This window comes from Oncorhynchus keta, chromosome 28 (genome assembly GCF_023373465.1).
Source record: "Oncorhynchus keta strain PuntledgeMale-10-30-2019 chromosome 28, Oket_V2, whole genome shotgun sequence".
Classification (NCBI taxonomy): Eukaryota; Metazoa; Chordata; class Actinopteri; order Salmoniformes; family Salmonidae; genus Oncorhynchus; species Oncorhynchus keta.
The window spans coordinates 13,146,887-13,291,065 of NC_068448.1; the positions used below are offsets into that span (position 1 = coordinate 13,146,887).

General features: G+C 44.5%; 5 protein-coding genes and 1 long non-coding RNA gene across 19 annotated transcripts in view; 3 read left to right on the plus strand and 3 right to left on the minus strand.

Annotated features, from left to right (window-relative positions):
* Positions 1–2,871: 2,871 nt before the first annotated feature.
* Positions 2,872–7,587, minus strand: LOC118360663 (translocon-associated protein subunit delta-like). Its single transcript, XM_035739941.2, has 6 exons — positions 7,395–7,587; positions 7,075–7,193; positions 6,907–6,981; positions 6,620–6,709; positions 3,952–4,017; positions 2,872–3,800 (listed from the first exon to the last, which is right to left on the minus strand). The coding sequence occupies exons 1-6, from the start codon at positions 7,441–7,443 to the stop codon at positions 3,696–3,698; spliced, it is 504 nt and encodes a 167-aa protein (XP_035595834.1). The 5' UTR covers positions 7,444–7,587; the 3' UTR covers positions 2,872–3,695.
* Positions 7,588–7,954: 367 nt separating this feature from the next.
* Positions 7,955–21,600, minus strand: LOC118360664 (isocitrate dehydrogenase [NAD] subunit gamma, mitochondrial-like). The gene is made up of 12 exons (XM_052484888.1): positions 21,453–21,600; positions 21,127–21,171; positions 19,638–19,735; positions 17,566–17,675; positions 16,854–16,914; positions 16,038–16,170; positions 15,766–15,899; positions 13,196–13,298; positions 12,791–12,937; positions 12,322–12,416; positions 12,122–12,182; positions 7,955–10,710 (listed from the first exon to the last, which is right to left on the minus strand). Exons 1-12 carry the CDS (start codon positions 21,531–21,533, stop codon positions 10,609–10,611), a joined length of 1,170 nt encoding a protein of 389 aa, XP_052340848.1. The 5' UTR covers positions 21,534–21,600; the 3' UTR covers positions 7,955–10,608.
* LOC118360662 (protein FAM3A-like) lies at positions 21,093–29,624 on the plus strand. Of its 3 annotated transcripts, none has more exons than XM_035739939.2 (10): positions 21,093–21,232; positions 22,625–22,683; positions 22,800–22,907; positions 25,673–25,696; positions 25,871–25,994; positions 26,579–26,637; positions 26,764–26,814; positions 27,008–27,092; positions 27,464–27,590; positions 27,907–29,624. In XM_035739939.2, the coding sequence occupies exons 2-10, from the start codon at positions 22,671–22,673 to the stop codon at positions 28,003–28,005; spliced, it is 690 nt and encodes a 229-aa protein (XP_035595832.1). In that variant the 5' UTR covers positions 21,093–21,232; positions 22,625–22,670; the 3' UTR covers positions 28,006–29,624. The 3 variants fall into 3 exon arrangements, with proteins under 3 accessions (XP_035595832.1, XP_035595831.1, XP_035595833.1); XM_035739938.2 differs by lacking the exon at positions 21,093–21,232 and adding an exon at positions 22,104–22,354; XM_035739940.2 differs by lacking the exons at positions 21,093–21,232; positions 22,625–22,683 and adding an exon at positions 24,328–24,906.
* A 1,874-nt stretch (positions 29,625–31,498) lies between these two features.
* si:dkey-151g10.3 (serine/threonine-protein kinase WNK3) lies at positions 31,499–121,134 on the plus strand. Of its 5 annotated transcripts, XM_052484926.1 has the most exons (24): positions 31,499–32,013; positions 50,847–52,137; positions 70,298–70,470; positions 73,641–73,861; positions 74,550–74,707; positions 81,562–81,650; positions 82,100–82,319; positions 83,028–83,364; positions 84,798–84,916; positions 85,146–85,346; positions 90,733–90,776; positions 91,109–91,244; positions 91,333–91,449; positions 91,715–91,816; positions 94,464–94,512; positions 100,351–100,512; positions 100,878–103,789; positions 104,034–104,283; positions 115,106–115,185; positions 115,444–115,784; positions 116,113–116,345; positions 117,663–117,758; positions 117,849–118,024; positions 119,480–121,134. In XM_052484926.1, the coding sequence occupies exons 2-24, from the start codon at positions 51,355–51,357 to the stop codon at positions 120,095–120,097; spliced, it is 7,617 nt and encodes a 2,538-aa protein (XP_052340886.1). In that variant the 5' UTR covers positions 31,499–32,013; positions 50,847–51,354; the 3' UTR covers positions 120,098–121,134. The 5 variants fall into 5 exon arrangements, with proteins under 5 accessions (XP_052340886.1, XP_052340884.1, XP_052340883.1 ...); XM_052484924.1 differs by lacking the exons at positions 31,499–32,013; positions 50,847–52,137; positions 70,298–70,470; ... (5 more) ...; positions 84,798–84,916; positions 85,146–85,346 and adding an exon at positions 86,597–90,277 and having other exon boundaries at positions 100,878–102,695; positions 102,735–103,789; XM_052484923.1 differs by lacking the exons at positions 31,499–32,013; positions 50,847–52,137; positions 70,298–70,470; ... (5 more) ...; positions 84,798–84,916; positions 85,146–85,346 and adding an exon at positions 86,597–90,277.
* On the minus strand, positions 86,175–87,064 carry LOC127913201 (uncharacterized). 7 transcript variants are annotated; one of them, XR_008085237.1, is made up of 4 exons: positions 86,950–87,064; positions 86,716–86,907; positions 86,332–86,571; positions 86,176–86,283 (listed from the first exon to the last, which is right to left on the minus strand). It is a non-coding gene; the product is annotated as an uncharacterized LOC127913201 (long non-coding RNA). The 7 variants fall into 7 exon arrangements; XR_008085238.1 differs by lacking the exon at positions 86,950–87,064 and having other exon boundaries at positions 86,175–86,283; positions 86,428–86,571; positions 86,716–86,858; XR_008085236.1 differs by lacking the exon at positions 86,950–87,064 and having other exon boundaries at positions 86,332–86,475; positions 86,716–86,858.
* A 3,988-nt stretch (positions 121,135–125,122) lies between the features above and the next one.
* The window catches only part of LOC118360666 (histone lysine demethylase PHF8-like), a 31,995-nt gene continuing 12,938 nt past the window's right edge, over positions 125,123–144,179 (plus strand). The window contains exons 1-11 of one of the 2 annotated variants that reach the window (XM_052484930.1): positions 125,123–125,749; positions 126,578–126,933; positions 127,037–127,122; positions 130,907–131,036; positions 133,523–133,683; positions 137,036–137,177; positions 137,530–137,716; positions 141,498–141,660; positions 143,063–143,150; positions 143,730–143,836; positions 143,949–144,040. In XM_052484930.1, coding sequence (XP_052340890.1) covers positions 126,836–126,933; positions 127,037–127,122; positions 130,907–131,036; positions 133,523–133,683; positions 137,036–137,177; positions 137,530–137,716; positions 141,498–141,660; positions 143,063–143,150; positions 143,730–143,836; positions 143,949–144,040 — 1,254 coding nt within the window. In that variant the 5' untranslated portion in view covers positions 125,123–125,749; positions 126,578–126,835. Of the gene's footprint in view, positions 125,750–126,577; positions 126,934–127,036; positions 127,123–127,285; positions 127,815–130,906; positions 131,037–133,522; positions 133,684–137,035; positions 137,178–137,529; positions 137,717–141,497; positions 141,661–143,062; positions 143,151–143,729; positions 143,837–143,948; positions 144,041–144,179 lie in introns of those variants that run through there. The other variant, XM_052484929.1, reaches the window with a different exon arrangement.

The window sequence follows — 144,179 nt, forward strand, 5'->3', positions numbered from 1 at the left end:
GGAGGTGAGGGCCCTCGGAGTGTGGTGTCAGGAAAATAACCTCACACTCAACGTCAACAAAACTAAGGAGATGATTGTGGACTTCAGGAAACAGCAGAGGGAACACCCCCTATCCACATCGATGGAACAGTAGTGGAGAGGGTAGCTAGTTTTAAGTTCCTCGGCATACACATCACAGACAAACTGAATTGGTCCACTCACACTGACAGCGTCGTGAAGAAGGCGCAGCAGCGCCTATTCAACCTCAGGAGGCTGAAGAAATTCGGCTTGTCACCAAAAGCACTCACAAACTTCTACAGATGCACAATCGAGAGCATCCTGGCGGGCTGTATCACCGCCTGGTACGGCAACTGCTCCGCCCTCAACCGTAAGGCTCTCCAGAGGGTAGTGAGGACTGCACAACGCATCACCGGGGGCAAACTACCTGCCCTCCAGGACACCTACACCACCCGTTGTTACAGGAAGGCCATAAAGATCATCAAGGACATCAACCACCCGAACCACTGCCTGTTCACCCCGCTATCATCCAGAAGGCGAGGTCAGTACAGGTGCATCAAAGCTGGGACCGAGAGACTGAAAAACAGCTTCTATCTCAAGGCCATCAGACTGTTAAACAGCCACCACTAACAGTGTGAGTGGCTGCTGCCAACACACTGTCATTGACACTGACCCAACTCCAGCCATTTTAATAATGGGAATTGATGGGAATTATGTAAATATATCACTAGCCACTTTAAACAATGCTACCTTATATAATGTTACTTACCCTACATTATTCATCTCATATGCATATGTATATACTGTACTCTACATCATCGACTGCATCCTTATGTAACACATGTATCACTAGCCACTTTAACTATGCCACTTTGTTTACTTTGTCTACACACTCATCTCATATGTATATACTGTACTCGATACCATCTACTGTATGCTGCTCTGTACCATCACTCATTCATATATCCTTATGTACATATTCCTTATCCCCTTACACTGTGTATAAGACAGTAGTTTTGGAATTGTTAGTTAGATTACTTGTTGGTTATCACTGCATTGTCGGAACTAGAAGCACAAGCATTTCGCTACACTCGCATTTAACATCTGCTAACCATGTGTATGTGACAAATAAAATTTGATTTGATTTGATTTGAATCAGCCTGACAGAGTGATCTCCAGCCTTGTCTTCGTCAACACCTGTGTTAACGAGAGAATCACTGACATGATGTCAGCTGGTCCTTTTGTGGCAGGGCTGAAATGCGGTGGAAATGTTTTTGGGGGATTCAGTTCATTTGCATGGCAAAGATGGACTTTGCAATTAATTGCAATTCATCTGCTCACTCTTCATAACATTCTGGAGTATTTGCAAATTTCCATCATACAAACTGAGGCAGCAGACTTTATATTTGTGTCATTCTCAAAAACGTTTGGCCACAGTACTTTAGTTCAGGTATCACGATATACACTGTATTACCTACTACTCTTAAGCCTTTGGATGCCATCTACCATAGTGCTTTTTGTTTTGTTATAGGTGACAGTTTTAAAAGGTTCGGTGGACTTTGCTAAAGACCCGTAGATGTCTTCATTACTCCCTTTTTGTTTACAAGTCCCTACTTCATAAATGTCTTCCCTGTTGAAATATAGGTTAAATAAAAAATGATTGACGTCACGGCCCCTCCCTGCTCTTTCTACTGGGTTTTGCTGTGCTAACTTTCTGCGGGAGATTGGTGGGCGGGGGTAGGAGAGGTGGGCGGAGCTGGGAGGGTCATCAGTGCTTATGGGGCACACCTGTGAAAGTTCAGCTGTGGCATAAAGCCACTGTTTCCCCAGTCTGCAAGAGATTCCTCTCTCCATGCATACCTTTGATTGTTTCTTTGTGGCGTTGGTAGTTGACACCTAATTTACTGACCTTTATGCCTCATCTGATTAGTGTTTATTTATGGAATAAATTCATTTTGTTATTCCATTACTCAGTGTATGGTTTCCCATTGTTTGTTACAATATTGAGCCAGGTTGTAACACTTGTTAAATCCACTTCAATCAGTTTAGATGAAGGGGAGGTGACAGGTTAAAACAGAATTATTAAGCATTGAGACATAGATTGTGTGTGTTCCATTCAGAAGGTGAATGGGCAAGACAAAATATTTAAGTGCCTTTTGAACAGGGTATGTATGGTAGTAGGTGCCAAGCACACCTGTTTGTGTCATGAACTGCAACACTGCAGTTTCCGTGTATCAAGAATGGTCCACCACCCAAAGGATATCCAGCCCACTTGACACAACTGTGGGAAGCATTGGAGTCAACACGTGCCAACATCCCTGTGGAACGCTTTCGACATCTCGTAGAGTCCATGCCCCGACAAATTGAGGCTGTTCTGAGGGCAAAAGGACAGGGGGTAGCAACTCAATATTAAGGTGTTCAATGTTTGGTATACTCAGTGCATTTGACAAGAGAGCGAGAGATTGGAGCAGTCACTTAAAAAACAGGCTCCTTCCTCCTATCTTGAAATGTAGAGCATTCTCTCCCCTCTCCATCAAGGCATACCACGGTGTGACAGTTATCCCTACCCCCTGAGCCTTCCTCCACAAGATGAACATAACCACTGGTTCCATTAAGAGGTTGGTGCACTACAGGGCACCCTATTCCCTACATATTTTGTAATGCCTCATTCAAGTGACAAACATTCCAGCGAAATTAGAGGGGCGTCCTGCATACCCAGTCTATAATCCAGCCATGGTAATGAATGTATGAAGCAGCAGATGTCACATCACAGACTGTAGCATGATTTACTGCAGTACCCATAAGACATTATTGCATTATGGGTGCTGTAGAACATGCCTCACACACACACACACACAGTAAGACACACTAGGATAAAAATCGAACCATTTATTTATTAATTTGACCACCGAGCAACAAATAATCACCAATCCTGAAATATTTGGCCTCATCAGCCAGCCAGTGCAACAACAGTTACATCAGTCAGCCAATACAAAGTACACAGGGGCTTTAGAGTCTTGCACACCAGGGTTGGTATTCAGTGTCTCAGCGTATAATGCCTGATCTGGGATCAGTTTTGCCTTTCAGATCATAAGATCGAGGGGACCGAATGCTAGATCAGCACTTCTACTCAGACCCTTGTACGTACATAACCAGCTTTTTTTAGAGTGTTTAGTATCAGTACAGATATCACACAATACATAAGTCCTTTACAAGAAAGACCATGAACTGATGGACAGATATACTTGTCTTTCAGGGGTTAAGTCCACTGGAAAATAAGCAATAAGCATGAGGCTGTGGAAGGAAGTCAGCATTGATGTATAGAAACAATCCTTTCACTTTCAAAACATTTGCTTTTGAACAAAAATGACTGCGCTCAGTTGGGTACATTGGGTTCGATTGAAGTGTACGCCATTTAATTTTGGTTGACAAAACAATGGCTTCTTCTCGGAATTGATCGAAAAATAATCAGCCTGCGTTGAAAATATAAAATAATTACAAAACAAATTGTTCTAGTTCCGTATCGCAAAATGGGTGGTGGCATATTGTTGTTCTGCTAAAGGTATGCTCAGGTTGGATTGTTAGAAAAATCACCAGCATTCAAAAATCTTTCAGAGAGCCAGTTGTAGAGAACCTTGGGACGTGTAGTCCTTTATGCCTGGATGGTGCTCTTAGAGAACAGTGGGACGTGTAGTCCTTTATGCCTGGATGGTGCTCTTAGCGCTAAAAGCCAGGTAATACACCAGGATGCCAATGAGAGCAGCCATAACCTCAGTAGGCACCCACGGGCCGTTCCACGCTCCCTAGAATAGACAAGACAAAGCCGCAGTTAGGAAGGAATCTCAGATGAGAATGAAGTACACTAGGAGTTTCCAATTTTCAAATTGTATTGTGCGTAGAAGACACATCCATAAGTGGTGATCGGTATTCATTGGTTATGCTCTTCAGACTCACCCTGTGATCTACATTGACAGAGAAAAGGGGCTGGATGGATTCTACATCCTCGTTGTTCCTCTGGGCCTGGATAAAACAAACAATACAAAAAGACAAACATTTGCATATGGCTAAAAGCTACAGTATTTCTTTAATCAAATGGCAGGGGCACAAACAGACAAGCATGAATGCACCAGGGTTCCCGTGAGCCTGTAAATGACAGCGTTCAGCCTATAAAAAAAATACGAAAAACGTTGATAAGTGTTGCCGGCCAAATTGTCCGTGTGAGAAAAAAAATCCATTGTGAAATGCTTTAATTAATTTATGTAAAACACCAGTGGATATGCTCCAACTTCCAAGGCAAATATAATTCACAGGCTAATAAATCTTCAAGCTGCTTGGAAAATAATATTGGGTATGTTTGTCTTTACCTAAACAAAAGACTTGAGATCCTAACAAAGGGAGTGGGCAAAATTGGCGAAGAATGTGTTGATTATCCCTGTTTCCCATGTGCACGCAGGCAGGGTATTATTTCACACCCCCATAGGTAAGATCAACACCCCCCATAGGTAAGATCAACCCCCCGCATAGGTAAGATCAACCCCCCCATAGGTAAGATCAACCCCCCATAGGTAAAAGATCAACCCCCCATAGGTAAGATCTCAACCCCCCCATAGGTAAGATCTCAACCCCCCCATAGGTAAGATCTCAACCCCCCCCATAGGTAAGATCAACATACACCGCCGCCCCCCCCATAGGTAAGATCCACATATGTATAGTATAAGGAATGGATTGATAGAGTAGAGCAATGTGTATCATGCAGAATTGGTGCATTTCAGTTTAGCTTATCCAGTAGCACTTTGAACCAAAACATTTACAACTATGCCCATCAGAGTTACAATGTTGCAATCACTAGGCAACCAACTGCCGATAGTAGGAAACAGAGTTACTATCAATAAACTGTGTATATCACACAAGTCACGACCCCACAATAGTTTCAATTACAATAAACATTACATTTGTTCACATCATCCAGTAGAACTGTAAAAATGGCTTTGGAAATAAGTGCTTTCATTAAATGCATAGCGCATACCTTGATTCACAGGAGCATTGTAAGATAAGCTCGCTCTAAACTAACCTGCCTTACCGAATATTGTTTACAGTGCCTTTGGAAAGTATTCAGACTCCTTGACTTTTTCCACATTGTTACGTTACAGCCTTATTCTAAAATTAATGTTAAATATCCTCAGCAATCTACACACATCTACATCACAAGTCAAAAACAGGTAAAGAAGTTCTTCCAAATATATTATTATAAAACAGAAAACCCATTTGTACATAAGTATTCGGACCCTTTGCTAGAAATTGACTCGAAATTGAGCTCAGGTGCATCCTGTGCATCCTTGAGATGTTTCTACTCCTGGATTGGAGTCCACCTGTGGTAAATTCAATTGATTAGACATGATTTGGAAAGGCACACACCTGTCTATAGGGTCCCACATTTGACAGTGCATGTCAAAGCAAAAACCAAACCATGAGGTCGAAGGAATCGTCCGTAGAGCTCAGACAGGATTGTGGCGAGGCACAGATCTGCGGAAGGGTACAACAAAAATGTCTGCAGCATTGAAGGTCCCCAAGAACACAGTGGCCTCCATCATTCTAAAATGGAAGAAGTTTGGGACCACCAAGACTCTTCCTAGAACTGGGGCCCAGCCAAACTGAGCAATCAGGAGACAAGGGCATTTGTCAGGGAGGTGACCAAGAACCCGATGGTCACGCTGACAGAGTTCGTCTATGGAGATGGTAAGGACAACCATCTCTGCAGCACTCAACCAATCAGGCCTTTATGGTAGAGTGGCCAGAAGGAAGCCACTCCATAGTAAAAGGCATGACAGACCCCTCTCAGAACAAGATTCTCTGGTCTGATGAAACCAAGATTGAAGTATTTGACCTGAATACCAAGCGTCACTTCTGGAGGAAACCTGGCACCATCCCTACGGTGAAGCATGGTGATGGCAGCATCATACAGTGTGGATGTTTTTCAGCGGCAGGGACTGAGAGACTAGTCAGGACCAAGGGAAAGATTAACAGAGCAAAGTAGAGAGAGATCCTTGATGAAAACCTGCTCCAGAGCGCTCAGGACCTCAGACTGGGACAAAGGTTCACCATCCAAAAGGACAACAACCCTAAACACACAGCCAAGACAACGCAGGAGTGGCTTCGGGACACTTGACAGAAGCTGGATCCCTCCTAGCCATGACCAACCCCCCACAGGTTGCTATATTATACAAATGTATTTTGAAGTTGTTTTATTACTGTGTAGGTGATGTGTTCGTCTAGGCTAAATGTTTTATTTTATTTTTTATTAATTTATCATTTATAGCAGGGATGAAGACAACGGGTAATGTTTTGCTTTTCAATATAACCTGTCATGTTGGTATATTTTAACTTTACAGGCTAATATCTATTATGTTAAGATGAATTACAATAATCTAAATGTGATTTTAAACACTGTAGGTGGACAGCACCCAATGTATATGGACATTTCTCAAACATCTGGTAAATTAAAATCTTTCCGGTCTCATTGTACAACGTCAAAAGTTCCCCAACAGAATCCCTGGAATGCACCTACCTTATGCAGACAGCGTGTGTGTGTGTGTGTGTGTGTGTGAGACACTATAGGGCCTACCTTGCGTAGAGAGCTGTAGGACTCCTCATCAAAGAACTTGACCTGGTATGTACCAGAGCTGGCCTGTTTGTGGGGCATGCTCCAGGACACCTGAGAAACAGAAGACATATAGCTAAACACACAAGTTACTCTTCATAAGTGCGTATTGGACATATAGGGGCGGTTTCCTGGACACCGATTAAGCCTAGTCCTGGCCTATAAAGCATTTTCAACTGAGATTCTCCATTGAGCATATTTGTTTTAGTCTGGGAAACAGCAGTGTGTGTATGACCAGAGCCATGTCTTACCTGGTACTTGCCAACATCCTGGCCTCTAGTCACAGGGAACTGTCTTCCATTGACATCAGCATACAGAGCCACACTCTGTTGAAGGAAGACAAATAAATAAATAAACAAATAAATATATACATATACACACACATACATAAACTATATGTAGTTTGATAACTACAGTACCTGGGCTCCATTGGCACAAGCCAGGCTGAGCTCCACGATGAATACGGACTCAGAGGAGATGACGGCATCAGAAGTGGTGTAGGCAGAGGGTGTAATCACAGGGTCTGAACAGCTCTCACCTAAACAACAGACAGCAAAAACGTCTTTATTAGAGATTTATGGTATCAAACATTGAACACATTGGTATCAAAACATGAACACATTACTTGTAAAGATATAGTTAACTCGCTAGCAAATTCTCATCAGTTAGCTACTGATGCTAACTAGCGAGCTTAGAGCTACATTTCCTTGACGTTAAGTAATTCTCTGAAATTACTTACCCGTGCACAGGCATACAAGAGCAAGAAACGCTGCTATTCTGGTCATCATGGTTGATTTATCAAAATGTGTTAACACGACTAAGAATTGTGGAACTAGTTATTTCGAAATATCACCAGTTATTACAGCCACGTCTTCCTTCAAAAACCCTTTCAGACCGGTGCGCTGTAATGACGTGTACTGTATCCGCGGGATGCATTATGGGAACGTGACTCTATTGACACGTCACCTCTCACTGATAATATATTAAATGTCTTTATTATAGGCCATTAGAATAAACTCCTAAAACAAAACCATACTGCATGATGGTACATTTATATTTAATCTAAAATCACCATTTAAAAATAGATTTACCAATCTCAGATCGGCTCTTTAAATAAACATTTGAAGGTTATTTAATTCCAGGTAACAGATACTGTGTTACTGCATTCCTTGAATTTGCCTGCTCTGATGTCGAGATCGTTCCTTTGTTACAACTTGTATTGCACTTAAATTGATTTATTACCAACTGCTGCGCAATGTTTTAGGTCCTGACTTTCCCCTGAAAACAAAGTAACACAAGTAGGCTTAGATATACATTTTTATTTGATCAATAAAAATGCTAATTTCATTAATCCAGCCACAGCTATATAGTATATGAAACAAAAATAAATCCCATTTCATTTAGCAGGTTAATGTGCTCCGTTTACTCTAAATTTCAACCACTAAGTTAAGAGACAGTAAATACCCAGTGTACAAAACATTAAGAACACCAGCTCTTTCAATGACATAGCCTTCACCTGGTCAGTCTATGATCCCTTACTGATGTCACCTGTTAAATCCACTCCAATCGTTGAATATTAAGGGGATAAGACCGGTTAAAGAAAGATTTGTGTATCTGGGCCATTGAGAGTGAATGGGGAAGACAAAAATGGTAAATGCCATTGAACACGGTATGGTAGTAGGTGCCAGGCACACTGGTTGAGTGTGTCAAGAACTGTAACGCTGCTGGGTTTTTCATGCTCAACAGTTTCCCTATGTCCACCACCCAAAGGATGTCCAGCCAACTTGAAATAACTGTGGGAAGCATTAGAATCAACATGGGCCAGCAGACCTGTGGAACAATTGAAAACTTGTGGAGTTCATGCCCCGACAAATTTAAGACATTCTGAGGGTAAAAGGGTGTTCAACTCAATATGGTTTGTACACTCAATGTAGGTATTTGTGGCACAAACACAAAGGTTGTTTTTTAAAACAATACAGAGATATATGCACTTCTGGTTTAAAATTATGCTTTTCCCACCCACTGGATCAAGTAAAATACAGAGTATGTATGTGTGTATATATATAAAAAATAACAGAGTATAACATATATTTCAGGGTACAGTTCTGAGTTGTTCATATAAAGACACAGTCTGTATCAGACAAAGATGAGAAGTTATAGACCAGTATAACAAAAACCTTAGATGCACTACGCAGAAATCTCTCCGCCATTTCCAGGTTGCTAAAATTCTAATAGTTAACCTAATTAGTATAGTGCAGAGAATCATTGTACCATCTAAACCGCTGTGAAATATATTTTCAATAAACAAAAATATTGTATTTTCAGCTGGTGTACAAAACCAAAAGTAAAAGACGCAAAAACAAAACTTAAGAACTGGAAGCATAGAAATAGAACAGATCTAACGCTTTTAGACTAGCTTTCAACGAGAATTAGATTTATAACATTTCTACGTGAATTTGGTCAGGTCGCCCAAAAAGTTACATATTGCAGCTTTAAGGCAAATTAAAGAGTACTTGATTAATTGATTTCAAAATCACAAAAGGCAATTGGTAAATCATAAGACTTTGATATCTGTGGGAAAGATACATCTGATAGTCACAGGTAAACCCTCTTTTTAAGCTGCTGCTACTGTTTATCTTATATGCAGTCACTTTAACTATACATTCACGTACATACGACCTAATTGGCCCGACTAACTAGTGCTCCCGCACATTGGCTAACCGGGCTATCTTCAGTCACTTTAACCATATCTACATGTACATACTACCTTAATAATCAGTCTGACTAAGCGGCTACTGTATATAGCCTGTCTTTTTGCTGTTGGTTTATTTCTTTACTTACCTATTGTTCACCTAATACCTTTTTTGCACTATTGGTTAGAGCTTGTAAGTAAGGATTTCACTGTAAGGTCTACTACACCTGTTGTATTCGGCCACGTGACAAATAAACTTTGATTTGAGACGGAGAAAGAAGGATACCTTATCAGTTGTGCAACTGAATGCATTCAACTGAAAATTTAACCCAACCCCTCTGAATCAGCACTTCTACCCGCCAGGCTACCTGTAGACGTAAAGCTAAGCGCTGGACTGCGAGAAGAACATAAAACAGTCTATAATATTTAAGCAACATTTCAGTACCGTAAGAAACATAACCCTTTACACATTTTCTTTTCTACTGTACGATACATTCCAATTAGGAAAATAGGTGGACAGTATAACCGTTTCAAGTCTCAAAATTCTGCAGTGAACCGATATACCTAAGAAACAGTCACATATAATAGGTTTAAGTGGAGCTGGAGGTGTTGCTGTCTAGGCCATCATGTCCTGGGATGTAGAATGAACCTAGCAGAGAGTAGCTATAAAGTGCTGCAGTTAAATCCAAGAGACAGATCCTAACTGTCACTACTTCACTACAGCATGTTATTACAGATGCAGTTTGAGCCTCCTACTTCCTTTGTTTATGCTCAAATGTTAAATGTGCTTGAAACAGCCAGGGAATGGTTATGGAAAGACAGAATGGTGTTAAATTGAAATAACATTGAAATACACAGACATGAATGAATGAATGAAAGGCATGCAGAGTGGAAGATAACATGGTCCCGTGTGGCTCAGCTGGTAGGGCATAACACTTGCAACACCAGGGTTTTGGGTTTGAGTCCCACAGGGGACCAGTATGAAAATGTATGCACTCATAAGTTGCTCTGGATAAGAGTGTCTGCTAAATGACTAAACTGTACAAATGTAAAGTGATGAATTTGTCTGAAAGCGGTGTGTGTGTGTGTTTACAGGCCAGACTGAACCGCTCAATGGAGGAGCATTACTATGGAAATAAACATGCACAAACACACCCCCACTCTCTCATACGGCACACAGTTGTTCAAATATACGAGACACACCAAGGATTTGTATGTTATCCAACAGCATTGACTTGATGTGTGTGGTCGAAATGCGTGTTCAGAGCTCGCTGGTGAGAGGCCCCTTGCTCTGGATGTTTCTCATGATCGCCTGAACCACCTCAGAGGTGGTGCCCTGCCCCCCGATGTCAGCTGTGTGCAACTGCAAGAGAATAGTAAATACTGTGATACCAATCACATTGTCTGCTTCGGTCAACATTCAGAGGTTAAATATTTCACAATGTTGACAACAGAAATAACACAATTGTTGTTCTACACATTTCTTTCAGAATATTCTGCAACATCACTCTCCCCTGTACAGGCCTCAAAATTACTATCCATCACACCTAACTAGAGGATGCTGGTGGGAGGAGCTATAGGGCTCATTAAAATGGCCATCCTCCTGTAGCTCCTCTCTGCAGACACCTCAAAGAGGCATTCTACACAGGTAATAAATCAGTAGGTACATTAGCAACATTTTGAACACTAGAAGAGACTCTATAGAGAAGCATACATTTGATTACAGGTTGGACTAGAGTGTCAAAGATGAATTTAAGAAATGCCAAGCTATATTAACATAATTTTAAAAGAAAACACTCTTTATTGGCCTGTGCTCTGTTGATAACTGGCCAGACCGGTCTCTCAGGAGGTGAGCAGGCAGTCAGGTGAGAGTACTGGGCAGGTCAGGTGAGAGTACTGAGCAGGTCAGGTGAGAGTACTGGGCAGGTCAGGTGAGAGTACTGAGCAGGTCAGGTGAGAGTACTGGGCAGGTCAGGTGAGAGTACTGGGCAGGTCAGGTGAGAGTACTGGGCAGGTCAGGTGAGAGTACTGGGCAGGTCAGGTGAGAGTACTGGGCAGGTCAGGTGAGAGTACTGAGCAGGTCAGGTGAGAGTACTGGGCAGGTCAGGTGAGAGTACTGGGCAGGTCAGGTGAGAGTACTGGGCAGGTCAGGTGAGAGTACTGGGCAGGTCAGGTGAGAGTACTGGGCAGGTCAGGTGAGAGTACTGGGCAGGTCAGGTGAGAGTACTGGGCAGGTCAGGTGAGAGTACTGAGCAGGTCAGGTGAGAGTACTGGGCAGGTCAGGTGAGAGTACTGGGCAGGTCAGGTGAGAGTACTGGGCAGGTCAGGTGAGAGTACTGGGCAGGTCAGGTGAGAGTACTGGGCAGGTCAGGTGAGAGTACTGGGCAGGTCAGGTGAGAGTACTGGGCAGGTCAGGTGAGAGTACTGGGCAGGTCAGGTGAGAGTACTGGGCAGGTCAGGTGAGAGTACTGAGCAGGTCAGGTGAGAGTACTGGGCAGGTCAGGTGAGAGTACTGAGCAGGTCAGGTGAGAGTACTGGGCAGGTCAGGTGAGAGTACTGGGCAGGTCAGGTGAGAGTACTGAGCAGGTCAGGTGAGAGTACTGGGCAGGTCAGGTGAGAGTACTGAGCAGGTCAGGTGAGAGTACTGGGCAGGTCAGGTGAGAGTACTGGGCAGGTCAGGTGAGAGTACTGAGCAGGTCAGGTGAGAGTACTGAGCAGGTCAGTGTATTGCGCATAGTGACAAGTGTGCAGTGAGGTGAGAGGACTTGACTTACCCGAGTCTCGTTCATGGTCGTAAGGACTGCATTCCTGATCATAGTGGCATAATCGTGGAGCCTGAGACACACAAAAGGACAATGACTTTCATACCCTTTGTTCTGGCCAACAAGTCGACCGCAATTCAGATTATACTGTACATACACATCATCATGGTTTAGAAACATCACCTTCATTAGACTATGCAAGGTGAACTCACTTGAGGTGGTCCAGCATCATGCAGCTGGCCAGTAGCATGGCAGTGGGGTTAGCAATGTTCCTGTCAGCAATACTCTTCCCTGTGTTCCTGGTGGCCTGAGAGACATATAGAGAAAGAGCATATTGCGAGATCAATGATATACAGTGCATTCAAAGTATTCAGACCACTTTACATTTTCCACATTTTGTTAAGTTACAGCCTTATTTTAAAATGGATTACATGTTTTGTAAAAATTTTATCCCCCTCATCAATCTACACAAAATACCCCATATTAACAAAATAAAAACAGGTTTTTATACATGTTTGCTAATTTATAAATAAAAAATGAAATATTACATTCACATAAGTATTCATCGATCCCAATGGGATCGAAACATTGTCTGTTGTTGGGGCATCTCAATAAACCACTGTGGAAGCATAATATTATATTATCAGACTTGTGGACACTACAGGTGCCCAGTGGACTGACCGTTTCGAAGACAGCATAGTCACGGCCATAGTTGGCCCCTGGCACCAGCCCTGGTCCTCCCACCAGGCCAGCACACACATTGCTAACCACATTACCATACAGGTTGGGCATCACCATAACATCAAACTGCTGGGGCTTAGACACGAGCTAGGAAATGAGAGAGGGATAGGTTAACAACACAAATAAGCATTAGTAACACAGACAAAACAGACTTAAAAGATATTTAAAAGCAGGGATAGGAACCTTCTATGCCTGGTCCCAGATCTGTTTCTGCCGTCTTGCGAAGTGCCAACTCATGGCAATATCAAAGACCGCAGGAGTTGGTGAGTCAGCGCAAACCGATATGAGACCAGGCTAAAACTTACTGGTGTGCCTCTATCACAAAGAGAGCATTGATTTTCATACCTGCATGGTGGTGTTGTCGACTATCATGGCGTCGAAGGCAATGTCAGGGTATCCAGCAGCCACCTCTCGACAGCACTGCAGGAACAGACCATCTCCCAGCTTCCTGTAAAGGTGAGAAAACAGGATGTTCAACACCTTGGTTGTAATATATGTAATGTATACCGGATAGGTCTGAGTACTATCTATCCAAATGTAATGTATATGAAAAAACTATATCTTGCTAAGTAACTACTGTGTAAAAAAAATAAGAAGTACCACGTAAAAGTAACACAAAAAAAACCTTGTCCTCCGAAGAGGTGTATGGGCAAATAAAAATATATGCAGTACCTGTCTGTCACGCCCTGGTCAAAGTATTTTGTGTTTATCTTCATTTATTTGGTCAGGCCAGGGTGTGACATGGGTTTTTGTATGTGGTGTGTATGTATTGGGATTGTAGCTTAGTGGGGTGTTCTAGTTAAGTCTATGGCTGTCTGAAGTGGTTCTCAATCAGAGGCAGGTGTTTATCGTTGTCTCGGATTGGGAACCATATTTAGGCAGCCATATTCTTTGTGTGTTTCATGGGTGATTGTCCTTAGTGTCCTTGTTCCTGTCTCTGTGTTAGTTTACACAAGTATAGGCTGTTTCGGTTTTCGTTACTTTCTTTGTTTTGTAGTGTTTTACGTTTGTTTATTAAACATGGATCGCAATCTACACTCTGCATTTTGGTCCGACTCTCCTTCACCACAAGAGAACCGTTACACTGTCAAAAGTTTGGACACACCAACTAATTCAAGGGATTTTCTTTATTTTCGCTATTATGGCAAGAAAAGCTCAAATAAACAAAGAGAAACGACAGTCCTTCATTCCTTTAAACATGAAGGTCAGTCAATCCGGAAGATGTCAAGAACTTTGAAAGTTTCTTCAAGTGCAGTCGCAAAAACCATCAAGCGCTATGATGAAACTGGCTCCCATGAGGACCTCAGATTGCAGCCCAAATAAATGGTTCACAAAGTTCAAGTAACAGACACGTCAACATCAACTGTTCAGAGGAGACTACGTGAATCAGCCCTTCATGGTTGAATTGCGCAAAGAAACCATTGCTAAAGGACACCAATAATAAGAACTTGGTTGGGCCAAGAAACATGAGCAATGGACATTAGACCGGCGGAAATCTGTCCTTTGGTCTGATGAGTCCAAATTTGAGCTTTTTTGGTTCCAACCGCCGTGTCTGTGTGAGACGCAGAGGTGAATGGATGATCTCTGCATGTGTGGTTCCCACGTGAAGCATGGAGGAGAAGATGTGATGGTGTGGGGGTGCTTTGCTGGTGACACTAAGTAATTTATTTAGAATTCAAGGCACACTTAACCAGCATGGCTACCACAGCATTCTACAGCGATACGGCATCCCATCTGGTTTGCACTTAGTGGGAATAGTCTATCGGTAAATAGCCCACCCATTTTTACCTACCTCATCCCCATACTGTTTTTATTTATTTACTTTTCTGCTCTTTTGCACACCAATATCTCTACCTGTACATGCCCATCTGATCATTTATCACTCCAGTGTTAATCTGCAAAATTGTAATTATTCACCTACCTCCTCATGCCTTTTGCACACAATGTATATAGACTCCCCTTTTTTTCTACTGTGTTATTGACTTAATTGTTTACTCCATGTGTAACTCTGTGTTGTCTGTTCACACTGCTATGCTTTATCTTGGCCAGGTCGCAGTTGCAAATGAGAACTTGTTCTCAACGAGCCTACCTGGTTAAATAAAGGTGAAATAAAAAAAAAATGTATAAAAAATATATATAATTTGTTTTTGACAATGACCCAAAACACACATCCAGCCTCTGTACGGGCTATTTGACCAAGAAGGAGAGGGATGGAGTGTTGCATCAGATGACCTGACCTCCACAATCACCCGACCTCAACCCAATTGAGATGGTTTAGGATGAGTTGGACCGCAGACTAAAAGAAAAGTGCTCAGCATATGTGGGAACTCCTTCAAGACTGTTGGAAAAGCATTCCTCATGAAGCTGGATGAGAGAATTCCAAGAGTGTGCAAAGCTGTCATCAAGGCAAAGAATGGTTATTTGAAGAATCTCAAATATATTTTGATTTGTTTAACACCTTTTTGGTTACTACATGATTCCATATGTGTTATTTCATAGTTGAGGTCTTCACTGTTATTATACAATGTAGAAAATAGTAAAAATAAAGAAAAACCCTTGAATAAGTAGGTGTGTCCAAACTGGTACTGTACATTGGTTGCATTCTGACTGTACCCTTCTTCTGGAAGTGTGCACTTAACTTGTTCACTCCACCTCATGCTTTCAAAAGCATTGGAATAGCGTACGCATGGGCTAGGGGGCGGGGTCAGTTTCCACCATATTTGTTACACAAATCTTTTCTTTAAAAATCTATGAGGCGGAGTGTACGAATGCACACTTTGGGGAAAAGGGTAGAGAATTGGACCGTAGCCCCAAAGTACTCCGAGTGTGAGTCATTATAACACACATCTAGTGGAATACATAGACACCTCACTGACTGACTGACCTGACCTGCCGTCCCTGACTGACTGACTTACATGATGTTGGCCTTGTGAACTGCAGTGACCCTCTTGCGACCTTTCTCCCGGGCCAATTTAAAGGCATACTCAGCGATTCTCAGGGAGTTAGTCCGGGTGATGATCTTGAGACACTCCACCACCCCTGATACACTCTACAGCACAAAGGGAAGGAGAGAGGGATGCGAACGCAGGTTATTTACAGCAAAGAGTGGAAATGGAAAAACACAAAGGGATGCGTTGAGGGAGTAAAATTGCGTGTCTGCCTGTGAGTTTGCCTGTGTGCGTCTAACCTCATGCTCCAGACTGCTGTACTCTCCCTCAGTGTTCTCCCTGATGATCATGATGTCAATGTTGTTGTGGCGAGTCTGAACTCCAGGGAGGGATTTACAGTGCATGACGTTGGCATACAGGTCCAGACTGGTGCTGTGGGACAGAGAGACAGAGGTGGAGGAGACAGTGTAAGCTGACAGGGCTGGACAGAGAGGTGGAGGAGACAGTGTAAGCTGACAGGGCTGGACAGAGAGGTGGAGGAGACAGTGTAAGCTGACAGGGCTGGACAGAGAGGTGGAGGAGACAGTGTAAGCTGACAGGGCTGGACAGAGAGATGGAGGAGACAGTGTAAGCTGACAGGGCTGGACAGAGAGATGGAGGAGACAGTGTAAGCTGACAGGGCTGGACAGAGAGGTGGAGGAGACAGTGTAAGCTGACAGGGCTGGACAGAGAGGTGGAGGAGACAGTGTAAGCTGACAGGGCTGGACAGAGAGATGGAGGAGACAGTGTAAGCTGACAGGGCTGGACAGAGAGATGGAGGAGACAGTGTAAGCTGACAGGGCTGGACAGAGAGATGGAGGAGACAGTGTAAGCTGACAGGGCTGGACAGAGAGGTGTAGGAGACGGTGTAAGCTGACAGGGCTGGACAGAGAGGTGGAGGAGACAGTGTAAGCTGACAGGGCTGGACAGAGAGATGGAGGAGACAGTATAAGCTGACAGGGCTGGTCAGAGAAAGCCACAGAAGACCATTTGGGATAGAGATCGGTGCCCCGTTAGCAGCAACAGAGCTCTCAAGGAAGAGGTCCTTGTCTGATTGGATAGAAACCTTTACTTACCGGAGGAGATTGTTTCTGGACTTGTGGGAAGCAGGCAGGGTGTGGAGGGTCTCAATGTTACCTACAAACACACAAGCATGTTAACTGTTTTATAGGTATTCTATAGAACAGTGTTTCCCAAACTAGTCCTGGGGCCCCCCTTGGGTGGACATTTTGTTTTTTGCCCGAGCACTACACAGCTAATTCAAATGACCAACTCGTCAAACTTTGCTTATTTGAAATCACCTAGAGCAAAAACCAAAATGTGCACCCAGTGAGTTTGGGAAAGAAACCATGCTATAGAATACAGACACACAACTTATCATATGACACAGTGACTGACACAGCTGCAGTTAATGGACAATAGGATGAAATAACTAGAAGCTGCCTACAATTTGAGTACAAAATCTCTTCAGTACTTCTCCCATAGAAAGTGCCTCCCCATTCAAGTGCATAATGGGTGGACTGGCAGCCTATTTTTTAAACCTTTATTTAACTAGGCAAGTCAGTTAAGAACAAATTCTTATTTTCAATGCCTGTTCCGGGGCAGAACAACAGATTTATACCTTGTTAGCTTGGGGATTTGAACTTGCAACCTTGCGGTTACTCGTCCAACACTCTAACCACTAGGCTACCCTGCCGCCCCATTGCAAATGTGCCCATGAGTTCACCAGTCACATTGCCAGGGTTAGAGCTTCCAAGGCTGTCCCATGGATTCTACAGTTTCTCCTACCTTTGAGGGCCACTCCGTTACGGCGGATGGCTGTGATGGCGTTGTTGATGTCATCCTCGGTAGCTGAACTGACATTCACGACCTCAAAGTCCACAGGTACACAGCTGAACCTATAGAGCACATTAACACAATATGGGAAGGGCAACCCAACGACTCAGTCATTCTACCTCAACTCATTGGTTGTACTGTACAACTATGGGCATGAGACATATTGATGTCTATAAGCTGTGAATATCCTGTTATGAACTTGGAACAAGGTAGCCACTCACTACCATTCCCACGCATTTAATGGGATACTTCAGGATTTGGGCAATGAAGCCCTTTATCTACACTGAACAAAAATATAAACGCAACATGTAAAGTGATGGTCAGATGTTTTATGAGCTGAAATAAAAGATCCTAGACATTTTCCATATGCACAACAAGATTATTTCTCTCAAATGTTGTTTACATTCCTGTTAGTGAGCATTTCTCATTTGCCCAAAAAAATCCATCCAATTTACAGGTGTGGCATATCAAGAAACTGATTAAACAGCATGGTCATTACACAGGTGCACCTTGTGCTAGGGACAATAAAAGGCCACTAAAATGTGCAGTTTTGTCACACAACACAATGTCACAGATGTCTCAAGTTGAGGGAGTGTGCTATTGTCATGCTGACTGCAAGAATGTCCACCAGAACTGTTAACAGAGAATTGAACATTCATTTCTCTACCATAAGCCACCAATGTTGTTTTAGAGAATTTGGCAGTACATCCAACCTGCCTCACAACCGCAGACCACGTGTAACCCAGTACCTCCATATCTGGCTTCTTCACCTGTGGGATTGTCTGAGACCAGCCACCGGACAGCTGATGAAACTGTGGGTTTGCACAACCAAATTTCTGCACAAACTGTCAGAAACTGTCTCAGGGAAGCTCATCTGTGTGCTCGTTGTCCTCACCAGGGTGTTGACCTGACTGTAGGTCTGTGTCGTAGCCGACTTCAGTGGGAAAATGCTCAACTTCGATAGCCACTGGCATGCTGGAGAAGTGTGCTCTTCACAGCTGAGCCCCGGTGTCAACTGTACCAGGCAGATAGAAAACAGCGTGTCTGGTGTCGTGTGGACAAGCGGTTTGCTGATGTAAATGTTGTGAACAGAGTACCCCATGGTGGAGGTGGGGTTGTGGTATGGGCAGGCATAAGCTATGTAAAACAAACACAATTGCATTTTATCGAGGCCAATTGACGTGCCATCCATCTGCCGTTATCACGTCATGTTTCAGCATGACAATGCACAGCCCCATGACGCAAGGATCTGTACACAATTCCCAGTTCTTCCAGAGGCCTGCATACTCACCAGACTTGTCACCCACTGAGCATGTTTGGGATGCTATGGATCTACATATACGACAACGTGTTTCAGTTCCCGCCAACATCAAGCAACTTCGCACCAGATATTGCACGGTTTTGTGATCCAAGCCCCCTACATTTTGTTTTTTTAAAGGTATCTTTGACCAACAGATGCATTTCTGTATTCCCAGTTGTGTGAAATCCATAGATCAGGGCCTCATGAACTTATTTCAATTAACTGATTTCTTTAGATGAACTGTAACTCGGTAAAATCTTTGAAATTGTTGCATGTTGCGTTTATAGTTTTGTTCAGTTTTGTTCACCAGAGTCAGATGAACTCATGGATAAAAATAAAAATTCTCTGCGTGCAGTTTGAAGGAAGTTGCTAGTAGATACCACAGACTTCAAGTCATTGCGCTAAAGCCAGTTAGCATTGTCAAGCGAAACGACCTCTAACTTCCTTCACACTGGATGCAGAGACAAAAGAAACGTATCCATTACTTCATCTGACTCTGGGCAAGTAGATCAAATCCTGAAGCATCCGTTAAATAAACTGTTAAATTAATTAACTGTTTTAAGTGTTTATAAGCCATGAATGCTATGACCAGTTATAATACAATAAGCAGACCTTAAGAGCTCCCAGGCACATATTAGTGGCTATGTGTTTAGAAGATGTTGATGAGGTGCGAATAACAGCTTATAAACACGTTATAGACTGTTATAAAGCATATTTGACTGACCTGAAGAGCTCCTTTACGTGATTGAGCAGTTCTGGTCCAATACCATCTCCAGGTATCAGAGTTACAGTGTGTCTGCCACCATACTTCGCAGGAGGGGGCTGAAATGCACACATTTTTTGTTATCCTTGCACACTTTTCTGTCAGAGTTACCAGGCTGCACCGAAAGCAAATCAAACTATGGTTGTGTTCCAATGGTGTGAATAAAGCGTGTTGTGTGTGATGTGTAACGTGGGAATGGGATGAACGGTGATGCAATGCAACGCGGTACTTACAATGATTTGTCCCTATTAGTTGTAGAAACGGACGGAAAAGCAGAACAATACAGTGAGAGATTAGCAAAGCACCAGAAAACAAACAGTTGCCCTACACCTCAGATTGATAGCTCATTAATGATCCCATCTCCCTAGAGGGGAGTGCCTAAAATGCACATTATAAACTGGTTGGTTCGAGCCCTGAATGCTGATTGGTTAACAGTCGTGGTATACCACGGGTATGACAAAACATTTATTTTGAATGCTATAATTACATTGCCAACCAGTTTATATTAGCATTAAGGCACCTTGGGGGGTTTGTGGTATATGGTCAATATACCACGGCTAAGGGCTGTGTCCAGACACTCAGCGTTGCGCATAACAACTGCCTTATTGTTTAAGTAAGAGGCCTAGCTACCCTGATCTCTGCACACTCTGCCAGACAGCTAGCTACTGTGACCTCTGCCTGACAATCAGACTGTGATTGGTCTGGTTCATAGTTAGATTAATGCCATACATTGGCTTGGAAAATGTCCTCACGCAAGCTCTACGAGCCAGAATATTGAATAAAATTATATTTTAACAGTTGTCTGTGTAGTTGGTCCTTTTGGCGGTAGGAATGTGAGACAATATATCCACAGGAAACTATAATTAAATCACCTTATCAAAGTGCTGGTAGTGTGTTCACATTTCTATTACCTGAAGCATGTGCAAAACCATGTAAACACTTACAGGAGCTCAACAAGTACGCATCAGTGGTGTGCATGTATTTTCATATTGTGCACATGCAAGAGGTGATAGAAATCTGAACACACTATCAGAGCTTTGAAACGTTGATTTAATTATACTTTCCTGTAACTATATTGTGACAACCCTGGGTTTATAAGCGCGGAAATCGACCCTGCCGCACGAGCTTGCTTTTGCTGAACAGCCGATAGCGCACCGGACCTCGGGCTAGAAGGTCGAGGGTTCGAGACCTGCTCCCTGCTGTTTCATTACAGTATTGTCTCACATTCCTACCTGCAAAAGGACCACCCTAAAATGAGTTAACATTTCATTGTATTTAACAGTCTGGGTTTTATTTAACGCTAATTTCTGCCTGAAGTAGAATACAACGCAATTCCACATCGGGTTGGTTTCCATGTAACTGTACTCTCTGCACATTCACAAGATCTAGCTACAGTACTCAGACCACCACAGATAGCCTATCTGATGCAGGTTCCAAGATGGGCACTCACTACTGTTGACTTCTCTCTGCGACTGCTCACTGTGGCTCCAAATCCCTCAGGAAACAGAAGAACAGGACAGGGCGTTAGATAACTCAACTTGTGGTTCACGTGGTCGGTGAGTCCCTCCCTAAGCAACAATACAGTATACCGTATGCATGTAACATGAGAAAGTAGCAATGGGAGGGATATTGGTTATCACTGATAGTGACATGCGCTTCTTGCTAATGCTAACCAGAAATGACCTTGTATTATAGGCCAGAAACACAATTTCTCTCAATCATGTTGTATGTAGTTTATTTGCCATCATAACTGTGAATCATAAAACTCTGTCTTACTTTTGCTGTCGTTGTCAACCGTCCACCCCAAATGGGTTTAATGATTTTGGACATTGATATCACTGCACTGGAGGCTGCCATCTTGACGGAATCCGACTAATGCCGTTAACGCGCATCTGCTCGTGCCCACGCTACAGAGAGAATAATCGATAGAGGTCCTATTATAACATTATTGTATTATTAAATTAGTAATAATTATTAGTATTCTAATTCCCTATTCTATGGAATAATATTGCCACATTAGAGCTCGAGCTGTTCATAAGACAGTTTACCATATAATTTTGTAATCTATTCTGCCTCCGTAGTATAGTTTATGTAATTAATTGGGTGGTGATATCCCCCCCTCCCCCCCATCATAACATGAACAAAATGTATGACGCGTGGAGGCACCTTAATGAGTAACCAATGATTTACTGTATGTACTGTATACACATGGGAGTAATGCCGCGTTCAAAACAACTGGGATCTCGGAAATTGCGGACTTCCGACTTCAGTGTGTTCAAAACTAGGAACTCGGGAAAAAAAAAATCTAACTCGGTTACTCCTGTCTCTTTCTGGAGCTCAGACGTTCCGACCTGAAAATCACTGACTTTGTGAATTGAATTCGTATTTTTCCGAGTTCTGAGTTGATTTGAACGCGGCACAACTGTGGAAAGACGCATGCGCACAGACTCGAGGCTGACATCACAGAAAATGAAACGCTCAAAACTATAATCAGCAAGATCGCACGCTTGAAGAAATTAAGATAATTTCTACGTGCTTGTCGTAACTGGAACGATGCAAACACTACAGACGCTGAACTAAGCCTCCCAAATCATATTTTAGTGTCCAAGTTTGTTTTACCAGGAAAGGTGAATTTTCACGAAGGAAATCTAGATGAGTTTGCCTTGGAATAAATAACAGTGGGTGTTTCCTTTTTGCTCTCATTGCAGTGGGCGTCTTTCCACTTTTTGCCTTTGTCTTGTCGAATGCATCTCGAAATAACTATCTTGCTTGCTTGCCAAATTGTATCATTGATAGAGATTCCTGTCATTTGCTCAAAAGTATCCTTTTAATGTTTTCAAACATTGTTATATTATTTATATTGTTACTTCAGTGAAACTGCCACGAAATTACCAGAAAAGCCCATGTTCTTTCTAACATGACTATATTATTCTCATTGTTTTCTGTAGCACTACTTGCCGGTCTGTCTGCCTTAGCTTCTGAAGAAAATAAATCATGAGATTGGCAGGTAGGAGTGTCTTGTCTGTGAGGGTGTGTCCAGCTGTCTTTTTAGTTGTATCTAATGAATGTCATGTATTGTTGCTGAGAAAGAGCCTATTCTAATGGAATGTGTCTGTGTGCCAGGGCCTCTGCGAGCTGTTGCTGTGCTGCTATTGGTGGGCCTCACCTGGGTGTTAGCCAGCTCCATACTTGGAGGGGACAGCAACTTGGTGGTCAAACACTTCTTCAGTGGTAAGACGACGACAACCCTACTGTCTGACGTCTAGCCCCCACAATAGTACAGTGCCTTCGGGAAATGAAAAATGTTTGAATGTATAAAGAAAAAACATACCTTATTTACATAAGACTTAAATTGAGTTCAGGTGCATCCTGTTTCCATTGAACGTCTTGGTGGTGTTTCTACAATTTGATTGGTGTCCGCCTGTGGTAAATGCAACAGGACAAAGACCTTAAAACTAATTCAGGATCGGTGGGTCCCCTGCAGGACAGTTGCGCTATAGTAGGCTAATGCGATTAGCGTAAGGCTGTAATTAACAAGACCATTTCCCAGGATGTAGACATACCTGATATTGGCAGTTGCTATTACAGTGAAATAATACAATGCTATTGTTTGAGAGTGCACAGTTTTTAACATAAAGCTATTAATAATCTAATTAGGCACATTTGGGCAGCCTTGGTACATTTTGAACAGAAATGCAATGGTTCATTGGATCAGTCTAAAATGATGCACATACACTGCTGCCATCTAGTGGCCAAAATCTATATTGCACCTGGTCTGGAATAATACATTATGGCCTTTCTCTTGAATTTCAAAGATGATGGTACAAAAAAAGGTTGGCTTTTTCTTTGTTTTACCAGATCTAAAGCATTCTCCTACATTCCTTTCACATGTCCACAAACTTCCAAGTGTTTCCTTTCAAATTGTACCAAGAATATGCATATCCTTGCTACAGGCAGTTCGTTTTGGGTATGTCATTTCAGGCGAAAGAGACGTGCGTTGTGCATCCATGCAGCACTCACCTTTTTCTTGGACCATGGCCTCCCTGCGGCCTCAGTGGATTAGTCCACTGAGACAGGTGCAAATCAGACAGGTCTCTCGTGCCATAAGAAAAATAAATATATTTGCGACTGCTTTACAAAAAATCTTGGTCGACTGACAGCCTATCAACCAAACAACCGATCAGTTTGTTGAGGTCAGCCCTAGTTGGCAATCTAGCGATCCCACATTCTTCCACAAAGTACAGCTAGCTAAATCAAATTCATAGTCAACACCAAACAATGAGAAACTGTCACGATGCTAATGTATAATACATGCAATGGGTATTGTTCATCTAAAATTAGTAATTCAATGTATACCTGAAAACCTGAAGTCCCCATCCCAAGTTTTAAACACAATAGCCTGGGGGATGGGTGCACCAAGGTTGGAAACCCCAAGGTTAAACAAAGCCTACATTATTGCTTGCCTGACCTTTGCCTTATCTGATGAATCTCAGTTCCTGCTGTTTCATGCTTATGAGAGCACTAGGGTATGGAGAGAACCACATCAGTACATGCATTCATCATGCCAAGTGTCAACATTGTAGGCTGGTGATGATCGTGTGGGGTATCCCTTCATGGCAGCAGTATATCCATCTGCTAATTGATTTTTCAGCAGGATAATGCCCCTTGCCACAAGGCTAGGATTGTCCAGGAATGGTTCCACGAACATCAATCCAATTGAGCGTCTGTGGGATGAGTTGGAACGAGATATTCGGTGTAGAGATGCACTACCAGAAAACTTGGCACAACTGTGGGAAGCATTGGAGTCAACATGTGCCAGCATCTGGACTGCTTTCAACACCTTGTAGAGTTCATGCCACAACAAATTGAGCCTGTTCTGAGGGCAAAAGGGAGTGCAACCCAATATTAGGAATAAGTTTCTAATGTTTTGAAAGATAATTGTGTGTGTGTACACTATTTTAATAGCAGGACACTGAAGAGTATGAATTAGGCTGTTTGAGAAGGTTTGAATCCTAAGCAACCTGCATAGACATTGTTTGAAGTACAATAGACTAAAAATAGCTTTGACCTACTACAGTAGCTGTGTGCTAAAAAAAACTTGGTGGAGTAGGCATTGTGGCGCTCGTGAATTTCCCTTTTTCGCCTTCAGACCAAAACCTACTTCTGACAGTTTTTAATAGACTACGGCTGGGAATTGCCAGGGACGTCACAATGCAATGGTTAAGGGCTTGTAAGTAAGCATTTCACTGTAAGTTCCTGTTGTATACCTGTTGTATTCGGCACATGTGACTAACATTTGATCTGATTTGGAATACGATGTTATCACCACACTTAATGCCGTCAGTATTCACACCCCTTGATTTTTTTCCACATTTTGTTGTTACAGCCTGACTTTAAAATTTAGTAAATGTAGATTATTTTTGTCACTGGTCTACACACAATATCCCATAATATCAAAGTGGAGTTGTCATTTGACATTTTTATAAATGAATTACAAATAGAAAACAGATGTTTTGAGTCAAGTATTTAACCCCTTTGTTATGGCAAGGCTAAATACGTTCAGGAGTAAACATGTGCTTAATAAGTTGCATTAATTTTTGAATAACTATCTTATCTCTGTATCCCACACACACAATTACCTGTGAAGTTCCTCAGTCGAGTAGTGAATTTCAAATACAGATTCAACCACAAAGACTAGGGAGGTTATCCAATGCCTCTCAGAGAAGGGTACCTAATGGTAGATTTATATATTTTTTAAAGCAGACGTTGAATATCTCTGAGAGTGGTGAGGTTATGAATTACCCTCTTGGATTGGGTATCAGTACACCCTCTCACTACAGAGTTACAGGCCTTCTTCCTAATTCAGTTGCCGGAGAGAAAGGAAACTGCTCAGGGATTTCACAGCGGCCAATGGAGACTAAAACAGTTAGTTTGAATGGCTGTGATAGGAGAAAACAGGATAGATCAACATTAACTCATATCTATATTTTCTACAGGGACAAACGAGGAGCCAACAGCTGGTATGTGAGAAGTTTATTTACAGTGGCAAAGACAAAAAGTAATCATTTTGGAACCTAAACATTCCAATGTCAGTGGGACAGTGCTAATCTATGTCCCTCAGTTGTTCACCATATTCCCAGCTTGGGTACGCTTTCATTCTAATGTGCTAATTTGTGTGTCCTCTCCTATTCCAGAGCCCAAACCACACAGGTACAAGTGTGGTCTGTCGGCTCCCTGTCCTCAGAAACATCTGGCTTTCCGCATCGTCTCTGGAGCCGCCAACGTCATTGGGCCCAAAATCTGCCTGGAGGATAAGATGTGAGAATAATTGTACATCATCGGGGCCATCACACTTCTTACACCAATGTATCAATGTCACCGCCAACCATCTCACTCTCTCCAGCTTGTCTCCGTTTCCTTTTATTTCTCATGAACTCTTTTCTGCCATCATATCATCTTAACCCTGAAGTTTGTCTGAAGAGCTGAATGCAAGTATTTGTCTTATTTTGCTTTCCTTCATTAGCCTGATCCCAGATCTGTTTGGGCCATCTTGCAAAAATGACAGAAGGAGTGGTTTTGTCTGTATCGTCTTTCTGTCTGTCTATGGTTGCTCCTTCATTGTCGGAGTGTAACAATGTATAGATGAACTCTTCAGGGGTTAGTTTCCTGAAAGTTTAGTAGCTCTAATCTCATCTTTCATCTACTGCCTACAATGGGTTTATGATCATCTTAAATTTAACCAGTAAATTATCACATTTTATTGTTTACATATACATATTTAGCAGATGTTATTGCGGGTGTAGCCAAATGCTTGTGTTCCTAGTTACCGGTAGTAAGTTAACCAACCTAGGTAAAGTGTTGGTACTTACGGTTCCTCCAACCTTTCCTTTTCTCTCCCTCAGCCTTGTCAGCAGTGTCAACAACAATGTTGGTAGAGGACTAAACATTGCTTTAGTAAATGGTAATTAGAATCATCTCTGACAAATTGTTCAAAGTTATGTTTCAAGTTCATTTGTGCAGTTGTGATTTTGACTTGACTGTTGCACAGATTGCTAACTTTAAATGAATTAATGTTTCTGCTCATCAGGGGTATCTGGAGAGCTCTTGGACACAAAAGCATTTGATATGTGGGCAGGAGGTAAGAGGATTAAACACCTTTATATACTGGTGCATGTTCGTAATATTTAAATTAGTTTATTTTATACATCATTATCTTCAATATTTTCACTGTACAAGAGGTTAAAAGTGGCTTAACGCCCCTCTACATATTGTTCAGTTAAACACAGGTACTCTAATAGGCTTCATCCTACCCATCTGTCTTCCATTCTCAGATGTTACTGACCTGTTGAAGTATCTCCTACCTTTACATGAGGGAACACTTGTGTTTGTAGCTTCCTTTGACGATCCTGCCACAAAGTAAGAGTCTAGCATGGACATTACTAAGTGAGCCCCAGTCCTGTGCAATGCTTTCAGCACTGTGTGGTTATAACATTACGCTTCATGGCACATGACTCACACACACAGCGCTAAAGGGGTTGTTTTACAGTCACCACAATCTTGCAAAATGCTTAAAAAAACCAATTTGAACATATTGACGACTGGTAAATCTACCAGTCTATTCTTACAATTGTAAACATTACTAAGTGAAAATTATGTTTGGTGTTAAACTATACAAAAAATGGTATGTTGTACTGTATGGCAGGGCTTTCCAAACTCAAAATGGACATTCATCTAGCTGGCCTACTTTACTGCAACTGTCTGTCTCCCTTTCCTAACACCCGCGGCAGATTAAATGACGAGGCTCGTCGTCTGTTTGAGGAGCTGGGTAGCACAGCAGTGAAGGAGCTCACCTTCAGAGACAGCTGGGTGTTTTTAGGAGCCAAGGGCATCGAGAACAAGAGTCCATTCGAACAGGTAGACTACCTTTACTTAAAGCCTAAACTATATATCATTTATACCGCACAAAAAACGCAAGAGCGCCAAGCAAAATGGCTGTCCAGCGTAGTTGCGTCGTTTATAATTGGATGTGCTTGTACATCTACGTGTGCATGAGATAAGAATACGTGACCTCTGTGATTACGCGCAATGACGTATCTGTACACTCACTGTTCTCCTCATAGCTCTGCTCGTAACTCTGTGTTATATCTATGGCTCTGTCAGTGTGTTTGTTCTGTAAAGCCTAATGTTCATGCCCTCTCTCTCTGCCTGTGTCTCTCTCTCACCCCCCCAGCGTATGAAGAACAGTAAGAACAGTAACAAGTACGAAGGCTGGCCTGAGTCTCTGGAAATGGACGGCTGTGTCCCCCTCCGTTCCCCTTCAGAGGGCTAAACACACTCTGCTTGTATCCCTCCCTTCCTCCACTCTTCTCAGATGATGCTTATGCCCTACATGGATCCAATGCTTTTAAATACTGGGAGTGTGCAAGACAAGTGCACACTTTGGGAGAAGGGTGGAGAGTTGGAACGCAACCTGTTTCTAAGGACTAGCACCTTTTGAGAACGAAGGCCTCTGGTTCTAAGGACTAGCACCTTTTGCGAACGAAGGCATCTGGTTCTAAGGATTAGCAGCACAGATCTATCTGGAGAACCTGGAGCAGCAGAAGCATTGACTATGACATTTTGACTCTCCTCGATTTACAGGCTTCCTCACATTCCTTCTCTTTAATGAAACTTGTGGCGTTTCTATCACAACGGCCTTTTTCTGTGTCTCTCGGCACCCATTATTAGCCAAACGATAATTTAGACAAGCCCACATAATGGGCTTAAGATGGCCCTATGGCCAGTCTGTCCCTAATGAGACTTGAGTATGGTATTGGTATTGCATGACTACAGTTGGATAAATGATGCTCTGTTACAATATCATGTAACTACAGGGAGGTAAAGAATCTTACAATACTTTTTTTTATTCCTTCACTTTTTATTATTTTTTGTCAAGTAACACGTGCTGAAAAGGACATCTTCTCTTGAGTGGACTGACTCACTCACAATGCTGGTAGCAAGCTGGCCTGATGGTTGATATGCTAACTTGTTGAAGCAACTGTTTGGACATGACATTTGAACTAGGAATTGATTTAAGTGTTTGAGGCTTAATGTTCCTGGGAATGACCACATAGGAGGACATGGATATTTCAGAGACCAAATGTTTGATGCACAGATAAGGGAACAAATTATGCTGGATAGAAAAAAAGAATATATTAAAGAAGTAATGTCTGTAAAACCCTGCAAATGCACAGGAAGAGGGCAGATACTGCTGCCTATATGAGCGGAAATCGCGAACAGAATACAATTAGGATTCACTAACAACATATTATTGCTGGCTGTTCTAGGAAGGATATTGAATGTTATGATAAATAAAAATGCATTAATATATATTTTGTATGCATAGTTTAATATATTAAATTGTAGATTTCAATCTATTTGTGCTAGCCTGAGTGCCAGTATGTTTGTTCCATCATGCCAACTTGTAGTCATGTCAAACATTTGGCTTGACAAGGTGTAATGGAAGCACAAACAGATCTGGGACCAGGTTAAAGTGCTAATAACCTCCACCTTTTATGTGAGGGTTACCCTGGGGGTCGGATGTGGGGCTACACCAATGCCATGATTACTGTATATATGTGACCTTTGTATGCTTGCAATGCTCAGTGATGGAAAAGTACTGGGTAAATGGAGATGTACTGCTTTAGTTCTCAGGCTGAGAATTGTCTGCATCTGCTGACAGTCACACAGCCTCAAGGCCGAGATAGTAGAGTGAGAAACCACTGTGTAGACATGTTTTTCTAATTTTAGATACTTTGTATAACAATGTTATGATATGATTGACGGTAGGTTGTATAAAGAGTGTGGTCTCCTGTTTCGCCACACAGATGTTTACTATAGACTACTGAGGTATTCTGTATGCAAAACTGTCTGCAATTGCATTTTATTACTAAATAGTTTTATACCAAGGTTTCTGTGTCCTCTATCTTAAAGACTGATTGTTAAAGGAAACTTACATCACCCCAAAGGACCAACCAACATTTTCTGAAAGAGAACAGTGATTGCTGCTCTTAGCAGTTTACTCAAATACATTCTGTCAAAATGTTCCGATCTTGTGTATTTAACTTGGAATAGAACTAGTCTAGAATCTTATAGATACTTATTTTTACACTTCGTAGGCTATATTCATGGTTTGATTTTACACTAGAGTGGACTTCAGTGCCTAAAATATGATTGTACTGTTGGATAACAACACTATTCATGCTTTTACCTGTGTATCTCAGGCCTTGTCCTTACTGTTGTTTATTTGGATATTGTATTACTTTATTATTATTTTTTCAATTTGCTAGGTATCTTGCATATTTTGTTCTCTGAATTTGATTAAATATACACCACTTGTTACATTTTCAATACACTCAAAACAAACTTCGCAGAATGTTTTGGTCCAGGAATAAGTGACTTACACAAAAAAAATGTTTAAATATATAAATCTCTGTGTGTGGTTCAGCCTGAGGGCCAGTCTGTGTGTGGTTCAGCCTGAGGGCCAGTCTGTGTGTGGTTCAGCCTGAGGGCCAGTCTGTATGTGGTTCAGCCTGAGGGCCAGTCTGTGTGTGGTTCAGCCTGAGGGCCAGTCTGTGTGTGGTTCAGCCTGAGGGCCAGTCTGTGTGTGGTTCAGCCTGAGGGCCAGTCTGTGTGTGGTTCAGCCTGAGGGCCAGTCTGTGTGTGGTTCAGCCTGAGGGCCAGTCTGTATGTGGTTCAGCCTGAGGGCCAGTCTGTGTGTGGTTCAGCCTGAGGGCCAGTCTGTGTGTGGTTCAGCCTGAGGGCCAGTCTGTATGTGCTATCATGCCAATTCTTATGTCAATGATTGTCATGGCTTGACAATGAGCAATGGAGTTCGCAAGAGCGCAAACCATATACTGTTTTGAGTGAATTTTATAGACTATCCTTTGTGGAGTATGACTGCATGTTTAAGTATGTATTTGGTCATCTGATTACTGCAATCTTCTTTACGGGTTGATGTAATGACAATATGAACGATTGAAGAAGCTGATGTCAACTCAACGTACAGAAGACATTGTGATATAAGTGGCAAAACTGACCCTAGGTCAGCACTGATGCTCTTGAGACATACAGTGCAGCCCTTGGTTCCCTCCTGTCCATTATCTTAAAATCGAAGCTGATCCTCGATCAGCACGTCTCCTCAGTCTTGTTACATGCAGCCCCAGATCTGTGAGAAGTCATGCATAATGCCCCCATCTGCATGCTCCATGAAGAATAGGAAGCAGTGTCATGCACCGTGGACAGACAGCAGTCATCTGTTTAAACCCATTAGGGGGCGCCAAAAGACGAGGTTATTCAGTTCATTCTGTACTTGTGTGAGTGCCTTAACAGGGGTCTGCGGAATGGGAAGAAAATGGCCCCCTTTCACTGAGATCTCTTTCTTTGTCATGTTTTGTGGAATGTGACCATTATTCCATCTGTATGCTTTTTGGGCATTATGCAAATTATATGCTAAACCCTGTCCTTGAATTTGAGCTGATGCATAAGAAATGGGGAAATGACGGCTAAACATCAATTTCACAAATGACAAGTCATAGATTTTTGTTACGTGCAATTACAAACATGTCTAGCATGCCCAATCTAAATGTAAGAAGAAGAACTCAAATGTCATGTAGAGCAGATCATTTACATAACCGTATTTTCAAGACAACAATGTAATGGGGCTTACTACTGTGTAATGCAATATTTCATTCAAATGGGAGAGGCCACAACAGAATGCAGGCGAGTTGAATGCCGCCCTCTTGTGGCCCATTTCAGCAGCGCTCGCGTGCGCACATCAGAGCCATTCCTGTCGACAGGAATGGAGAAGCCAGCAAGCGCGTGCAGTTAAACCTTGTACACAGATGGCCGTGTGACTCCTATCTTGTAAATTATGTACATAAAGTAACGTCTGAAGGTATCTGCATGTATAAGTGTATATACATTTATGTCGCATCATCTGTGTGGCACATACCGTTAGACCCCCTGCCTGCTCTAGTGTAGATTTAGAAAGACTCGACTCTAGTTGGGATTTTCAAACTTGGATTTACCGACACGCACTAATGGTGAAGCTCAATTTTTTAAAAGGATATAATTTGAAAATCAGTCGTATCTTGCATAATCTGATGGAATATTGCTGTTAAAATCATTATAGGCAATGAAGTGAAATTTAAAGGTCGCTTGAGCAACGTTTGAAATAATTTGTGTAGCTACATAACGGAATATAAATTATAGGGCTTGTTTAGCTAGCTTGCTAGCTGTCTGGGTTACCAGTTTGCCTAAAAAAATCAGAACGGACGTCACGAGATGATACATTTAGGTAAGTGCAGTTTTCTTGTTTTCTTGCTACATTGTTTCAATTGTAACGAATTTCCAACAGTGCTGGCTGGACAGTTTGGAATAGAATCCTTATTTCTGTTCACCAGGGTAGCTTAGGTGTTGGAATCTGTTATTGTACGCTAACTACCATGATGTCTAATTGGGGAGTTAAATGCTTCTACTCGGTGGTATCGTGCCTCACATTTTCTTATTTAATCCCCAGCACAGGGCAGGCTTCAAAATTAATATATTTTTTCATAGGTTACATTGTTTGCGTTATGTCAGATTTCTGTAGTGCTGGATAGCCTAATATTCGCGCCCGTGCGCCTGCTCCATGGAAAACGCCATCAAATGTATTATTTGCAAATTGCTTGTTACGTTAGTTTAGCTTCCCCTGCTGAAACAACAAATATATTGTTTTATTATAACCTGGCGTATCCATTTATGATTTTTGTGGGATTTCAATCTGATGTGTCAATCATAAATGATAGAAAACCCTCGCGCGCTGGATGACAACATTTATCCTGCCACGGCTTCTACAGTCTGCTCCAGCCAGCAGTCAGCCAGCAAGAGGAGCCTTTTGAGGAAGGACCTGCGCTTGGCCGTGTTGTGTTTATTGTAAACGATATCAGGCTATAGGCTACAAACACCATCATTAATTGCGTTAAGGTCAAATTAGAATCCATCAACATGATATGTCTTCTGACGACAACCACACGTGGACCTATACTACAGCCTGTAAAAATGACTATCATTGGCTGTCACTGGCTTGTCCATTTGTAAATCAGAATTGCCATTGCCAAATTATTATCCCCTTTTATTGTTATTAAATGTTTTATATATATACATATACATTGTGATGATTCAAAATATATATTTTTTGTTTTAAAAAAGTTTGTTAAAAGACAGCATCGAAGCACTGGTATAATGTTTTATTGGATCCCCCACTGGGAGTAATAGCAGATGTTAGCGTCTGAAATGGCACCCTATTCCCTATATAGTGCACTACATTGAACAGAGTCAATAGGGCCCTGGTTAAAAGTAGTGCACCATATAGGGGATATGGTGCCATTTTTGGTTCAGCCATGTCCTATAATAGTGATGTACTCAAGTCATTATCAGACCACTCCTTCTTGATAAAAATGCTGAGGACTTAATAAATTAACCCCCTGATCCCAGTCACTGAAAACCATGAAGAGTACCGCTTATAATAAATCACTATTCTAATATAAACTATGAAACAGTTTGGTTCAGAGGTGACACTCAGTAGCATAGAAATAAAATATGTGCCGTGGTCTGAGAGGCTTTGGCCATTCTGTTAATCCAATTTGATCAGTAGTATGATATGTAGTAGCCTAGACCTAAAACAGCAGGCCTGTCCATCCACCACGGGCGAGGGCTCCATCCACCATGGGCGAGACCTCCATCCACCATGGGCGAGGGCTCCATCCACCACGGGCGAGGGCCTCCATCCACCATGGGCGAGACCACCATCCACCATGGGCGAGGGCTCCATCCACCACGGGCGAGGGCCTCCATCCACCATGGGCGAGGCCTCCATCCACCATGGGCGAGGGCTCCATCCACCATGGGCGAGACCACCATCCACCATGGGCGAGGGCTCCATCCACCACGGGCGAGGGCCTCCATCCACCATGGGCGAGGCCTCCATCCACCATGGGTGAGGGCTCCATCCACCATGGGCGAGGGCTCCATCCACCATGGGCGAGGCCTCCATCCACCACAGGCGAGGGCTCCATCCACCATGGGCGAGGCCTCCATCCACCATGGGCGAGACCTCCATCCACCATGGGCGAGGGCTCCATCCACCACGGGCGAGGGCCTCCATCCACCATGGGCGAGGCCTCCATCCACCATGGGTGAGGGCTCCATCCACCATGGGCGAGGGCTCCATCCACCATGGGCGAGGCCTCCATCCACCATAGGCGAGGCTCCATCCACCACGGGCGAGGGCTCCATCCACCATGGGCGAGACCTCCATCCACCATGGGCGAGGGCTCCATCCACCATGGGCGAGGGCTCCATCCACCATGGGCGAGGGCTCCATCCACCATGGGCGAGGGCTCCATCCACCACGGGCGAGGGCTCCATCCACCACGGGCGAGGGCTCCATCCACCACGGGCGAGGGCTCCATCCACCACAGGCGAGGGCTCCATCCACCACGGGCGAGGGCTCCATCCACCACGGACGAGTGCTCCATCCACCACGGGGGAGGGCCTCCATCCACCACGGGCGAGGGCCTCCATCCACCACGGGCGAGGGCTCCATCGACCACGGGCGAGGGCTCCATCCACCACGGGCGAGGGCCTCCATCCACCACGGGCGAGGGCTCCATCCACCACGGGCGAGGGCTCCATCCATCATGGGCGAGGGCTCCAGGAATAGTAAACCACTTTAGTAGCATGTATAGTTGGCCTAGTTATAGTAATACAAGTGCTCAATCATCCATAGAGATGGGAGCTTGAGTAGATGATGCTCCACTCCAGTAGTAGGCCTAGGTCCCTTCAGTAACATGTGCAACTCCTAATACTAAATGATTTCAGGTCAGAGGTGATCAGCTCAGTAGTATGTTGTATTAAAACAGCTTAATTCATCCTTTGGGATCGGAGCGCTATCTCAGTAGTAGATCTAAGACACTTTAGTAACATGTTGTAATCCTGACTCATCACAGAGACATCCGCTGATTAAGGCCCTCTCACCTGGATTAGATGGACTGTTGAGTGGGAGAGGGGAGGGGAGGAGAGGACAAGGGACAGAAGAAAGGAGTAAAGAGGAGAAGATGGGGGAGGGGATGGGCGGACGGGGTTGGAGAAGAGGAGAGGGGACAGGAGAGGAGGGGAGAGAGGAAAAGAGAGGGGGGAGAAGAGAAGGAGACAGGAGAGGAGAGGGGACAGGAGAGAGGAGAAGAGGAGAGTCGACAGGAGAGGAGAAGCGAGCAGAGAGAGGAGGACAGGAGAGAGGAGAAGAGAAGGGGACAGGAGAAGAGAAGAGAAGAGAGGGGGAGTGGGACAGCAGAATAATAGACGGTTAGATGATACTCCTTCCTTTCACTCTCGTCTCTGAGTGATCTCACTTGCACTCACACTCTCTCTCTCTCTCTCTCTCCCTCTGAGTGATCTCACTCGCTCCCCCCTCTCTCTTTCTCTTCCCCCCTCTCTCTCTGAGGGATCTCAGTCCCCCCTCTCTGAGGGATCTAAAGGTCCTCTGTGTGTTTGCTACCTACACTGTCCTCAGTGTCACATGCTTGACCTGGATTGGACAATAGTAGTTGTTGTGTTCTTAAGTCTTGGGTTCCTCCAATGGGAAGAGAACAACCACTGTGTGTTTGAGTGTTGTATGGAAGTTCCAAGTCCCAGACTAAGTACAGGACAGGAGAAAACACTATCAAAGAGTCGGATACTGTGATAGTGATTATGATTAGAGGAGAGGAAGGAAGTTTAACTTTTCTTTTCAAAGTTAGATAAGGCATTTTATGTCTTTGAACATATCTCCTCAAAATAGATTCTTATTGTAAACTGTGGTGTTGTTGTTGTTGGACGGTCTGATGTCTGTGTACAAGTGCACATTTTCATTCAGCTTCTATCCAAATACAAACTATTCCTCTTTCTGGTATGTTGCTCAAGTCTAGACCTGTTAGCTGAAGCTGTATGTTTTGGGCGTTGATATACAGTTTACAAGTCGGAAGTTTACATACACTTAGGTTGGAGTCATTAAAACTTGTTTTTAAACCACTCCACACATTTCTTGTTAACAAACTATAGTTTTGGCAAGTCGGTTAGGACATCTACTTTGTGCATGACAAGTAATTGTTCCAACAATTGTTTACAGACAGATTATTTCACTTATAATTCACTGTATCACAATTACAGTGGGTCAGAAGTTTACATACACTAAGTTGACTGTGCCTTTAAACAGCTTGGAAAATTCTAGAAAATTATGTCATGGCTTTAGTAGCTTCTGAAAGGCTAATTGACATAATTTGAGTCAATTGGAGGTGTACCTGTGGATGTATTTCAAGGCCAACCTTCAAACTCAGTGCCTCTTTGCTTGACATCATGGTAAAATCAAAAGAAATCAGCCAAGACCTCATAATTTTTTATGTAGACCTCCACAAGTCAGGTTCTTCCTTGGGTGCAATTTCCAAACGCCTGAAGGTACCACGTTAATCTGTACAAACAATAGTACGCAGGTAAACACCATGGGACCACGCAGCCGTCATACCGCTCAGGAAGGAAACGCGTTCCGTCTCCTAGAGATGAACATACTTCGGTGTGAAAAGAGCAAATCAATCCCAGAACAACAGCAAAGGACCTTGTGAAGATGCTGGAGGAAACAGGTACAAAAGTATCTATATCCACAGTAAAATGAGCACGGTAGAAGGTAGAAGCCACTGCTCCAAACCCCCATAAAAAAGCCACGGTTTGCAACTGCACATGGGGACAAAGATCATACTTTTTGAAGAAATGTCCTCTGGTTTGATGAAATAAAAATAGAACTGTTTGGCCATAATTACCATTTTTATGTTTGGAGGAAAAAGAAGGACGCTTGCAAGTCAAAGAACACCATCCCAACCGTGAAGCACAGGGGTGGCATCATCATGTTGTGGGGGTGCTTTGCTGCAGGAGGGACTGGTGCACTTCACAAAATACATGGCATCATGAGGAGGGGAAATTATGTGGATATATTGAAGCAACATCTCAAGACATCAGTCAGGAAGTTAAAGCTTGGTCGCAAATGGGTCTTCCAAATGGACAATGTCCATAAGCATACTTACATAACCAAAGTTGTGGGCAACAATGTCAAGGTATTTGAGTGGCCATCACAAAGCCCTGACCTCAATTCCATAGAACATTTGTGGGCAGAACTTTGACCAATAGGACACATTCTTTCATCTCGTCATCAAAGTACTGTATCACTATTCATCCTTCTGAGATTGAAATGTAAACTCAGATGTCTGAATGATAGATACCTGCTACTGATGTCTGAATGATAGACACCTGCTACTGATGTCTGAATGATAGACACCTGCTACTGATGTCTGAATGATAGATACCTGCTACTGATGATTGAATGATAGATACCTGCCACTGATGTCTGAATGATAGATACCTGCTACTGATGATTGAATGATAGATACCTGCTACTGATGATTGAATGATAGATACCTGCTACTGATGATTGAATGATAGATACCTGCTACTGATGATTGAATGATAGATACCTGCTACTGATGTCTGAATGATAGATACCTGCTACTGATGTCTGAATGATAGATACCTGCTACTGATGATTGAATGATAGATACCTGCTACTGATGATTGAATGATAGATACCTGCCACTGATGTCTGAATGATAGATACCTGCTACTGATGTCTGAATGATAGATACCTGCCACTGATGTCTGAATGATAGATACCTGCTACTGATGTCTGAATGATAGATACCTGCTACTGATGTCTGAATGATAGATACCTGCCACTGATGTCTGAATGATAGATACCTGCTACTGATGATTGAATGATAGATACCTGCTACTGATGATTGAATGATAGATACCTGCCACTGATGTCTGAATGATAGATACCTGCTACTGATGATTGAATGATAGATACCTGCTACTGATGATTGAATGATAGATACCTGCTACTGATGATTGAATGATAGATACCTGCCACTGATGTCTGAATGATAGATACCTGCTACTGATGTCTGAATGATAGATACCTGCTACTGATGTCTGAATGATAGATACCTGCTACTGATGATTGAATGATAGATACCTGCTACTGATGATTGAATGATAGATACCTGCTACTGATGATTGAATGATAGATACCTGCCACTGATGTCTGAATGATAGATACCTGCTACTGATGATTGAATGATAGATACCTGCTACTGATGATTGAATGATAGATACCTGCTACTGATGTCTGAATGATAGATACCTGCCACTGATGTCTGAATGATAGATACCTGCCACTGATGTCTGAATGATAGATACCTGCTACTGATGTCTGAATGATAGATACCTGCTACTGATGTCTAAATGATAGATACCTGCTACTGATGATTGAATGATAGATACCTGCTACTGATGATTGAATGATAGATACCTGCTACTGATGTCTGAATGATAGATACCTGATACTGATGATTGAATGATAGATACCTGCTACTGATGATTGAATGATAGATACCTGCTACTGATGATTGAATGATAGATACCTGCCACTGATGATTGAATGATAGATACCTGCTACTGATGATTGAATGATAGATACCTGCTACTGATGTCTGAATGATAGAGACCTGCTACTGATGTCTGAATGATAGATACCTGCTACTGATGATTGAATGATAGAGACCTGCTACTGATGATTGAATGATAGATACCTGCTACTGATGTCTGAATGATAGATACCTGCTACTGATGTCTGAATGATAGATACCTGCTACTGATGTCTAAATGATAGATACCTGCTACTGATGATTGAATGATAGATACCTGCTACTGATGATTGAATGATAGATACCTGCTACTGATGTCTGAATGATAGATACCTGCCACTGATGTCTGAATGATAGATACCTGCCACTGATGTCTGAATGATAGATACCTGCCACTGATGTCTGAATGATAGATACCTGCCACTGATGTCTAAATGATAGATACCTGCTACTGATGATTGAATGATAGATACCTGCTACTGATGATTGAATGATAGATACCTGCTACTGATGTCTGAATGATAGAGACCTGCTACTGATGTCTGAATGATAGATACCTGCTACTGATGATTGAATGATAGAGACCTGCTACTGATGATTGAATGATAGATACCTGCTACTGATGATTGAATGATAGATACCTGCTACTGATGATTGAATGATAGATACCTGCTACTGATGATTGAATGATAGATACCTGCTACTGATGATTGAATGATAGATACCTGCTACTGATGATTGAATGATAGATACCTGCTACTGATGATTGAATGATAGATACCTGCCACTGATGATTGAATGATAGATACCTGCTACTGATGTCTGAATGATAGATACCTGCTACTGATGATTGAATGATAGATACCTGCTACTGATGTCTGAATGATAGATACCTGCTACTGATGATTGAATGATAGATACCTGCCACTGATGATTGAATGATAGATACCTGCTACTGATGTCTGAATGACAGATACCTGCTACTGATGATTGAATGATAGATACCTGCTACTGATGTCTGAATGATAGATACCTGCTACTGATGATTGAATGATAGAGACCTGCTACTGATGATTGAATGATAGATACCTGCTACTGATGATTGAATGATAGATACCTGCTACTGATGATTGAATGATAGATAGCTGCTACTGATGATTGAATGATAGATACCTGCTACTGATGATTGAATGATAGATACCTGCTACTGATGATTGAATGATAGATACCTGCTACTGATGATTGAATGATAGATACCTGCTACTGATGTCTGAATGATAGATACCTGCTACTGATGATTGAATGATAGATACCTGCTACTGATGATTGAATGATAGATACCTGCCACTGATGATTGAATGATAGATACCTGCTACTGATGTCTGAATGATAGATACCTGCTACTGATGTCTGAATGATAGATACCTGCTACTGATGATTGAATGATAGATACCTGCTACTGATGATTGAATGATAGATACCTGCTACTGATGATTGAATGATAGATACCTGCTACTGATGATTGAATGATAGATACCTGCTACTGATGTCTGAATGATAGATACCCGCTACTGATGATTGAATGATAGATACCTGCCATTGATGTCTAAATGATAGATACCTGCCACTGTACAAATGCTCCCACAGTTGTATTGTGCAAAGGTCTTCATCAGGCTCAGATGTCTACAATCCTTTGAATGGCCTTATTTAGATGTGTTGCCAGGCAGAGGACAGTGTAGCAACAACTCTTGTATTCAAACTTTTCTTTCTTTCCAACACGCAGACAAACACATTCATACGCATACGGTCATACACACACATTCATACACACACACACACCTCCCGGGCGGTCGGTTTCGGTGCTGTGCTCACACGAGCAGGCCTTTAACGGGCTTATGAGAGTTCCTCCATCCATGTCCCCTCCTGTCCTCACCAGTGTCCCACCTCCCCCTGTCCCCTCCTCCCCTCACCAGTGTCCCGCCTCCTCCCCTGACCCCCTTCCCCTGTCCTCTTCCGTGGCAGGTCCTCGCCCTCGTTCCCCTTTCCTACCTGCGTTCCTCCATACCCCCCCTTCATCCACGTCCCTCCCCAGTCCTCGTGGGGTTATTTAAGATACTATTTGAAGAGGTAGGGTTTCAGAAGTTTTGGGAATTTAGGCAGGGACTCTTCCTGACTTTAGGGGAAGCTTGTTCCACCATTGGGGTGCCAGGACAGAGAAGAGCTTTGACTGGGCTGAGTGGGAGCTTCCCTGCCGCAGGGGTGGGATGCCAAGAGACCAGGGGTGGCAGAACGGAGTGCTTGGGTTGAGATGTAGGGTTTGAGCCTGCAGGTATGGAGAGGCATTTCCCCTTGCAGCTCCGTAGGCAAGCACCTTGAGGATGATGCGAGCTTAGACTGGAAGCCAGTGGAGTGTGCGGAGGAGCAGGGTGACATGGGAGAACTTGGGGAGGTTGAACACCAGACGGACTGAGCTATTCTGGCTAAATTGCATGGGTTTGATGGCAGCAACGGGGACCCCAGCCAACAGAGAGTTGCAGTAGTCCAGACAGAAGATGACAAGTGCCTGGATTAGGACCGGCACCACTTCCTGTGTGAGTAAAGGTCGTATACTACTGATATTGTAGAGCGGGTCACTGCTTTGATGTTTGCAGAGAACAACAGGGTGTTGTCCTGGGTCACGGACATGCCAAGTCTCCCCGTCCCCCTGAAGGGTTTGAACCCACCAGTAGTGTGGGTCGATAGGGCAGCGTGGCACCGGGGCACCAATGCAGTGACCCCGATAGGGCAGCGTGGCAGCGGCACAACAAAGCAGTGACCCCGATAGGGCAGCGTGGCACCAAACACAAATAGATCACTATTTAAGTCAATGACGTCATAATGAGTGTATTGTCCGGCGATTTGTGCAGTGATTTTATTTCTATGACCAAACTGCAATACGCCACAGGGCAAAACCTACCGGGATTCTGCTCCTTATGCTCCTAGTCACAGTCAGTGGCCATGTCTGAATACCAATACTAGCACACTACACACTTAAACTGCATTTCGGCGTTTGATCTAGTAGAATTCACTCGTCTTTTCCGACATGTTTGACAACATCTGATAATGAGATAAATTGATGCGCTGTACCAAAATGAATGACTGGCGGGCATTGGATGGCGCCTTCCGAGTACTATTTCTACAAATTTCACATATTATTTAAAAAAAATATATTGTATAATATTTAGTACACTAGTATGGGTATTCGAACACAACCAGCCTCTCAGCCTATGGAAATATTACTATGCTAATGGAATCAAATAGCTCCAGTCATTTTCCTCTATCCCCAATCCATCCACTCTCATTCCTCTCTTTTTCTCATGTTCTCTGTCCTATTCATCCCTGTGCAAACAGTAGTTGTTTTTGTTCAAGCAGAAATGTAGCTATAGTCACTGCTTTCATTCACACAAACACTGGCATATTTAATCAGGGAGAATCCCCCACAACCCCCTTTTTTGTCTGTGCCCCCCCTTCATTTCTCTCTTGTTCTCTTTCACACAACATTTTTCCCACTCCTTCAAACCAGCCAGCCCCATTGCTTCTTTCTCCGCACATGTACAGTCGCTCTGGTCCAGGGTTAAGTGCTCAAGGGCATATCAACAGATTTTTCACCAAGTCGGTTCATGGATTTGAACCAGCAAATTTTTGGTTACTGACCCAACGCTCACCTGCCACTCTTTTTCTCTAAATCTCTCCCTCTCTCTCTCTCTCTCTCTCTCTCTCTCTCTCTCTCTCTCTCTCTCTCTCTCTCTCTCCTCTCTCTCTCTCTCTCTCTCTCTCTCTCTCTCTCTCTCTCTCTCTCTCTCTCTCTCTCTCTCTCTCTCTCTCTTTCTTTCAATTTGGAACCTTGATGCCCCCTCTCTCCACTCTCATTCCCTTTCTGTCCACACACACACACACACACACACAAAACACTGCACCCCCCCCCAACACACACATGCACGACCACGCACACAGTGAAACACAAACACACACTGGCACGCACCCCATTCCCCAGGCTCCTCCTTTGTCCGCCTGACTAAATCACCAGAAGTTGTTCAGTCCCAGGGGATTAATGTGTGTATGCCCGTGAAGGGAGGGATGAAAAAGAAGGGAGAGAGGGAAAGCGGGAGCACAGTGTTTGTTATGTTTGCAGTGCAGCGACTCTGTGGTATAGAGGGACCCTCTGTTGTCCATGTCCATGGTGTACTATGTGATGGAGACTGTGTTAGCCTAAATTGTATGATGGAATTTAGTTTCCCATGCATGCATTAGCCTGTACATTAACTATGTTTTCAAACTTTGAGTTCATGTTTCATTAGAGAAGTATGGGGTTACCACGTGACACATTTTACTGTAGCTAGTTTGTCATGTTTGCAGTAGAATGTAAAATAAAATCTACTTTGAGTTCCAGTTTCATAGAGAAGTTTGGGGTTAAATGGAACTGAGCAGTAATAGGCAAATTGTAAACGATTCGTAATAATCAACTGAAAGAGTCATGATGATTTCTGCTGCGCATTAAAAATATATATATATTAGGCTGTATGTCAAGTGTACACACCTAATATGGTCCATAAAGGGCCTGGAAGGACAGGGAGGCAGAACACAGCTGGATGTTCAGATCTCATTACATGTAGGCCTACTTGATGTAACTCCATTACCGCAAGGCTGAATGGATGAGATTCAGACCAGCAGTGACATGATGTGATTGTGAACATGTGCCTTCACACAAAAACACAGGGTCTACGATCCAAATGGCAACATATTCCCTATATAGTGCACTACTTTAGACCAGAAACCTATGCACCCTATCCCTATATAGTGTACTACATTTGACCAGAGACATATGTATCCTATTCCCTATATAGTGCACTACTTTTGAGCAGGGCCCTGGTAAAAAGTAGTGCACTATTTAGGAAATATGTTGCCATTTGGGACACACACACCGTACAAAGCCTCCCAAAACCAGGTTTGTCTAAACAGTATTTTGTTTGTTATCCTTATCTCTTATGACCACTGATTTTGATCATATTTGCTGCCAATTTGGGAGGTAATTTCCCTGGTGTTCGGATTTGTTATTTTTTTTAAAGAGGACATGTGTTTGTGTGCAGGCACGTATGGTACAGTTGTGTGTGTATTAGAGGTCGACCGATTAATCGGAATGGCCGATTAATTGGTGCCGATTTCAAGTTTTGATAACAATCGAAAATCTGTATTTTTGGGCACCAATTTGGACGATTTATTTATTATTATTATTATTTTTTACACCTTTATTTAACTAGGCAAGTCAGTTAAGAACACATTCTTATTTTATAATGACGGCCTAGGAACGGTGGGTTAACTGCCTCATTCAGGGGCAGAACGACAGATTTTCACATTGTCAGCTCGGGGGATCCAGTCTTGCAACCGTACAGTTAACTAGTCCAACGCTATAACGACTTGCACTCTCTCGTTGCACTCCACAAGGAGACTGCCTGTTACGTGAATGCAATAAGCCAAGGTAAGTTGCTAGTTAGCATTAAACTTATCTTATAAAAACAATCAGTCAATCATAATCACTAGTTAACTACACATGGTTGATGATATTACTAGATATTATCTAGCGTGTCCTGCGTTGCATATAATCTGACTGAGCATACAAGTATCTAAATATCTGACTGAGCGGTGGTAGGCAGAAGCAGGGGCGTAAACATTCATTCAAACAGCACTTTCTTTGCGTTTTGCCAGCAGCCCTTCGTTGTGGGTCAAGCATTTCGCTGTTTAAGGCTATGAACTCCCGAGATGAGGCTGGTGTAACCTAAGTGAAATGGCTAGCTAGTTAGCGCGCTAATAGCGTTTCAAACGTCACTCGCTCTGAGCCTTGGAGTGGTTGTTTCCCTTGCTCTGCATGGGTAACTCTACTTCGAGGGTTGCTGTTGTCGTTGTGTTCCTGGTTCAAGCCCAGGGAGGACGGAGGAGAGGGACGGAAGCTATACTGTTACACTGGCAATACTAAAGTGCCTATAAGAACATCCAATAGTCAAAGGTTAATGAAATACAAATGGTATAGAGGGAAATAGTCCTATAATTCCTATAATAACAACCACCTAAAACTTCTTACCTGGGAATATTGAAGACTCATGTTAAAAGGAACCACCAGCTTTCATATGTCCTTCTGTAGCTCAGTTGGTAGAGCATGGCGCTTGTAACGCCAGGGTAGTGGGTTCAATTCCCGGGACCACCCATACGTAGAATGTATGCACACATGACTGTAAGTCGCTTTGGATAAAAGCGTCTGCTAAATGGCATATATTATATTATTATATCATGAAAACTTGAAATCGTCCCTAATTAATCGGCAATTCTGATTAATCGGTCAACCTCTAGAAAGGGCAGTGTGGAGTGTAATAGTGATTGCATCATCTGTGGATCTGTTTGGGTGGTATGCAAATTGGAGTGGGTCTAGGGTTTCTGGAATAAGGGTGTTGATGTGAGCCATGACCAGCACTTCATGGCTACAGATGTGAGTACTACCGGTTGGTAGTCATTAAGGCAGGTTACCTTAGTGTTCTTGGGCACAGGCGCTATGGTGGTCTGCTTAAAACATGTTGGTTTTACAGACTCGGACAGGGAGAAGTTGAAAATGTCAGTGAAGACACTTGCCAGGCGGTCAGCACATGCTCGCAGTACATGTCCTGTTAATCTGTCTGGACCTGCGGCCTTGTGAATGTTGACCTGTTTAAAGGTTTTACTCACATCAGCTGCGGAGAGCGTAATCACACAGTCTTCCGGAACAGCTGGTGCTCTCATGCATGTTTCAGTATTATTTGCCTCGAAGTGAGCATAGAAGTAGTTTAGCTCGTCTGGTGGGCTTGTGTCACTGGGCAGCTCTCGGCTGTGCTTCCCATTGTAGTCTGTAATGGTTTGCAAGCCCTGCCACATCCGACGAGTGTCAGAGCTGGTGTGGTGCGATTCGATCTTAGTCCTGTATTGATGCTTTGTCTGTTTGATGGTTTGTCAGAGGGCATAGCTGGATTTCTTATAAGCTTCCGGGTTAGAGTCCCGCTCCTTGAAAGCGGCAGCTGTAGCCTTTAGCTCAGTACGGATGTTGCCTGTAATCCATGGCTTCTGTTTGGGGTATGTACGTACGGTCACTGTGGGGACGACGTCATCGATGCACTTATTGATGAAGCCAATGACAGATGTGGTTACTCCTCAATGCCATTGGAGGAATCCCAGAACATATTCCAGTCTGTGCTAACAATCCTGTAGCTTAGTATCTACTTCATCTGACCACTTTTTTATTGATCGAGTCACTGGTGCTTCCTGCTTTAATTTTTGCTTGTAAGCAGGAATCAGAAGGATAGAATTATGGTCAGATTTGCCAAATGGAGGGTGAGGGAGAGCTTTGTATGCGTCTCTGTGTGTGGAATAAAGATGGTCCAGTGTTTTTTCCTCTGGTTTCACATTTAACATGCTGATAGAAATTTGGTAAACGGATGTAAGTTTCCCTGCATTAAAGTCCCCAGCTACTAGGAGCGCCTCCTCTGGGTGAGCGTTTTCTTGTTTTCTTATGGCAGAATACAGCTCATTCAATGCTGTCTTAGTGCCAGCCTCAGATTACAGCTATGAGTCTTCTTGGGAAAGTCTATAAAATCTTTGCACACATGGATTGTGCAATATTTTCCCATAATTCTTTTCAAAATTCTCCAAGTTCTGTCAAGGGGTTGGGGATCATGGCTCGACAGAAATGTTCAAGTCCATAGATTTTCAAGCAGGTTTAAGTCAAAACTGTAACTAGGCCAGACTACAATGGGAACATTCACTGTGTTCTTGGTAAGCAACTACAGTATATATTTGGCTTTGTGTTGTAAGCTATTGTCCACTGAATGGTGAATTCCTGGTATAAAGCAGACTGAAGCAGGTTTTCCTCTAGAATATTTCCTAAGCTTAGCTCCATCCCGTTTCTTTTCATCCTGAAAAACTCCCCAGTTTTTGCCGATGTCAAGCATACCCATACCAGGATGCAGCCACCACCAAGCTTGAAAATAATGAAGCTGTTACACTGTGATGTTTTGTGTTGAATTTGCCCCAAACATAAGGCTTTGCATTCAGGCCAAAAAGTGTATTCCTTTTTGTTTTTTTGCAGTACTACTTCTGTGCTTTGATGCATGTTCGGATTATTTCCATCATTCTTTTCTATCTGTCATTTAGGTCATTATTGTGGAGTCACTACAATGTTGTTGATCCATCCTCAGTTTTCTCCTGTCTCAGCCATTGAACTTTGTAACCGTTTTAAAATTACCAATGGCCTCATGGTGACATCCCTAAGCAGTTTCCTTCCTGTCCTGCAGCTCAGTTCAGAAGGACGACTAGATCTTTGATGTGTCTGGGTGGTTTAATACATAATCCACAGCATAATAATTATCTTGACCATGCTTAATGACATATTCAATGTCTGATTTGTTATTCTTACCCATCTACCAATCACTGCCGTTCCCTTTGAGGCTTTCGATAAGCTCCCTGCTCTTTGTAGTTGAATCTGTGCTTGAAATTCAATACGTGTGTGTGTGTGTGTGTGTGTGTGTGTGTGTGTGTGTGTGTGTGTGTGTGTGTGTGTGTGTGTGTGTGTGTGTGTGTGTGTGTGTGTGTGTGTGTGTGTGTGTGTGTGTGTGTGTGTGTGTGTGTGTGTGTGTGTGTGTGTGTGTGTGTGTGTGTGTGTGTGTGTGTGTGTGTGTGTGTGTGTGTGTGCATGTGTGTGTTTGTGAATGCATGTCTATGTATACGTGTGTGTGTGTGTGTGTGTGTGTGTGTGTGTGTGTGTGTGTGTGTGTGTGTGTGTGTGTGTGTGTGTGTGTGTGTGTGTGTGTGTGTGTGTGTGTGTGTGTGTGTGTATGTGTGTGTGTGTTTATGCGTGTGCATGCATACATGTCTGTGTGTGTGCTTGCGTGTCTGTAAATGTGTGTGTAGGAGAGAGTCAGTGACTGTGAGGGAGAGAGGGATGGGCTGTGTCAGTGTGAATGTGTTTGATGCACTGTGATAACTCTGTTCCATGGGAACTCCTTGCCCTGGGGACACTGGGGAATAAACTCTTGTTTAAAGGAGATATTCCCCCGTGTCACCTATTTCCTGCTGAGGCCTTACCTATCGACCCATGTCGGTCTCATTCATAGACTCACTTATATAATGTTTGTCCCCATTCCCCACTGTCTGGTCCCAGATCTTTTTGTGCTGTCATGTCCAATTAATTTTCAATGACTATAGGAGTTGGTAAGATAGCACAAACAGATCTGGGACCAGGCTAATGTCTGTCCTATATAATATGTTTGTCTCCACTCTGGTTCCTTTCCCTTGTTTGTGGTCACATCAATTGATAAGGTCAAAGGAGAGGAAAGGACAGAGAGAAAAGTTCAGGTTAGCACTGTAATGTGAAAGAGGTATAAGTCAATTGAGAGGTTTGGAATACTATTACTGTAGCTACCTGACTAGACAGCAGCTGGACCTACAGTACCTCTATGACATGTATCTACAGACAGAATAGAGTTTGTGCTCTTTATAGTTATAGTATCTACCTTTCATCTTTGTCTCAATCCTCATTCTGTAAACAGACTATAGTCTTAATGTAGGCCACAGATGGAGGAGCTTGCAATGTATTACTGTACTGTATGGGTCTAAGTAGTAATGTACAGTGCCTTCAGAATGTATTCACACCCTCTGACTTTTTCCCCATTTTGTTGTGTTACAGCCTGAATTTAAAATTGATTAAATTTAGATTTTGTTTCACTGGCCTTCGCACAATACCCCATATTGTCAAAGTGGAATTTTGTTCTTCGAAATGTGTGCAAATTAATAAAAATAAAAAGCTGAAATGTATTAACAAAGTATTCAACCCTTTTGTTATGGTCTAAATAAGTTCAGGAGTAAAAATGTGCTTAAGTCACATAATACGTTTCATGGACTCACTCTGTGTGTAATAATAGTGTTTAAAATTATTATTTTGAATGACTACATCATCTCTGTACACCACACATACAATTATCTGTAAGTTCCCTCAGCCGAGTAGTGAATTTTAAAGACAGATCCAGGGACGTTTTCCAATGCTTCGCAAAGAAGGGCACCTATTGGTATATGGGTAAAAAAAAGCAGACATTGAATATCCCTTTGAACATGGTGAGGTTATGAATTTAGCTTTTGGACGGTGTATTAATACACCCTGTCACAAGAAAGATACAGGCGTCCTTCCTAACTCAGTTGCAGGAGAGGAAGGAAACCGCTCAAGGATTACACCATGAGGCCAATGGTGACTTTAAAATAGTTACAGAGATTAATGGCTGTGATTGAAAACTGAGGATGGATCAACAACATTGTCGTTACTCCACAATACTAACCTAAGTAAAAAATAAGGAAGCCTGTTCAGAATACAAATATGTGGCAAAGAAAATAACTTTATGTCCTGAATACAAAGCTTTATGTTTGGGGCAAATCCAATACAACAAATCACGGAGTACCAGTCTTCATATTTTCAAGCATGGTGGTGGTTGCATCACGTTATGGGTATGCTTGTCATCAGCAAGGACTAAGGAGTTTTTTTTATTTATAAAAAGTAACGGAAAAGAGCTAAGTACAAGCAAAATAGTTCAGTCTGCTTTCCAACAGATTCAGCAGGGCAATAACCTTTCAATAACCTTTCAGCAGGACAATAACCTTTCAGCAGGGCAATAACCTTTCAGCAGGGCAATAACCTTTCAGCAGGGCAATAACCTTTCAGCAGGACAATAACCTTTCAGCAGGGCAATAACCTTTCAGCAGGGCAATAACCTTTCAGCAGGACAATAACCTTTCAGCAGGGCAATAACCTTTCAGCAGGGCAATAACCTTTCAGCAGGGCAATAACCTTTCAGCAGGACAATAACCTTTCAGCAGGGCAATAACCTTTCAGCAGGACAATAACCTTTCAGCAGGGCAATAACCTTTCAGCAGGACAATAACCTTTCAGCAGGGCAATAACCTTTCAGCAGGGCAATAACCTTTCAGCAGGACAATAACCTTTCAGCAGGGCAATAACCTTTCAGCAGGACAATAACCTTTCAGCAGGGCAATAACCTTTCAGCAGGGCAATAACCTTTCAGCAGGACAATAACCTTTCAGCAGGGCAATAACCTTTCAGCAGGAAGAAAAGGCTTTTACTGTGTAATAGAGTAGCTACAAGTACGAGTTGACAGATATCACTAAGAGTTGACAGATCGCTAAGAGCATCCCTCTGCTCATGAATGAATAATGAAGGAATGAATGGTCCATAGTACTGAATCATCCATTTTTAATCATCAGAACAGGATTTAGTACCGCTGTATTGACTTATGGTCTCCACCATTGGTCCACACCAAACACAACTAAAATTGCAACACACTCACTAAATTCTGATTGATGACAAACTCAAAGTGAAACTATACAATATGACAGATTCCTTAGTCTATGAAGTCTATGAAGTCTGAACACTTTTTAGGGGGGCTGGGCTGTAGAAAACTTTGCTTAACCAGCCCTGTCATCAGGGTTTTTGATGAACAGATTTTAATGGTTCCTTTCTTCAGAGTAGGCCTACATTATCTCAAGTCTCACCATACACACATGGGCAGCGTGTAGCATTTTATTTTACCTTTATTTAAGTAGGCAAGTCAGTTAAGAACAAATTCTTATTTTCAATGACAGCCTAGGAACAGTGGGTTAACTGCCTGTTCAGGGGCAGAACGACAGATTTGTACCTTGTCAGCTCGGGGGTTTGAACTTGCAACCTTCCGGTTACTAGTCCAACGCTCTAACCACTAGGCTACCCTGCCACCCCAATCCAAAATGAATGAATTACCTGACAGTCTTCAGAATGAACCCAAAAACACTGGAAACATGGAATATGCCATCTGCGTTATCCAGCATCCTATTACTGGAGAATTTCTTCAACAGATTTATGAGGGTTGAAACTGAAAGAAACAGTCGGTATCGGCTGGCTGGCAAATTAAGGATTGTAGCAATTTAGAAGATAACATTTTGCTACTAGCTACGGCACAAACTGCAGAAATAGAAAATACATTGCAGAATATTGCCTTTTTTAGAAGGCAATCAACACTTGAGATGGAACAGACACTGGGGAAATGCCTGGGAGTAACAGCATAAATTGGTGCTAGCTAGGCAGTGTTTAAAGTGTCCTATTAGGAATAAGTTACATTCAAAATGAGGAAACCATTCCTCTGAGGAGTGTATGAACATTTCTCCATTAATAAGAACAATTTGATTTGATAGGATTTTACACATTGTGAACAGGCATTCTTTGACAGACAGGACTGACTGTGGAAAGGAATATAGTACCAGGATATAGCTGAGAACTTTGATTATTCTCAGATCCTCCCTCTGTGCAGTCCCCCACTGACCTCACCATCATACCCAGAACATCAAACAAAAACAATCTCAAACATCAAACTGAAACTGGTGTTCTTGGAAATGAATGATTTGAATATGACTTGAACAGTGGAAAGTTATTCGCATGTCGCTATACTAGCCTGCTGAATACTAATGTGTTTGTTTGTTTTCTTCACAGGATTTACCTTAAGACTTTGACAGAGAAGATTATCTATAAGAGGAGGAAGAGGCCCTAGCTTCCCTCAGCTTCCCTCTCTTTCCCAGAGACATTAAACACTTTCTTCTGCCTCAGCGTGTGTATATAGTAAGGTTGGCTGAGGCGAGGCTTTATTGAGGTGCCTATTGACTTTAGTCCCCTTGGTAAGGTGCACAGGAAAGGGTATGCACTTTAGGAGATGGAGAGAAAGAAAGTAAGGACAGAAAGCTAGGACGGAGTGGAGATAAGAAGCACTGTGCTGCTCATCCTCTTTATGCCTCTGTAAAGACTCTAAAGAAAGGAGAGAGGAGGACGGGAGCCTCTAGTGGCAGGGCCCAGCCCCGTAGTCACCAGCAACACTGGAACAACAGCAGCCAGAGAACCTAGAAGGTGGGTAAGAAGAGGACCACAGAAAGAGAGGAGAGACGGGGACTGAACAAGAACCAGAGGGTCGGAGGAGGAGAGGACGGGGAGCAGGAGGGGCATCCCCATGGCGACGGACCCTGGAGAACCCACTGGGACAGAGGACTCCTCAGAGAAAACTGATGGAGCGCAAGAGGAGGAGACGGAGCAGGAGGATGGCAGGAGGGAAAGGACGCAAAGTACCCCCTCTGACTTTCCCTCCTCCCAGGCTCAGGAGAGGAGAGCCGCCGAGGGTAGGGATACAGGAGAAGGACCAAGAGGAGGCGGGAGTAGAGGAGGGCGAGGAGAAATGGAGGACAGAGATGTTAAGGAAGAGGAGATACCTCCGTTTAGACCTATGTCTCTCTCCACACCCTCATCCCCGGCTGCGACCGTGGTGGCTTCAGGGTCAGGAGGTCACGGGCCGAGGCTGAGGAGAGAGAAGCGTTTCTTCAGGAAGAGTGTGGAGATCTGCGAGGAGGAGGACGAGGTAGCGGCAGACCCCCCAGAGGTGTCCCAATCCGCCCCCCACCTGGATTCAGTCTTCACCCTCACCGGGGCCCAGGCCGCTACTGCCACCGCCGCCTCAGCTTCCGCAGCCCTAGGACACGACACCGCTCACCATGACCCATCCAGCCCCAGCACTACCCAGGACCCCGGGGCCAAGGACGCCCCCTCCTCCGCCCCTGCGCAGACAGGGAAGGAGAGGGACAGGGAGCAGGAGGAGGAGGCAGAGATGAAGGCCGTGGCCACCTCGCCGGGGGGGAGGTTTCTGAAGTTTGACATTGAGCTGGGGAGGGGAGCCTTTAAGACCGTTTACAAAGGACTAGACACTGAGACCTGGGTGGAGGTGGCCTGGTGCGAACTACAGGTAAAGATCAATACTCACTCTTTCTTGTTCTCTCGAGGCTAGACACTTTTCAGACATTGTGCCGACCCAAAACAAATTGTACTGCCTTGGATATGTTATTTTCAGCACGCCTCCAGCAAGTATGATGGATGCATATGCAGACAAGCTCAGTACAGCTTGGTTTGGCTCGGCTCAGTTTTATGCAGGCCAGATCAGTACAGCTTGGTTTGGCTCGGCTCAGTTTTATGCAGGCCAGACCAGTACAGCTTGGTTTGGCTCAGCTCAGTTTTATGCAGGCCAGATCAGTACAGCTTGGTTTGGCACGGCTCAGTTTTATGCAGGCCAGACCAGTACAGCTTGGTTTGGCTCGGCTCAGTTTTATGCAGGCCAGATCAGTACAGCTTGGTTTGGCTCGGCTCAGTTTTATGCAGGCCAGATCAGTACAGCTTGGTTTGGTTCAGCTCAGTTTTATGCAGGCCAGATCAGTACAGCTTGGTTTGGCTCGGCTCAGTTTTATGCAGGCCAGATCAGTACAGCTTGGTTTGGCTCGGCTCAGTTTTATGCAGGCCAGATCAGTACAGCTTGGTTTGGTTCAGCTCAGTTTTATGCAGGCCAGATCAGTACAGCTTGGTTTGGCTCGGCTCAGTTTTATGCAGGCCAGATCAGTACAGCTTGGTTTGGTTCGGCTCAGTTTTATGCAGGCCAGATCAGTACAGCTTGGTTTGGTTCGGCTCAGTTTTATGCAGGCTAGATCAGTACAGCTTGGTTTGGTTCGGCTCAGTTTTATGCAGGCCAGATCAGTACAGCTTGGTTTGGTTCAGCTCAGTTTTATGCAGGCCAGATCAGTACAGCTTGGTTTGGTTCGGCTCAGTTTTATGCAGGCCCCGGTTTGATTTCTGGTTTATTGCAACAGTGAGTAAGTATGTTAATTACATGTGAGTGGTCTCTAGAGGTAATGGCATGGAAGGTGTAGGGAGGGCTGGTCTGTTTGGAAAATCTATAGCTATTACTTTTGTATTAAATTACACACACCATAATGCATGACTTCAAGTCAGTTGAAATCTTCCCAGGACCCACACACAAAAACACACACACACACACACACACACACACACACACACACACACACACACACACACACACACACACACACACACACACACACACACACACACACACACACACACACACACACACACACACACACACACACACACCTAATGCTTCCCAAGAGTCTTCTCAGGAGCTTCTCTCTTCCCTGGGATAATCTCAGCCTGTTGTCTGCTAACTATTCAGTCTGAGATTCAGACTTACAGCAGCACATTGGAAACAGAAAGAGAGAGAGAGAGAGCTAGACAGAGAGACAGAGAGAAAGGGGGGGGGGTGTACTTTTGCTGCACTCAGGAACACATGAAAAATGCATGATATAGTAGTAGTAGGTACACTCCGCGTGAAAGGCTAGTAGGCTAGTCTACCACGGCTGTGTAGAAAGACTACTAGGCTAGTCTACCACGACTGTGTAGAAAGGCTAGTAGGCTAGTCTACCACGACTGTGTAGAAAGGCTAGTAGGCTAGTCTACCACGACTGTGTATAAAGACTAGTAGGCTAGTCTACCACGGCTGTGTAGAAACGCTAGTAGGCTAGTCTACCACGGCTGTGTAGAAAGGCTAGTAGGCTAGTCTACCACGGCTGTGTGGAAAGACTAGTAGGCTAGTCTACCACGGCTGTGTAGAAAGACTAGTAGGCTAGTCTACCACGACTGTGTAGAAAGACTAGTAGGCTAGTCTACCACGGCTGTGTAGAAAGGCTAGTAGGCTAGTCTACTACGACTGTGTAGAAAGGCTAGTAGGCTAGTCTACCACGGCTGTGTAGAAAGGCTAGTAGGCTAGTCTACCACGGCTGTGTAGAAATGCTAGTAGGCTAGTCTACCACGGCTGTGGTAGGTGTTGGCTGTGGAGCTAATGCTACATAGCAGCTGTGTCCAAACTCTCTCTCAAATGGCACCCTATTCCTCGTGTAGTGCACTACTTTTGACCAGAGCCCTATGGGTCAATTCCATTTAATTTTCCTTAATTGAAAAGTAATGAAGCAAATTGTTTGGAATTGAAATTTCAGTTTACTTCTTGAATTGAACGAATTGAAATGCAATTGTGTTAGAGCACTGCTTATAAGACTAACCACCTCCATTGCTCCCCTCTAGCCTTTAGCTCGATTTCCCTGTTTAATAACAGTACTGCGTTTTCAAATATTTGTAATGTTTTATTCAGACAGTATTGAAGTAGAGGGGTAGATGAATGAGGAGAGGAGACCCAGTAGGGAGGATTGATGTCCCGTCTCCTGGGGCGACAGACAGATATTTATTTATATGTGCTATGTGAACTGTGTTATGTGAACTGTGTTACCATTAGACCACTAGATCACGGGGCTCTACACATAACAACCTCTGTATCCTTCCACCTTTCAGCTCTGTCCCTACTGCTCTTACCGTAAATCACATCGGGTGTTACCACTTGACTGCTTGTAGAGCTATGACCACCAGGTCTACTCTTACCGTAAATCACATCGGGTGTTACCACTTGACTGCTTGTAGAGCTATGACCACCAGGTCTACTCTTACCGTAAATCACATCGGGTGTTACCACTTGACTGCTTGTAGAGCTATGACCACCAGGTCTACTCTTACCGTAAATCACATCGGGTGTTACCACTTGACTGCTTGTAGAGCTATGACCACCAGGTCTACTCTTACCGTAAATCACATCGGGTGTTACCACTTGACTGCTTGTAGAGCTATGACCACCAGGTCTACTCTTACCGTAAATCACATCGGGTGTTACCACTTGACTGCTTGTAGAGCTATGACCACCAGGTCTACTCTTACCGTAAATCACATCGGGTGTTACCACTTGACTGCTTGTAGAGCTATGACCACCAGGTCTACTCTTACCGTAAATCACATCGGGTGTTACCACTTGACTGCTTGTAGAGCTATGACCACCAGGTCTACTCTTACCGTAAATCAGTCCCACCAGCCAACCGACTGCTCTGGTTTAGATCACTTACCACTCCAACTGGTCACACCATCAAAGGCAGTCAGCAGCAGCCAACCATACCTAAGTACTTAGGAAAGCCAGACATCCTCAACCAGAGACTTACTGAGGCAGTAGTACTAGTGTGTACCATTTACTTTGGTAGTAACATTTTTATTGTACCACCAGAGAAGGAAACCTGCACTATGATTGTATGAACTCTGCATTGGCCCTTATCTCAAGTAATGAAAACAGTGTTCTTGATCTGGATTTGCAAACATACTCTAGGCCTTTTCCACCTTATGAAAAGTGTTTAAAATGAGAGAGATGAAGTGAGAGAGGGAGAGCGTGGGAGGAAGGGAGGGATGGAGAGAGAGTTAGAGACTGATGAGCCAAATAGAGGATTAACATGGCATGACTCCCAGAGAGTGGCAGTCTGGCTAATGCACACACACACACATGGTTGGATTTGTGTGAGTGCCACACTCTCACACCTCTCTCGCTAGCCCTCTCTTTCCATCCCTCCCCCTCTTCTCCCTCCCTCCCTCCCTCCCTCTTTGTCTGCGAGAGTGAGTATACAGAGTGATCCAGGGAGTTAATTACAGGGGTGCCTGTCAGTCGGGAACAAAAACCCTGCACAGACAGCACAACTAACTGGTCTGGGGCGGTCTGGGCTAGGGTAGAAACCCCCAAAACCCTGCACAGACAGCACAACTAACTGGTCTGGGGCGGTCTGGGTTAGGGTAGAAACCCCAAAAACCCTGCACAGACAGCACAACTAACTGGTCTGGGGCGGTCTGGGCTAGGGTAGAAACCCCAAAAACCCTGCACAGACAGCACAACTAACTGGTCTGGGGCGGTCTGGGCTAGGGTAGAAACCCCAAAAACCCTGCACAGACAGCACAACTAACTGGTCTGGGGCGGTCTGGGCTAGGGTAGAAACCCCAAAAACCCTGCACAGACAGCACAACTAACTGGTCTGAGGCGGTCTGGGCTAGGGTAGAAACCCCAAAAACCCTGCACAGACAGCACAACTAACTGGTCTGGGGCGGTCTGGGCTAGGGTAGAAACCCCAAAAACCCTGCACAGACAGCACAACTAACTGGTCTGGGGCGGTCTGGGCTAGGGTAGAAACCCCAAAAACCCTGCACAGACAGCACAACTAACTGGTCTGGGGCGGTCTGGGCTAGGGTAGAAACCCCAAAAACCCTGCACAGACAGCACAACTAACTGGTCTGGGGCGGTCTGGGCTAGGGTAGAAACCCCAAAAACCCTACACAGACAGCACAACTAACTGGTCTGGGGCGGTCTGGGCTAGGGTAGAAACCCCAAAAACCCTGCACAGACAGCACAACTAACTGGTCTGGGGCGGTCTGGGCTAGGGTAGAAACCCCAAAAACCCTGCACAGACAGCACAACTAACTGGTCTGGGGCGGTCTGGGCTAGGGTAGAAACCCCTAAAACCCTGCACAGACAGCACAACTAACTGGTCTGCGGCGGTCTGGGCTAGGGTAGAAACCCCCAAAACCCTGCACAGACAGCACAACTAACTGGTCTGGGGCGGTCTGAGCTAGGGTAGAAACCCCAAAAACCCAGCACAGACAGCACAACTAACTGGTCTGGGGCGGTCTGGGCTGGGGTAGAAACCCCAAAAACCCTGCACAGACAGCACAACTAACTGGTCTGGGGCGGTCTGGGCTAGGGTAGAAACCCCCAAAACCCTGCACAGACAGCACAACTAACTGGTCTGCGGCGGTCTGGGCTAGGGTAGAAACCCCCAAAACCCTGCACAGACAGCACAACTAACTGGTCTGGGGCGGTCTGGGCTAGGGTAGAAACCCCAAAAACCCTGCACAGACAGCACAACTAACTGGTCTGGGCGGTCTGGGCTAGGGTAGAAACCCCAAAAACCCACCCCACTGGCTTGCTCACCCCAACCTTCTCTTCTCCTGTCAGCCCATTGAGCCCACACCGGCCTGACCCAATCTATCCCAAATTCACCCAAACCACCCATTCCACCAAAACCACCCATTCCACCCAATCCACCAAATCTACCCCAATACAGCCCAAATCCACTCAGTCTACCCAATCCAGCCCAAATCCACCAGTCTACCCAATCCAGCCCAAATCCACCCAGTCTACCCAATCTAGCCCAAATCCTCCCAGTCCACCAAATCCAGCCCAAATTCACTCAGTCTACCCAATCCACCCCAAATCCATCCAATCCACCAAAATCCACCCAGTCCACCCTGTGTGGGAATGTATCAGTGTGTGTGTGTGTGTGTGTGTGTGTGTGTGTGTGTGTGTGTGTGTGTGTGTGTGTGTGTGTGTGTGTGTGTGTGTGTGTGTGTGTGTGTGTGTGTGTGTGTTTAGAATGAGCCAGACAGCCAGGCGAGGGACAGCTGGATGGAGCTAGTTTAGCATAGAGAGTAGCCTATCCAGGTACGACTGGTTCCGACCGGTCTTCTTCTTTTCTGGTTTTATGATGGTCCGCAAACAAATGTTTCTAGGTGCATACTGCCATCTACTGTATGGGTAGTGAACGAGGAAAATTCTTCACACTTTCTCCACCTAGGAGACACACTAGACAGCCCTTACTCTTGTCACCTCTGTCTCCTTCACCATAAAAGAGCACTTCAGAAATTCGTTGCATGTTTTCCACCACAATTGCAGCATTTCGCCTCAGCTGGCATATGATATTGTTATGTTACAGCCTTATTCTAAAATTAATCAAAAATATTTTTAAAATCCTCAGGAATCTACACACAATACCCCATAATGATGAAGCCAGCACAGGTTTTTAGACATTTTTGCAAATTTGTTCAAACAAAAAAACAGTAATACCTTATTTACTTAAGTATTCAGACCCTTTGCTATGACACTTGAAATTGAGCTCAGGTGCATCCTGTTCCCATTGATCATCCTTGAGATGTTTCTACAACTTGATTGGAGTCCACCAGTACATTCAATTGATTGGACATGATTTGGGAAGGCACACACCTGTCTATATAAGGTCCCACAGTTGACAGTGCATGTCAGAGCAAAAACCAAGCCATGAGGTCGAAGGGATTGTCTGTAGAGCCCCGAGACAGGATTGTGTTGCGGTACAGATCTAGGGAAGGGTACCAAAACATTTTTGCAGCATTGAAGGTCCTCAAGAACACAGTGGCCTCCATCATTCTTCCATGAAAGAAGTTTGGAACCACCATGACTCTTCATAGATCTGGGCGCCCGGCCAAACTGAGCAATCGGGGGAGAAGGGCCTTGGTCAGGGAGGTGACTAAGAACCCGATGGTCACTCAGAGCTCTAAAGTTCCTCTGTGGAGATGGGAGAACCTTCTAGAAAGACAACAATCTCTGCAGCACTCATCCAATCAGGACGTTATGGTAGAGTGGCCAGACGGAAGCCACTCCTCAGTAAAAAGCACATGACAGTTTGCTTGGAGAAACAAGATTCTCTGGTCTGATGAAACCAATATTGAACTCTTTTGCCTGAATGGCAAGCATCACATCTGGAGGAAACCTGGCACCATCCCTACGGTGAAGCATGGTGGTGGTAGCATCATGCTGTGGGGATGTTTTTCAGTGGCAGGGACTGGGAGACTAGTCAGGATTGAGGCAAAGATGAACGGAGCAGAGTACAGAGAGATCCTTGATGAAAACCTGCTCCAGAGCACTCAGGACCTTAGACTGGGGCGAAGGTTCACCTTCCAACAGGACAATGACCCTAAGCACACAGCCAATACAACACAGGAGTGGCTTCGGGACAAGTCTCTGAATGTCCTTGAGTAGCCCAGCCAAACCCCAGATTGTACACCAACGCTCCCCATCCAACCTGACATATCTTAAGAGATCTGCAGAGAACAATAGGAGAAACTCCCCAAATACAGGTGTGCCAAGCTTGTAGCGTCATACCCAAGAAGACTCTATGCTATAGTTACTGCCAAAGGTGCTTCAACAAAGTACTGTGTAAGGGTCTGAATACGTATGTAAATTTGGATTCTACACTGGAATCTATTTCTCCTGACTAATTATATCTACTCGACACGCCATCAGTTTCAAACAAAACATCCGCTTCCACCATCTTCCGTTCCGAGAGGAGATGGAACGGCTTTTAGGTTCGCTTTACTGAAGAAAGGGGTTGCTTAGGGACGCTTTACCGCAGTAAAAGGTTGCTATGAGACAATCGTTAGGGATGTGGGAGTGATTTAAAGTGTCTTCTTAGAAACCGCAACCAGCCAGGGAAGCCTGGCCTCCTGAGGATTCACCTTAGTATTTATGTCATGTCCACACACAGAGGTGCTAATGCTCTCTCTCTCTTTCTCTCTCGAACACACACACACACACACACACACACACACACACACACACACACACACACACACACACACACACACACACACACACACACACACACACACACACACACACACACACACACACACACACACACACACACACACACACACACACACACACACACACGCATACACACACACACATGCATACACAAACACACATGCATACACAAACACACATGCATACACAAACACACATGCATACACAAACACACATGCATACACACACCATCCAAGGCTCCAGTTGGGGGAAACATGGTATTTCTGTGACAGACTCTCTAATCGAGATTGGATTCTGGGTGCTTTAGATTAGGGACAACAAGGTTAGTTAAAGGTGGCATTATCATGTGTTCGCTCAGCTCAGACCCTGCGGGGAGAGGAGAAACTCTATTGGATTAAAGACAAAGATCAAAGGTCAAACAACCACAACAAGATAATATAATATCACAGAAAAGTGTCAATCTGATGTGGAAGAAAGGCAGATTTACTTCACATATTTTTTTTTATCTAAAAGGGCCATAGTAGCCTGGTTATGGGGAAAGGGCCATAGTAGCCTGGTTATGGGGAAAGGGCCATAGTAGCCTGGTTATGGGGAAAGGGCCATAGTAGCCTGGGTATGGGGAAAGGGCCATAGTAGTCCGGTCAGGGGGAAAGGGCCATAGTAGTCCGGTCAGGGGGAAAGGGCCATAGTAGTCCGGTCAGGGGAAAGGGCCATAGTAGCCTGGTTATGGGGAAAGGGCCATAGTAGCCTGGTTATGGGGAAAGGGCCATAGTAGCCTGGTTATGGGGAAAGGGCCATAGTAGCCTGGTTATGGGGAAAGGGCCATAGTAGTCCGGTCAGGGGAAAGGGCCATAGTAGTCCGGTCAGGGGAAAGGGCCATAGTAGTCTGGGTATGGGGAAAGGGCCATAGTAGGGTCAGGGGAAAGGGCCATAGTAGTCCGGTCAGGGGAAAGGGCCATAGTAGTCCGGTCAGGGGAAAGGGCCATAGTAGTCCGGTCAGGGGAAAGGGCCATAGTAGTCCGGTCAGGGGGAAAGGGCCATAGTAGTCCGGTCAGGGGAAAGGGCCATAGTAGTCCGGTCAGGGGAAAGGGCCATAGTAGCCCGGTCAGGGGGAAAGGGCCATAGTAGTCCGGTCAGGGGGAAAGGGCCATTGTAGCCTGGTCAGGGGGAAAGGGCCATAGTAGTCCGGTCAGGGGAAAGGGCCATTGTAGCCTGGTTATGGGGAAAGGGCCATAGTAGTCCGGTCAGGGGGAAAGGGCCATAGTAGTCCGGTCAGGGGGAAAGGGCCATTGTAGCCTGGTTATGGGGAAAGGGCCATAGTAGTCCAGTCAGGGGAAAGGGCCATAGTAGTCCGGTCAGGGGAAAGGGCCATTGTAGTCCGGTCAGGGGGAAAGGGCCATAGTAGTCCGGTCAGGGGGAAAGGGCCATAGTAGTCCGGTCAGGGGGAAAGGGCCATAGTAGTCCGGTCAGGGGGAAAGGGCCATAGTAGCCCGGTCAGGGGGAAAGGGCCATAGTAGTCCGGTTGGGAGAAACAAGGTCCGAAACCCCTTGTTAGTTCCAGTACAGGCGGTGTTATCATGTGTGTTCAGTCAGGCAGACCCTCTGAAGGGGAGAGGAGACACTATTGGGTTATACTGGATTACGCTGTAGGATTCAAAGATCATTGTCATGATAAATCCCATAGGACTACCATTTAGGGGTTGACTGGTTCAGAGACAACCGGTAGTTCATAATAAAGAGACATACAGTCAATACGAGTTTTGGTGGTTCATTTTGTTAGCCTTTAACCTTTGTTGCTGACTAGTTTATTATTTACACATGTTTTGGGGTAGGGTGGATTGGGTGGCAAGTGTGAAAATGTTGCAGTATTTAGCAATAATAAATAAGAATATGGTAGCAGCAGTTGTGATGTGTGTGTTAATGGATACTTTGGGATTTTGGCAATTATTTAATTGCTGAACACTTGAACTGGACTGACCACCTGTATTGCCTTGCCACCCCTTAAAGGGATACTTCCGGATTTTGCCATTGAACCTCTTTATTTAATTCCCCAGAGTCAAATGAACTCATGGATACCATTTCCATACTGGATACATAGACAGAAAAATGGTATCCACATATCATCTGACTCTGGGGAAGTAGATAAAGTGCCTCATTGGCAAAATCCCGAAGTATCCCTTTATGGGGTGGCAAGTCAATGCAGGCGGTCAGTCCAGTTCAAGTGTTCAGCGGTCTGATGGCTTGTAGATAGAAACGGTCTCTGAGCTTGTTGGTATCGGACCTCTTGCTCTGATACTGTCTGCCAGACGGTAAGGGAGTTCATGGCTGCGGTGTGTGGGGTCCTTGATGATGCTGCGTGCCTTCCTCAGGCACCGTACACCACTCACTGGAGGGCCTTGCGGAAGTTGGACGTTTCCTTAGCCAAATACATTTCAACTCCGTTTTTCACAATTCCTGACATTTAATCCTAGGAAAAATGCACTGTCTTAGGTCAGTTAGGATCACCACTTTATTTTAAGAATGTGAAATGTCAGAATAATAGTAGAGAGAATGATTTATTTCAGCTTTTATTTCTTTCATCACATTCCCAGTGGGTCAGAAGTTTACATGCACTCAATTAGTATTTGGTAGCATTGCCTTTAAATTGTTTCACTTGGGTCAAACATTTCAGGTAGCCTTCCACAAGCTTCCCACAATAAGTTGGGTGAATTTTGAACCATTCCTCCTGACAGAGCTGGTGTAACTGAGTCAGGTTTCTAGGCCTCCTTGCTCGCACACGCCTTTTCAGTTCTGCCCACACATTTTCTATGGGATTGAGGTCAGGGCTTTGTGATGGCCACTCCAATATGTTAACTTTGTTGTCCTTAAGCCATTTTGCCACAACTTTGGAAATATGCTTTAGGTCATTGTCCATTTGGAAGACCCATTTTCGACGAGCTTTAACTTCCTGACTGGTGTCTTGAGATGTTGCTTCAATATATCCCCATAATTTCCCCGCCTCATGATGCCATGTACTTTGTGAAGTGCACCAGTCCCTCCTGCAGCAAAGCACCCCCACAACATGATGCTGCCCCTCCAGTGCTTCACGGTTGGGATGGTGTTCTTCGGCTTGCAAGCCTCCCCCTTTTTCCTCCAAACATAATGATGGTCATTATGGCCAAACATTTCGATTTTTGTTTCATCAGGCCAGAGGACATTACTCCAAAAAGTACAATCTTTGTCCCCATGTACAGTTGCAAACCGTAGTCTGGCTTTTTATGGCGGTTTTTAGAGCAGTGGTTTCTTCCTTGCTGAGCGGCCTTTCAGGTTATGTCGATATAGGACTTGTTTTACTGTGGATATAGATACTTTTGTACCTGTTTCCTCCAGCATCTTCTCAAGGTCCTTTGCTGTTATTCTGAGATTGATTTGCACTTTTCTCACCAAAATATGTTAAATCTAGGAGACAGAACGCGTCTCCTTCCTGAGCGGTATGACGGCTGTGTGGTCCCATGGTGTTTATACTTGCGTACTATTGATTGTACAAATGAACGTGGTACCTTCAGGTGTTTGGAAATTGCTCCCAAGGATAAACCAGATTTTTTTTTCTGAGGTCTTGGCTGATTTCTTTTGATTTTCCCATGTTGTCAAGCATGCACAAAGTAGATGTCCTAACCGACTTGCCAAAACTTTAGTTTGTTAACAAGACAGTGGAGTGGCTGAAAAATGAGTTTTAATGACTCCAACCTAAATGTATGTAAACTTCCGACTTCAACTGCATAAACCCAGTTTTTTTTCAGTGGGCATTGCCTATACTCACTTCTTAATTTGTTTTGTTGTGTATCAAAGTAGTGTAGTGGAGGTATTTGACTTATTAATTATGTAATACAATAGATAAATCATGCACAAAGTAGCCGACGCAATCGGAAAGCACGTGAAATATATTGACATGCGCGCAGCACACAGCCTAGTGTCTGTGTTCATATTTCATAAGAACATGTGTTCCGAAATACTGGACATTTTGAACTCTAATGGTGACGACCTCTCGTCCCCCTCCCGGTCTTGACTCGGTCACGCCTCCGGTCTTGGTCTTGAATCGGTCTCTGTTAGTTTAGTAGATAAAGATAGTAGATAGTAGATAAACCGATCAATAGGAGGTGTATCTTAAACTCAGTGATGTAAAGTACTTAAGTAAAAATACTTTAAAGTACTACTTAAGTAGTTTTTTTGGTATCTGTACTTTACATTTATTTTTTACTTCACTACATTCCTAAAGAAAATAATCTATATTTTTTTCCTGGCACCCAAAAGTATTTGTTACATTTTGAATGCTTATAACAGGACAGGAAAATGGTCCAATTCACGCACTTATCAAGAGAACATCCCTGGTCATCCCTACTGCCTCTGATCTGGTGGACTCCACTAAACACAAACGCTTTGTTTGTAAATGGTGTCTAACCGTTGAAGTGTGCCCCTGACTATCGGTATATTAAAAAAACAAGAAAATTGTGGAATCTAGTTTGCCATATATATGAAATTTAAACTTTTACTTTTACTTTTGATACTTAATTATATTTAAAATCAAATACTTTTCCTCAAGTAGTATTTTACTGGGTGACTCTCACTTTTACTTGTTATTTTTTGTTAAGGTATCTTTAACTTTTGCTCAAGTATGACAATTGGGTGCTTTTTCCACCACTGCTAAAACTGTTGTCTATTTATGGTCATGTAGAGGAGGAATGGAGAGGCCCCTCACAGTCCAAATGAAGTGGGGTTGTTTCCCCGCTGAATGGACACAGATGTCTGTCATGTTGGCTGACTGTCTTACCGGCTGTCTGTTAGGCTGACTGCTTTATAGGCCTTGCTGACCTGGAACCTGGCTAGCTGGCCACCTGCTTAACAGGTGTCTGTTCCAAAACAGTGTCTGGTCCAAAACAGTTTCATGGTGTGGTTGGAGTCAACCTGGGTCATGTCTGAGTCTATTTACAAGCCTATGGCCTGTGACTGTGGCCTGTGAGTTACGGGCCAGGAAGTGGGACTGAAGCCGCCACACAGAATGTCCTAGTCTGTTTAAAGACAGAGTTGCAGGCCTGCACTGTGACTGGGCTGGAGACGCAGTGTTGCACACGTTACTTAACCCATTACCCATACATAGTACATTACCAAAACACATTATCAAGCATAACGTTAGTCTACTGTACTTACAACCTGATTTACAAGCCTACCACCAGACAACACATTGCCAAACAGCACATTACCAATTCACATTACATGACCAAAACACATTATCAAGCATAACGTTAGTCTACTGTACTTACAACCTGATTTACAAGCCTGCCACCAGACAACACATTACCCATTCACATTACCAATTCACATTACATTACCAAAACACATTATCAAACACCTTACTAAACACTTTACCCAATACTTTTTTTATCGGGAGCAACTGTGAACAATAGCCATGTCAGACATGAATTACATCTAAATGGCCGATCTTATTGTTCACTGATAGCTCAGGGATAAAATCTTACAATACACATTACCAGATTACCACACTACGCATACAGGCCATTATTAGTAGACTTTTAGGCCTGTTCATGTTCAGTAATGGGCTTTTCTCTGAGTGCTACATTGTTATTATCAGCATTAGGGGGCTGTTTGGTTTAGGAGACCAAAATAGCTGCTTTATAACAACCAGCTAAGTGGTGCAAATATATTCAGTTCGTGTCCTAAATGGCACCCATTTTTTTTTTATAGGCCCTGGTCAAAAGTAGTGCACTTTAAAGAGAATAGGGTGCCAGCCCTGGTCAAAAGTAGTGCACTTTAAAGAGAATAGGGTGCCAGCCCTGGTCAAAAGTAGTGCACTTTAAAGATAATAGGGTGCCAGCCCTGGTCAAAAGTAGTGCACTTTAAAGAGAATAGGGTGCCAGCCCTGGTCAAAGTAGTGCACTTTAAAGAGAATAGGGTGCCAGCCCTGGTCAAAAGTAGTGCACTTTAAAGAGAATAGGGTGCCAGCCCTGGTCAAAGTAGTGCACTTTAAATGGGAATAGGGTCCCATTTGGAATGCATTCATAATCCTAAAATGGGTTGGAGTCATCGAGCAACATCAACACACAAGGACTTGTAAAGGAATTATCAGACAGACAGTAGATAATGGTTTATTTATGTTATGTGGGAGCCGTAGGAGTTGTGTAGATTATTGCATGATTGCGTCACCCATAGCAACCTATTGCCTATATAGTGCATTACTTTTTACCAGAGCCCTATAGCCCCTGGTTAAAAGTAGTGCACTATTATAGGAAATAGGTTGCTATTGGCGACGCACACCATATGTATCACACCACTTAACTTAGTAACTAGGATATTCATTCAGAGGGATTGCAGAGAGACACCCACTAGGTTGTACACAATAGGTCTCTTTCATAGCTGCCCCTATCTCTTTCACTCCCTTTCTTCCTCTGTTTCTCTCTCTTTGTTACTCTGTTGCTCCCTCTCCCCCATTTGTCTTGTGGTCAGCGTGATCTTCTTTGTTTTCTCAACCGTGTGTTTGTCTTTTGTGTATGTTATCACATCGTATACGGCCAGTTTGTTTGCTTTGCTGTAGAAAAGTGTCAATATTTTCATAGCTTAGTAGTTTTTGTAAACCACTTATAGTATCTATTTTATCGTGCATCGAATAGCTGGCCAGCGTACTGTGAGATTTGATTCTGGGTTCTGAGAATACATATTTATCAGTGAGATTTCCACTTCATTGTCAGCAGTAATAGTATTATATGCTGGTATGTTAAGCAGTCTTTAGAATGAATGGATGATTGTGTCTTATTTATGCAGCCCCAGAGCATATATTTTACCACCCTAACATATTGTAGAGAGCAGATGTGTGTGTGTGTGTGTGTGTGTGTGTGTGTGTGTGTGTGTGTGTGTGTGTGTGTGTGTGTGTGTGTGTGTGTGTGTGTGTGTGTGTGTGTGTGTGTGTGTGTGTGTGTGTGTGTGTGTGTGTGTGTGTGTGTGTGTGTGTGTGTGTGTGTGTTTGTCTGGGGCTGCCATGACATAACAGACAGGATAATTATGATAATTGACCCCAGTGACCTTTGCTGACCCCAGATTGTCTGACCTGACTCTGGTAAACACAATAGATGCACCAGGGGAGAGGCCAGAATGAATATCTCTATGGGGAGAGCTGCTGGTTCAGTGGAGAGAAAATGGGGAGGTAATGAGACAGATGGCCAGACAGGCACAGACGACAAGCAGTGACACTGGGTGGTGCTCTGATTATACACAATGACATTATGACAGATGCAGTCAGACGGTTACCAACGGAAACGACACACACACACACAATCACGTTGGAAGGGAGTTAGATGCAGAGATAATGTAAAGAGACCTAGAGAGACCAAAGGACACATCCACTAACACCCAAGAGTCCCAGACATATAAAGACACTCACACATAAAGCCAGTCAGACTGTGACGCAGCAGAGAGTCTAGGAGAGGAGATGCAGTGGGGCAGTCCCAATTTGAAGATGCTGTCTTGATGCTGAGAGAGAGAGAGAGAGAGAGAGAGAGAGAGAGAGAGAGAGAGAGAGAGAGAGAGAGAGAGAGAGAGAGAGAGAGAGAGAGAGAGAGAGAGAGAGAGAGAGAGAGAGAGAGAGAGAGAGAGAGAGAGAGAGAGAGAGAGAGAGAGAGAGAGAGAGAGAGAGAGAGAGACTGCATTACAATTAGATTATTTACAATTAAATGGTGGTTCTATGTGTTATGTCTCCCTCAGTGCTGCCAAGGGTTACTACATCAGGTGTCGGTGGGGAAATGCAACATTTTTGTGGGTGATGCTCTTGTTCAGATTGTTGTTCCTTCTAAACTTCAAGAACTAGTTTTGAAAACATCTCATGACGTTTCTGGTCATTTAAGGGTTAGTTAAACCTATGATCGTATTTTGTGAAATTTTTAATGGCCTCGTTTAAAAAAAGACATTTCCACTTACATCAAAACATGCCGCGTTTGTCAGCTGACTGGGAAGCCTAATCAGATGTTAAGGCCAGACCAGCTACAACCTATTCCTGTTACAGGCCAGCCATTTGAGCATGTGATTATTGATTGTGTTGGACCCTTACCCCGTTCTAAAGCTGGTAGCACCGACATGTTAACTGTGATGTGTCAGGCTACGAGATATCCTGCAGCCAATCCACTTCACAACATTACCACTAAGTCTGTTGTGAAGGTTTTGTCACAGGTCATCTACCTTTTTTGGAATAATTAAGATGATTCAGAGCGATCAGGGTTCCAACTTCACTTCGCACATATTTGCACAGGTCTTGTATTAATTGCGTACTGCACTGAATTAGAACGTGACTGGGAAGAGGGCTTACCGTGGTTGCTGCTCGCTGTTAAATAAGTATCACAAGTAAGCACTGGGTTCAGTCCTAATGACCTTGTTTTTGGTCATACTGTGCTCTATTAAAGGGGGATTGGAAGGTGGTTGAGACTCGCCCAAATTTGTTGTCATATGTTAGTGGTTTCCTACATAGGTTGTATGGAGCTTGTGAAATGGCTAAAGAAAAACTAGCATCCTCTCAGGTGAGAATGGAGCAAGGAGACCCTTGCCTTAATCTGGGCGTTGCAGCTTTTTGAGGTACAGTGGGGCAAAAAAGTATTTAGTCAGCCACCAATTGTGCAAGTTCTCCCACTTAAAAAGATGAGAGAGGCCTGTAATTTTCATCATAGGTACACTTCAACTATGACAGACAAAATGAGAAGAAAAAAAATCCAGAAAATCACATTGTAGGATTTTTTATGATTTTTTTATGAAATTATGGTGGAAAATAAGTATTTGATCAATAACAAAAGTTTATCTCAATACTTTGTTATATACCCTTTGTTTCTTGCTTTGTTTTGCAATATGGCCATCATGCCTTGTCACCACTTGTTGCAATTGTCACGTCTGCGGTTTCCCCGCCTCAGGTCATGACCTTTGGTTGTTGTCCTATTCAGTCTAAAGCGTGATGTTGAATGATGCCTAAGAGACCACAAGTGACAAGGTCAACTGAGATCAATGACCACAAAAAACCCACAATGCTTTATTTGTTCTTTTTACGGTGACAATTGTTAGGACAGCTGCCATTTGTGAAATGGCTAAGGGGCCCATATTCTTCAACATTAATTTATTGATATCATACATAAATGTGTCCTGTCATCCAATCATACATAAATGTAAAATCATTCAGCAGTTCCTAATAGTATAAAAGCATGTGGAATGGTTCTGACTTAGTTTTGTTTTCTTTACCCTGTAATAGAGAAGTGTTTGAGTCTGTCATTTCTCCTGGGTTGAAATTAATATGTATCGCATAGCATATTTTATGTGCTGTATGTTTTCTAACAGTGTACCTGCATCACAATTTCTCATCAAGTAGCTGAATATATCCAAAGTGTGTATTTGCCAGAAGCCAACAGAGGAGCCAGTCAGTAGTCTGCTGTGTGGGTATGTGCTGTGTGTGTGCTGTGTGTGTCTGTTTCCACCATGAGTTTGGCTGTCTGCATTTGTGTGCATGTATACTTCTGTATGTGTGTGTGTGTGTGTGTGTATTCCCCAATGATATACTGCCAGTGAATGGATTTCTGCAGCATCCACCATACGGGGCTTAATAGCAGCATGGCAGATGCATCTGAATGAGTTGTACAGGCTGAGGTGGGGTGTTGGCTGTCCACTGATGCAGAGGAAACTACGTTCCGCTGCCGCCATCTAGTGGTCATAGGTGTGTAATTAAATTAAACATGGTTGCTTGGTAGTGTAAAGAGACCTGGCTGATAGGTATAGTTCCCCTGTATTAGATCTGTTGTTGACAGTACTGTTTCCTAATAGGTATAGTTCCCCTGTATTAGATCTGTTGTTGACAGTACTGTTTCCTAATAGGTCTAGTTCTCCAGTATTAGATCTGTTGTTGACAATACTATTTCCTAATAGGGATAGTTCCCCTGTATTAGATCTGTTGTTGACAGTACTGTTTCCTAATAGGTATAGTTCTCCTGTATTAGATCTGTTGTTGACAGTACTGTATCCTAATAGGTATAGTTCTCCTGTATTAGATCTGTTGTTGACAGTACTGTTTCCTAATAGGTCTAGTTCTCCTGTATTAGATCTGTTGTTGACAGTACTGTATCCTAATAGGTATAGTTCTCCTGCATTAGATCTGTTGTTGACAGTACTGTTTCCTAATAGGTCTAGTTCTCCTGTATTAGATCTGTTGTTGACAGTACTGTTTCCTAATAGGTATAGTTCTCCTGTATTAGATCTGTTGTTGACAGTACTGTATCCTAATAGGTATAGTTCTCCTGTATTAGATCTGTTGTTGACAGTACTGTATCCTAATAGGTATAGTTCTCCTGCATTAGATCTGTTGTTGACAGTACTGTTTCCTAATAGGTCTAGTTCTCCTGTATTAGATCTGTTGTTGACAGTACTGTTTCCTAATAGGTCTAGTTCTCCTGTATTAGATCTGTTGTTGACAGTACTGTTTCCTAATAGGTCACCTGAAAGCATTCTTCTTGTCACAGGTTTCTATGCCACTTTAAAACAGACCTAAGCACTTTAAACCCATTGTTTGTTTTTGTACAATATTAGGAGTGTAGCACTGAACGCTGTCTAGGCTGTGGGTATGTTCTTACTGATGAAGACCTTTGGGGTCGAAATGTTGGCCTGCTGGAGCATTCAACAGTGTGCAGGTATCGATCTTTGTAACTTGATCTCACAACCAAGTGCTCTCACTGATGTCTACTTATGTCTAACCTGCGTTGTGTGTATTCCTGTGTGTCTACAGGACCGTAAGCTGACCAAGGCGGAGCAGCAGCGTTTTAAGGAGGAGGCAGAGATGCTGAAGGGGCTCCAACATCCTAACATTGTCCGTTTCTATGACTCCTGGGAGTCAGTGCTGCGAGGGAAGAAGTGCATCGTCCTGGTCACCGAACTCATGACCTCGGGGACACTCAAAACGTGGGTAGAAGACAAACACACACAGACAGACCGACATACACATGTACACCACTGCTCAGCGTCAAATAGGGTTACACCAAAGAGATGACGGCTCACTCTAGCTTCCTGTAAATTGGAACCAGTGAGGTGGCTAATCAGAGCATTCATGAGGATGTTCTCTCTGTAGAAATAAGGTCTCACTTTAAATAAAGTATTTCTCATGAAGTTTAATGAAGTCTCTATAAGCCTTATATAGATGCATCACAAATCACTTATAACCAAATGTGACCTACCGCCTCGCCTCGATGTAGCAACATTTTTTACAATGGATATAATTAGACTCAGAGATATATAATGACATATCATACACTGCAGTTGAGGAATGGAAAAGTAATTCTGCTTTGAAAGTTGATGTGTTGAATGTGTCACTACACTTTTGAGAAAATGGTCCTTGAATGTTTTGGTACACCTACTGGAGAGCTCTTCTTTGTCTACACCCATTCAGCATCGCTCACACCCTCTTAAGCCTTAGCTCCCACCTATCTCTTTAGGATTCACATGTGAGGCCATGTGCTAAACAGAGTGCGTCAGGTAGTGTAGTAAAGAACCATAGATATCAAGACTAAAAGTGGTGAAAGTAGTAGCCTACAATAAGGAAAAACTCCAGGTAAAGTCACACTTTATCTAGTCTTTGGTGCAGGTCATGTTGTTCTTCACATTACCGTCTCTGGTAAAGTCACACTTTATCTAGTCTTTGGTGCAGGTCATGTTGTTCTTCACATTACCGTCTCTGGTAAAGTCACACTTTATCTAGTCTTTGGTGCAGGTCATGTTGTTCTTCACATTACCATCTCTGGTAAAGTCACACTTTATCTAGTCTTTGGTGCAGGTCATGTTGTTCTTCACATTACCGTCTCTGGTAAAGTCACACTTTATCTAGTCTTTGGTGCAGGTCATGTTGTTCTTCACATTACCGTCTCTGGTAAAGTCACACTTTATCTAGTCTTTGGTGCAGGTCATGTTGTTCTTCACATTACCGTCTCTGGTAAAGTCACACTTTATCTAGTCTTTGGTGCAGGTCATGTTGTTCTTCACATTACCGTCTCTGGTAAAGTCACACTTTATCTAGTCTTTGGTGCAGGTCATGTTGTTCTTCACATTACCGTCTCTGGTAAAGTCACACTTTATCTAGTCTTTGGTGCAGGTCATGTTGTTCTTCACATTACCGTCTCTGGTAAAGTCACACTTTATCTAGTCTTTGGTGCAGGTCATGTTGTTCTTCACATTACCGTCTCTGGTAAAGTCACACTTTATCTAGTCTTTGGTGCAGGTCATGTTGTTCTTCACATTACCGTCTCTGGTAAAGTCACACTTTATCTAGTCTTTGGTGCAGGTCATGTTGTTCTTCACATTACCGTCTCTGGTAAAGTCACACTTTATCTAGTCTTTGGTGCAGGTCATGTTGTTCTTCACATTACCGTCTCTGGTAAAGTCACACTTTATCTAGTCTTTGGTGCAGGTCATGTTGTTCTTCACATTACCGTCTCTGGTAAAGTCACACTTTATCTAGTCTTTGGTGCAGGTCATGTTGTTCTTCACATTACCGTCTCTGGTAAAGTCACACTTTATCTAGTCTTTGGTGCAGGTCATGTTGTTCTTCACATTACTGTCTCTGGTAAAGTCACACTTTATCTAGTCTTTGGTGCAGGTCATGTTGTTCTTCACATTACCGTCTCTGGTAAATACACACTATATCAAATCAAATCTAACTTTATTTGTCACATGAACAGGATACAGAAGGTGTAAACAGTACAGTGAAATGTATATATTTGCATAGTAGCAATATCAAAAATACAAAGTGTCCAGATAAAAAATATTGCATAAATATTTTATAATTATTAGAGATGATACTTACCCAGACACGCTTGTCTAAATTGATGGGTCACGTGAAATAAATGCTATAACAACCCTCCAGTCACATCTAGCTAAATGGATCGGTCACTATTGTCTAGACATGGACACATGTTCAAGAAATACAATAGATGGCCGTAAGCACCCGTAGACACACCTGGCTAACTTGATGGGTCATGCAATCATCTGGCAAAGTGTAGTCTTGTTTAGACATGTAGCTAGCTAGCTAAACAATGAACCATAAATCCAACCCATAGCTACAGTATAAACAGATTGTCATAGCTAGCCACCATGCATGAAATGCTGTTGTATGAATCTGCAGGTAGCTAAAGCTAACCAACTAGGTTCAGTGTTAGCTATCTAGCTAACATTAGGCTATAACTAGCAATGCAAATGGCTTTCAGAGATACTAACAATATTCCTACACAGATCATACACGTAACATTCGCTAGCTAGCTAACGGTATGCTTTAACTTGCAATGAAAACAACATTCTGACAAAATTAGAAGCGTATAATATCTGAAAATGTAGCTAGACTCTTACCCATATACATGGAAGAATGCTTCACGGCAGCATGTCTTTTCTGTTTTGTCTGTAGCTAGCTACAGCTTGTTTGGTCCATTTTGTCAAGTCACTCCAGTTTACGTGTGCCAAAAGTAGTCCATCACAACTTTTTCCCATTGATATTTGTTGATAGCGCCGGCTAAATTCAGGGCATCAATGTTGTTGAGAGCAGTAGCAACACTTGCAGTTCTCCATGGCTAACATATATATATATATATATATATATATATATTAAACGTGGTAGCAAGGATTATCTACACATACTGAGCAGCTCATGTTATAAATTGAAGCGCTCTACATGGCAGACCAATCCCAACTCATCTCTTGGCATGTCCAGCCCATCCATTATCTCAGCCAATCATGTGTCCATGTGGGAAGGTTCCTCGCTTTTTCCGTGGCTAAACCAACTAGGCTTGCAATTTAACATTTGTTTTTGTATTTAAAAATGTCTTACACGCTTGTTATTAAGGCACATGAAAGTTCACATGTTCCAAAAGGCATTTCTGCTAAAAAAAAAACAACACATTTTTATTTCAAAATATATATAAAATCATTCAAATGCCTCTCCTGTGAAGTAGTGACGTGCGACATACACCTAGCTTCTTGAAATGTGTCACAAATGTGGTCATACAGTCGTTCCTCCGTCGATATAAATCATAATCATTATACTGTTGACCTTAGTTATAATATTTTGTCTTGTCCGGTCCTGACTGCAGGTATCTAAAGCGCTTCAAGGTGATGAAGCCTAAGGTCCTGAGGAGCTGGTGTCGTCAGATCCTGAAGGGCCTCCAGTTCCTCCACACCCGGACCCCTCCCATTATTCACAGGGACCTGAAGTGTGACAACATCTTCATCACGGGCCCCACCGGCTCCGTCAAGATAGGAGACCTTGGACTGGCTACTCTCATGAGGACTTCCTTTGCTAAGAGTGTCATAGGTAACTAACGATAATCAGTTATTAGTTGTTGTCTTATGTTATGGGAAGGGTATTGACATTTCTAATGGGCCACAGGTATGTCAGAACTCTTGTGAGTAAGATTTCCGATGTATTTATTACAAATGGCAATTCATCTTGAATAGGTGCTAATTGATCTCTGTGTTGTACAAATGGCTTTTAGAATCTGTGGTCACTCTGCAACATAAGGAATATTTTATAAGCTGCCCCAACTCTCCAACAAGGCAGTATGATCTGTGTACAGTCTCTGCTGTGATTATTGTTGCTCTTAGGTCGAGCTCTAGTGTACTAACTTGCCACTCAAAGGGAATGTTAAATGGATTTTGGCAATGAGGCCCATTATCTACTTCCCCAGAGTGGATACCATTATTATGTCTCTGTGTCCAGTATGAAGGAAGTTAGAAGTAGTTTTACGAGCCAATGCTAACTATCATTAGCGTAATGACTGGAAGTCTACGGGTATCTGCTTGCATGCAAAAAAAATATTTACATTATTATTTGCATATTACACATTGTGACATTTTACAAATATAAGTTCCCAGCAAATATAAGTACCCAGCAAATATAAGTACCCAGCAAATATAAGTTCCCAGCAAATATAAGTAGCCAACAAATGATTATTCATCAGGTTATTAACCTTTTCAGTTGTCTCTGCTGTCCTGTCTTCCAGGTACTCCTGAGTTCATGGCTCCAGAGATGTACGAGGAACATTATGATGAGTCAGTGGACGTCTATGCCTTTGGGATGTGCATGCTGGAGATGGCCACCTCAGAATACCCCTACTCAGAGTGCCAGAATGCTGCACAGATCTACCGTAAAGTCACCAGCGTAAGTATGGGTTCCTGGGACTGCAGTCCATTTGCACTTTGGCTGGCCGAGTCTCTCTATTCCCTACTTCTGCAAGATCTTTCTCTTGAATGTCCTTCATAAAATTCCCTTTGTCCCTTTTGCAGTCTTGTCTTTTCCCTACTTCTGCTTGATGTCCCCCCCCCCCATATTCAGTAAATTATTATACACTACATATACAAATGAGTAGATTTGACTATTTCAGCCACACCCATTGCTGACAGGTGTATAAAATTGAGCACACCGCCATGCAAACCAACTATAACATCTTCCGTCAAGATAGAACTGCCAAAGGGGGAGGAGTTGCAGTCTACTGCAGAGATAGCCTGCAAAGTAATGTGATACTTTCCAGGTCCATACCCAAACAGTTCGAACTACTAATTCTGAAAATTACTCTCTCCAGAAATAAGTCTCTCACTGTTGCCGCCTGCTACCGACCCCCCTCAGCTCCCAGCTGTGCCCTGGACACCATTTGTGAATTGATTGCCCCCATCTAGCTTCAGAGTTTGTTCTGTTAGGTGACCTAAACTGGGATATGCTTAACACCCCGGCAGTCCTACAATCTAAGCGAGATGCCCTCAATCTCACACAAATCATCAAGGAACCCACCAGGTACAACCCTAACTCTGTAAGCAAGGGCACCCTCATAGACGTCATCCTGACCAACTGGCCCTCCAAATACACCTCCGCTGTCTTCAACCAGGATCTCAGCGACCACTGTCTCATTGCCTGTATCCGCTACTGTGCCGCAGTCAAACGACCACCCCTCATCACTGTCAAACGCTCCCTAAAACACTTCTGTGAGCAGGCCTTTCTAATCGACCTGGCCCGGGTATCCTGGAAGGACATTGACCTCATCCCGTCAGTTGAGGATGCCTGGTCATTCTTTAAGAGTAACTTCCTCACCATTTTAGATAAGCATGCTCCATTCAAAAAATGCAGAACTAAGAACAGATACAGCCCTTGGTTCACTCCAGACCTGACTGCCCTCGACCAGCACAAAAACATCCTGTGGCGGACTGCAATAGCATCGAACAGTCCCCGCGATATGCAACTGTTCAGGGAAGTCAGGAACCAATACACGCAGTCAGTCAGGAAAGCTAAGGCCAGCTTCTTCAGGCAGAAGTTTGCATCCTGTAGCTCCAACTCCAAAAAGTTCTGGGACACTGTGAAGTCCATGGAGAACAAGAGCACCTCCTCCCAGCTGCCCACTGCACTGAGGCTAGGGAACACGGTCACCACCGACAAATCCATGATTATCGAAAACTTCAACAAGCATTTCTCAACGGCTGGCCATGCCTTCCGCCTGGCTACTCCTACCTCAGCCAACAGCTCCGGCCCCCCCGCAGCTCCTCGCCCAAGCCTCTCCAGGTTCTCCTTTACCCAAATCCAAATAACAGATGTTCTGAAAGAGCTGCAAAACCTGGACCCGTATAAATCAGCTGGGCTTGACAATCTGGACCCTCTATTTCTGAAACTATCCGCCGCCATTGTCGCAACCCCTATTACCAGCCTGTTCAACCTCTCTTTCATATCGTCTGAGATCCCCAAGGATTGGAAAGCTGCTGCAGTCATCCCACTCTTCAAAGGGGGAGACACCCTGGACCCAAACTGTTACAGACCTATATCCATTCTGCCCTGCCTATCTAAGGTCTTCGAAAGCCAAGTCAACAAACAGGTCACTGACCATCTCGAATCCCACCGTACCTTCTCCGCTAGCAATCTGGTTTCGCGGGTGCACCTCAGCCACACTCAAGGTACTAAACGACATCATAACCGCCATCGATAAAAGACAGTACTGTGCAGCCGTCTTCATCGACCTTGCCAAGGCTTTCGACTCTGTCAATCACCATATTCTTATCGGCAGACTCAGTAGCCTCGGTTTTTCGGATGACTGCCTTGCCTGGTTCACCAATTACTTTGCAGACAGAGTTCAGTGTGTCAAATCGGAGGGCATGCTGTCCGGTCCTCTGGCAGTCTCTATGGGGGTGCCACAGGGTTCAATTCTCGGGCCAACTCTTTTCTCTGTATATATCAATGATGTTGGTCTTGCTGCGGGCGATTCCCTGATCCACCTCTACGCAGACGACACCATTCTATATACTTTCGGCCCGTCATTGGACACTGTGCTATCCAACCTCCAAACGAGCTTCAATGCCATACAACACTCCTTCCGTGGCCTCCAACTGCTCTTAAACGCTAGTAAAACCAAATGCATGCTTTTCAACCGATCGCTGCCTGCACCCGCATGCCCGACTAGCATCACCACACTGGATGGTTCCGACCTTGAATATGTGGACACCTATAAGTACCTAGGTGTCTGGCTAGACTGCAAACTCTCCTTCCAGACCCATATCAAACATCTTCAATCGAAAATCAAAGAAAGTCAACTTTCTCTTCCGCAACAAAGCCTCCTTCACTCACGCTGCCAAGCTTACCCTAGTAAAACTGACTATCCTACCGATCCTCGACTTCGGCGATGTCATCTACAAAATCGCTTCCAACACTCTACTCAGCAAACTGGATGCAGTTTATCACAGTACCATCCGTTTTGTCACTAAAGCACCTTATACTACCCACCACTGCAACTTGTATGCTCTAGTCGGCTGGCCCTCGCTACATATTCGTCGCCAGACCCACTGGCTCCAGGTCATCTACAAGGCCATGCTAGGTAAAGCTCCACCTTATCTCAGTTCACTGGTCACGATGGCAACACCCATCCGTAGCACGCACTCCAGCAGGTGTATCTCACTGATCATCCCTAAAGCCAACACCTCATTCGGCCGCCTTTCATTCCAGTACTCTGCTGCCTGTGACTGGAACGAATTGCAAAAATCGCTGAAGTTGGAGACTTTTATCTCCCTCACCAACTTCAAACATCAGCTATCTGAGCAGCTAACCGATCGCTGCAGCTGTACATAATCTATTGGCCCACCCATTTTCACCGACCTCATCCCCACAGTTTTTATTTATTTACTTTTCTGCTCTTTTGCACACCAATATCTCTACCTGTACATGATCATCTGATCATTTATCACTCCAGTGTTAATCTGAAATATTGTAATTATTCGCCTACCTCCTCATGCCTTTTGCACACATTGTATATAGACTCCCCTTTTTTTCTACTGTGTTATTGACTTGTTAATTGTTTTCCTCCATGTGTAACTCTGTGTTGTCTGTTCACACTGCTATGCTTTATCTTGGCCAGGTTGCAGTTGCAAATGAGAACTTGTTCTCAACTAGCCTACCTGGTTAAATAAAGGTGAAATAAAAAATAAATTAAAAAAAATCTCCATAGACAAACATTGGCAGTAGAATTGCCTTACTGAAGAGCTCAGGGACGTTCAACGTGGCACCGTAATAGGATACCACCTATGCAACAAGTCAGTTTGTCAAATTTCTGCCCTGCTAGAGCTGCCCAGGTCAACTGTAAGTGCTGTTATTGTCACGCCTTGGTCTTAGTATGTTGTGTTTTCTTTAATTATTTGTTCAGGCCAGGGTGTGACATGGGTTTATTGTATTGTCGTATTGGGGTTTTTGTAGGCATTGGGATTGTGGTTGATTAGGGGTGTGTCTAGTATAGGCTTGGCTGCCTGAGGCGGTTCTCAATCAGAGTCAGGTGATTCTTGTTGTCTCTGATGGGGAACCGTATTTAGGTAGCCTGGGTTTCACTGTGTATTTCGTGGGTGATTGTTCCTGTCTCTGTGTAGTTTCACCAGATTAGGTGTAATTAGGACTGTAATTAGGTTTCACGTTCCGTTTGTTTTTTTTGTATTTGTATAGTTATTTCATGTGTCACTTTTTTCATTAAAGTCATGAGTAACCACCACGCTGCATTTCGGTCCGACTCTCTTTCTACAAACGAAGAACGACGTTACAGTTATTGTGAAGTGGAAATGTCATGGAGCAACAACGACTCACCCGTGAAGTGGTAGACCACACAAGTTCACAGAATGGGACCGCCAAGTGCTAAAGCGCGTAAAGAGTCAAAATTGTCTATCTTCGTTTGCAACACCCACTACAGAGTTCCAAACTGCCTCTTGAAGCAACATCAGCACAATAACCGTTCATCGGGAGCTTCATGAAATGGGTTTCCATGGCCAAGTGTCGGCTGGAGTGGTGTAAAGCTCGCCGCCATTGGACTCTGGAGCAGTGGAAACGCGTTCTCTGGAGTGATGAATCACGCTTCACCATCTGGCAATCCGATGGATGAATCTGGGTTTGGCAGATGCCAGGAGGCGCTACCTGCCCCAATGCATAGTGCCAACTGTTAAGTTTGGTGGAGGAGGAATTGTTAGTTATGCGTAACTGGCTGTAAGGGAGTCAGGAGCAGGAGAGCAAAAGGTGGGTAGCCAAAGGAGCCTTTTATTTCGGAGAACAAAACACACGGCACTAAGAACACTAAACACAATATGGGTTGACATAACCCAGCGCAAACCAGTCTAGCGTGCACATACCCCAAACAACAAACGTTTTGCCACAAATTTGGAAGCCTCCCCCTTTTTCCTCCAAACATAACGATGGTCATTATGGCCAAACAGTTCTATTTTTGTTTCATCAGGCCAGAGGACATTTCTCCAAAAAGTACGATCTTTGTCCCCATGTACAGTTTCAAACCGTAGTCTGGCTTTTTTATGGCGGTTTTGGAGCAGTGGCTTCTTCCTTGCTGAGCGGCCTTTCAGGTTATGTCGATATAGGACTTGTTTTACTGTGGATATAGATACTTTTGTACCTGTTTCCTCCAGCATCTTCAAAAGGTCCTTTGCTGTTGTTCTGGGATTGATTTGCACTTTTTGCACCGAAGTACGTTCATCTCTAGGAGACAGAACGCATCTCCTTCCTGAGCGGTATGACGGCTGCGTGGTCCGATGGTGTTTATACTTGCGTACTACTGTTTGTACAGATGAATGTGGTACCTTCAGGCATTTGGAAATTGCTTCCAAGGATGAACCTGACTTGTGGAGGTCTACAATTCTTTTAAGAGATCTTTGCTGAAATCTTTTGATTTTCCCATGATGTCAACCAAAGAGCTACTGTGTTCGAGGCACTGTGTACACCTCCAATTGACTCAAATGATGTCAATTAGCCTATCAGAAGCTTCTAAAGCCATGACATATTTTTTTCTGGAATTTTCCAAGCTGTTTAAAGGCACAGTCAACTTAGTGTATGTTAACTTCTCACCCACTGGATTTGTGATACAGTGAATTATAAGTGAAATAATCTGTCTGTAAACAATTGTTGGAAAAATGACTTGTGTCATGCACATAGTACATAGTACCTTGTGGAGTGGTTGAAAAATGAGTTTTAATGACTCCAACCTAAGTGTATGTAAACCTCCGACTTCAACTGTATATTACTGCCAGTCCCATCATCTAAGGTATATTATTGTCCATGTAGGACAGAGTAGTCCCATCGTCTAAGGTATCTTACTGTCCACGTAGGACAGAGTAGTCCCATCTAAGGTATATTATTGTCCATGTAGGACAGAGTAGTCCCATCGTCTAAGGTATATTATTGTCCATGTAGGACAGAGTAGTTCCATCTTAGGTATATTATTGTCCATGTAGGACAGAGTAGTCCCATCATCTAAGGTATATTATTGTCCATGTAGGACAGAGTAGTTCCATCTTAGGTATATTATTGTCCATGTAGGACAGAGTAGTCCCATCGTCTAAGGTATATTATTGTCCATGTGGGACAGAGTAGTCCCATCTAAGGTATATTACTGTCCATATAGGACAGAGTAGAACCATCTAAGGTATATTATTGTCCAGAGTAGTCCCATTTAAGGTATATTATTGTCCATATAGGACAGAGTAGAACCATCTAAGGTATATTACTGTCCATATAGGACAGAGTAGAACCATCTAAGGTATATTATTGTCCATGTAGGACAGAGTAGTCCCATCGTCTAAGGTATATTATTGTCCATGTAGGACAGAGTAGTCCCATCGTCTAAGGTATATTATTGTCCATGTAGGACAGAGTAGTCCCATCGTCTAAGGTATATTATTGTCCATGTGGGACAGAGTAGTCCCATCGTCTAAGGTATATTATTGTCCATGTAGGACAGAGTAGTCCCATCGTCTAAGGTATATTATTGTCCATGTAGGACAGAGTAGTCCCATCGTCTAAGGTATATACCTTAGACGATGGGACTACTCTGTCCTACATATACCTTAGACGATGGGACTACTCTGTCCCACATGGACAGTAAGATGGGGCGGCAGCGTAGCCTAGTGGTTATTGTCCATATAGGACAGAGTAGTCCCATCTTAGGTATATTATTGTCCATGTAGGACAGAGTAGTCCCATCATCTAAGGTATATTATTGTCCATGTAGGACAGAGTAGTTCCATCTTAGGTATATTATTGTCCATGTAGGACAGAGTAGTCCCATCGTCTAAGGTATATTATTGTCCATGTGGGACAGAGTAGTCCCATCTAAGGTATATTACTGTCCATATAGGACAGAGTAGAACCATCTAAGGTATATTATTGTCCAGAGTAGTCCCATTTAAAGTATATTATTGTCCATATAGGACAGAGTAGAACCATCTAAGGTATATTACTGTCCATATAGGACAGAGTAGTCCCATCGTCTAAGGTATCTTACTGTCCATGTAGGACAGAGTACTCCCATCTAAGGTATATTATTGTCCATGTAGGGCGGAGTAGTACCATCTAAGGTATATTACTGTCCATATAGGACAGAGTAGTCCCATCATCTCAATTATTGTATGTTCTATCACCCCCCCCCCACACACTCGTCGTCAGCTGTTTCTCTCTCTCTACTCTCACTGTACCTCTATCTCTCTTTCCCTCTCTGTCTACAGGGTATAAAACCAGCCAGCTTTGATAAAGTCAATGACCCAGAGATTAAAGAGATCATTGAGTGCTGCATCCGCCAAGACAAGAATCAGAGGTAAGCAGTTTTACCTCCCCCCTCTCTTTCTCTCTCTCTCTCTCTGTCTTTCTGTCTCTGTCTCTCTCAATTCTATTGAATTTCAATTTACGGGCTGTATTGGCATGGGAAACATATGTTAACATTGTAAAATTACGTGATGTAGATAATAAACAAAAGTGAAATAAACAATAAAAATGAACAGTAAACATCACACTGACAAAAGTGTCTCTCTCTCATAATAAGGACGAGTGCTTATTTTAAAAATTCATTCGTTGGACTGTCTAAAGTGATTAGTACCGCTGACCCCAGCACACATACCAGATCATGCATGGGTTCAACTCCAGCCCACTGCCCTTCTGACTTGCCCCTCTCCTACTGTTCCTGTCATCTCTTCTTCACTGTCTTATCCAATTAAAGGAAAGAAGTGGGAATTTGTTCTTTGCTTGATGTGTTCTCTCTCTCTGCAGGCTGTCCATCCGGGACCTGTTGACCCACGCCTTCTTTGGGGAGGACACTGGGGTGCGTGTGGAGCTGGCGGAGGAGGACATGGGGTATCAGGAGTGTCTGGCCCTCAGGATCTGGGTGGAGGATCCCAAGAAGCTGAAGGGCAAACACAAAGACAACGAGGCCATTGAGTTCAGTTATGACCTGGTTAATGACAGCGCAGAAGAGGTGGCTCTGGAGATGGTGAGAGAGAGGAGGGGTGGAAGGTACCTAGAGAGCGACAGTGCTGAGGAACTAGTGGGGGGAAGGAGAGGGGATGGTGAGAGAGGGGGAGAGAGAGAGGAGGGGTGGGAGGAACCTAGAGAGCGACAGTGCTGAGGAACTAGTGGGGGGAAGGAGAGGGGATGGTGAGAGAGGGGGAGAGAGAGAGGAGGGGTGGGAGGAACCTAGAGAGCGACAGTGCTGAGGAACTAGTGGGGGGAAGGAGAGGGGATGGTGAGTGAGGGAGAGAGAGAGAGATGGTGAGACATTGATACCCTTTTCAGACTATGGTACCAACCCGAAACGTACTCTGCGCGTTATTTTTTATTTTAGATTGTCCTTTCCAGCATGGCCCCAGGCCAGCACAGCACAGTACAGTACAGTACAGTAAAGGTCGGCTCAGCTCATTAGTGATATGAGAGAGAGCAGTGCAGGTCGGAACAGGAATAACTAGGGCTTCTCAGAGAACTACAGGGAAGGTGAGAGGGCCACAGGAAAGGTGGGGTCTAGAGTTGCTTTGATGTATTGCAAAGTCCACGGCTCATTAATCAAGGTTTCCTTGCAATGCTTTTAATGTCTCTCTCCACCCCCTCTCGCTCTCATTCTCTCACTGTCTTACTCTCTCTCTCCCTCTCCCTCTCTCGCTCCACCCCGCCCCCCCTCCTTTTCTCTCTTCCCCCTCCTCGCCAGATGAAGTCGGGCTTCTTCCATGAGAGCGATGCTAAAGTGGTGGGGAAATCCATCCGCGACCGTGTCACGCTCATCAAGAAATCCCGTGAGAGACGCCAGCAGCAGCTGCTCCAACAGCAGCAAAGCTTTGATGAGAGACGGGACTCCACCCTCACCTCCTCCTACACCAACACTTACCCCTCCTGCACCTCCTCCCTGGGGCCTGGGGTGGCTGGGCTGACAGGGCGAGGCGGGGGAGGTGGTGGGCAGGGGGAGGCTGAGGAGATACCAAAGGCAGATCAGCATACGAGGCAACAGCAGCAGATCCACAGTGGGAATCCTCTGAGCCTACCCACAGGTACTGTACGACTCTATCAGAGGCTTACCAGATAGGTTCCTACAATACACATAAACTGACTGTACAAAACATTATGAACACTTTCCTAATATTGCCAGCCCCCAGCACCCCCTTTTGCTCTCAGAACAGCCACAATTCGTTGGGGACTTGGACTCAAGGTACAAGGTATCGAAAGCATTCCACAGTGATGCTGGCCCATATTGACTCCAATGTTTCCCACAGTTTGGTCAAGTTGGCTGGATGTCCTTTGGGTGGTGGACCATTCTTGGTACACACAGGAAACTTTTGAGCATGAAAAACCCAGCAGCGTTGAAGTTTTTGGGTCCCATGTGGCTCAGTTGGTAGAGCATGGTGCTTGCAATACCAGGGTTGTGGGTGCGATTCTCATGGGGGATCAGTCTGGGAAAAAGTACAAAATGTACAATGTTAACAAAAACCAAACCCGGTTCAAAGGCACTTAAATATTTTGTCTTGCTCATTCACCCTCTGAATGGCACACATACACAATCCATGTTTCAATTGTCTCAAGGCTTAAAAATCCTTATTTACCCTGTCTCCTCTCCTCTACATTTTTTATTTTTATTTTTTTATTTCACCTTTATTTAACCAGGTAGGCTAGTTGAGAACAAGTTCTCATTTGCAACTGCGACCTGGCCAAGATAAAGCATAGCAGTGTGAACAGACAACAGAGTTACACATGGAGTAAACAATTAGCAAGTCAATAACACAGTAGAAAAAAATGGGCAGTCTATATACAATGTGTGCAAAAGGCATGAGGAGGTAGGCGAATAATACAATTTTGCAGATTAACACTGGAGTGATAAATGATCAGATGGGCATGTACAGGTAGAGATATTGGTGTGCAAAAGAGCAGAAAAGTAAATAAATAAAAACAGTAAGTGGATTTAACAAGTGACATCAATAATGGATCATAGCTTTCACCTGGAATTACCTGGTCAGTCTATGTCAAGGAAGAGCAGGTGTTCATAATGTTTTGTATACAAATGCCACGTTCAAAACAACTGGAAACTCGGAAATCGCAGACTTCCGACTTCAGTGCGTTCAAGACAACCGAGAACTCGGGAAAAAAACGAGCTCCGACTGGGAAATATCTATTTGAATGGTCATCCAACTCAGAATTCCAACATTGGAACTCGGGCCTCTTTCTAGAGCTCTGACTTTCCTACCTGAAAATCACTGACGTCATGATTTGACCTCGTATTTTTCAGAGTTCCCAGTTGTCTTGAACGCGGCATTAGTGTACATACAGTACCTACCACCGTAACAACATCAAACAAAGTATATTGAACATGTAACAGATACACATATTTTTGGATATGGACAGAATGATACCATTATAAAACATTTTTATGAAATATTTTCAATATCCCCCAAAATGTATTGTTTCACACCTCCCATTGTATTTACTTCAGGAGGGGAGAGCATTGTTTCAGCCAGCTGTGAGTCTTATGCCAATGGCCAGACCCAGGCGTACCCTCAGCAACGGGAGTCCTACGTGCTTTCTCAATCCAACCTCCCTGCTGCTGCTTCGGCAAGTCTATGGCTACATATCAAATAGCACCCTATTCCCTATGTACTGCACTAGTTTTGACCAGGGCCATGTAGTGCACCATGTAGAGTCTAGGGTGCTATTTGGAACATACACAATGTTATGGTTGTTCCTGTTTTGGAGAATCCAGTTTACAAAGAGATTGAAATCTTATTTTCACTCAGCAACCCTGCAATCACGTTAACTTATATTGTCTATTATTTATTTTTAGGCAATTATGGCCCACACCAAAATGTTCCCAATTAGTCAGAGCAGAGGATTTCCGAATGTGCTTATTGGTCAGAGTAGTGGGATTTCCGGCATGTCCATTGGCCAAAGTGGTGATGGGGCTCCTGATGGTCAGCAGACTTACGTTCAGCCTGTTGCCATGCCAACACAGGTTTCACCAGATATACCACAGCAGTATTCACAGGTGAGTGGATCTGCATCTCTATCGACCCTGGTCTCTCAAAAACACTACAGTTTGAACCTTCCCAAATAACTCTTAATCTTCACCTTAATATTTGATCAGTTCTTTAACAATAATGACAATTCCAATTATCATAATTATGCTTTCATGTTCTTTGAAACTGTTTAGAATTCTTTGATTAAATCATATGATTAATATTTACACTTACCTTCTCTCTCCACCTCAATCCTCCCTCTCCTCTCTTACCATAACTCCCTCTGCCCACCTGACCATCCCTCTGTCACCCTGCGACTACAATCCACCAACAATCTCAGTCATACCACTCAGATGGGTCACAGATTTCACAAATGGCCCCTTCCCTGTCCTACGCACCCCCAGTCTCTCCCCAAGCCCAGCTCAACATCCTCCCAGCTCCCATGTTAGCGGGGGACCCAACAGGACGAGTGGGGGCCATGGTCCCTCTCCCACAACACGCCCAGGCCAACGTCACTCCCAATGTCATCCAGATGACACCCCAGCCTTTAACCCAGCAAGCACTGCCTGACATGATCCCACAGCAGCAGACCATTGTTCAACAACAACAACAACAACAACAACAACAACAACAGATACTGATTGAGCAACAGCAGCAGCAGCAAATGGAGGCTCAACAAGCCGCCCTGCTTCAGCATCATCAACAACAACATCAACAACAGGCCAGTGTAATTCCCCAGAACCAGGCGGTACAGCAACAGATGGAACAACAGCAGCAGCAACAGCAGACTATAGCAATCCAACAGCAGCAAACTACTGAGCCACAGCAGCAAGTGTATGTGCAGCAAGCTTTGGTTCAGCAGCATCAGGCCTTACTACAACAACAACAACAATCAATGGAACAACAGCAGCATCAGACCTTACTACAACAACAACAACAATCAATGGAACAACAGCAGCATCAGGCCTTACTACAACAACAACAACAATCAATGGAACAACAGCAGCATCAGACCTTACTACAACAACAACAACAATCAATGGAACAACAGCAGCATCAGGCCTTACTACAACAACAACAACAATCAATGGAACAACAGCAGCATCAGACCTTACTACAACAACAACAACAATCAATGGAACAACAGCAGCATCAGGCCTTACTACAACAACAACAACAATCAATGGAACAACAGCAGCATCAGGCCTTACTACAACAACAACAACAATCAATGGAACAACAGCAGCATCAGGCCTTACTACAACAACAACAACAATCAATGGAAAAACAGCAGCATCAGGCCTTACTACAACAACAACAACAATCAATGGAACAACAGCAGCATCAGGCCTTACTACAACAACAACAACAATCAATGGAACAACAGCAGCATCAGACCTTACTACAACAACAACAACAATCAATGGAACAACAGCAGCATCAGACCTTACTACAACAACAACAACAATCAATGGAACAACAGCAGCATCAGGCCTTACTACAACAACAACAACAATCAATGGAACAACAGCAGCATCAGGCCTTACTACAACAACAACAACAATCAATGGAACAACAGCAGCATCAGACCTTACTACAACAACAATCAATGGAACAACAGCAGCATCAGACCTTACTACAACAACAACAACAATCAATGGAACAACAGCAGCATCAGGCCTTACTACAACAACAACAACAATCAATGGAACAACAGCAGCAGCAACAACAGGGATTGTCATTGCAGCAACAGCAATTGGATCAAACCCAAGCCTATGCGCAACCACCGCAAATTGACGTACAACAGCAGCAACAACTGCAGCAGCAGCAACAGCAGCAAATATTGTTACTACACCAACAACACCAGATAGAACATCAGCAACAACAACAAGCAATGTTACTAGAACAACAACAGCAAGTGTACATACAACAGCAGCTTGAACAACAGCAGCAACAGGCGTTGCTACAACAGCAACAACAGGCGCAACTACAACAGCACCAACTGGAGCAGCAGCAAGCGTTGTTACAACAGCAGATATTTGAGCAACAGCAGCAGCAAGCTCTGTTACAACAGCAGCAACAAGAGCAGCAGCAACAGCAAGCCTTAAAGCAACAGCAACAACAGGCACAACTACAACAGCACCAGCTAGAGCAACAGCAAGCGCTCCTACAGAAACAACAGCAACAACAACAACAACAACTGGAGGCTCACCAAGTGAGCCAGATACAACAACCACAAATTGATTTACAACAGCTGCAACAACAACAGCAAGCTGTGCTGAAACAACCGACCCAACTACAACAACAGGCGGTCGTCAGTCATCCAGTCAACCCACAGCACCAGCAGGCTGTGCTTCAGCAACAGTTGGAACAACAGCAAGCCATGCTACAACAGCAACAGCAACAAGTGATTTTACAGAAACAGCAATTAGAGCAACAACAGCAGCAAGCTCTGTTACAACAACAGATTGAACAACGGCAACAGCAGGCATTGCTACTGCAACAACAAGCGGAGAGAATTAACCAACAGGGTTTGCTACAACAGCAGCAGCAACAGATTCAACAACAGCAAGAGACTGGGCAACCGCAGCAGCACCAGCAAACCACCATAATTCAAGTACAACAAAGCGAGAAACAAGAGACCGCTTTAATTCTGCAACAATGTGAGCAGCTGCAAGCATTGATTCAACACCAACATATTGATGTATGTATGTTGCAAAACCCTGCTTTGTTTCCATCTAGTCACACTAGCCTAACCCAGCAGCAACTGACAGAACAACAGCAAGTGGTGCTGATACAACAACAACAACAACAACGACAACAACAAAAACAACCTATCTTACTGGAGCAACAACAACAGGTGTACGTTGCCCAGCAACATCAGCAGCACCATCAGAGCTCTGTCATTGAACCTCAGCCTCAGATCCCCCTTATGGTCCCAGCCATACCAGCAGCAGAGGTTATACAGGACATTCAGGTCCAAGCTCAGATGGCCGCCCAGGGTCAGGAAGTGATACCTGTAGCCATTCAGCTACAGATTTCCAGCCAAGCTCTACCGGCTGTAGTGCAAGCCCATGCCCAAGTCCTGGCCCAGATTCAAGCTCGGAATGAAGCTCACCCTCAGAGCCAGGGCAATGTCTCAGTCCCAGTACTCCAAGCCCAGACCCAGCCTCCACACCAAGCCCAGCCCCAGATGATCGAGGTCCAGATTCCATTTCACATGGTGGCCCCATTCCAGGCACCAAGTCCTCCGATCCCTATCCAGCCTCAGGTTCCTCTGGTACAGGCTCCCCATCAGATGCCAACTCTAATACAGACCCAGGCACCAGGGCAGTCAGTCATCCAGCAGACTCCCCAGCCTTTGCACCCAACCCAGGCCCAGACTCAGATTCCAGAAGTTCTTGAGACTCAGATGATGCCTCCTAAGCATCAGAGCACAGCTCTGGTCCAACCCCAACCTCCAGTTTCAATACCCCCCATGCAAAGCCAGGTCCAGCCTCAACCCCAGCACCAGTCTTTAGTGCAGCCCAGTGTTCAACTTCCAGAGGTGGTGCAGCCTCAACTCCAGCACCAGGCTCCGGCCGGCCTATTGGCACCGCAGTATGTCACTGCACTTCAGCCCACACAACAGCAAACCATGCAGCCAGTCCAACAGCAACATCAGGACATCACTCAACAAGTTTTACAACAACAACAACAACAACAGCAGATACTGAAGGATCAACAACAGGAGATCACTCAACAAGTTTTACAACAACAACAACAGCAGATACTGAAGGATCAACAACAGGAGATCACTCAACAAGTACTACAACAACAACAACAGCAGATACTGAAGGATCAACAACAGGAGATCACTCAACAAGGACCACAACAACAACAACAGCAGATACTGAAGGATCAACAACTGGAGATCACTCAACAAGTACCACAACAACAACAACAGCAGATACTGAAGGATCAACAACAGGAGATCACTCAACAAGTACCACAACAACAACAACAGCAGATACTGAAGGATCAACAACAGGAGATCACTCAACAAGTACCACAACAACAACAACAGCAGATACTGAAGGATCAACAACAGTTCATGCTGCAGAACCAGCAGATGATGCTGTCCCCTGGATCTGTTGGAACTGTCCTTGCAGCCCCTGCAGCCAAGGTCATAGACCCTACCACCTTGGGCTCTGCTTCGTCCCAACACATACAACAACAGACTGGACAAGCTCCAGCCCCCATCCAGCTGGCTCTGCAGTCCCTTCCCCCTCAGCAGCAGCAAGTCTCAATTCCCACTCTCAACCGAAGTCAACTGACTTCTCCGCTTCCTCAGATCCCCGCACATCTGTTGCCCCAGCAGCCCACTGTTAACCCAGCACAGATAGCAGCCCCCAGTAACGTGCCCCAGCTCGGGACTCAGACTAGAGCCCTACCCCTCTACAGTCAGGTAGGAGCAGGAGGTCCTCCACCATCCCCCCAGAACCAGGCTCAGCTGACGCAGCCGCTACCCGCCCACACACACACCCAGACGGCCATGCAAGCTCTCGCAAACACTCACACCCAGACACTGGCCCAGACGAAGGTCCACACCGAGACCCAGCTCGCTGAGGCCGCATTGGTGGCTGCCACCACCGAGCAACAGCACCCTCTGAATCCCCCCCAGGCTACTTCCCTCCCTCTTCCACACATGTCCCCCTGCCCCACTCATACAGCATCTCACCCTCAACCTGCCTCCCTGCCACCCCTCTGTCCTGCTACCCCTGGCCCAGAGACCCAGCCCACCCCACCAGAGAGTCAGCTAACCCTGCCTGGCCTGGCTGATGGGCCCCCGGGACCCACTTCTCCCCCGTCTGTTGCCGCCGCTGCTGCTCAGCCCCTTGATTCTAACGCCCCCTCACTGCTGCCCCCAACCTCAACCTCGCTCCCAGACTGTGACCCTGCTCTGCTGAGCATTGCTCAGGTACAGAAGTGCATGCCACTCTACCACTACAGCAGACTGTTCCACTACTATTACTATCTGCAGCCAATAACCAGCTGGTTCTAGAAATGTGAATACAGTAGAGAGAAATCCAAGGGCCGCACTCTTTTTAAGATACAAAATAAAACACATTATTAATTTTTTTGAAGAAAAGCTCCTTTTACTCAGTTACGCTAAGTACATTTGTATGGTACTTGTTCAGATTTAAACTTAGCAGTACTACAACAACATGATCAAGTGTTTTCCTTTAACTTACATTAAAATACAGTCATTTTTTATTTATTCCCAATTCAGTTCAGTTTCAGTTTTTATTAGTCAAATAATGGTTTGGTATGTATTTTTTCTTTGTGGGTTTTTGTTGTTTTCTGAATGTCTGTATGTATTTGTGTGTGCGTTGGTCTGTCTGTGTGTCTGTCTCTATCTATGTGGCTCTACAGGAGAGTCCGAAACAGTCTGGCACAAAGGGACACTCCACTTCAGGGTATGTGTCACATCATTACTCTCAAAGTCGGTCCCAATTCGCTGCCTAGCTCTAGCCCCCTGGCCCTGTCACGTCAATGTTAGCACATCTATACGGTGGAAGTGATATGGCGGATGCTTCACCACTACACTGTTTATACCTATCCAGACCCTTCAGATCTGCAATCATCCAAGGGTTAAGGCCAAGGGGAAGGGCTACGGACCGGTTGTCAATTTTATACTGCTCGTTTGTTTTTCATTTTGAATGCCAAGCCCTCTTCCATGTTAGAAAAGGTTATGCCCAATACTGTACATGAAGTACTAACGATAGGAGTACTTTTCATTTGACCGCAGCTCTGTTCCAGACAATGGGGATGGGGATTTACAGATGTTGGCCAATGGGAAACTAGAGAGGGTGAAGTCTCAGAGGAGATTGTCCTATCGGGGGCCAGAAAAAGGATCACATGCATTTCAACTGACCATGATTCAGGTATAGTATCCCTAATAGTAAAGGTTTCTAAAGAAATGGTCATGTCCAAGACACAGAACAACATGGTTTCTCTTCCTGTGGTCCGTAGGTGTCCGGCTCTGGGGACAACATGGTGGAGTGTCAGCTGGAAACCCATAGCAACAAGATGGTCACCTTCAAGTTCGACACTGAGGGAGACGCACCTGAAGACATTGCAGATTACATGGTGACTAGACCAACACGCAGTTATACATGGACATTGTATGGGATTATAGCACCACAAACATCTACCTGTTTGGATATATTGCATATGATATATATATTAATGTTTAATTATATTATATTGGATGGGATGAGGATTTTTGTAGCAAGCGCTCTCATTTGGTCTGATGCCAAGTTCCCCATGCAGTCTTTATTTGGTCCATTAAGTTTAGTTTTAAAAAGTGTGTTATTTTGTGTATCCATTTGTGTATCTGTAATGGCTTGTGTAGGTGGAGGAGGATTTTGTCCGTGAATCAGAGAAAGAGACATTCGTGGAAGAGCTGAGGTCCATTGTCAAGAGAACTCAGGAAATTCTCCTCACACATCAACAGGTCTGCTTTGAAAACATTGGTTGCATCCCAAATGACACTGTATTCCCTACATAGTGCACTACTTATGTCTAGAACCCTACAGCCACTGGTCAAAAGTAGTGAACTAGAGATCCCTACGGCCACTGGTCAAAAGTAGTGAACTACAGAACCCTACGGCCACTGGTCAAAAGTAGTGAACTACAGAACCCTATGGCCACTGGTCAAAAGTAGTGAACTACAGAACCCTACGGCCACTGGTTAAAAGTAGTGCACTACAGAACCCTACGGCCACTGGTCAAAAGTAGTGAACTACAGAACCCTACGGCCACTGGTCAAAAGTAGTGAACTACAGAACCCTACGGCCACTGGTCAAAAGTAGTGAACTACAGAACCCTACGGCCACTGGTCAAAAGTAGTGAACTACAGAACCCTACGGCCACTGGTCAAAAGTAGTGAACTACAGAACCCTACGGCCACTGGTTAAAAGTAGTGAACTACAGAACCCTACGGCCACTGGTCAAAAGTAGTGAACTACAGAACCCTACGGCCACTGGTCAAAAGTAGTGAACTACAGAACCCTACGGCCACTGGTCAAAAGTAGTGAACTACAGAACCCTACGGCCACTGGTCAAAAGTAATGCACTAGAGAACCCTACGGCCACTGGTCAAAAGTAGTGAACTACATAGGGAGATAGGAAGGGTGCCATTTGGGACATAACCATTATGTAATGTCTGTTTGGCTCTTTTCTACTCTAAATCTTTACAGACATACAGTTTTTAATGCTGAACACCATACACACAGTACAGACAGGGTACCATATGTCATGCTTTGAATATAATGTTGCCTTGAAACATGTCTGTCTGGTCATTTTCTCCAACCATTATTGAAACAATATGTCAGGAGCCATGTTTTATAGTACGGCAAAAATAAAAGAAGTAAAGCCTGCACACTCATGAGCTCCACCCTGTACCTTTATTAGTAAACAAACAGCGTTCCCATCCTGCAAGGTGAACACTGAACATACAGAGAGCTAATGTCATATGTTTATGGTGTATGGGGAACATACAGGGGCCCTTACAGTAGCTAATGTATTGGAGCAACCGTAACTAATCTGATTTTTTACCATGTAATTCTGCCTGTACATGTAAACTCAGAAAAAAAAGAAACGTCCTCTCACTGTCAACTGCATTTATTTTCAGCAAACCTAACGTGTAAATATTTGTATGAACATTCAACAACTGAAACATAAACTGAACAAGTTCCACAGACATGTGACTAACAGAAATTGAATAATGTGTCCCTGAACAAAGGGGGGGTCAAAATCAAAAGTAACAGTCAGTATCTGATGTGGCCACCAGCTGCATTAAGTACTGCAGTGGATCTCCTCATGGTCTACACCAGATTTGCCAGTTGTTGCTGTGAGATGTTACTCTTCCACCAAGGCACCAGCAAGTTCCTAGACATTTCTGGGGGGAATGGCCCTAGCCCTCACCCTGCGATCCAATAGGTCCCAGACGTGCTCAATAGGATTGAGATCCAGGCTCTTCACTGGCCATGGCAGAACAATGACATTCCTGTCTTGCAGGAAATCATGCACAGAATGAGCAGTATAGCTGGTGGCATTGTCATGCTGGAGGGTCATGTCAGGATGAGCCTGCCGGAAGGGTATCACATGAGGGAGGAGGATGTCTTCCCTGTAAAGCACAGCATTGAGATTGCCTGCAATGACAACAAGCTCAGTCCGATGATGCTGTGACACACCGCCCCAGACTATGACGGACCCTCCACCTCCAAATCAATCCCTCTCCAGAGTACAGGCCTCGGTGTAACGCTCATTCCTACGATGATAAATGCGAATCCGACCATGACCCCTGATGAGACAAAACTGCGACTCGTCAGTGAAGAGCACTTTTTGCCAGTCCTGTCTGGGTCAGCGACGGTGGGTTTGTTCCCATAGGCAACGTTGTTGCCGATGATGTCTGGTGAGGACCTGCTTTACAACAGGCCTACAAGCCCTCAGTCCAGCCTCTCTCAGCCTATTGCGGAAAGTCTGAGCACTGATGGAGGGATTGTGCGTTCCTGGTGTAACTCGGGCAGTTATTGCCATCCTGTACCTGTCCCTCAGGTGTGATGTTCGGATGTACCGATCCTGTGCAAGTGTTGTTACACATTGTCTGACACTGTGAGGACGATCAGCTGTCCATCCTGTCTCCCTGTAGCGCTGTTTTAGGCGTCTCACAGTACGGACATTGCAATTTATTTCCCTGGCCACATCTGCAGTCCCCATGCCTCCTTGCAGCATGCCTAAGGCACGTTCACACAGATGAGCAGGGATCCTGGGCATCTTTCTTTTGGTGTTTTTCAGAGTCAGTAGAAAGGCCTCTTTAGTGTCCTAAGTTTTCATAACTGTGACCTTAATTGCCTACCGTCTGTAAGCTGTTAGTGTCTTAACGACCGTTCCACAGGTGCATTTTCATTAATTGTTTATGGTTCATTGAACAAGCATGGGAAACAGTGTTTAAACCCTTTACAATGAAAATCGGTGAACTTATTTGGACTTTTTACGAACTATCTTTGAAAGACAGGGTCCTGAAAAAGGGAAGTTTCTTTTTTTGCTGAGTTTATGTTAACATGGTCTGTTCTGTGTCTTCCTGTTGTCCCACCAAGACTGGCTCTATGGAACAGCTGCATGTGAGCACTCCAACAGGCACAGCAAGTGAGTTACAGTCTAAAATGGCACCTCATTCCATATATGATGCACTACTTTTGACCAGATTCCTATGACCCCTTATCAAAAGTAGTCCACTACAGATCCCCATGACCCCTTATCAAAAGTAGTCCACTACAGATCCCTATGACCCCTTATCAAAAGTAATCCACTCCAGATCCCTATGACCCCTTATCAAAAGTAGTCCACTACAGATCCCTATGACCCCTTATCAAAAGTAGTCCACTACAGATCCCCATGACCCCTTATCAAAAGTAGTCCACTACAGATCCCTATGACTCCTTATCAAAAGTAGTCCACTACAGATCCCTATGACCCCTTATCAAACATAGTCCACTACATATCCCTATGACCCCTTATCAAAAGTAGTCCACTACAGATCCCTATGACCCTTTATCAAAAGTAGTCCACTACAGATCCCCATGACCCCTTATCAAAAGTAGTCCACTACAGTATATAAGGAATAGGGTGCCGTTTGGGAGGCAACACTTCCTCCCCTCTCCATCCCCCTCCTCTCTCCCCCTCCCTATCTCCCTCCTCTCTCCCTCCTCTCTCCCCCCTCCCTATCTCCCTCCTCTCCCTCCTCTCTCCTCTCTCCCCCATCCCTATCTCCCTCCTCTCTCCCCCCTCCCTATCTCCCTCCTCTCTCCCCCCTTCCTATCTCCCTCCTCTCTCCCCCCCTCCCTAACTCCCTCCTCTCGATCTCCCTCCTCTCTCCCCCCCTCCCTATCTCCCTCCTCTCGATCTCCCTCCTCTCTCCCCCCCTCCCTATCTCCCTCCTCTCCATCTCCCTCCTCTCTCCCCCTCCCTATCTCCCTCCTCTCTCCCTCCTCTCTCCCCCTCCCTATCTCCCTTCTCTCTCCCTCCTCTCTCCCCCCTCCCTATCTCCCACCTCTCTCCCTCCTCTCTCCCCCCCTCCCTATCTCCCTCCTCTCTCCCTCCCCTCTCCCTTCCTCCCTCCTCTCTCCCTTCCTCCCTCCCCCTCTCTCACTTCCTCCCTTCTCTCTCCCTTCATCCCTCCTCTCTCCCTTCCTCCATCCTCTCTCCCTCCCCTCTCCCTTCCTCCTTCCTCCTTCCCCCCTCTCTCACTTCCTCCCTTCTCTCTCCCTTCATCCCTCCTCTCTCCCTTCCTCCATCCTCCCTCCCTCCTCTCTCCTTTCCTCCCTCCTCTCTCCCTTCCTCTCCTCCTCTCTCCCCTCTCCCTTCCTCTCCTCCTCTCTCCTCTCTCACTTCCTCTCCTCCTCTCTCCTCTCTCACTTCCTCTCCTCCTCTCTCCTCTCTCCCTTCCTCTCCTCCTCTCTCCCCTCTCCCTTTCTCTCCTCCCTCTCCCTTCCTCTCCTCCTCTCCCCCCTCTCCCTTCCTCCCTCCTCTCTCCATTCCTCACCACCACTCCTCCTATAGGCTATAATCTACTGATCATAGAATAAAAAATACAAATGAGAAGATACAAGTAAGATAAAAGCGAAAGATTAAAACTTAATTGCCCCTTTACATTTTCATAAAATAGATGATATTGTAATAAACATTTTACATAGTTCCATTGACATGATGCAATATCTCTCTATCTTCTTGTTGAAATACTGTTGTTTTTTTACACTCAAATAGCAGTCGATACAAACTGAAATGAATGTGTATACAACATTTGAATGGACAAGAGTAACATAATAAAACAAACAAGAGAAACTATTTGAATCAATAATGTCCCGTGGTCTTAAAGCCACTCATTATTCAAAGAGCAGAAATATGGGATTGGTGACCTCAGTCTGTTTGTTTTGGCTGCTAGTGTTCCTGCCTGTCAATGTGTTTCGGTCAGGGTGTATCCAGTCCCTGAATTTAGATTTTAAGAGGCTGACTTTGAAGACGGTGAAGAGTTGTGTCTATCTTTGGTGAAGCCGGGGTAGGGACAGGGTCATCATGCTCTCTTCTACTAGACTATACATGGTCATAACATGGTGATTTGACAAATGTGGCTTAACCCTTTTGCCCTTCTTTATAAAGCATTATGAATGATTTCTGATTAAGGAAGCTTCCTTTAGCCTTTTTTTCATTCAAGTGGGATCTTTTTATACAGGATTTCTCTTTATCTTCCAGCACCCCAGTCAAGCATCTCTGTAGGCCAGGATCAATTTGAAGGCTTTTCCATGCGAAATGAAGGCTTTTCCATGCGAGAAATTGCCAAAAAACTGAAGATCTCGTACAAAGCTGTGTACTACTCCCTTCACAGAACAGCACAATCTGGCTCTAACCAGAATAGAAAGAGGAGTGGGAGGCCCCGGTGCACAACTGAGCAAGAGGACAAGTACATTAGAGTGTCTAGTTTGGGAAACAGATGCCTCACAGGTCTACAACTGGCAGCTTCATTAAATAGTACCAGCAAAACACCAGTCTCAACATCAAGAGTGAAGAGGCGACTCCGGGATGCTGGCCTTCTAGGCAGAGTTCCTCTGTCCAGTGTCTGTGTTCTTTTGCCCATCTTAATCTTTTATTTTTATTGGCCAATCTGAGATATGGCTTTTTCTTTGCAACTCTACCTAGAAGGCCAACATCCTGGAGTCGCCTCTTCACTGTTGACATTGAGACTGGTGTTTTGCGGGTTCTAATTAATGAAGCTGCCAGTTGAGGACTTGTGAAGCGTCGGTTTCTCAAAAACAAGGACCTTTCTAAGTGACCCCAAACTATATATATATATATATATATATAGTTGAAGGCAGAAGTTTACACAGACATAGGTTGGAGTCATTAAAACTCATTTTTCAACGACTCCACAAATGTCTTGTTAACAAACTATAGTTTTGGCAAGTCGGTTAGGACATCTACTTTGTGCATGACACAAGTCATTTTTCCAACAATTGTTTGCAAACAGATTATTTCACGTATAATTCACTGTATCACAATTACAGTGGGTCAGAAGTTTACATACACTAAGTTGACTGTGCCTTTATACAGCTTGGAAAATTCCACAAAATGATGTCATGGCTTTAGAAGCTTCTGTTAGGTTAATTTACATAATTTGAGTCAATTGGAGGTGTACCTGTGGATGTATTTCAAGGCCTCCCTTCAAACTCAGTGCCTCCTTGCTTGACATCATGGGAAAATCAAAAGAAATCAGCCTAGACTTCAGAAAAAAAATTGTCGACCTCCACAAGTCTGGTTCATCCTTGGGAGCAATTTCCAAACCCCTGAAGGTACCATGTTCATCTGTACAAACAATAGTACGCCAGTATAAACACCATGGGACCACACAGCCATCATACCGCTCAGGAAGGAGACGCATTCTGTCTCCTAGAGATTAACGTACTTTGGTGCGAAAAGTGCAAATCAATGGAGGAAACAAGTACAAAAGTATCTATATCCACAGTAAAACGAGTCCTATAAAGACATAACCTGAAAGGCCGCTCAGCAAGGAAGAAGCCACTGCTCCAAAACCGCCATAAAAAACAGACTACGGTTTCCAACTGCACATGGGGACAAAGATCATACTTTTTGGATAAATTATCTGGTCTGATGAAATAAAAATAGAATTGTTTGGCCATAATGATCATCATTATGTTTGGAGGAAAAAGGGGGAGGCTTTCAAGTCGAAGAACACCATCCCAACCGTGAAGCCCGGGGGTGGCAGCATCATGTTGCGGGGGTGCTTTGCTGCAGGACAGACTGCTGGACTTATCAAAATAGATGGCATCATGAGGTAGGAAACTTATGTGGCTGTATTGAAGCAACATCTCAAGAAATCAGTCAGGAAGTTAAAGGTTTGTCGCAAATGGGTCCAAATGGGCAATGACCCCAAGCATACTTCCAAATGGGTCTTCCATATGGACAATGACCCCAAGCATACTTCCAAATGGGTCTTCCATATGGACAATGACCCCAAGCATACTTCCAAATGGGTCTTCCATATGGACAATGACCCCAAGCATACTTCCAAATGGGTCTTCCAAACGGACAATGACCCCAAGCATACTTCCAAATGGTTCTTCCAAATGGACAATGACCCCAAGCATACTTCCAAATGGGTCTTCCAAATGGACAATGACCCCAAGCATACTTCCAAATGGGTCTTCCAAATGGACAATGACCCCAAGCATACTTCCAAATGAGTCTTCCAAATGGACAATGACCCCAAGCATACTTCCAAATGGGTCTTCCAAATGGACAATGACCCCAAGCATACTTCCAAATGGGTCCAAATGGACAATGACCCCAAGCATACTTCCAAATGGGTCTTCCAAATGGACAATGACCCCAAGCATACTTCCAAATGTGTCTTCCAAATGGACAATGACCCCAAGCATACTTCCAAATGGGTCTTCCAAATGGACAATGACCCCAAGCATGCTTCCAAATGAGTCTTCCAAATGGACAATGACCCCAAGCATACTTCCAAATGGGTCTTCCAAATGGACAATGGCCCCAAGCATACTTCCAAATGGACAATGACCCCAAGCATACTTCCAAATGGATCTTCCAAATGGACAATGACCCCAAGCATACTTCCAAATGGGTCCAAATGGACAATGACCCCAAGCATACTTCCAAATGGGTCTTCCAAATGGACAATGACCCCAAGCATACTTCCGAAGTTGTTGCAAAATGGCTTAAGGACAACAATGTCAAGGTATTGGAGTGGCCATCACAAAGCCCTGACCTCAATCACATAGAAAATTTGTGGGCAGAACTGAAAAAGCGTGTGCGAGCAAGGAGGCCTACAAACCTGACTCAGTTACACCATTACTGTCAGGAGGAATGGGCCAAAATTCACCCAATTTATTGTGGGAAGCTTGTGGAAGGCTACCTGAAACATTTGAACGAAGTTAAACAATTTAAAGGCAATGCTACCAAATACTAATTGAGTGTATATAATCTTTTGACCCACTGGGAATGTGATGAAAGAAATAAAAGCTGAAATAAATCATTATTATTCTGACATTTCACATTCTTAAAATAAAGTGGTGATCCTAACTGACCAAATACAGGGAATTTTTACTCTGATTAAATGTCAGGAATTGTGAAAAACTGAGTTTAAATGTATTTGGACAAGGTGTATGTAAAAATCAGACTCCAACTGTATGTATATTTATTTATAAAAATAATAAAATCAGAACTTAAGTCTGGTCTCAATTTACAGTTGAGAGTTAGAATAGTAGAATACAGCAGGTGCAATTTCAAAATGTGGTTGTGCATCAGCAGTTTTTCTCGTACGTCAGTCACGGACAGTCACACAATTAGTTAATGTCAGCTAACATTTTTTGGGGATTGGTAAATTAGTTCAGCAGCCAGCTATTTAAACTTGTAGTAATCATGGTCAAATTACCGACCACAGGGCCACCATTGATTTTGTTAGTCACTCTCACTCAGATATCATATTAAAAACTGCAAACATTTCTCTCCACCTTATGGCAAAATGTGTAGAATTGCGTGAAATTAGTTGTTGTAACATTGAAAAATGTTCATGGCAATGGCAACAAGCTTAGGTCCCCCAAAAGGCTAGAGATAGCTCTGTGTGGGTGTGGATGTGGGTACACAGACTCGCAAGCCACTGCGACCCTTCATGAGGAATTTCGATCCATCAAAGTTGCCTATCCCTGCTATAAGCTTTATGAAGTGTTGATGAAGCCTTGAAAGTTGAAGTTTGTTTAAAGTGGGACCTTCTTTATGTTACTTCTCTCTGTCTGCCAGTGGATTCAGAACCTCCCTTGAAAAAAACATTATGAATGATTCTTAATGACTTCTAAAACATCTATGTAGGCTTTATAAAGTGTTTAATGAAACCTTGAAAGTTGTAGTTAGTTTAAAGTGGGCCTTTTTATATATTATTTTATGTTCCAGTGGACGGGGCGCCTCAGTCGTCTCCGGTGGGCAGATGGAGGTTCTTCATCAACCAGACCATCAGACACAGAGACTCCACATCAAACCAGGGAGGAGCGTCCACCCCTCCACCTCTCTCGACCGGCGAGGTCAGGGTGCCTCAGCCTACAGACACTGACCCAGGTACAGTAACAGGATGACACCTGGGCCTGGGCTAACAGTCATTTAACACTGGGCAGTCATACCCTTTTCACACTACCAAGCCCTCCTGAAAACCAGTAGGGGTTGAAATATTTTCTGAATTGTCTTGTGCAGTTAGTGTCCTGCTCCGTTAATGGGCTTTGCACTGTACAGAAAATGTACATTTTATAACACAGTTCCAGCAACTAGGGTGGAAGCGTAACCAGGCCAGCGTAGTACGGCTGGGCTCTGCTCAGTAGTGTGAAGATGGTACATTCTGCTGTGTTTGGTTCTGTCTGTTGAGTAACACCAACTAACCCTCTGTACCTCCTCTCTCTGGTCTGCTTTGATTGGTCGACACACTCTAGAGTGGGATGGAGAATCCCAGAGATCGGACTCCTCCTTTGCTGAAATGGTTTCCTCTCCTCCTATCTGCCCCACCTCCACCTTGTGTGCCCTGGCCTCTGCCTCCTCCCCCCCTGCCTCCACCTGCGTCTCTACCATTTCTACCCCTGCCTCCATGTCTGCCCCCCCAGCCACTGCTGCCCCCACTCCTGACACGACTGCCTCTGCTGCCTCTGACAGAAGTGTTTCTGACCTGGCTTCTACTAGTGGAGCTGTTGCCTCAGTCCTACACCCAGTCCCTGCTGCCTCAGCTGGTCTAGACCTGCAGGCTTCCATCCACAAAATTTCCAGTACAACCACAGCAACATCCTCCATTCCAACCCATGTCCCAAACACCGCTACCAACCTCCCAGTCCCTGCCATGGTAGCTGCTTCTGCCACCATTGCGCCCTCTACCACAGGCTGTCTAACTGAAGCTCTGACCTGCTCCATGGTGAGCCAGGGCCAAGGCCCAAGCCTGGGGGATGTAGTGATGGTGGCAGCCCCAGGGCAGTGTGTGTCTGGTGAGGGCCACTCATCCACCGGCTCCATCCACCCTCCAGTGGCTGTGGCTACAGCTATGGCCTCTCCTCCTGCCGGCCATGCAGTTCTGGAGCAGCAGCAAAACACTCTGCCTCAGATTCAGTGCATGGCAACCCAGCCTCAAGCTCTGCCTCAGATTCAGTGCATGGCAACCCAGCCTCAAGCTCTGCCTCAGATTCAGTGCATGGCAACCCAGCCTCAAGCTCTGCCTCAGATTCAGTGCATGGCAACCCAGCCTCAAGCTCTGCCTCAGGCCCAGGTCCAGTTACAACAGCAGCTCCAGACAATGCAACAGGTACAGCAGCAGCAACAGCAACAACAACAACAAACCCTGCAGGCTGTGCAACTTCAACAGGTACAGCAACAACAGCAAGTGTACCAAGAGCAGATACAACTGCAGCATCAGCAGCAGCAACAAGCGTTGCAAAAATCTATTGAACAATTGCAGATGCTGCAACAGCAACAACTACAGCCACAACAACAACAACAACAACAAGAGCAGCAGCAGCAGTCTCAGCTACATTTACAGCCCCAGCTCAGTCAGACAAAGCCATTACAAAAACAGTGTATGCCCCTGCAACCACAGACAGAGATGTTGCCACTGGCACTACAACAACATATACATCAACTGCCTGTCCAAATGCAGAACACACAGTGCAACACACAGTTACACATTCAACAGCCACAGCTACACCAGTTACCACCACAACAACAACTACACCAGTTACCACCACCACAACAACAGCCACAGCTACACCAGTTACCACAACAACAACAGCCACAGCTACACCAGTTACCACCACAACAACAGCCACAGCTACCCCAGTTACCCCAACAACAACAGCCACAGCTACACCAGTTACCACAACAACAACAGCCACAGCTACCCCAGTTACCCCAACAACAACAGCCACAGCTACACCAGTTACCACAACAACAACAGCCACAGCTACACCAGTTACCACAACAGCCACAGCTACACCAATTACCACAACAGCCACAGCTACACCAGTTACCACCACAACAACAACAGCCACAGCTACACCAGTTACCACCACAACAACAACAGCCACAGCTACACCAGTTACCACCACAACAACAACAGCCACAGCTACACCAGTTACCACCACAACAACAACAGCCACAGCTACACCAGTTACCACCACAACAACAACAGCCACAGCTACACCAGGTACCACAACAACAACAACAGCAACAGGCAGCGATTGACCTGCAGCAACTGCATCAGCAACAGTTAGGTCTGGAACAGGCACTAGATATTCAGCAGCAACAGTTAGGTCTGGAACAGGCACTAGATATTCAGCAGCAACAGTTAGGTCTGGAACAGGCACTAGATATTCAGCAGCAACAGTTAGGTCTGGAACAGGCACTAGATATTCAGCAGCAACAGGAAATGTTCCAACAACAACAACAGTCTTTTATGGCTGGAACCGCCATACAGGGAGATGTGTTACAGCAGCAACCTGCGCTGCTAGCCCAGTCAGTGAACCAACAGTATGTCCAACAACAACCAGTACAGCTACTAAACATGGCACTGGTGCAACAACAGCAAGCTCATCAACAACAACAACAACAACAACAACAACAACAACAACAACAAGAGGTTAACCCTCAGCAGAAGCATCAGGTGCCCCAGCAGGAACAGCCGTTGTTCCAACAGTCAGAGTGGGAGCTGTCTACATGGGAGGCCATTGTGACCGAGGATAAAGTCAGTCACTCTGCACCTCTACACCACTCCTCAGACTCCACTCTGCCCCTCAACATTAACACAACCTCCGATGCCCCCCTACACCCCCTCTCCCTCACCCTGACACGCTCCCCGGTCCAACCATCCTCTGTGGCTGAGTCAGACAGCGAGGGCCCTCCCAAAATTGAGTTTGTAGACAACCGCATTAAGACTCTGGATGAAAAGCTGAGGAACTTGTTGTATCAGGAGTATAGTAGTGGGGCAGCTGTGACGGGGGGAGCTGCTGTGGTTTCTACCTCAGGTCCCACCGCAGTGTCAGCAGCCTCCACATCGGCAGGAGGGGTCACATCCTCGGAGCCGCCATCGCTCCGTCTCTCCTCCTTCCCTACTCCTGCCTCCTCCTCCTCAGACACCTCTCCTCATTCCTCCTCCTCCACCACCTCCTCCACCACCTCCCGCTCCTCCTCTACCTCTCCTGACCTGGAGAGGGGGAGAGGAGTGGGGGAGGAGGCTCCTCCAACAGGCCCGGTGGAGCAGCAGCCCGCCCCGTCTCTCTCCTCCGCCTCCCCCCCTTCCTCTCCCCTGGCCCCGCCACATGGAGACTCTGCCGGGCCACCGCCTATCCCTGGAGAACCCACCTTTCTTGTAAGTGAGGTGCACATATCTGAATAGTGTTTGATTGACTTCTTCCTGAAACATTTAGTAAAGATCACTGCTTTGATTGCCTTGTTGTTATAAATTGATAGATACATGTATTTTTCAATGCTATGGTTCTTGTAATGTACTTATGATATTTCAGTATCTCTCCTTTTCTCTCTGAGTGTCTCTACCATTACCCCTATGGCTGCAGCCACTCTTACCTTATCGCTGTGTTACCTATCCCCTCCAGGCTGCCCCCTCTCACTCTGACACCAGTACCCCAGGAGAAGTCACTACGTGGCCCCCCAATCTGCACCCCGTCCCCCTGGGCCATGGACTGCCACAGCATAATGCAGGAGGTGGATATTTTGGCCTAAACCTGACATGTCCTAGTATCAGAAATCCCGTTAGCAAGAAATCCTGGACTCGCAAATTCAAAAGCTGGGCGTGCAAACTGCGCCACTCCGCCAGCTTGTTCAAGAAGCCCAGAGTCAAGCAAGGTAGCGTGATTATATATATATATATATATATATATATATATATATAGAGAGAGAGAGAGAGAGAGAGAGAGAGAGAGAGAGAGAGAGAGAGAGAGAGAGAGAGGTTGAATGGGGTGTTTGTTGGTGGGGGTGTTTATCTAAAATACAAATGTTGTCTAGTTACCTTTAGTGTAATTCTGTTTAGTGTAACATAATCTTTATGGTTTGCATGGGAGGGGGGTGGGTTACTCACCCTGCCTGAGGGGGGTTACTCACCCTGCCTGGGCCTGCATGACGGGGGTTACTCACCCTGCCCTGCCTGGGCCTGCATGAGGGGGTTACTCACCCTGCCTGAGGGAGGTTACTCACCCTGCCTGGGCCTGCATGAGGGGGTTACTCACCCTGCCTGAGGGGGGTTACTCACCCTGCCTGGGCCTGCATGAGGGGGTTTACTCACCCTGCATGACGGGGGTTACTCACCCTGGCCCTGCCTGGGCCTGCATGAGGGGGGTTACTCACCCTGCCTGAGGGAGGTTACTCACCCTGCCTGGGCCTGAATGAGGGGGGTTACTCACCCTGCCTGGGCCTGCATGAGGCGGGTTACTCACCCTGCCTGGGCCTGCATGAGGCGGGTTACTCACCCTGCCTGAGGGGGGTTACTCACCCTGCCTGGGCCTGCATGAGGCGGGTTACTCACCCTGCCTGGGCCTGCATGAGGCGGGTTACTCACCCTGCCTGGGCCTGCATGAGGCGGGTTACTCACCCTGCCTCAGCCTGCATTAGGCCAGAATAATGTAGAAAAGCAGAGAGAAGAAAGAGAGAGATGGGGGGATCAAATCAAACTTTATTTGTCACATGCACCGAATGCAACAAGTGTAGTGTAGACCTTACCATGAAATGCTTACTTACAAGCCCTTAACCAACAGTGCAGTTCAAGAAAGAGTTATGCAAATATTTACCAAGTAGACTAAAATAAAAAGTAATAATAAAAAGTAACAAAATAACAATAACCAGGCTATATACAGGGGGCACCGGTACTGAGTCAATGTGTGGGGGTACAGGTTAGTTGAGGTAATTTCTACATGTAGGTAGGGGTGAAGTGACTATTCATAGATAATAAACAGCGAGTAGCAGCAGTGTACAAAATACATGGAGAGGAGGGGTGTCAATGTAAATAATCCGGTGGCCATTTGATTAATTGTTCATCAGTCTTATGGCTTGAGGGTAGAAGCTGTTAAGGAGCCTTTTGGTCCTAGACTTGGCGCTCCGGTACCGCTTGCCGTGCGGTAGCAGAGAAAACAGTCTATGACTTGGGTGACTGGAGTCTTTGACACTTTTTTGGGCTTTCCTTTGACACTGCCTAGTATATAGGTCCTGGATGGCAGGACACTTGGCCCCAGTGATGTACTGGGAGGAGGAGGAGGAGGAGGAGATAAGAGGAGAGTGTAGGAAGAAAGAGAGAGATGGGGGGGATGAGGAGGAGGAGAGAAAGAGAGAGTGTAGGAAGAAAGAGAAAGGGGGGTTGAGGAGGAGGAGAGAAGAGGAGAGTGTAGGAAGAAAGAGAAAGGGGGGTTGAGGAGGAGGAGAGAAGAGAAGAGGAGAGTGTAGGAAGAAAGAGAAAGGGGGGTTGAGGAGGAGAGAAGAGAAGAGGAGAGTGTAGGAAGAAAGAGAAAGGGGGGTTGAGAAGGAGGAGAGAAGAGAAGAGGAGAGTGTATGGAGAAAGAGAGATGGGGGGATGAGGAGGAGGAGAGAAGAGGAGAGTGTAGGAAGAAAGAGAAAGGGGGGTGAGGAGGAGGAGAGAAGAGGAGAGTGTAGGAAGAAAGAGATGGACAATATAAGGAGGCTGATGATGAGTTTACATCTGTAACCCTGGAGATTGGAATTGCACCTGGCTACTTGCTGCACCCAGGATATGAGAGCATTAGACCCCTTTATGACCCCCACCAGCCCCACTCTGCTCTCAGAGGGTAAAGGCCACTGCACACTGCTCAGTCAGTGCCCACCACATAGCAACCACACACTGCTCAGTCAGTGCCAACCACATAGCAACCACACACTGCTCAGTCAGTGCCAACCACATAGCAACCACACACTGCTCAGTCAGTGCCAACCACATAGCAACCACACACTGCTCAGTCAGTGCCCACCACATAGCAACCACACACTGCTCAGTCAGTGCCCACCACATAGCAACCACACACTGCTCAGTCAGTGCCCACCACATAGCAACCACACACTGCTCAGTCAGTGCCAACCACATAGCAACCACACACTGCTCAGTCAGTGCCCACCACATAGCAACCACACACTGCTCAGTCAGTGCCCACCACATAGCAACCACACACTGCTCAGTCAGTGCCCACCACATAGCAACCACACACTGCTCAGTCAGTGCTCACCACATAGCAACCACACACTGCTCAGTCAGTGCCCACCACATAGCAACCACACACTGCTCAGTCAGTGCTCACCACATAGCAACCACACACTGCTCAGTCAGTGCCCACCACATAGCAACCACACACTGCTCAGTCAGTGCCCACCACATAGCAACCACACACTGCTCAGTCAGTGCCCACCACATAGCAACCACACACTGCTCAGTCAGTGCCCACCACATAGCAACCACACACTGCTCAGTCAGTGCCCACCACATAGCAACCACACACTGCTCAGTCAGTGCCCACCACATAGCAACCACACACTGCTCAGTCAGTGCTCACCACATAGCAACCACACACTGCTCAGTCAGTATCCCACCACATAGCAACCACACACTGCTCAGTCAGTGCTCACCACATAGCAACCACACACTGCTCAGTCAGTGCCCACCACATAGCAACCACACACTGCTCAGTCAGTGCCCACCACATAGCAACCACACACTGCTCAGTCAGTGCCCACCACATAGCAACCACACACTGCTCAGTCAGTGCCCACCACATAGCAACCACACACTGCTCAGTCAGTGCCCACCACATAGCAACCACACACTGCTCAGTCAGTGCCCACCACATAGCAACCACACACTGCTCAGTCAGTGCTCACCACATAGCAACCACACACTGCTCAGTCAGTGCCCACCACATAGCAACCACACACTGCTCAGTCAGTGCCCACCACATAGCAACCACACACTGCTCAGTCAGTGCCCACCACATAGCAACCACACACTGCTCAGTCAGTGCCCACCACATAGCAACCACACACTGCTCAGTCAGTGCCCACCACATAGCAACCGCACACTGCTCAGTCAGTGCCCACCACATAGCAACCACACACTGCTCAGTCAGTGCCCACCACATAGCAACCACACACTGCTCAGTCAGTGCCCACCACATAGCAACCACACACTGCTCTATGCTTCACCTGCTCAGACTGAGCACCTCACACTTTGAGTGCTCACTCACACTTGGCAAATGTCATGACAATCACCCCATTAGAAATGCAATACATTATGCAATGCTTTAGAAATGAGTCAATTGCCTGCCAGTATGGTCTGTATGTAATATCCTAGATACATTGTGCACATTGTTCAGTGCAGGGTTTAGAAGCAACTACCCATTCGGGTTCTTTCTTACCTGCATAGGCTTTTAGAAGGCAGTCATTGTAAATAAGAATTTGTTCTTAACTGGCTTGCCTCGTTAAATAAAGGTTAATTAAAAAGAAAATAAATAATCAAATATAAGGCTGAGCCAATAAGCCACATTGTTTTAGAAGACTGCTATGCTTGCATGTATTAGTGTGTTCCACTGTAGTTTAGTTATATGTGAATGTTTATTGTAGATATAGCATGAGCATACAGCACGTTACATACCTTATGTTCAACATTGTGTGTATCACAGGAGGCTGCTGAGGGGAGAACGGCTCATAATAATGGCTGGACCGGAGCAAATGGAATGGAATCAAAGACCTGGAAACCATGGAAACCATGTGTTTGATACCATTCCACCAATTCCAGTCATTACCTCAAGCCCGTTCTCCCAAATGAAGGTGCCACCAACCTCCTGTGATCTACACACTTTCTGTTTAAAAGCTGCCAAATATCATACAACATCGACAACATCACTGTTTATTCAAGTGAATTCATAATGTCAATCAATTAATTGATTGGTTGATTGATGTTGATTGGTTGGTTGATTGACGTGTAATGTTAGTGTGGAGTGTAGTATGTTATTGGGACACTGTCTATGAGTGTGTGAGAGAGAATGGATGTGTGTGGGTGGGTGAGAGAGAATGGATGTGTGTGTGTGGGTGGGTGAGAGAGAATGGATGTGTGTGGGTGGGTGGATGTGGGTGGGTGGGTGGGTGGGTGGGTGGGTGGGTGAGAATGGATGTGTGTGGGTGGGTGAGAGAATGGATGTGTGTGGGTGGGAGAGAGAGAGAGAGAATGGATGTGTGGGGAGAGAGAGAATGGATGTGTGTGGGTGGTGGGTGGGAGAGAGAGAATGGATGTGTGTGGGTGGGAGAGAGAGAGAATGGATGTGTGTGGGTGGGAGAGAGAGAGAATGGATGTGTGTGGGTGGGAGAGAATGGATGTGTGTGGGAGTGGGAGAGAGAGAGAGAATGGATGTGTGTGGGTGGGAGAGAGAGTGGGTGTGTGTGGGTGTGTGGGTGGGAGAGAGAGAGAATGGATGTGTGTGGGTGGGAGAGAGAGAGAATGGAAGTGTGTGGGTGGGAGAGAGAAGAATGGATGTGTGTGGGTGGGAGAGAGAATGGATGTGTGTGAGTGGGAGAGAGAATGGATGTGTGTGGGAGAGAGAGAATGGATGTGTGTGGGTGGGAGAGAGAGAGAGAATGGATGTGTGTGGGTGGGAGAGAGAGAGAGATGGATGTGTGTGGGTGGGTGAGAGAGAGAGAGAATGGATGTGTGTGGGTGGGAGAGAGAGAGAATGGATGTGTGTGGGTGCGAGAGAGAGAGAGAATGGATGTGTGTGGGTGGGAGAGAGAGAGAGAATGGATGTGTGTGGGTGGGAGAGAGAGAGAATGGATGTGTGTGGGTGCGAGAGAGAGAATGGATGTGTGTGGGTGGGAGAGAGAGAGAATGGATGTGTGTGGGTGGGTGAGAGAGAATGGATGTGTGTGGGTGGGAGAGAGAATGGATGTGTGTGGGTGGGAGAGAGAGAGAATGGATGTGTGTGGGTGGGTGGGAGAGAGAATGGATGTGTGTGGGTGGGAGAGAGAGAGAATGGATGTGTGTGGGTGGGAGAGAGAGAATGGATGTGTGTGGGTGGGAGAGAGAGAGAATGGATGTGTGTGGGTGGGAGAGAGAGAGAATGGATGTGTGTGGGTGGGAGAGAGAGAGAATGGATGTGTGTGGGTGAGAGAGAGAATGGATGTGTGTGGGTGGGAGAGAGAATGGATGTGTGTGGGAGAGAGAGAATGGATGTGTGTGGGTGGGAGAGAGAATGGATGTGTGTGGGAGATGAGATGAATGGGAGAGAGAGAGAGAATGGATGTGTGTGGGTGGGAGAGAGAGAGAATGGATGTGTGTGGGTGGGAGAGAGAGAGAGAATGGATGTGTGTGGGTGGGAGAGAGAGAGAGAATGGATGTGTGTGGGTGGGAGAGAGAGAGAGAGAATGGATGTGTGTGGGTGGGAGAGAGAGAGAATGGATGTGTGTGGGTGGGAGAGAGAGAGAGAATGGATGTGTGTGGGTGGGAGAGAGAGAGAGAATGGATGTGTGTGGGTGGGAGAGAGAGAGAGAATGGATGTGTGTGGGTGGGAGAGAGAGAGAATGGATATGTGTGGGTGGGAGAGAGAGAGAGAGATGGATGTGTGTGGGTGGGATAGAGAGAGAATGGATGTGTGTGGGTGGGAGAGAGAGAGAGAATGGATGTGTGTGGGTGGGAGAGAGAGAGAAAGGATGTGTGTGGGTGGGAGAGAGAGAGAATGGATGTGTGTGGGTGGGAGAGAGAGAGAGAGAGAATGGATGTGTGTGGGTGGGAGAGAGAGCGAGAGAGAATGGATGTGTGTGGGTGGGAGAGAGAGAGAATGGATGTGTGGGTGGGAGAGAGAGAATGGATGTGTGTGGGTGGGAGAGAGAGAGAATGGATGTGTGTGGGTGGGAGAGAGAGAGAGAGAGAATGGATGTGTGTGGGTGGGAGAGAGAATGGATGTGTGTGAGTGGAAGAGAGAGAGAATGGATGTGTGTGGGTGGGAGAGAGAATGGATGTGTGTGGGTGTGTGGGTGGGAGAGAGAGAATGGATGTGTGTGGGTGGGAGAGAGAGAGAATGGAAGTGTGTGGGTGGGAGAGAGAGAGAATGGATGTGTGTGGGTGGGAGAGAGAATGGATGTGTGTGAGTGGGAGAGAGAATGGATGTGTGTGGGAGAGAGAGAATGGATGTGTGTGGGTGGGAGAGAGAGAGAGAATGGATGTGTGTGGGTGGGAGAGAGAGAGAATGGATGTGTGTGGGTGGGTGAGAGAGAGAGAGAGAATGGATGTGTGTGGGTGGGAGAGAGAGAGAATGGATGTGTGTGGGTGCGAGAGAGAGAGAGAATGGATGTGTGTGGGTGGGAGAGAGAGAGAGAGAATGGATGTGTGTGGGTGGGAGAGAGAGAGAATGGATGTGTGTGGGTGCGAGAGAGAGAGAATGGATGTGTGTGGGTGGGAGAGAGAGAGAATGGATGTGTGTGGGTGGGAGAGAGAATGGATGTGTGTGGGTGGGAGAGAGAGAGAATGGATGTGTGTGGGTGGGAGAGAGAATGGATGTGTGTGGGTGGGAGAGAGAGAGAATGGATGTGTGTGGGTGGGAGAGAGAGAGAATGGATGTGTGTGGGTGGGAGAGAGAGAGAATGGATGTGTGTGGGTGGGAGAGAGAGAGAATGGATGTGTGTGGGTGAGAGAGAGAATGGATGTGTGTGGGTGGGAGAGAGAATGGATGTGTGTGGGAGAGAGAGAATGGATGTGTGTGGGTGGGAGAGAGAATGGATGTGTGTGGGTGGGAAAGAGAGAGAATGGATGTGTGTGGGTGGGAGAGAGAGAGAATGGATGTGTGTGGGTGGGAGAGAGAGAGAGAATGGATGTGTGTGGGTGGGAGAGAGAGAGAGAATGGATGTGTGTGGGTGGGAGAGAGAGAGAGAATGGATGTGTGTGGGTGGGAGAGAGAGAGAATGGATGTGTGTGGGTGGGAGAGAGAGAGAGAATGGATGTGTGTGGGTGGGAGAGAGAGAGAATGGATGTGTGTGGGTGGGAGAGAGAGAGAGAATGGATGTGTGTGGGTGGGAGAGAGAGAGAGAATGGATATGTGTGGGTGGGAGAGAGAGAGAGAGAATGGATGTGTGTGGGTGGGAGAGAGAGAGAATGGATGTGTGTGGGTGGGAGAGAGAGAGAGAATGGATGTGTGTGGGTGGGAGAGAGAGAGAAAGGGATGTGTGTGGGTGGGAGAGAGAGAGAATGGATGTGTGTGGGTGGGAGAGAGAGAGAGAATGGATGTGTGTGGGTGGGAGAGAGAGAGAGAGAGAATGGATGTGTGTGGGTGGGAGAGAGAGAGAATGGATGTGTGTGGGTGGGAGAGAGAGAATGGATGTGTGTGGGTGGGAGAGAGAGAGAATGGATGTGTGTGGGTGGGAGAGAGAGAGAGAATGGATGTGTGTGGGTGGGAGAGAGAATGGTTGTGTGTGAGTGGGAGAGAGAGAGAATGGATGTGTGTGGGTGGGAGAGAGAATGGATGTGTGTGGGTGTGTGGGTGGGAGAGAGAGAGAATGGATGTGTGTGGGTGGGAGAGAGAGAGAATGGAAGTGTGTGGGTGGGAGAGAGAGAGAATGGATGTGTGTGGGTGGGAGAGAGAATGGATGTGTGTGAGTGGGAGAGAGAATGGATGTGTGTGGGAGAGAGAGAATGGATGTGTGTGGGTGGGAGAGAGAGAGAGAATGGATGTGTGTGGGTGGGAGAGAGAGAATGGATGTGTGTGGGTGGGTGAGAGAGAGAGAGAGAATGGATGTGTGTGGGTGGGAGAGAGAGAGAATGGATGTGTGTGGGTGCGAGAGAGAGAGAGAATGGATGTGTGTGGGTGGGAGAGAGAGAGAGAATGGATGTGTGTGGGTGGGAGAGAGAGAGAATGGATGTGTGTGGGTGCGAGAGAGAGAGAATGGATGTGTGTGGGTGGGAGAGAGAGAGAATGGATGTGTGTGGGTGGGAGAGAGAGAGAATGGATGTGTGTGGGTGGGAGAGAGAATGGATGTGTGTGGGTGGGAGAGAGAGAGAATGGATGTGTGTGGGTGGGAGAGAGAGAGAATGGATGTGTGTGGGTGGGAGAGAGAGAGAATGGATGTGTGTGGGTGGGAGAGAGAGAGAATGGATGTGTGTGGGTGGGAGAGAGAGAGAATGGATGTGTGTGGGTGGGAGAGAGAGAGAATGGATGTGTGTGGGTGGGAGAGAGAGAGATGGATGTGTGTGGGTGAGAGAGAGAATGGATGTGTGTGGGTGGGAGAGAGAATGGATGTGTGTGGGAGAGAGAGAATGGATGTGTGTGGGTGGGAGAGAGAATGGATGTGTGTGGGTGGGAGAGAGAGAGAATGGATGTGTGTGGGTGGGAGAGAGAGAGAATGGATGTGTGTGGGTGGGAGAGAGAGAGAGAATGGATGTGTGTGGGTGGGAGAGAGAGAGAATGGATGTGTGTGGGTGGGAGAGAGAGAGAGAATGGATGTGTGTGGGTGGGAGAGAGAGAGAATGGATGTGTGTGGGTGGGAGAGAGAGAGAGAATGGATGTGTGTGGGTGGGAGAGAGAGAGAGAATGGATGTGTGTGGGTGGGAGAGAGAGAGAGAATGGATGTGTGTGGGTGGGAGAGAGAGAGAGAATGGATATGTGTGGGTGGGAGAGAGAGAGAGAGAATGGATGTGTGTGGGTGGGAGAGAGAGAGAATGGATGTGTGTGGGTGGGAGAGAGAGAGAGAATGGATGTGTGTGGGTGGGAGAGAGAGAGAAAGGATGTGTGTGGGTGGGAGAGAGAGAGAGAGAGAATGGATGTGTGTGGGTGGGAGAGAGAGAGAGAGAGAATGGATGTGTGTGGGTGGGAGAGAGAATGGATGTGTGTGGGTGGGAGAGAGAGAATGGATGTGTGTGGGTGGAGAGAGAGAATGGATGTGTGTGGGTGGGAGAGAGAGAATGGATGTGTGTGGGTGGGAGAGAGAGAATGGATGTGTGTGGGTGGGAGAGAGAGAATGGATGTGTGTGGGTGGGAGAGAGAGAGAATGGATGTGTGTGGGTGGGAGAGAGAGAGAATGGATGTGTGTGGGTGGGAGAGAGAGAGAATGGATGTGTGTGGGTGGGAGAGAGAGAGAATGGATGTGTGTGGGTGGGAGAGAGAGAATGGATGTGTGTGGGTGGGAGAGAGAGAGAATGGATGTGTGTGGGTGGGAGAGAGAGAGAATGGATGTGTGTGGGTGGGAGAGAGAGAATGGATGTGTGTGGGTGGGAGAGAGAGAGAATGGATGTGTGTGGGTGGGAGAGAGAGAATGGATGTGTGTGGGTGGGAGAGAGAGAGAGAATGGATGTGTGTGGGTGGGAGAGAGAGAGAATGGATGTGTGTGGGTGGGAGAGAGAGAGAATGGATGTGTGTGGGTGGGAGAGAGAGAATGGATGTGTGTGGGTGGGAGAGAGAGAATGGATGTGTGTGGGTGGGAGAGAGAGAATGGATGTGTGGGGGTGGGAGAGAGAGAATGGATGTGTGTGGGTGGGAGAGAGAGAATGGATGTGTGTGGGTGGGAGAGAGAGAGAATGGATGTGTGTGGGTGGGAGAGAGAGAGATGGATGTGTGTGGGTGGGAGAGAGAGAATGGATGTGTGTGGGTGGGAGAGAGAGAGAATGGATGTGTGTGGGTGGGAGAGAGAGAATGGATGTGTGTGGGTGGGAGAGAGAGAGAATGGATGTGTGTGGGTGGGAGAGAGAGAGAATGGATGTGTGTGGGTGGGAGAGAGAGAGAATGGATGTGTGGGTGGGAGAGAGAGAGAATGGATGTGTGTGGGTGGGAGAGAGAGAGAATGGATGTGTGTGGGTGGGAGAGAGAGAGAATGGATGTGTGGGTGGGAGAGAGAGAGAATGGATGTGTGTGGGTGGGAGAGAGAGAGAATGGATGTGTGTGGGTGGGAGAGAGAGAGAATGGTTGTGTGTGGGTGGGAGAGAGAGAGAGAATGGATGTGTGTGGGTGGGAGAGAGAGAGAATGGATGTGTGTGGGTGGATGGGGATAAAATGATGCATATGTTGAACTAACTGACCCCTCCCCTAAAATATATTTATATTTTATGTTATGATTAATCACTTATCTACCACACTTCCCCACATCCCATAACATGTCATGCTTATTTAAGCATGATTTTATTGTAGATGTACTGTATCTTTAGGTGTCCTTTTTGTTTATTCCTGTTGCTGTAATAAAAGGACAGAAAAGCATTGTAAAAATACTATAGTTTTCTAAATCAACGTAATGTACTCACACTTTCCCATAGTCATGTATGTACTGTTAGCTTGTATATAATGCATACAGTCACAGGGTGGTGTGCTGATGCTGATGGGATGTCCTGGGATTCAATGATTTTTAACGCTGTTCTTCTGTCTTTGTGGTGTCTATGTGTCCATGTCTTATCTCTGTGCTGGTCGGTGTGTCCCTCTTTGTGTGTGTTTGTCTCTGTGGCTCTACCTCGTCTCACTCATGTGAATGTCTGTCTCTATGCCTGTCTCTGTGTTCTTGTCTCTCTGTGTTCTTGTCTCTCTGTGTTCTTGTCTCTCTGTGTTCTTGTCTCTCTGTGTTCTTGTCTCTCTGTGTTCTTGTCTCTCTGTGTTCTTGTCTCTCTGTGTATTCTCTTTCTCTTCCCCTTGTTTTTCATTCACCCTCTTTTTACTAGATGGTCATTCTAGAGGCAGCCAGGCAGTCAGAGAGGGAGCTTCCTCCAACCCTACCCACTCACTCAAGGGACGATTTCGGGTACGGCCCATCCAGAAAAAAAAACTAGCCCCCTAGAAAATAGATCTGAAAGGATTAGATAGGTATAAGAATTATGGCTAAAATACCCACCCAGTGTACGAGGGGACAAGATACCTACTACCACGTCTAATTAATTATTTCAGATCTATGAGGTGCCTAGAACTTTCTGATAATCCTGAAAATCCCTTCCTGTTTAAATGTCAGAATACGCTGGTGGGGGAGGAACACAATCAAAGTTAATGACTCACATTTCTCCAGGTCACCGCAGTGCCCCAGCTCCCCGAGACCTCTCCCCCCAAAGAGGCAGCCTCCGGTATAGGCAGTAGTCACAGGAAAGTGGGGCGCTTCTCTGTCACCCATACGGAGGCCCAAAGAGAGGAGAAAGAGCTAACAGACAGCTCCCATGTGTCTCCTGACCTGGAGAGAGAAAGGAGGAGGGCCCGAGGGAAAGAGGGAGAGGAAGGGAAGAAGAATCCAGCACTGAGCCACCCACCCCGAGGACATGGGCATGGTCATTCACCCCTAGGCAGTAGTGATGATGAGGAGAGTGAAATGGGGGATGAAGACCTGAGGAAGGAGCTGCACAAGATGAGAGAGAAGTGAGACATGGAGGGGACAAGGAAAGATTAGATTATAATGAACCCAATCAAGAAAGAAAGAAAGAAAGAAACTGAAGTATCTACTGAATTCACCTTTTTCCCATTTTGACTAACCAATTTGTATTCTCTTCCTCCCTCTCATTCTACTTCATCCCTGCCTGCCTATATTCTCAAATGTCCTCACTTTTTCCTCCTCAATTATTTATGTCTCTCTATTCTGTCACTCTTTCATTAATGATCTCCCAAACTCCATTCTGTTAATTTCCCTTCCTCCCTCCTCCCTTTCTCCCCTTCCTCTTTCCTCTCCCTGTGTTCTACCTCTTGCCAGACACATCAAGGAGGTGGTGTCCCTGCAAGCTCAGCAGAACACAGAGCTCCAGGAGCTGTACAAACAGCTCCGCTCCCTCCAAGAGCACCGGCCGACCCTGCCTCTGCCCCGCACCCCAAACCTCCCCTCGGGAGCGACAGCCCTCTCCCCCCGCAGGCCCCGCACGGCCAAAGCCAAGCTCCGGCCCAGACCCCACTCCCACTTAGACAACAATGGAGTCACTGGTCACCCTGGTAACCAATCACTCTTTCTGGGTCTACTTTTGGTCTTTCAATCTCGATCTCCTTGTATTTTTCTCTCTCTCCATCCTCCTTCCCCCTACACACAACACCCCATAATGACAACGCAAAAACAGGTTTTTAGATATTTTTTCTCATGAATTAAGAAACTTAATTTACGTAAGTATTCAGACCCTTTGCTATGAGACTTGAAATTTAGTTCAGGTGCATCCTGTTTCCATTGATCATCCTTGAGATGTTTGTACAAGTCCATCTATGGACATGATATGATTTGGAAAGGCACACTCCTGTCTATATAATATCCCACAGTGCATGTCAGAGCAAAAACCAAGCCATGAGGTCGAAGGAATTGTCCATAGAGCTCTGAGACAGGATTGTGTCGAGGCACAGATCTGGGAAAGGCAGTTAACCCACTGTTACCCGGTAGGCCGTCATTGTAAATTAGAATTTGTTCTTAACTGATTTGCCGAGTTAAATAAAGGTAAAAATAAAAACAAATAAAAAAATTGAGTTTGCCTAAAGGCACCTAAAGGACTCTCAGACCATGAGAAACAAGATTATCTGGTCTGATGAAACCAAGATTGAACTCTTTGGTCTGAATGCCAAGCGTCACGTCTGAAGGAAACCTGGCACAATCCCTACGGTGAAGCATGGTGGTGGCAGCATTATGCAGTGGGGATGTTTTTCAGCGGCAGATACTGGGAATCTAGTTAGGATCGAGACGAAGATGAATGGAGCAAAGTACAGAGAGATCCTTGATGAAAGCCTGCTCCAGGGCTCTCAGGACCTCAGACTGGGGCAAAGGTTCACCTTCCATCAAGACAATGACCCTAAGCACACAGACAATACAACGTATGAGTGTTTGATCAGCTTTCGAACCAAATCGAACATCTCTGAAGAGACCTGAAAATAGCTGTGCAGCAACCTGACAGAGCTTGAGAGATCTGCAGAGAACAATAGGAGAAACTCCCCAAATACAGGTGTGCCAAGATTTTAGTGTCATACCCAAGAAGACTCAAGGCTGTAATCGCTGCCAAAGGTGCTTCAACAAACTACTGAGTAAAGGGTCTGAAATCTTATGTAAATGTGATATTTCCATATAATTAAAAAAATTAATTAGCAAACATTTCTACAAACTTGTTTTTGTCATCAAGGGGTATTGTTTGTAGATTGATGTGGGGGAAAAAAACAATTGAATAACCTTTTGAATAAGGCTGTAACGAAGCCAAATGTGGAAAACGTCAAGGGATCGGAATACTTTCCAAAGGCGCTGTACATGTGATATCTGACTGTCTGTTGTATCTCGTGAAGGTATCGAGCAGTCCAGTAGTTTTTCAGGCGGAGAACAGAGCAGACTACCACCGTACTGCAACCCAGAACACACCAACCTACTGACTACTAAAAGAGGTAAGTAAAGGTTTCACCAAAACATAAGACTATTCCTCTTCCTCTGAATAAAGTGTTTGATTGAATATCTTCCCTTTTTTCTTTTCTCAGACCACAGTCCTCCCTCTCAAGGTGCCAGGAAGAGCACGTTCACAGATGACTTGCACAGACTGGTTGATGATTGGACGAAGGATACAGTGGGTCCCACCCATCCCAAGCCCTCGCTCAATCAAATCAAGCAGATTCAGCAGGTGCAGGAGTTGAGAGGCTGGCCACAGCCCACAGAGGTAAAGTACAAGGTCCACCCACTTGTGACCTATACGTACAGTTGGTGTACAATTCAGTCTATGACTGCAAGCTACCAATAACTACTACTACTACTGTTGTTACTACTGCTACTGTTACTACTGTTACTACTACTATTACTACTGTTGTTACTACTACTACTACTACTGTTATTACTACTACTACTACTAATGTTACTACTACTACTGCTACTGTTGTTACTACTACTACTACTACTACTGTTACTACTACTACTACTACTGTTGTTACTACTACTATTACTACTGTTGTTACTACTACTACTACTACTACTGTTATTACTACCACTACTACTACTACTAATGTTACTACTACTACTGTTGTTACTACTACTACTGTTACTACTACTACTACAGCTTCTACTACTACTGCACCTACATGAGTCAGAAAAATGTTTTGAGTCTAATAAATCCATTTTATATAGCCATCATAATAAAATCCATTGTTTCTTTAGTTGTGATAGGCCTATAAACCTGAGAATGTCTTAGAAATCAAAACATAAGAGCTACATGATACAACTCTATATTGAGGATTTGGAAAAAGTTGCAAAAAAAGGCATGCACTCTGATCCTTGCACTTCAAGCAGCGAGAGAGAGACAATTGCATTGATGCTCTGCTTGTGTAGCAAGAAAGTTGGTGGATATCAAATCAATTTTAGATTAAATTAAAATGACGGAATTAAAAGTGAAATGAGAAAGAAAGGCTACAATGACAAAAAGCCAACAGTTAGGATGCTATTTACACTATAATCTGAATGGAGCTGTAGGACAGTGAGAAGCGCAGTAACATTATGGCTAGCCTCAATTAGTTTATTATATCTCGGTTTGATGCAGTCAGACAGGTAATATGTAATCGGATTGGGACGATAAGTTACTAGCAATAAGTCAGTCTAGAGCGAGATAACAGTGGTTAAGGTCTCTCCCTCCGTGCTGCGTTGCTCCGAGCCTTTTAATAAAGTAGCAAACCATTGGCTTTTCTGCTGCTTCCCTCACTCGGATCGGACCGGTTGTCCTTTAGATCCTTTTGGAACAGGTTTTAAAAATGCATATTGAGTCCGGGGCTTTCCCGTGTCTATTTCGGAACGGAAACTCTGTAACTCCCATCACTATTTGTCCTCATCATTCAGATTATTCAAATTCAATAATGATGTGTTTAGAGACTGATTAGATTAACAATAGAGCGTTTATTACCAGGCTATTAGCAAGTTTGGAAGGCTACTCATCAGCGCCATTCATTTGCAGTTTTGGACTGGGATTACAGTGACCAACGGTCATAGGCAATTTGACTGCCGTCATGGCTCGTGACTGCCTGTGTGGCGGTAATACGGTCACCGCAAAAGCCCTAGTTATTACATACATTATAATGGTATGCTTGGTGTTATGGTGCTCATTAGTGTGTCTTGGCTATCATCTTTCCAGGTGGCTCCTCCAGGTTGGTTTCCTGTGGCACCACTGAACCCCCAGGCCTCCCCAGCCCCAGCTCAGTACACTGCTGGGGGGAGCCTGAGCCAGTGGAGCGGGGTGGGAGGACCACCAGGTTCACAGCAACAACAACAACAAACGCACATGCCTCAAGTCCCACAGCTGCAGCAAAGTTTACATCTCCAGCAAGCCCAGCCTCCTCACCCATTACAGATACAGGCCTTTCAGCAATCACCTCTATGCCTACAACAACAGCCCCTAATCCAGACTCCACTACTGTCTCAGTCCCTGGCTCCTGTACAGCCACAGACTGGGCAACAACAGATACCCAAGCAGCCCAATGTAGGTGTAGGAGCCTCACCACAGAATCAGAATCAACCTCTGTTGCCTTCCCAGATACCCCAAATGGCCCCGTCATCTGAGCTGGCCCTGATACCTGGGTCTAGCACAACCGCGGTGGTGGGAACCATAGACACTGGACCTGCTGCTGCTGCCACCGGTGTCCCCGGAGGGACATTCTGCTCCTCCTCCTGCTGCTCTGCTGCAGCTCAACCATCCAGTGCCAAACTTCACCCCACGCCCCCAACCTCAACTCTTCCTCTGGGACAGCAGTGAAATGAAGAAAATAAAAAAAGGGAAGAGTGATGTCGATTATGATGGAACGAGGGAAGGAGAAAATGTATGGAGAGTGTGTATGTTATGAGAGTTAAATGTCTGAGAATGAGAAAATGGACGCCAGTGGGTTTGTAAAGTTGAGATGGGGAGTGAATGAGAGAGATGGTTGAGTCTATGTAGAGTATGTAGAGTAGAATATGTACAGTCAGGGGGGAAATTTGGAACTCTGGTGGGGTTCTTGTTGTGTTTGAGTGTTGAGATGTACAAACTTGCGTAACGTTTGTGTGTGTATTTGTGTGTGTGTGTTTGTGTTGCCATTGATTTTCTCAATACATATCTCTTGTGTTTTGACACCATGTTCTTTTTTTAAATCCAACTAATTTGGACCCTGAACTCTTCTCCCAAGCAGAGACATGAAGGAACACAAACATTATGACATTATTATTGTATTTGTATTTGTCAATGCTTACTTATATTGAAAAGGACAATGGATTTTAGAAGTGCAATTACTAACTGTCATCTAAATGTTATCATCCTGTATTGTTTGTAAGGCATTTAACAAAATATTTTTGTAGAAGCACGTTGACAACAATCAACCAGACATTTACAAGCCAATACAGTGAGCCAACATCTTACATGAACATAGCACAAATGTTTCAACAGGCTACCAATGAGATGTAAAGCAGTTACAACAACAGCATGTTACAGTAACACCACAGAGCATGGTAATAATGGTGCTACCTGGCTATTATCACTACCACAATGTCACTAAGCATACTGTTGTACGGTGTAGTGCACTGGCAAGGCATGTACTTTGTGTATTGTTCTATTTGACATTGATAAGTAGTGGTAACAACTAGGTTAGAAGATCTAAAGTAACACGTTGATGACTAACATGATTACATTCTGATCAATTGATTTCCTTAATACACTGAAAAATGGATTTAATTGATGAATATGTTCAGTGGGCTTTCATTTAAATCTTACTGAATAAACACTCATCGAGACTAAAACTGCATGATCTTACGGCTACAACATACCTTGACTTGCCTGACTTTAGTGCAATCTACTTACAAGTGCTTATATATATATATATATAAGCACTTGTATATATATCATGTCTGCTGCTGTGCACAACAGAAAAACATTTGTTTTAGATAAATGTGTTATTTCCTCTACCAGTCTCAGCCCTGCATATTGAAGGTGTCATCCAAGGAAAACAATGATGAGAAAACAAACAAAATGCCAAGTCATTTCATGGTAATGGAGAACCCATGTAAATGTATCGGGACTGTTCTCATATTGCCTTTTGGAATTAATACTTTACTGTGTGTGTGACTGTGCACCAAAAACGTGGACTATGTACAAGAAGTGCTACAGTTTCTAAACGGTTCACCCTATATGATGAAAATACCCTCAGATTAAAGCCGACAGTCTGCACTTTAACCTCATATTAATTGTATAATTTCCAATCCAAAGTGCTGGAGTACAGAGCCAAAACAACACATCATGTGTCACTGTCTCAATACTTCTAGAGCTCACTGTATGAGACAGAGTGCTTCATAGTGAAAACTCACCCTAAAACTACTGAAAGTGGAAGGACGAAAACAAAACATTGACATTTCTATTGGGGAGTTAAAACAGTTTGTGCTTATGGTTGTTCAAAAAGTAAAACCGTTACAAATTGCATATGAATATAGAGTTTAACATAATGGTTTTCAGTATTTGTTTTTTTTTTATGAGACAACCCACATTCTCACAGTAATATAGTTGCTGATTATTAGTGGAGTGGAGGAAATGCTGTCAAGTCAACACTAACATGTTGACCATATGTCACAGCTTAATGATATTCACGAAAAGGAAATGTGGAACTCACCCTTTCCTGAAGTGTTACCAAAATGTAATCTAAAAGAAGAAAATATTATTTTTGTATTTTGAAATGGGGTTGTACAAAATGTCAAACTGTGTTCTTCTGATCAAAATTTCAAATCTGAGGTTATCTGATACTAGAAAACATTGGTTCTCATCTCTGTTGATGGAGTCCCCCACATGCATATAGTACAGTGAGGGAAAAAACTATTTGATCCCCTGCTGATTTTGTATGTTTGCCCACTGACAAAGAAATGATCAGTCTATCATTTTAATGGTAGGTTTATTTGAACAGTGAGAGACAGAATAACAACCAAAAAATCCAGAAAAACACGTCAAAAATGTTATAAATTGATTTGCATTTTAATGAGGGAAATAAGTATTTGACCCCCTCTCAATCAGAAAGATTTCTGGCTTCCAGGTGTCTTTTATACAGGTAACAAACTGAGATTAGGAGCACACTCTAAAAGGGAGTGCTCCTAATCTCAGTTTGTTACCTGTATAAAAGACACCTGTCCACAGAAGCAATCAATCAATCAATCAGATTCCAAACGCTCTACCATGGCCAAGACCAAAGAGCTTTCTTTCCAAGGAAATCAGGGACAAGATTGTAGACCTACACAAGGCTGGAATGGGCTACAAGACCATCGCCAGGCAGCTTGGTGAGAAGGTGACAACAGTTGGTGCGATTATTTGCAAATGGAAGAAACACAAAAGAACTGTCAATCTCCTTCGGCCTGGGGCTCCATGCAAGATCTCACCTCGTGGAATTGCAATGATCATGAGAACGGTGAGGAATCAGCCCAGAACTACATGGGAGGATCATATCAATGATATCAAGGCAGCTGGGACCATAGTCACCAAGAAACCAATTGGTAACACACTACGCCGTGAAGGACTGAAATCCTGCAGCGCCTGCAAGGTCCCCCTGCTCAAGAAAGCACATATACATGCCCGTCTGAAGTTTGCCAATGAACATCTGAATGATTCAGAGGACAACTTGGTGAAAGTGTTGTGGTCAGATGAGACCAAAATGGAGCTCTTTGGCATTGTAATGGTTTTCTTCATCTGAACGAGAGGCGGACCAAAGCGCAGCGTGGTTGTTTTGATTCATGCTTTAATAACTCACTTCACATGAACAAACTAACAAAAAACAAGAAATGTGAAAACTCAAAACAGTCATATCTGGTGCAAACACAGAAACAGGAACAATCACCCACAAACACACAGTGAAACCCAGGCTACCTAAGTATGATTGTCAATCAGAGACAACTAATGACACCTGCCTCTGACTGAGAACCATACTAGGCCGAAACATAGAAATACCCAAAACCTAGAAAAACAAACATAGACTGCCCACCCAACTCACGCCCTGACCATACTAACTAAATACAAAACACAGGAAATAAAGGTCAGAACGTGACAGGCATCAACTCAACTCGCCGTATTTGGAGGAAGAGGAATGCTGCCAACGACCCCAAGAACACCATCCCCACCGTCAAACATGGAGGTGGAAACATTATGCTCTGGGGGTGTTTTTCTGCTAAGGGGACAGGACAACTTCACCGCATCAAAGGGATGATGGACGGGGCCATGTACCGTCAAATCTTGGGTGAGAACCTCCTTCTCTCAGCCAGGGCATTGAAAATGGGCCGTGGATGGGTATTCCAGCATGACAGTGACCCAAAACACACGGCCAAGGCAACAAAGGAGTGGCTCAAGAAGAAGCACATTAAGGTCCTGGAGTGGCCTAGCCAGTCTCCAGACCTTAATCCCATAGAAAATCTGTGGAGGGAGCTGAAGGTTCGAGTTGCCAAACGTCAGGGTCGAAACCTTAATGACTTGGAGAAGATCTGCAAAGAAGAGTGGGACAAAATACCTCCTGAGATGTGTGCAAACCTGGTGGCCAACTACAAGAAACGTCTGACCTCTGTGATTGCCAACAAAGGTTTTGCCACCAAGTACTAAGTCATCTTTTGCAGAGGGGTCAAATACTTATTTCCCTCATTAAAATGCAAATCAATTTCTAACATTTTTTACATGTGTTTTTCTGGATTTTTTGGTCGTTATTCTGTCTCTCACTGTTCAAATAAACCTACCATTAAAATGATAGACTGATCATTTCTTTGTCAGTGGGCAAATGTACAAAATCAGCAGGAGATCAAATACTTTTTCCCTCACTGTATGTTCATCTTAGACTATGTGTTGAAACAGAGCTACATCATGTTTCAATTACGAGAGGTTTTGTCAGCGTGGATATAATCATAGGGATATCTTTACTTGTTTTATCTCTATGGTAATATATATGGTCTTACATTTCACATCTTGACTCACTGGACAAACAACAAAACATTATCAAGGGGCAGGTCTAGACTATCTATAGGCCATTAGGATCTTCTATATGACACATATTTGAGTGTCCAGATATTACACTAGATTCTGAACCAATGATTTATAAAGATATTTAAACACAAAAACATATAAATAAAATGTATGTTGCTGGTGATTATTAGCCTCTGTAAAATGTTAACTACTTTAATTGTTGATTTTATTTATGTTTTGTAACTAATCAAAATAAATGGTGTTAAACATCAAACTGTTAATGGGCATTTTGTTTCTTATTCTATTGGACCCACACCTGTCCTCAATTTCCCCTCTTGTCATTATATGGTTGAAAGAATGTATTTTATTACAGACCTAGGTGGATAGGGTGTAATAGCTACTTGTTAGGGTTATTACAGTTGAATGATTACCTCCTGTAATGTAAATATTGTTTCATTTTGTCGGCCTACGTCACATATTATCCATTATATTGAACAGATACTGTAGAGGCGGCTCCAACAATGAAAATAAATGTCTTCAAAAATGGAAGGCATTTGGGAGGAGGTAAGGTCAGGTGGGACTATTCCAGCCAATGACAGGGCAGATACGCGTGTGAACAACAGGCATAACGGTGTCCACTAGTTACCACAAGCACAAAGTCAAAATGGGCTATATCGTAAGAATCCATGAAAACAAAAATGTGCCTTTTGGTCTTAATTTAAGATTAGGGTTAGCCATAAAGTTAGCAGTGTGGTTAAGGTTTAAGAGGATACATTGTGGAAGTAGGCGGGGTTTTACTTTGTGGCTGTGGTAACTAGTGACAACCAGGACCAACTCCGAAATGTGTTTTTTCTCAAAGTTGCCGGGATATCACATATCCTACTTATATCGATACACTCATAACAACCTAATCATTACGAAACTTATATTCAATTAAATAAGCCACACGTAGCAAATAAGCCATTACATTTTTTGTTAACCAAATTCGAGACTCACTCATTGACCTCCATACAAAAATGCATCGCCCAGTTCGCGAAAAAACGCCACCTGCTGGAGTAGACAGTTTTCGGGACCAGTTATGCCGCTCGCTTCGCCTCTTCCTCTCTGCCTACATTTGAAGGCCCGCTACTAGCGCAACGTTATTGTTATTTCAACTGCAGACTGTCTCTTTGCGAGTGATTTGAAATGCCGTTGCTCCATCACAAATGTCTTTATGTTTTAGTTGTTTATTGCTCATGTAGTTGAATTTTAATCTATTCAAACCCTGCAATATATATTTGGTGACAAACTACACACCTGGACATAATTTGTGGCATTAAAATCCTATGCAGTAACGGAATTTTAAAAATACTTTTCGCTGCATAATAAGGCCTCATCGATCCTCGGCCTTTCGTACGGATTTTAACCGATTTCGAATGCTTGGCCGGCGGCCTCTGCAGCAGCCAGACAATTCAAATCCCGGTAAGAAATGATTTCAGACCGATTTTTCTGAACGTGAAACTTACATACAGCTACTCCAATACGTTTAGCTGTTGTCATGAACACATATGAAATACTAGATATTAAACTATATAGATTAATACAGATCTATCCGATGATTAGCTATCGCGTTGCATACGTTAGCCAACGGTGGCTAGCATTTTTCTGCTAGCAGCTAAGTTAGTGAAAAAACAGCAGTTATAGTAGCCAAATACTGAAATGTGTTGTCTTGAATTGCAACTAACTAAAATATAGCTACTCATTCAATACAAATGATTACCAGCCTGCTAGCCATCGGTAACGTTAAATTAACTGTACTTTTCGTTTGTTAGCTAACATTAGTTTACATAGCTAGCTAAGTTACTTAAGCCATTATTGTTAGCCAGGGTGCAATCTTTACGTAACGTTATGTAGTTAAGCTGCTAGCTAATGTTATTTTCCTACCTAGTACTAGCAAGCTAACGTTACTTAGCCAATAATGATGTTTGTCTGATTTTTTTTTTAAAGATGTGAAAGCTGTCAGTTTGCAAGGCCTACCCCTCCCCATACGCCATGTTATTATTATTTAGCCAACTTTTGTAGCAATATTGTTTAATATGCATCTTGTTAGCTAGCTATATTTAGCTAATCGGGGGCTAGCTTGCTAGTCGACTCACTGCTAGCAAGCTAGGTATAACGTTAGTAGCTAACTTACGAGAAACTTTCTGTTAGTAAGACTAGCCTATATATCTTACCCTTATCCTAACACCCAAATCCCTGTATACGTTTTTAACAGATACGTTTGTGCTCTCTTTTCTACCCGTTCAACAGGTTCCTGACCATGGCCTGTACAGTGAGTGTGACAGGCACCTAGTCCCAGTGAAGTGAGACAACCGTTAACCTGTTACTGGCACTGCCCTGTGCTGCTTCAGTACCCTCACCTTTTTAACTATATATATTAAGCACTCAATGCAACCCTAACGTATTTCCAAATTAGACTATCACGTGTAGTGCTGTCCCATTCTCAGTAGATTTAGGTCTAACTGTCAGTCAGACACAGAGCAGTGCTAGTTCCCATACACTCCCAGTATGGCGTCGGTTCCAGTATACTGCCTGTGTCGCCTACCCTATGATGTCACACGCTTCATGATCGAGTGTGACATCTGTCAAGACTGGTTCCATGGAAGGTAAGTTATATTTCAGTGTCATCTTTACTAATTTCCAACTTTTTACAGTAGGCTAGTTGAGTAAATTGGTTTTGTTTATTGTGTACATTGTTTTTTTGTTTAGTTGTGTTGGAGTGGAGGAAGACAAAGCAGCAGAGATTGACCTGTACCACTGCCCCAACTGTCAGGTCACCCATGGGCCCTCTGTCAGTAAGTCCCTCTAGTCACTTTCAATTTGATTTCCAGGCTGTCTTGTTATATTTTACATGCATTTCAGACCTGTTTGAATCTATTGCATCAGGTGTGCTAGTTCTGCATACTTTTAATATGTGGAATGGCTGGGGGGTACTCAAGGAGAGGTTTAGTATTACTTCCGGCGCCGACAGAGATGGCCGCCTCGCTTCGCATTCCTAGGAAACTATGCAGTTTTTTTTACGTGTTATTTCTTACATTAGTACCCCAGGTCATCTTAGGTTTCATTACATACAGTCGAGAAGAACTACTGAATATAAGATCAGCGTCAACTCACCATCAGTACGACCAAGAATATGATTTTCGCGACGCGGATCCTGTGTTCTGCCTTTCAAACAGGACAACGGAATGGATCCCATGCGGTGACCCAAAAAAACGACTCAGAAAAAGAGGGAAACGAGGCGGTCTTCTGGTCAGACTCCGGAGATGGGCACATCGTGCACCACTCCCTAGCATTCTTCTCGCCAATGTCCAGTCTCTTGACAACAAGGTTGATGAAATCCGAGCAAGGGTAGCATTCCAGAGGGAGATCAGAGACTGTAACGTTCTTTGCTTCACGGAAACATGGCTCACTGGAGAGACTCTATCGGAGGCGGTGCAGCCAGCGGGTTTCTCCACGCATCGCGCCGACAGAAACAAACATCTTTCTGGTAAGAAGAGGGGCGGGGGCGTATTCCTTATGGCTAACGAGACATGGTGTGATGAAAGAAACATACAGGAACTCAAATCCTTCTGTTCACCCGATTTAGAATTCCTCACAATCAAATGTCGACCACATTATCTACCAAGAGAATTCTCTTCGATTATAATCACAGCCATATATATCCCCCCCAAGCAGACACATCAATGGCTCTGAACAAACTTTATTTGACTCTTTGCAAACTGGAATCCATTTATCCGGAGGCTGCATTCATTGTAGCTGGGGATTTTAACAAGGCTAATCTGAAAACAAGACTCCCTAAATTTTATCAGCATATCGATTGCACAACCATGGGTGGAAAAACCTTGGATCATTGTTACTCTAACTTCCGCGACGCATACAAGGCCCTGCCCCGCCCTCCTTTCGGAAAAGCTGACCACGACTCCATTTTGTTGATCCCTGCCTACAGACAAACTAAAAAAAGAAGCTCCCACGCTGAGGTCTGTCCAAATCTGGCCCGACCAAGCTGACTCCACACTCCAAGACTGCTTCCATCACGTGGACTGGGATATGTTTCGTATTGCGTCAGATAACAGCATTGACGAATACGCTGATTCGGTGTGCGAGTTCATTAGAACGTGCTTTGAATATGTCGTTCCCATAGCAACGATTAAAACATTCCCTAACCAGAAACCGTGGATTGATGGCAGCATTCGCGTGAAACTGAAAGCGCGAACCACTGCTTTTAATCAGGGCAAGGTGACTGGTAACATGACCGAATACAAACAGTGCAGCTATTCCCTCCGCAAGGCTATCAAACAAGCTAAGCGTCAGTACAGAGACAAAGTAGAATCTCAATTCAACGGCTCAGACACAAAAGGCATGTGGCAGGGTCTACAGTCAATCACGGACTACAAGAAGAAAACCAGCCCAGTCACGGACCAGGATGTCTTGCTCCCAGGCAGACTAAACTTTTTTGCCCGCTTTGAGGACAATACAGTGCCACTGACACGGCCTGCAACGAAAACATACGTACTCTCCTTCACTGCAGCCGAGGTGAGTAAGACATTTAAACGTGTTAACCCTCGCAAGGCTGCAGGCCCAGACGGCATCCCCAGCTGCGCCCTCAGAGCATGCGCAGACCAGCTGGCCGGTGTGTTTACGGACATATTCAATCAATCCCTATACCAGTCTGCTGTTCCCACATGCTTCAAGAGGGCCACCATTGTTCCTGTTCCCAAGAAAGCGAAGGTAACTGAGCTAAACTACTACCGCCCCGTAGCACTCACTTCCGTCATCATGATGTGCTTTGAGAGACTAGTCAAGGACCATATCACCTCCATCCTACCTGACACCCTAGACCCACTCCAATTTGCTTACCGCCCAAATAGGTCCACAGACGATGCAATCTCAACCACACTGCACACTGCCCTAACCCATCTGGACAAGAGGAATACCTACGTGAGAATGCTGTTCATCGACTACAGCTCGGCATTTAACACCATAGTACCCTCCAAGCTCGTCATCAAGATCGAGACCCTGGGTCTCGACCCCGCCCTGTGCAACTGGGTACTGCACTTCTGACGGGCCGCCCCCAGGTGGTGAGGGTAGGCAACAACATCTCCACCCCGCTGATCCTCAACACTGCGGCCCCACAAGGGTGCGGTCTGAGCCCTCTCCTGTACTCCCTGTTCACCCACGACTGCGTGGCCACGCACGCCTCCAACTCAATCATAAAGTTTGCGGACGACAACAATGGTAGGCTTGATTACCAACAACGACGAGGAGGTGAGGGCCCTCGGAGTGTGGTGTCAGGAAAATAACCTCACACTCAACGTCAACAAAACTAAGGAGATGATTGTGGACTTCAGGAAACAGCAGAGGGAACACCCCCCTATCCATATCGATGGAACAGTAGTGGAGAGGGTAGCAAGTTTTAAGTTCCTCGGCATACACATCACAGACAAACTTAATTGGTCCACTCACACAGACAGCATTGTGAAGAAGGCGCAGCAGCGCCTCTTCAACCTCAGGAGGCTGAAGAAATTCGGCTTTTCACCAAAAGCACTCACAAACTTCTACAGATGCACAATCGAGAGCATCCTGGCGGGCTGTATCACCGCCTGGTACGGCAACTGCTCCGCCCACAACCGTAAGGCTCTCCAGAGGGTAGTGAGGTCTGCACAACGCATCACCGGGGGCAAACTACCTGCCCTCCAGGACACCTACACCACCCGATGTTACAGGAAGGCCATAAAGATCATCAAGGACAACAACCACCCGAGCCACTGCCTGTTCACCCCGCTATCATCCAGAAGGCGAGGTCAGTACAGGTGCATCAAAGCTGGGACCGAGAGACTGAAAAACAGTTTCTATCTCAAGGCCATCAGACTGTTAAACAGCCACCACTAACATTGAGTGGCTGCTACCAACACGCTGACACTGACTCAACTCCAGCCACTTTAATAATGGGAATTGATGAGAAATGATGTAAAATATATCACTAGCCACTTTAAACAATGCTACATTTAATGTCATTTAACATTTACAATGCTACCTAATATGCTACCTAATATAATGTTACATACCCTACATTATTCATCTCATATGCATACGTATATACTGTACTCTATATCATCTACTGCATCCTTATGTAATACATGTATCACTAGCCACTTTAACTATGCCACTTTGTTTACATACTCATCTCATATGTATATACTGTACTCGATACCATCTACTGTATCTTGCCTATGCTGCTCTGTACCATCACTCATTCATATATCTTTATGTACATATTCTTTATCCCCTTACACTGTGTATAAGACAGTAGTTTTGGAATTGTTAGTTAGAATACTTGTTGGTTATTACTGCATTGTCGGAACTAGAAGCACAAGCATTTCGCTACACTCGCATTAACATCTGCTAACCATGTGTATGAGACAAATAAAATTTGATTTGATTTAGTAAACCCAGCTCTACAGGAATGCACATGCCAATACACATGCCAATTCCTCTGAGTCTTTGGCCTTCTGGTCTGCCTTTAGTAGTGTGGTTCTGGTTGTCATCCCAATCTGTTGTTGTCCCCTTTATGTTCTGCAGTGAGAAAGCGGCGTGGAGGAACCAAGCAGGCTGATGCTGGAGCCACTGGAGGAAGAGCCACTTCTGGTCGACCGGTAAAGACTGGCACTCCACAGTTTGTCAGTGAGCTACGTAGCCGCACCTTCCCAAGGTAAACCTACCATATTGCATTATGTCTATACAGTACATGTTCATTCTCTTCCACACTGTCTTTATATCTACTATTTACATTTACCTATAATCACCCCCTCCCAGAGGAAGAACCCAATCTGACACCTAAATGAATTCAAGCGTTAAGCTTCTGCTTGCGTACATATATTTGTCTTACTTTTTAACTCTGCAGTGTTGGGAATGGGCTCGTTAGTAAACATTTCAATGTAAAGTCTACACCTGTTGTATTTGGCGCATGTGATCAATAACATTTTAATTTTATTTGACATACAGTATAGTGTCTCAACTCTATCCGAGTGGTCCAGAATATGGCCTTTTAAATCTGGATTTTGTATTCAGTTAATGTATCATTGTGGAGTGACACTAATTATTTCTAGCTCTACAGTTCTGCCCTGGTTCCCTCCGTTGAAGTAATAATAAGACATTTCATTTGTAAAGTGCTTTTCTCACACCTGAGGCTCTGAAGAAAATAACATATAAAATAGTCATTTTCTATAAAGCTCTGTTTTTAACTGTGCCTTAAACCATGCCAGAAACTCTGCAGCCCTGATAGTCACTGGAAGTGTGTTCCACAGCCAGAGTCACACAACTGAAAGCCCTGTCATCCATATCAAATTCCACAACATAACCTAATACACAATCTACTAAAGGAATGAGATAAGAATATATAAATGTAAAATATATGGATGAGCAGTGACAGAGCGGCTAAGATGCAATAGATAGAAAATAATAGATAGTGAAGGATATGTTATATACATACGAGATGAGCAATGTAAGATATGTAAACATTCTTGAAGTGGCATTATTGAAGTGACTAGTGTTCCATTTATTAAAGTGGCCAATGATATGTCTGTAGGTAGGCAGCCGCTTCTCTGTGCTACTGGTGGCTGTTTAACAATCTGATGACATTGACATAGAAGCTGTTTTTCTATCTCTCTGTCCCTGCTTTGATGCACCTGTACTGACCTCGCCTTCTGGATGATAGCGGGGTGAACAGGCAGTGGCTCGGGTGGTTATTGTCCTTGATCTTTTTTGCTTTCCTGTGACACCGGGTGTTGTCGGTGTCCTGGAGGGCAGGTAGTTTGCCCCGGTGATGCGTTGTGCAGACCACACCACCCTCTGGAGAGCCCTGCGATTGTGGGCGGTGCAGTCGCCGTACCAGGCGGTAATACAGCCCAACAGGATGCTCTCAATTGTGCATCTGTAAAAGTTAGTGAGTGTTTTTGGTGACGAGCTCCATTTTTTCAGCCTCCTGAGGTTGAAGAGGCGCTATTGCGTGTGTGTTCAGTGTCCAGTCTGCTGTGAGGCTGCTGAAGGGAGATGGACCTGGATGAATGAAGGGTGTGTGTGGGGCAGGAGGGTAGGATGAGGTCAGGCAGGTACTTGGGTCCAGAGTTGTGGATAGCTTGTTTGGTGTGAACCAGAATTTTAAAGTCAACGCGTGAGCATATGAGGAGCCAGTGGAGGTGTGGGTAGGAAACGTGCAGCACAGTTCTGGACATATTGTAGCCTTGGGCACTTGGCAGATGCGCCAACAAACAGCGTTATGATAATCCAGACGGGATGAGATGAAGGCATGGATGAGTTGCTCAGCTTCAGGCTGTGACGTCATAGGTCTAATGTGGCAATGTTCCGAAGACGGAAACATAAAACACACTTGATGTGTGTAGAATTTTGCATCATAATACCATGACATCCACATTGAGTTTACTGTCAAATTGTGCGCATGTTGATTTTGTCCATCCGCACCAGACGCGTTCATTATATAAAAGTTAAAATACCAAAACCAACTGTTAACCAACTATATTAATTTGGGGACCGATCGAAACACATGGACATTTAGCTTGCTTGTTGTTGTGGCAATACCAGTTTCTTTAGCTAATCCACTCACTGTACTCATGTGCCAACGAGACTGGCCTTTGTCAACTTCATATATGAATATTCCATCATTAATGAGCTCGAGGAGAACTGAGGAATTCATCCTGATTCGATAACCCAAACGGCTATCCTCCAATCATACCGATTTATGCAAATATTGGAACTTTTTTCTCTACAGAACACATTGCTATCTGGTTGTTCACATCTAAATTATCAAACTAAATACATACTGCAATTCCAACCACAAACATCTTGTTTTTTTTTGCTTTTTTAAGCTTCCTCATTTCAACTTGCCCATCTAACAGCTAAATATTTGTTTTTTACTTCGTTATAAACACTAATTCAATTTGAGGCAACACATGTTGTCATGGAAAATATTCATGTTATTGCCAACAAGCAATGAGCAACTTCGCTGTAAAATCCAGTGCATATTAAACGTTGAGATTCCTGAAAGGCCAGTCTCTTTTGCACTGGCAAGGAGTGGAATGTTAGCTAAATAGATTGGTACTTAGACTAGCGGTGTTTGCCTATTCTAGTTATTCAATTTCTATATGTCCCTCACGCTCTCCCAATCTGTGTTTTGTTCAGTGCTGACGAGGTGCTGTTGAAGCCGTCGGGGGCCCAGCTGACTGTGGAGTTCCTGGAGGAGCGTTCCTTCAGTGTTCCCGTGATGGTCCTCAGGAGGGACGGCTTGGGCATGAGCCTTCCCCCAGGGAACTTCGGAGTCAATGACGTAGAGCACTATATTGGTAATCCTCCCTGTTTTTAGGGCCCTTTTGGTTTTACATGCCATTAGTTTGATATGTGGTGGTTTTTACCAACATAATTAAATAGAAAAATGTGTTATATTCTCTGCTATGGTACCTTTACCTACATTAGTTGCATTTATACATTATTTATTTTACCTTTATTTAACTAGTTAAGTCAGTTAACAACAAATTCTTATCTTCAATGACTGCTTAGGAACATTGGGTTAACTGCCTTGTTCAGGGGCAGAACGACAGATTTTTACCTTGTCAACTCGGGGATTCGATCTTGCAACCTTTCGGTTACCACTAGACTACCTGCCGACCCATGCACTGACTAGAAGTTACCCTGGATAATAGCATCTGCTTAATGATTGAAATGTCAATGTAAACCTCCCACAGTACACCTGCTCTTCAACTAGTCACATCTCAATGACATTTCATTACCATAGGAGCTGTGACCTAGTGTAGGTTATCAGAGTAACTTAATGTCTTATCTCCCGCAACACTTTTTTGTTGAAGTTGTATATGATCATGGTTAGGGCTGTGGCAGTCATGACATTTCTTTAGCTGGTGATTGTCAAGAAAATAACTGCAGGTCTCACGGTAGTTGACCGTTAATTAACGTAAACATATTTAGCTTCTCCTGGCTTTCACACACAGCCTACAAGCTACTGATGCAGACCTTTGGAACATCTACATTTAAAACAGTCTAATACATCCATGTTATATAGCCTACACATCACGTTAAAGCCATTATTTATTTTAGACTAAAGAAACATGATATGAAGAAAATATAGTCTATTTCAGAAGTAAAGAATAGAATACAATGCGTTGTCCTTATGTTAGGCCCTGATCTCTCTATGCCATATGGCTGTGGGCAACACTAGATCATTTAGCAGACAAGCTTTGTTTAGAATTCCATGGCATTATTTTATGTTATAGTATGAAGAATACAATTGAACATAGCTGAATAAAATAGAAAGGATATTTTCTCCAAACAAATTCTGAGTGCACACTAATCTGTGTTGAGTGGTTATTTATGTAACTTTAGTTGTGATACAAATGTTGGGCTTAATAGAATGTATTAAACATCTAAATAAGGCTGTATAATGCAACTCTAATGATGATTTGAAAAAGGCGCATGAGCTCTGCTCTTTGCATAGGCTGTACATACTTCATCAGTCTCTCATTCACAATTTGACAAGTATTTGATAATTCCTTGAATTTCCCGGCGGCATCCTCCCTGTGTGGCTGTAATGCCCCCTAATCCATGCCTTTTGAGGACAGTGGCCATTGTGCCCTGGGCTGAATATAATAATTATACTTCCCTTCTCCCAGCTGCATGATCCAGAGCACCTCACTCAAATTGTATTTTTATCTTTTCAATTTTACCTTCATTTAACTAGGCAAGTCAGTTAAGAACATATTTTCAATGACGGCCTAGGAACAGTGGGTTAACTGCCTGTTCAGGGGCAGACCGGCAGATTTGTACCTTGTCAGCTCGGGGGTTTGAACTTGCAACCTTCCGGTTAATAGACCAACACTCTAGCCACTAGGCTACCCTGCCGCCCCAAATGTCTCTCCGTCACGTCATTGGGTCTTTTCTCACAGGCTACAAGTGAAGACGGACACATCAGGGACGCAACTGCGCGCATCCCATTCCGAAGCGCATATTGAAGATATTGGAAAAACTGTCCACAAATACTTTTCGTGAGCCAGCAAGATGAGTAGGCCTAACGAACAGCAAAGCACTAGCCTATGTCAATCTACTATCCCCCAAAGTACAAAAGTCGACCTATTCTGTGCGAGAAATAAATATTCCAGATATGGTCTGGAACAGTTGTGCGATGTGATAGATCCCAAATCAATGCAACCACTACCATCAAACAAACTTTTTTAAGCAATGAGGCTAACACAACAGACCAGAATGTTTTAGCTGGTACTCAGTGTAGGTTATCAGAGTATGTAACCTAGTGTTGATAAACTAATAGGCTATTTCTTCACATTGTAAGCGCAGCAATGCGCACATGGCAGTAGGCTATAAGTGTTAATGTTCCATTAGCGGGATAACTCAAACGTGACCGCAAATACCATTATGCATATAATGATTTTATTAGAAAGGTGCATTTTTATGGTGAAAATTATCTTCCCCAAACTAGAAACTCACGCGCTGCGTATATATGCTAGTTAGGCTCTACACCTGTTGAAAAGCTAATTAATGTGCTTCATTTTGAGAAGTTATTTGGCCACTTTAGTTGTGATGTTAACCTTATTAAAACATATAGGCCTATGGGCTAGACTACATGAGGTGTGATACTAACCTTATTAAAACATATAGGCCTGTGGGCTAGACTACATGAGGTATGATGCTAACCATATTAAAACATATAGGCCTATGGGCTAGGCTACATGAGGTGTGATACTAACCTTATTAAAACATATAGGCCTATGGGCTAGACTACATGAGGTGTGATACTAACCTTATTAAAACATATAGGTCTATGGGCTAGACTACATGAGGTGTGATACTATGATTTGAAAAAGTCATAAAAAAAAGGCATGAGTTTCTTGCTTTACTGCACACAAGCTGGGCATCATTCAGTGATAGGCTAATAGTGTCACCCTTCAGACTATTCTCGATTTAACTGTGTCTTTACATATACTAAGTAATATATGTGTGAAATGTGTTTTGATTAAGAATGGACATTATCATGCACCTGTATCAAAACCGGGGCAGCAGAAAAAAATGTAATGTAATCTATGCACTTAAATCGCGAATGGAGGACGCTTTTCTCATGGTTCATTTTCATGCCAGCCAGGTAGGCTATACTCCTGTTGTAAAGAGAGCAATGTGCTTAATATTAGGAAAATTGAGAAATATATATATAAAGTAGGCCTAGCCTATATTAAAAAGAGGATGCCATCAGATTTCTAGAGGCCATCATTCTGTTTTTGCACATAATTCCATAGCCTATAGAAATGTTGCGCAACATGAGCTCATGGGCTCTCATTAAGTGTTTGATTTAGATTTTGAATTACATTTGCATTGATGTCAGAGTGATTAGAGGGACAATTGAGTACTGAGTACCAGGCAGTTAGAAAGTTTGGTAGGCTTCTAATGACCATCAGCAGCATGAAATCAAATGTATTGGTCACATACACGTGTTTAGCGTCAGACCTTGGAGAAGCCTAATTACCGTGACTAAACGGTCACGTTGAATTTGACTGCCACCATGACTCGTGACCGCTGGTGTGGCGGTAATACGCTCACCGTAACAGCCCTGATCACTATAGGATAATAAAGTCTGGGGAGCAGCAAGACGTGATTGTGTTGATTGCGTGTTGTCTGTAGGTCCAGACAGGGTGATTGATGTGATTGACGTGTCTCGCCAAGCTGACCTGAAGATGTGTCTAGGGGACTTTGTGGAGTACTACAACAGCCCCAACAGAGACCGGGTCCTCAATGTCATCAGCCTGGAGTTCTCTGAGACCAGGTACACTGCTTGTTCTTAGGTCACTTCGATCCACTCATTGGTTGGTATTGGTCTTTAGGGGTCTTCTGGTCCACTCATTGGTTGGTATTGGTCTTTAGGGGTCTTCTGGTCCACTCAATGGTTGGTATTGGTCTTTAGGGGTCTTCCGGTCCACTCATTGGTTAGTATTGCTTTCTAGGGGTCTTCCTTGTCACCAGTACATCAGTTGGTTGATTAAAAGTTCAATTTTTCCAGAGCCATACTGAGAGTGTAAGAAATTACTTGGCATAATAATTGTTTCTGCAGAAAATATTTTAATTATGTTGTAAAATCTGGTGTTTTAAATAAACAAAATGTCAATGTTCTGTACCAGGCTGTCTAATCTGGTGGAGACTCCAAAGATAGTGAGGAAGCTATCGTGGGTAGAGAACCTGTGGCCTGAGGAGTCAGTGTTTGAGCGGCCCAACGTCCAGAAGTACTGCCTCATGGGGGTCAAGGACAGCTACACAGATTTCCACATCGACTTCGGAGGCACCTCTGTCTGGTACCATGTACTACGGGTAAGAAGAGCGCCGTTATGGGACAATTGGGGGCCAGATTGCGTAGTGCCAACTGTCCCTTTTCACAATCTTCATGCTGTGCTGACATGCACAATTGGATAGTTATACAGTGAGACTCTTACCTCCCTCACTAGCTTTAAGCACCAGCTGTCAGAGCAGCTCACAGATCACTGCACCTGTACATAGCTCATCTGTAAATAGCCCATCCAATCTACCTCATCCCCATTCTGTTATATCTTGTTCCTTTGCACCCCAGTATCTCAACTTGCACATTCATCTTCTGCACATCCTACCAGTCCAGTGTTTAATTGCTATATTTTAATTACTCTGCCACCATGGCCTATTTATTGCCTTTACCTCTCTTATCCTACCTTATTTGCACATGCTGTGTATAGATTTTTCTACTGTATTATTGATTGCATGTTTGTTTATTCCATGCGTAACTCTGTGTTGTATGTGTCAAACTGCTTTGCTTTATCTTGGTCAGGTCGCAGTTGCAAATGAGAACTTGTTCTCAACGAGCCTACCTGGTTAAATAAAGGTGAAATAACAAATACAAAACATTAAAAATACCTGCTCTTTTCATGAGACTGACCAGGTGAAAGCCATGATCCCTTAATGATGGTACTTGTTAAATCTACTTCAATCAGTATAGATGATGAAGGGGAGGAGACGGGTTAAAGAAGGCTTAAGCCTTGAGGCAATTGAGACATGAATTGTGTATGTGTGCCATTCAGAGGATGAATGGGCAAGACAAAAACATTTAAGTGCCTTTTGAAAAGTTATGGTTAGTAGATGCCAGGCGTAGGACAGTTGCAGTGACCGTATTGCCGCCACACCGGCAGTCACGAGTCATGGCCGCAGTCAAATTCTCTGACTGTTGGTCAAGATAATCCCAATCCAAAACTGTGAAAATGAAGGGATCTGATTTGTAGCCTACCAAACCTGCTAATGGCCTGGGACTCTGCACTCTATTGTTCCTCTAATCACTCTCTAAACTAGTGGTCCCCTACCGGTTGATCTCCAAGCCATTCCTAGTTGATCGCCAAACATTTCTGTGAAAAACCCAACAATAATGCCTTGTCTTCCTATTTGTTTGGAGCTGTTGACGGTAGATGCACTTGATTCTGCAGCCCTAGTGCCTGACTAGTAAAGGCCCACTGCACTACTTTTGTGAAATGTTTTCCCCCCCCAAAACTTTTCATTCTGATTTTTCAGAACCCTCAGCCACCCCTACTTCCCAAGGCTATGCTCATGTCATTTCACTCCTGTTCTATTGGTTTTCTTATCTTCCTAGTTGTGGTATCTTTATATCTTTCTAAGTATCTAACAGCCTTGGGGTTGCAACTCAATATTAGGAAGGTGTTCCTAATGTTTGGCATACTCACTATATAGAGGTGTTATGGGAGATTTAACATTTAAATGTATTTTATCCATTACTGCCTTTACATTGTTCATAATTGTATGTGCTGTGTCTGCCTGATGGATGAAAATGAGCTCTGCTGCTAACATGCTGGCTAGACAGGCTCTGTGCATGGGTCTGCATTAGACGTCGACCGATTTATGAATTTTCAACGCCGATACTGACTATTGGAGGACCAAAAAGCAGATGCCGATTTTATAAAAATTGATTTAATTTTTTTAATGCATTTGTAATAATGGCAATTACAACAATACGGAATGAACACTTATTTTAACTTCATATAATATATCAATAAAATCAATTTAGCCTCAAATAAATTATTATAGGATAATTTCTCTCTTCGATTTCTATTTCATATACCTTTTGACTATTGGATGTTCTTATAGGCACTTTAGTATTACCGGTGTAACAGTATAGCTTCCATCCCTCTCCTCGCCCCTACCTGGGCTCGAACCAGGAACACATTGACAACAGCCACACTCGAAGCAGCGTTACCCATCACTCCACAAAAGCCGCGGCCCTTGCAGAGCAAGGGGAACAACCACTCTAAGTCTGAGTGACGTTTGAAACACTATTGGCGCGCACCCCGGTAACTAGCTAGCCATTTCACATCGGTTACACCAGCCTAATCTCGGGAGTTGATGGGCTTGAAGTCATAAACCGCTTGAAGCACAGCGACAGGCTGCTGGCAAAACGCACCAAAGTGCTGTTTGAATGAATGCTTACGAGCCTGCTGGTGTCTACCATCGCTCAGTCAGACTGCTCTATCAAATCATAGACTTAATTATAACATAATAACACACAGAAATAGGAGCCTTTGGTCATTAATATGGTCGACACTATCATCTCGAAAACAAGACGTTTATTCTTTCAGTGAAATACGGAAACCGTTCCGTATTTTATCTAACGGATGGCATCCATAAGTCTAAATATTCCTGTAACATTGAAGGTTGTGCAATTAATGTCATAATTACGTACAATTCTGGCAAATTAGGCAGCCCAAACTGTTGCATATACACTGACTCTGCGTGCAATGAACGCAAGAGAAGTGACACAATTTCACCTGGTTAATATTGCCTGCTAACCTGGATTTCTTTTAGCTAAATATGCAGGTTTGAAAATATATACATCTGTCTGTGTATTGATTTTAAAGAAAGGCATTGGTGTTTATGGTTTGGTTCACGTTGGCGCAAGACAGTTCTTTTTCGCGAATACGCACCGCATCGATTATATGCAACGCAGAACACGCTAGATAAACTATTAATATCATCAACCATATGTAGTTATAACTAGTGATTAAGATAAGTTTAATGCTAGCTAGCAACTTACCTTGGCTTCTTACTGCATTCACATAACAGGAAGTCTCCTCGTGGAGTGCAATGTAATCAGGTGGTTAGAGCGTTGGACTAGTTAACTGTAAGGTTGCAAGATTGAATCCCTGAGCTGACAAGGTAAACATCTGTCATTTTGCCCCTGAACAAGGCAGTTAACCCACCGTTCCTAGGCCGTCATTGAAACGAAGAATGTGTTCTTAACTGACTTGCCTGGTAAAATAAAGATTAAATCAAGGTGTAAAAAGAAAAAGATAACTGTGTCCAAAAATACAGATTTCCGATTTGTTATGAACTTGAAATCGGCCCTAATTAATCGGCCATTCCGATTAATCGGTCGACCTCTAGTCTGCATGGTGATTTTGTCAATCTGTACCAGACGTGTTAAAATACCAAAACCAACTGTTAACCAGCTATATTAATTTGGGGACAGGTCGAAACACATGGACATTTAGCTTGCTTGTTGTTGCTAACACATTTGTCTTTGGAGATAAACATTGGGTTGTTATTTCACTTGGATTGCATATGGTCTTTTTTTTAGCTGGAAATTTGTAGAAGTTTCATCCATGTTGAGTCATACAAAATCATGTGTTCTCTACTCCGATAAAAAGCGGAAACCTAGTTCATTTTTAGTTTGTTTTCATTGATAAGTTCATCCTTCTTCTGTGGATTTTATATGGCAGTTGGCAACCTACTTTAATGTGCATTACCGCCACCAACTGGAGTGTGGATCTTTCAATCACCACCGTGGGTATGAGTAGATGGGAGAGGCGGGACTTGCAGCACATCAAGCGTCTGAAATGGAACCAAGTTCTATGTTAGTGCCAGGCTATGCAGACACCCGCGAGCAGTTTGGATGAAATTATTATAGCAAATGTATGTGTACATTTTATTTTGCAACTATCGCGCACGCAACATGGCCAGTCTGATCAGCATGCAAAGCTTACGTTCATGTGGAATAAAATGTTGATCAACTGAAAGGTTGATTTAATAAGCACTGTTGGATAAATGTCTGTCTTTCTCTCAGGGTGAGAAGATCTTCTACCTGATCTCCCCCATGCCGGCCAACCTGGCCCTGTTTGAGCGCTGGAGCTCCTCGTCCAATCAGAACGAGATGTTTTTCGGGGACCAGGTGGACATGTGCTACAAGTGTTCCGTCAAACAAGGAAACACGCTCTTCATCCCAACAGGTATTCGCCCACGCTCTTCATCCCAACAGGTATTCGCCCTCGCTCTTCATCCCAACAGGTATTCGCCCTCGCTCTTCATCCCAACAGGTATTCGCCCTCGCTCTTCATCCCAACAGGTATTCGCCCTCGCTCTTCATCCCAACATGTATTCGGTGTTTTCAGAAGTTTCTCAGGTCTAAATCAGTCCTTGATTAGAGGGCAATGATGAAAACACAGTGGAACTGGCTTAGAGTTCCAAAGTTGAGTTTGAGGGATGTAGAGTACATCCATGTAGTATACTATTAGGTACACCCATCTAGTATCGGGTCGGACCCCCCTTTGCCTCCAGAACAGCCTGAATTATTTGGGGAATGGATTTTACAAGATGGGAACGTCCTACAGGGATGTTTGTCAATGCTGACGCAATGTCATCCATGGACTCATGCTGCTTACACCAAATCCTGACTCTGCCATCAGCATGACTCAACAGGAACCGGGGTTCGTCAGACCAATATTTTTCCACTTTTTATTTGTCCAGTGTTGGTGATTGTGTTCCCACTGGTGTGGTCGTCTGCTGCAATAGCTCATCCATGCCACGGATCAACGAGTTGTGTGTTCCGAGATGCTGTTCTGCACACCACCGTTGTACTGCGCCGTTGTATGTTTGTGGCCCGCCTGTTAACTTGCTCGATTCTTGCCATTCTCCTTTAACCTCTCATCAATAAGTTGTTTTTGTCCACAGGACTTCCTCTGACTGGATGTTTTTTGTTTGTGGCACCATTCTTGAGAAACCCTAGACAATGTTGTGCGTGAAAAGCCGAGGAGGCCCGGCCGTTTCGGAGATCCTGAATCTGCCGTGCCTGGCACCAATGATCATGTCGCGCACTCAGTCGCTTTTAAAAAAAAAAAAATGTTTTTACCTTTTTATTTTACTAGGCAAGTCAGTTAAGAACAAATTCTTATTTTCAATGACGGCCTAGGAACAGTGGGTCAACTGCCTGTTCAGGGGCAGAATGACCGATTTGTACTTTGTCAGCTCGGGGATTTGAACTTGCAACCTTTCGGTTACTAGTCCAACGCTCTAACCACTAGGCTACCCTGCCGCTTAAGTCACTCATTTGACCCATTCTAACATTCAATCAAACAGTAACTTGCCTGTCTGCTTTGTATAGCAAGCCATGGCCACGGGACTCATTCTGTAGGAGTGATCCATTTTTGTGAATGGGGTGGTCTACCCAATAAACTGTCCTTTGAGTGTATGTACAGGTGACAGTCCTGGTAAGGGCCTGCTATTGTGTTTGACATGCAGTACATTTCTGGTGGAGTTCGTCAGAACTCGCTATGTGCGAATAGTACATGCATAAATTAATAGTTTAACTGTATATGTGTGAGTTGTTCACATGTACCTGTGTGTGTGTTTCAGGATGGATCCACGCTGTGCTGACTCCTGTGGACTGTGTGGCCTTCGGAGGGAATTTCCTACACAGCCTCAACATTGACATGCAGCTCCGGTGAGTCCCTTCACCCCTGCCTCTACCTAAAACAGTCACAACACCTATGGTACTCCGCTTTCCTCAACTGATCTTAGCAACCTCTCTCTCCACATCAAAACTAGAATGCCATTCGGAAAAATGCTCAAGCAATACATGGCGGCAGGTAGCCTAGCGGTTAGAGCGTTGGGCCAGTATCTTGTCGGTTTGAATCCCTGAGCCGACGTGGCTCTGTTGACGTGCCCTTGTTGCTCCTATAATTCACTCTGGATAAGAGCGTCTGCTAAATGACTAAAATGTACATTTATAATACCATTGTACCATAATAGAATGATAGTATGTATTCCTACTATACATTCTATTATAAACTGGGTGGTTCCAGTCCTAAATGCTGATTGGCTGACAGCTGTGGTATTTCAGACCGTGTACCACGGGTATGCCAAAACATTTATTTTTACTGCTCTAATTACTCCACGTTGGGTCGTGTGTAAGAACAGCCCTTAGTTGTGGTATATTGGCCATATTCCACACACCCCTTGGGCCTTATTGCTTAAATACCAAATGTCTAATACCATTCTCTCTGTGTTCTCTTCCAATCAGAGCATATGAAATAGAGAAGAGGTTGAGTACAGCAGACCTGTTCAGGTTTCCAAACTTTGAGACCGTGTGTTGGTATGTTGGCAAGCACCTGCTAGACACATTCAGAGGTGAGGTGCTTCATCATAAATCATTGTTTTTTTTCCCACCTCTGCTGAACTGCATTTATTTGGGCAATGTTTGTCAGGAACCTTATAACTTCTATACTGGTCTACTTTACAGGTCTGAGAGAGAACCGCAGACACCCTGCTTCCTACCTGGTCCACGGAGCCAAGGCCCTCAACAATGCTTTCCGCATGTGGACACGCAAAGAGGTGATTCTTTATTGTAGGCCCCCTTATGAATGCATTAATTAAGCCTTTATAGCAGCTACATAAGACATAATAACACCTGTCATAGGCAGTCATAAACATTATGAACAATGGCATGAAGGTGTCATGAAGCTAGTTATAT

Coding starts and splice junctions, on each gene's coding strand:
- LOC118360663 (XM_035739941.2), bottom strand. CDS start 7,443: ATGATGACCAGAATAGCAGCGTTTCTTGCTCTTGTATGCCTGTGCACG. Junction 7,194..7,394: donor TCTTGTATGCCTGTGCACGG/GTAAGTAATTTC, acceptor TCTGTTGTTTAG/GTGAGAGCTGTTCAGACCCT. Junction 3,801..3,951: donor CTGTCAATGTAGATCACAGG/GTGAGTCTGAAG, acceptor TGTCTATTCTAG/GGAGCGTGGAACGGCCCGTG.
- si:dkey-151g10.3 (XM_052484923.1), top strand. CDS start 86,597: ATGGAAAAACAGCAGCATCAGGCCTTACTACAACAACAACAACAATCA. Junction 100,513..100,877: donor GCCTACAGACACTGACCCAG/GTACAGTAACAG, acceptor GACACACTCTAG/AGTGGGATGGAGAATCCCAG. Junction 116,346..117,662: donor TGGAGTCACTGGTCACCCTG/GTAACCAATCAC, acceptor TATCTCGTGAAG/GTATCGAGCAGTCCAGTAGT.
- LOC118360664 (XM_052484888.1), bottom strand. CDS start 21,533: ATGGCAGCCTCCAGTGCAGTGATATCAATGTCCAAAATCATTAAACCC. Junction 17,676..19,637: donor CACGTAAAGGAGCTCTTCAG/GTCAGTCAAATA, acceptor TGTGCTCTATAG/GTTCAGCTGTGTACCTGTGG. Junction 16,915..17,565: donor TAACGGAGTGGCCCTCAAAG/GTAGGAGAAACT, acceptor GTGTGTTTGTAG/GTAACATTGAGACCCTCCAC.
- LOC118360662 (XM_035739939.2), top strand. Junction 22,908..25,672: donor GGTCAAACACTTCTTCAGTG/GTAAGACGACGA, acceptor TATTTTCTACAG/GGACAAACGAGGAGCCAACA. Junction 27,093..27,463: donor TTTGACGATCCTGCCACAAA/GTAAGAGTCTAG, acceptor CACCCGCGGCAG/ATTAAATGACGAGGCTCGTC.